The sequence below is a fragment of the Muntiacus reevesi genome, chromosome 3 (assembly GCF_963930625.1).
Source record: "Muntiacus reevesi chromosome 3, mMunRee1.1, whole genome shotgun sequence".
NCBI classification, from domain to species: Eukaryota; Metazoa; Chordata; class Mammalia; order Artiodactyla; family Cervidae; genus Muntiacus; species Muntiacus reevesi.
The window spans coordinates 146,662,401-146,795,384 of record NC_089251.1 but is presented as its reverse complement, the minus strand read 5'-3'; the positions used below and the strand labels follow the sequence as shown (position 1 = coordinate 146,795,384).

General features: G+C 41.6%; 2 protein-coding genes across 2 annotated transcripts; both read left to right on the top strand.

Moving 5' to 3' along the window:
* Positions 1-13,855: 13,855 nt before the first annotated feature.
* SGO2 (shugoshin 2) lies at positions 13,856-40,921 on the top strand. The gene is made up of 9 exons (XM_065930866.1): positions 13,856-13,950; positions 20,838-20,972; positions 23,081-23,256; positions 24,267-24,344; positions 25,095-25,180; positions 28,658-28,881; positions 29,985-33,140; positions 35,377-35,527; positions 39,018-40,921. Exons 2-9 carry the CDS (start codon positions 20,840-20,842, stop codon positions 39,031-39,033), a joined length of 4,020 nt encoding a protein of 1,339 aa, XP_065786938.1. The 5' UTR covers positions 13,856-13,950; positions 20,838-20,839; the 3' UTR covers positions 39,034-40,921.
* A 2,435-nt stretch (positions 40,922-43,356) lies between these two features.
* On the top strand, positions 43,357-114,315 carry LOC136165015 (aldehyde oxidase 1). The gene is made up of 35 exons (XM_065930865.1): positions 43,357-43,666; positions 50,482-50,539; positions 52,719-52,815; positions 55,925-56,033; positions 57,616-57,742; positions 59,925-59,986; positions 60,964-61,053; positions 61,680-61,760; positions 62,319-62,463; positions 63,166-63,258; positions 64,335-64,486; positions 64,689-64,782; positions 66,465-66,574; positions 67,545-67,729; positions 69,044-69,206; positions 71,254-71,346; positions 75,204-75,373; positions 75,719-75,845; positions 78,244-78,366; positions 81,716-81,812; positions 85,142-85,266; positions 87,411-87,544; positions 89,465-89,552; positions 91,507-91,593; positions 92,424-92,615; positions 94,390-94,617; positions 101,013-101,108; positions 102,981-103,109; positions 103,799-103,873; positions 105,777-105,829; positions 108,872-108,986; positions 109,727-109,792; positions 111,965-112,153; positions 112,682-112,849; positions 113,735-114,315. Exons 1-35 carry the CDS (start codon positions 43,622-43,624, stop codon positions 113,783-113,785), a joined length of 4,017 nt encoding a protein of 1,338 aa, XP_065786937.1. The 5' UTR covers positions 43,357-43,621; the 3' UTR covers positions 113,786-114,315.
* Positions 114,316-132,984: the final 18,669 nt, after the last annotated feature.

Here is a 132,984-nt window from a genome sequence, read left to right as displayed (position 1 = left end):
CAATACGTGAACCGTGAACTTCCAGAGGTTCAAGCTGGCTTTAGAAAAGGCAGAGGAACCAGAGATCAAATTGCCATCTGCTGGAACATCCACTGGATCATGGGAAAAGCAAGAGAGTTCCAGAAAAACATCTATTTCTGCTTTACTGACAATGCCAAAGCCTTCGACTGTGTGGATCACAATAAACTGTGGAAAATTCTGAAAGAGATGGGCATACCAGACCACCTGACCTGCCTCTTGAGAAACCTGTATGCAGGTCAGGAAGCAATAGTTAGAACTGGACATGGAACAACAGACTGGTTCCAAATAGGAAAAGGAGTATGTCAAGCCTATATATTGTCACCCTGCTTATTTAACTTATATGCATCATGAGAAATGCTGGGCTGGAGGAAGCACAAGCTGGAATCAAGACTGCCAGGAGAAATATCAATAACCTCAGATATGCAGATGACACCACCCTTATGGCAGAAAGTGAAGAGGAACTAAAGAGCCTCTTGATGAAAGTGAAAGAGGAGAGTGAAAAAGTTGGCTTAAATCTCAACATTCAGAAAACTAAGATCATGGCATACAGTCCCATTACTTCATGGGAAAACAGTGGAAACAGTGTCAGACTTTATTTTGGGGGGCTCCAAAATCACTGCAGATGGTGATTGCAGCCATAAAATTAAAAGACGCTTACTCCTTGGAAGGAAAGTTATGACCAAACTAGACACCATATTAAAAAGCAGAGACATTACTTTGCCAACAAAGGTCCGTCTAGTCAAGGCTATGGTTTTTCCAGTGGTCATGTATGGATGTGAGAGTTGGACTGTGAAGAAAGCTGAGCACCAAAGAATTGATGCTTTTGAACTGTGGTGTTGGAGAAGACACTTGAGAGTCCCTTGGACTGCAAGGAGATCCAACTACTCCATCCTAAAGGAGATCAGTCTGGTGTTCATTGTAAGGACTGATGCTGAAGCTGAAACTCCAGTACTTTGGCCACCTCATGCGAAGAGTTGATTCATGGAAAAGACCCTGATGCTGGGAGGGATTGGAGGCAGGAGGAGAAGGGGACGACAGAGGATGAGATGGCTGGATGGCATCACCGACTCGATGGACATGAGTTTGAGTAAACTCCCGGAGTTGGTGATGGACAGGGAGGCCTGGCGTGCTGTGGCTCATGGTGTTGCAAAGAGTCGGACACGAGTGAACGACTGAACTGACTGACTGACTGAGGGTCAGTTCATAGTGATAAGAGGCTGAGTTAGGTTTTCTCACTTCTAGATGAAGGCCCTTCCCTCCAAACTGGGCTGCTCAATGCAATACCAAGCAGTGGAATGTTTGTGCCTTTGGATGGTATTTATGGCTTACAAAGCTGTTTCACACAGAGCATTCTTGTTTAAATTAGCTGTGTGGCAGTCCTGTATTGTTATTCCTGTTACAGAAAGGAACAATGAGGTAGGAGCAAACATTTATTGAATACTTCTGTATACCTAAGGCTCTTCTAAATCCTTTGTATGCACTAATTTTCTCTTAACAATAACCCCAAGAGTGCTTTTGGTTTCCAAGTGCAATCTACCTTGGGCAAGAGACTTTGCTAGTTATTTCAAAATGAATAAAACACAACTATTCTCAAAGTACTTTTCCGGACTCAATAATAATTGATTCCTAATTTTTCTAACTGAGTCTTAGAAGGGAATAAGCATGAGATAAGCCCACCTACCCCTCAGATGTGGAGAGTAGGCAGGAGAGGGAGAAGGTTTGTTCAACCTATAATTATTGAGTGCTAGCTATGAACTAGTTAACTAGCGCTTAATAATTATATTGTCCGTTGTCATGTCCAGGGTGCAGTGGACTTGTACTTGGGCAAACTCCAGGAGATGGTGATGGACAGGGAGGCCTGGCGTGCTGCAGTCCATGGGGTCGCAAAGAGTCAGACATGACTGAGCAACTGAACCACAACAGAACTATGAAGTAGGCCCTGGAAGTGAAGGACTAAACAATGTCCCTGATCAATGTCCCTGACCTAATGTCTCATGGCATTTCCATTCTAGTGCAGTTGTCAGAAGACCTTGTCTGTAAATATTTTAGGCTTTGTGGGCCGTACATAACTACTCAGCTTTGCTGTTGTAGTGTCAAAGCAGCCATAGATAATACAAAAACGAATGAGAGTGACTGTGTTCCAGTTTTATTTATGGATACTGAAATTTGAATTTCATGTAATTTTCATGTGTCATGAAATATTCTTGAATATTTAACAAAACCATTAAATATGTAAAAACCATGCTTAGAGTGTGGGCTACCCATGGGTTAGAATTTGCCTACTTCTGTTCAAATGGGAGAAGCAGACACTGGAAGCAGAGAACTCTCATTAAAAGAAAAAAAAGGGACATATTAAAAAAGAGAATTTTATAGGGCTCAGTGGAAGTGTTTTAAAGGAATGGAAAGAGTGAGGCATTGGCTCAGAGTGATGGACAAAATGGCAATATGGAAACAGAATCTCAGGTGACAGTGGACAGCTTGAGAGTTTGAAATTACTGGGAGAATTAAGGTAGACAGGGATGTGAACCATGATGAGAACAGTCCTAATGTTCTACTACTTCAAAGTTAAAGCCAAAATCCATATTTAGCAGTACTGGATGGCCTCAATAGTTATTGAGGTCACCCTCTGGCTGCTCCCAAGTCTATGGTAAACGGGGTGAATGGGCAGGTCTTACAAGGAGCCCAAGCATTAGGAAAGCCTGTGGGTGACTGTTCCCTCCACCAGCTCCCCCAGGAGTAAAGGGCAATCCTAGCTCTGATGCATAGGCGCTTGAGGAGAAGGGAGATGGGAAGAGCTGAGTCACAGACCTGATCAGACTCAAGACTACCCTCCTCTTCTGAATCTTCCTGGAATGGGAAAGATAGGGATTTGTCATATTTGAGAAGTAAATAACTTTATGTTCATCCTTCAGGAAAAGATTTCCCAACCATAAGCAACCCTCTTCCTCCAAGCCAGGACAAAGTATTGGAAAGAGAATGAAGTTGTTCCTTTATTCGCAAAACCTGAGTGAATTACATTTGTTTTCTTTTAAAAATTTCTGGTGCAGAGGGCATGTGCCTGTGTGCTAAGTCACTTCAGTTGTGTCTGATTCTGCAACCCCATGGACTGTAGCCTGCCAGGGTTTCTGTCCATGGGATTCTCCAGGCAGGAATACTGAAGTGGGTTGCCATGCCCTCCTCCAGGGGATCTTCCTGATCCAGGGATCTAACCTGCATCTCTAAAGTCTCTTGCATTGGCAGGTGGGTTCTTTACCACTAGCATGACCACACTTCTATCAAAATAACGCTAGGGGTAGAATTCCTGAGTAGCCAAGATAACAGCAGCCATTGCAGCGTAAATCTGAACTCATTGTCCATAGAACTGAATACAAAATAGATAACAAAACTGCACAAAACCCATGTCATCTGCATAACTAAAAGAGAATGCCCAAACTTCAGATTATCTGGAAGTAGAAAAATAAACGCCAAATCTCAGCAAGCTGGGTCCCTTTCTTCTGCTGCAAACTTACACACAAATAAGGGACAGTACGGAGAAGATGCGTAGAAGAGAAGACTACTGGTGGTTGTGTGATTGATCTAAGATAACCACAAAAAGGAGAACGTCCACTTTTGTGCTAAGGTACTGGGAAAGAACCCTGGTAAATCAAAACACTTGCATATGTTTTTAAAAAGCAAAGATGGATGTACTTCAAGGGGACAGTGTGTAAAACCCTTGCTTCTGGAATATAAGGTAAAAAAGGAATGGAGAGGCCCCTTTTGGAATGTGGTGAAGAAGAAAAGAAGTAAAAGGAAATTTTAGGGTCTAGTAAGAAAAAAAGAGATCTAAAGCTGTGAAAATATGCAGTTGTTAGCCCTTAAGTCCCTGGGCTTCCCTGGTAGCTCAGACAGTAAAAATTCACTTGCAATGCAGGAGACCTGGTTTTGATCCCTGGGTTGGGAATATCCTCTGGAGAGGGAATGGCAACCCACTCCAATATTCTTGCCTGGAGAATTCCATGGACAGAGGAGCCTGGCGGGTTACAGTCCATGGAGTCTCAAAGAGCAGGACAGGACTGAGCGACCAACACTTTCACTTTAGCCCATATCACTCACACACACGTGCATAGACGCATATACACGTAAGAACCATCCAGTAAGAAAAACCTTTCAAAAATCTTTGCAATGAATAGATGAAAACAGAGTAAATATACACAAAACTGTTACAAGAAGAAAACAGAATACAAGACAACTTCAACTAATAAAAAGTGCTTCCCCCCCAAAAAAAATACCCCAAAGCAGAAAAAAAAAAAAAAAAAAAAAAAACTACAACAGAAACTCCAAAGAGGATTAAATATCCACCTTGAAATGATCTCCGGTGACCTCAGCCTGCAATGGATTGGAGCGGGACTTGAGTTCCCAGCCAGAGATTGAGGCTGGGTCACGGTGGTGAGAACACCAAATCTTAGCCGCTAGACAGTGACAAGGGCCCTGGTCCTTCAGCTTTGGAGAAAAGAATTCCCACAAAGATGGAAAGTAATGAAACAAGCACAGGATTTATTTGGAGGCAGAGTATACAGCATGTGATAGACACACAGGTGTACTCAGAGGGAGAGTTGCTGAGTCATACCCTCATGGCATTTTAAGTTACTTTTATGGGGAATTTCTCCCGGGGTTTCTTTTGGCTAATCATTTTTATTTGCTTTGTTCACAGTCCATGTTTAACATATCTCAGGATCCTCCCATGTGTGTGCACACATCTCTTAGCCAAGATGAATTCTACTGCAAAGGCCTATGGGTAGAGCATCCCTTGACATCACTTCTCTTTGACTTCCAAGGGGCCTTTCTGTTCACCTGTGGTCAGGGAGGTCTCCTGTCTTTGAGAATGAAAAATATGTGTTTTGTGAGTTTAAAAAATTATGTGTTGTCCTTTAACTGAGAAAAGTATTTCATATTTGCTTTAAGGGTGAATGTAGCGAAGTTTTGTCTAGTCAACTGTTATGATAAATATTTAGCTACTTATGGCTCCTGCCTTGGCTGAGAAAACTTTGATTTGATGACCCTATTTGTTTGAGGCTATTTACATTCACTGTCTACATTTTTACTTTAGGAGAAATCTGCAATCCACTGTATTTACCTCTCAAATTCTACAGTGCTTTAGTCAGCCGGCAACCCAGTTTGAAACCAGTACTTTTTATATTTATTTCTATAACTAATTGTATCTTAAGAAGTCCTAACTTTGTATAATGGTCGATTTGATAACAGCTGAGAGTTTTAGGCACAAACTATTTCCTTTCATTCTGTTAGAGGAACTGTTTACAGAGACGGGAAAGTTTTGGTTCTTGTTTAATGTCCCTGACCTTAGTTTTTACTAAATTAAGGCATCAAAATGTTTTAAATGTAAAGATGGCCTTTTAAGGAAGCGAATGTTTTTTAAAAAATGATAGTTAATAGTGCTACTTTTATATGAATTTGAAAGCTTACAAAGCTCTTTTGCTTTCATACTCATCTATGTCTACAACATCAGGCCTTTCATCTTTTCTTCCTGCTTCAGGGGAAAAGGCAACCCTTCAGCCCACGGCGTAGCATCCATGGAAGTCTGCTCCATCACGACCCACTTCTTTCCTGTGTCGCCCGTTCTCTCTTCCTATTGACCTTTCCTCCAGCCTATACAGAGAACACAAACCATCCCTCTGCCCCAGGACCCGGGAGCCTCTGTCACTTCTCTTTCATCCTCAAAGCATTGTTTGCTCTCTCATCTCTGCACCCTCTGTGCTGCATCCTTACTGTTAACCTCCGAGGCTGTTTGCACTCACATCTCCAGTTGCAAAAGACAGAGTGGCTGTGTCCTCTTTGAAATGAGCTCCTCCGTGAGGCCTATGTCTCCTCCTCCTCCCCCTCACTGCCTTTCTTGTTGCCCTTCATCTTTCCTCCCTGTGTGGATGCTCTCCAGGGTTCTATCTTCTACCCTCCTTCTGCTTACACATACTCTCCCTCCTTAACTGACTCCAGCGATTTCTATAGCTGTTAACCGCAGACTCCCAAATCCAGACATCTCTTCTAGGCTCCGTGTTTTATATCCGTGTGTCTACTGGACATTTCTACTTGGACAGTTAACCCAAAGGGACTTGAAAACAGCAGAATTCGTTGTTTTCCACAACTGCTCTTCCTTTGCATTTGCAGTGAGGAGCAGAAGGGAGAAGGGGTATCGATAAGGAAGTGTGGGGACAGAGACTGCTTGAGACCCAGGGAAATGTCTGCGTGGAGAGAACACTGGAGATGTGGGCTTCAGGGCCCCCACGTTGTTGGACAGTACATGTGAATAGAAGTCTGTTAGTAAAGCTAGCGACCACAACAGCTGACTTTGCAAACCTTCCCCAAACCTCTAGTTTATATGGTTTGGATCTGTCCATGGGATTCTCCAGGTAAGGATACTGGAGTGGGTTGCCTTTACCTTCTCCAGAGGATCTTCCCCACCCAGGGATCAAACCTGATTCTCTTACATCTCCTGCGTTGGCAGGCAGGCCCTTTACTCGCGCCACCTGGGAAATCCCACGTGTCAGTTGCTAAGTCATGTCTGACTCTTTGCGACCCCATGGACTGTAGCCTGCCGGGCTCCTCTGTCCATGGAGTTCTCCAGGCAAGAATGCTGGAGAGAGTGGTCATTCCCTTTTCCAGGGGATCTTCCCAGTTGCATCCAGAAATTGAATCCAGGTCTCCCCCACTGCAGGCAGATCCTCTACTGTCTGAGCCACCAGGGAAGCCTTTATCACTGGAAGTCTTGAATAAAGAAATGCTTGAACCTTTTTGGAGTTTCCTGTGGAGGCACAGTATAGAGGTTGGGAAGGAGACGCTGCCCTCACCCCCTCCCTCTCTCTCAACATAGTCCAGCATGTGGGTTAGTGAGATGTAGGTGGAAGAGGTGCAGTGAGAACTGCTGCTAGAGGCTATGCAGCTGGACAAATGATAGCCCAACATAACCCCTGAGTAGTCTGTCCTTCCTCAGGGATGCCTCCTTCCACAGATACACATACCCAGATTAGAAAGAATTCCTATTCCATATTCCCTGTGGTTTCCCTGGTGGTTCAGACAGTAAAGAATCCTCCTGCAATGCAGGATACCTAGGTTCGATCCCTGGGTCAGGAAGATCCCCTTGAGAAGGGAACGGCTACCCACTCCAGTAATCTGGCCTGGAGAATTCCATGGACAGAGGAGCCTAGTGGGCCATGGTCCATGGGGTTGCAAATACTCAGACATGTCTGAGCGACTTTGACTCACTCACTCTGTTCTTGCCTAAACCAAAGAAATAGTTTAAAATCACCTCCAGCCTCTACTTATGGAAATGTATGGGAATGGATAATCTTCCCATTATACCCATTCACCTCTACGTCTAGGATAATGCCAAAAGAGACTCCCCAAAAATGTACACTGAAGAGAAAGGAGGCTGGCAAGCAGGCGACCTGGTGAAATTCACATGATGGACATCCTCCCTTGAAACCAAAGCGGCAGATGACAAGTCAGTTCTGCTCTTTCAGAAAAAGGCTTAGGCCAGACTGCCTGGGTTTCAATTCCAGCTGCACTACTGACTAAACTTTACAGACATTACTTATATATTCTGTGCCTCAGTTTCCTCAACCACAGAAAGGAAATAATAATAACTACACATGGGATCACTATGGGAATTTAAAAGGCAAATAAAGGGCTTGACATAGGGCTTAGGAAATGGTAAGCCCTTGATAAATGTTACCTGCTGTGGTTGTAATTATTACCTGTGCCTCGCCTGGCACAGCAGGAAGTCTTTTCATTAATGAGGATAGAAATACTGATTGTCATAAGGTAGTATCAAATACTGAAACAAACTTTTGTCATGCTTTTGGCTGCCCAGCTCAAAATGCCCTTCCTAAGTGTAGGTTGGAGGCAGGGATGGCCTATCACTAAACATCTGACAGTGCCAAATACAGGCTGCATGTTCAGGACTCCCCTGCAGGTAGCGTTTGTAGCCTGAGATCCAAGCCGGACCAATCGGGTACACTCGACCCAGGCCTAGCAACAGGAGCTAGTGCAGCCAAGCGGCGGCTGTAGGGAGCACTGCAACACAACACGCCCGCTTTTCTCAGAGGCAGTGGAAGCAGTGGTCCCAAAAGCAGCGTGCAAGGCCATAGCCGCCATGCAGGATCAGCAGCATCCTCACAGGCTGTGACTGTGGCTGAGCCTTGTCTGCTGCCAAGAGCCCTTGTTCCTGCCTGTTCTCCAAGCCTGTAGCTGTATCCTCTCCAGAAATGCTTTAAATAACCCAGTGTCTTTTACTGCTTCTATCAGCTTAGGTTAATTTTTCAACCTGCCAGGTTGATAAAGACTAGCAGATCAGATAGCTTAATAAAATGCACATACATTATTTCTACCTTTATTGGCTTATTGATTTGCTCCTGTTCAGGGACTGTTTTTCTTGGATGATTTTTGTTTTAGTAATGTGGAGATGTTTAAGAGGATTGTTCATTGTTGCTGTTTGGTAGGAAGCTTTCCTCTTCTCCCTTTCCCTCTGCCTTCTTTTTTGGTATGTGTGGGGTGGAGGCCAGGGGAGGGTTGCAGTACAATCAAATTCTAATGGACTGGAGTCTACTCTTAGGAAGAGAAAATCTGGCAATTAATGAGTATGAAAATTGAAATAGAGGGAGAGGAGCAAAATCAGTGCCCTCTGCAGTAGAGTATCACAACACAACTGTGAGCTCATTTAACTGGTTTATTTTATGGATAGGAACTTGCAACAAAGAACCCAAAGGTAATGTGTGTTCAAGATACGACTAACTATATCTTCACACTGCTAGTCCAGGGCTTATGGATCTACCTACTTGTCTCCATCCAAGAGGCAAATGACCTAAAAGCAAGGTGAAAGTGAAAGTGTTATTTGCTCAGTCATATCCGACTCTTTGCGACCCCATGGACTGTACTGTCCATGGAATTCTCCAGGCAAGAATACTGAAGTGGGTTCCATTTCCTTCTCTAGAGGATCTTCCCGACCAAGGGAGCAAACCCAGATCTCCCACACTGCAGGCAGATTCTTTACCATCTGAGCCACCAGGGAAGCCCCTAAAACAAGCTGAGATTAGGTTAAATTCAGCCCTTTCAATTACACTTTTTGACTTTATGGTTGTGTATAATAAGAATTTGGGCTTCCCAGGTGGTGCTAGTGATAAAGAACCTGCCTGCTAATGCAGAAGTCAGAAGATATGGATTCGATCCCTGGGTCAGGAAGAGCCCCTAGAGAAGGGCATGGCAACCCACTCCAGTATTCTTGCGTGGAGAATCCGTTGGACAGAGGAGCTTGGCGGGCGACAGTCCATAGGGTCACAAAGAGCTGGACACAACTGAAGTGATTTAGCATGCACGCACATAAGAAGTTACATTTTCAAGAGCTTTTTATAGTTTACTAAGTGTTTGGTTCATTATGTTCTCTGAACTCTGAAATAAGGTACATATAAAATATATTAAGCTTTTAATGTGTCAAGCATTTTGGACTCTTTTATTGACTGTGAGGGTTACTCCATTTCTTCTAATGTATTTTTGCCCACAGTGGTAGATATAATGGTCACCTGAGTTAAACTCACCCATTCTAGTCCATTTTAGTTCACTTATTCCTAAAATGTCAATGTTCATTTCTGCTATCTCCTGATTGACCACTTCCAGTTTCCTGACTCATGGACCTAACATTCCAGGTTCCTCTGCAATATTGCTCTTTACAGCATCGGACCTTATTTCCATCGCCAGTCACATCCACAACTGGGTGTTATTTTTGCCTTGGCTCTATCTCTTCATTCTTTCTGGTGTTATTTCTCCATTCTTCTCCAGTAGCATACTGGGTACCTTCTGACCTAGGGAGTTCATCTTTCAGTGTCCTATCTTTTTGCCTTTTCATACTGTGCATTGGTTTCTCAAGGCAAGAATACTGAAGTGGTTTGCCATTGCCTTCCCCACTGGACCACGTTTTATCAGAACTCTCCACCATGACCCATCTATCTTGGGTGAGCCTACATGACATGGCTCACAGTTTCATTGAGGTTAGACAAAACTGTGATCTGTATGATCAGTTTGGTTAGATTTCTGTGCTGGTGGTTTTCATTCTGTCTGCCCTCTGATGGATAAGGATAAGGAGCATGTGGAAGCTTCCTGATGGGAGGGACTGGCTGTGAGGGAATCTGGGTCTTATTCTGATGGGTGGGGCCGTGGGCAGGGCAATCTGGGTCTTGTTATGATGCGCGGGGTCAGAGAATGATCTTTGTTCCTTTCCAAGGCAAACCATTCAATATCACGGTAATCCAAGTCTATGTCCCAGCCACTAATGCTGAAGAAGCTGAAGTTGAATGCTTCTGTGATGACCTACAAGACCTTCTAGAACTAATTTCCAAAAAAGGTGTCCTCTTCATTATAGGGGACTGGAATGCAAGTAGGAAGTCAAGAGATACCTGGAGTAACAGGCAAATTTGGCCTTGGAATACAGAATGAAGCAGGGCAAAAGCTAACAGAGTTTTGCCCTGAGAACACACTGGTCATAACAAGCACCCTATTCCAACAACACAAGAGAAGACTTTACACAGGGACATCACCAGATGGTCAATTCCAAAATCGGATTGATTATATTCTTTGCAGCAAATCATATTGATTATATTCTTTGCAGCCAAAGATGGAGAAGCTCTATACAGTCAGCAAAAACAAGACTGGGAGCTGACTGTGGTTCAGATCATGAACTCCTTATTGCCAAATTCAGACCTAAATTGAAGAAAGTAGGGAACACCACTAGACCATTCAGGTATGACCTAAATCAAATCCCTTACGATGATACAGTGGAAGTGAAAAATCAATTCAAGGGATTAGATCTGATAGAGTGCCTGAAGAACTATGAATGGAGGTTCATGACACTGTATAGGAGGTGGTGATCAAAACCATCCTCAAGAAATAGAAATGCAAAAAGGCAAAATGGTTGTCTGAGGAGGCCTTACAAATAGCTGAGAAGAGAAGTGAAAGGCAAAGGAGAAAAGGAAAGATACACCCATCTGAATGCAGAGTTCCAAAGAATAGCAAGGAGAGATAAGAAAGCCTTCTTCAGTGATCAATGCAAAGAAATAGAGGAAAACAATAAAATGGGAAAGCCTAGGGATCTCTTCAAGAAAATTAGAGATACCAAGGGAACATTTCATGCAAAGATGGGCACAATAAAGGACAGAAACAGTATGGGCCTAACAGAAGCAGAAGATATTAAGTGGTGACAAGAATACAGAGAAGAACTGTACAAAAGACATCTTAATGATCCAGATCACCACGATGGTGTGATCACTCACCTAGAGCCAGACATCCTGGAGTGCAAAATCAAGTGGGCCTTAGGAAGCATCACTACGAACAAAGCTAGTGGAAGTGATGGAATTCCAGCTGAGCTACTTCAAATCTTAAAAGATGATGCTGTGAAAGTGCTGCACTCAATATGCCAGCAAATTTGGAAAACTCAGCAGTGGCCACAGGACTGGAAAAGGTCAGTTTTCATTCCAATCCCAAAGAAAGGCAATGCCAAAGAATGTTCAAACTACCACACAATTGCCCTCATCTCACATGCTAGCAAAGTAATGCTCACAATTATTCAAGCTAGGCTTCAACAGTACATGAACCAAGAACTTCCAGATGTTCAATCAAGCTGGATTTAGAAAAGGCAGAGGAACCAGAGATCAAACTACCAATATCTGTTGGATCATCAAAAAAGCAAGAGAGTTCCAGAAAAACATCTATTTCTGCTTTATTGACCACATCAAAACCTTTGACTATGTGGATCACAACAGACTGTGAAAATTTCTTAACAGATGGGAATACTAGACCACCTGATCTGCCTCCTGAGAAATGTGTTTGCACGTCAAGTAGCAACAGTTAGAACCAGACATGGAACAATGGACTGGTTCAAATTGGGAAAGGAGTACGTCAAGGCTGTATATTGTCACTCTGCTTATTTAACTTATATGCAAAGTACATCATGCTAAATGCCGGACTATGAAGCACAAGCTGGAATCTGGATTGCATGGAGAAGAATCAATAACCTCAGATATGCAGATGACACCACCCTTACAGCAGAAATCGAAGAAGAACTAAGGAGCCTCTTGATGAAAGTGAAAGAGGAGAGGGAAAAAGCTGGCTTAGTTAAAAAAGCTAAGCTCATGGCAACCGGTCACATCACTTCATGGCAAATGGGTGAGGAAACAATGGAAACAGTGAGAGACTTTATTTTCTTGGCCTCCAAAATCACTGCAGATGATGACTGCAGCCATGAAATCAAAAGATGCTTGTTCCTTGAAAGAAAAACTATGACTAACCTAGCTAGCATGCTAAAAGCAGAGACATTACTTCACCAACAAAGGTCCGTCTAGTCAAAGCTATGGTTTTTCCAGTAGTCATGTATGGATATGAGGTTAGGATTGAAGAATTAATGCTTTCGAACTGTGGTGTTAGAGAAAACTCTTGAGAGTTCTTTGGACTGCAAGGATATCAAACCAGTCTATCCTAAAGGAAATCAGTCCTGAATATTCATTGAAAGAACTGATGCTGAAGCTTCAATTCTTTGGTCACCTAATGAGAAGATCTGACTCATTAGAAAAGATCCTAATGCTGGGAAAGATTGAAGGCAGGAGGAGAAGAGGACAGCAGAGGATGAGATGGTTGGATGGCGTGAATTTGAGCAAGTTTTGGGAGTTGGTGATGGACAAGGAAGCCTGGCGTGATGCAGTCCATTGGGTCACAAAGAGTCGGACATGACTGAGCAACTGAACTGAACTCACTTGAATGTGTCAAGCTGAGCACACAAGACATAGTGCTAGATAACCTCTAGATATGCAGAGATTTCTATAATCAGTTTCATTTTAAACCACTATTATTGAAGTTTCTACTATAGTATTCACTGTAATTTTAGCAGGTGGCCAATCAGTAAATACTTTTCTGCTTACAGAATTCTCAGCTAGGTATCTTTGGAGATTGATCTTGAAATATATTAAAGATCTAATTCAAAACCATTGTTTGCATCATTTATCTAGATTCTATAAAGTAAAATGAAAAGTTGTAAGTCTCAAATGTTTCCAAATGAACAAAATATTGACATGGCTTTAAAGTTGATTACATCACTGTATAATTAACTAGTAAAACCTAGATTTAACCAACTATTTTCATTTTCAAACTAATACAATACAAAGAGAAAGTTTTATTCTGTTTAGTTTCTCCAGATTATGAAAGTCACTTGTGAAAGAAAACTAAGCTAAATCACCTGTAACATAAAGTGAATAATACATATTCCTGTGTCGTTGTGAATAACGGAAAATGCCATTCTTGTATATTTAGCTAAAACAAACCATTGGGATAAGACCTAAGTATTAATAAGATCCAGCATTTCAAATTTCTTTGCCGCGTTCCCCTCGAAAAGTTAAAAGAAAAAATGGAGAGGGCTTTTAAGTGGAAACTAAATAACTCTGCTGGCGTCATACTGCAAAGATGCAGAAGAACGGGTAGAATGTGGGCAGGCAGTTTTACAGTAGCGTCATAAACAACGAAAGCTTTCCAACAGGCTTCAGGTGGCTGCCAAGCCTTTTAAACATCTGGTTGAAAAATGAAGTTTTGTCAAAGGGGAGTCTCCTTTTTCTTAAACGCATTAGGAGACAGTGTAACAGTACCAGCTCAAAATCTAAGGAAGCCCTTTGCACCCACGCTGGGTAGGCCCTGGCTTGCCTGGCCACGCCCTCTTGAGTCGCCCGCGGCGAGGTCCCACCCCTTTCATGACCCACTTCCTGGTAACCAAGGTGCTTAGCGCCTCCTTCTCAGGACCTGATTGGCTGGTGCGGCGAACGCTATCGGTTACGGAGTTTAAACTCAAGCCCTGGCCGCGAACGCCGGGCTCCGGGAGCTGGGTGCTGGTTCCCCCACCGAGAAAAAGCGGTAAGTCAGTGACCTGTGACATTTGATGTGGGTCCCCCCGTCTGGCGGTATCCATGCCTTTCCCGAGCCGAACCACAGTGCGCGCTGCTTTCCGAGGTCTCTGTTCAGCCGAGCCGCCCGCGGCCCACGGCCCCGCCCACTCCGGTCTCCGGATCCGCGACTTGAGCTCCGTCTCCGAGGGGCTTCTTCTTGGGAAAGGCCCTGGGTCGTATCTGAGTCACTGCCTCTTGTCCTGGGGATTTGAGCGCTCGGTTCTGTGAGGAGGCGAGCCGCCAGGCCAGCTCCTGGCAGGAAGGGATTTCTGTCCTTATGACTGCTCTACTGCTTTTAGAACGATATCTAGTTCACTGTGAGCTCTCAGTAAACAGGCTGAATGACTGCTTACCCAAGTTCTCGAAGGAGCCCTTTCCTTTGGAGCGCTCCTTTGAAGGGAGGCTGACTGACGGCGAAGGGGTGATAGAAGACTGGGAAGAGCTTAGAACTTGAACTGGGTAGGGTCTTGACGTACAGGTAGGATTTCGGTAGGCAGTAGGGACAGTGATTTTTATACATGAGGAATTCAACTCAGGAGAATTGGGTGTGGAACCGAGTAGCTCCTGCTTTAAAGATAGCCGAGATGCTAGCCAGAGTAATAATACATAGGTAACGTTAGTGAGCGCTGTGTGCTATGTGCAATACTAGGCACTGTATACGCGTTGGCTCATTAAGTGCCTACAGTGAGATGCCCTTATTTACATTTTTTAAATAATGGTTTAAGTGTGGAAATTGAGAGTTGGAGATGCTAGGATCACATAGCTATGAAACATTAGAACTGGGGCACTAAATGTCAGAACTGGAAACCGTCTAACCACTATTTATAATACAGTCGGTGCTCCATCCTGATTCTGAATCTGCTCATTCAACCAACTGAATCAGTGATGGAAAAAATTGGGGAAAATTCCAGAAGTTCCTAAAAACAAAGTTTGATTTTGCCAATTGCTGAGCAACTATTTCAGTTCAGTTCAGTCGTTCAGTGGTGTCTGACTCTTTGCAACCCCATGGAGTGCAGCACACCAGGCTTCACTATCCATCACCAACTCCCGGAGCTTGCTCAAACTCATGTCTATCTAGTCGGTGATGCCATCCAACCATCTCAACCTCTGTAGTCCCCTTCTTCTGACTTCAGTCTTTCCCAGCATCAGGGTCTTTTCCAAGGAGTCAGTTCTTTGCATCAGGAGGCCAATATATTGGATCTTCAGCTTCAGCATGAGTCCTTCCAATGAATATTCAGGACTAATTTCCTTTAGGATTGACTGGTTTGAACACCCTGCAGTCCAAGGGACTTCTCCAACACCACAGTTCAAAAGCATTAATTCTTCAGTGCTCAGCTTTCTTTTATAGTCCAACTCTCACATCCATACATGATTACTAGAAAAACCACAGCTTTGACTAGACGGACCTTTGTCAGGAAAGTAACGTCTCTGCTTTTTAATATGCTGTCTAGGTTGGTCATAGCTTTTCTTCCAAGGAACAAGCGTCTTTTGATATCATGGCTACAGTCACCATCTGCAGTGATTTTGGAGCCCAAAAATAGTCTCGCACTGTTTCCATTGTTTCCCCATCTATTTGCCATGAAGTGATGTGACCACATGCCATGATCTTAGTTTTTTGAATGTTGAGTTTTAAACTTTTTCCCTCTCCTCTTTCACTTTCTTCAAGAGGCTCTTTAGTTCTTCTTTGCTTTCTGCCATAAGGAAGGTGTTATCTGCATAGTTGAGGTTATTGATATTTCTCCTGGTATCTTGATTCCAGCTCGTGCTTCATTAAGCCCAGCATTTCTCATGATGTACTCTGCATATAAGTTAAATAAGCAGGGTGACAATATACAGCCTTGACGTACTCCTTTCCCAATTTGGAACCAGTCTGTTGTTCCATGTCCAGTTCTAACTGTTGCTTCTTGACCTGTATACACATTTCTCAGGAGGCAGGTAAGGTGGTCTGGTATTCCCATCTCTTGAAGAATTTTCCACAGTCTGTTGTGATCCACACAGTCAAAGGCTTTGGTGTGGTCAATAAAGCAGAAATAGATGTTTTTCTGAAACTCTCTTGCTTTTTTGATGATCCAACAGATGTTGGCAATTTGATCTCTGGTTCCTCTGCCTTTTCTAAATCCAGCTTGAATATCTGGAAGTTCTCGGATGAAGTACTGTTGAAGCCTAGCTTGAATAATTGTGAGCATTACTTTGCTAGCATGTGAGATGAGTGCAATTGTGTGGTAGTTTGAACATTCTTTGGCATTGCCTTTCTTTGGGATTGGAATGAAAACTGACCTTTTCCAGTCCTGTGGTCACTGCTGAGTTTTCCAAATTTGCTGGCATATTGAGTGCAGCACTTTCACAGCATCATCTTTTAAGATTTGAAGTAGCTCAGCTGGAATTCCATCACTTCCACTAGCTTTGTTTGTAGTGATGCTTCCTAAGGCCCACTTGACTTTGCACTCCAGGATGTCTGGCTCTAGGTGAGTGATCACACCATCGTGGTGATCTGGATCATTAAGATGTCTTTTGTACAGTTCTTCTCTGTATTCTTGTCACCTCTACCTCATATCTTCTGCTTCTATTAGGCCCATACCATATCTGTCCTTTATTGTGCCCTTCTTTGCATGAAATGTTCCCTTGGTATCTCTAATTTTCTTGAAGAGATCCCTAGGCTTTCCCATTTTATTGTTTTCCTCTGTTTCTTTGCATTGATCACTGAGGAAGGCTTTCTTATCTCTCCTTGCTATTCTTTGGAACTCTTCATTCAAATGGGAATATCTTTCCTTTTCTCCTTTGCCTTTCACTTCTCTTTTTTTCTCAGCTATTTGTAAGGCCTCCTCAGACAACCATTTTGCCTTTTTGCATTTCTTTTTCTTGGGGATGGTCTCAATCACTGCCTCCTGTACAATATCACTAACCTCTGTCCATAGTTCTTCAGGCACTCCGTCTATCAGATCTAATCCCTTGAATCAGTTTGTCACTTCCACTGTATCATTGTAAGGGATTTGATTTAGGTCATACCTGAATGGTCTAGTGGTGTTCTCTTCTTTCTTCAATTTAAGTCTGAATTTGCCAATAAGGAGTTCATGAACTGAGCCACAATCAGCTCCCAGTCTTGTTTTTGCTGACTGTATAGAGCTTCTCCATCTTTGGTACAAAGAATATAATCAGTCTGATTTCAGAATTGACCATCTGGTGATGTCCATGTATAGAGTCTTCTCTTGTGTTGTTGGAAGAGGGTGTTTGCTATGACCAGTGTGTTCTCTTGGCAAAACTCTATTAGCCTTTGCCCTGCTTCTTTCTGTACTCCAAGACCAAATTTGCCTATTACTCCAGGTATCTCTTGACTTCCTACGCATTCCAGTCCCTTATAATGAAGAGGACACCTTTTTTGGAAGTTAGTTCTAGAAGGTCTTGTAGGTCATCACAGAATCGTTCAACTTCAGCTTCTTCAGCATTAGTGGTTGGGATATAGACTTGGATTACTGTGATATTGAATGGTTTGCCTTGGAAATGAACAGAGATTATTCTGTCATTTTTGAGATTGCATCCAAGGACTGCATTTCATACTGTTTTGTTGACTTTGAGGGCTACTCCATTTCTTCTAAGGGATTCTTGCCCACAGTGGTAGATATAATGGTCATCTGGGTTAAATTCACCCATTCCAGTCCATTGTAGTTCACTGATTCCTAAAATGTCGATGTTCATTCCTGCCATCTCCTGTTTGACCACTTCTAATTTGCCTTGATTCATGAACCTAACATTCCAGGTTCCTGTGCAATATTGCTCTTTACAACATCGGACCTTGCTTCCATCACCAGTCACACCCACAACTGGGTGCTGTTTTTGCTTTGACTCCGTCTCTTCATTCTTTCTGGAGTTATTTCTCCACTGATCTCCAGTTGAATATCGGGCACCTACCAACTGGGGGAGTTCATCTTTCCGTGTCCTATCTTTTTGCCTTTTCATACTGTGCATGGGGTTCTCAAGGCAAGAAAACTGAAGTGGTTTGACATTGTTTTCTCCAGTGAAACACGTTTTATCAGAACTCTCCACCATGGCCCCTCCATCTTGGGTGGCCCCATACAGCATGGGTAAGTTTCATTGAGTTAGACAAGGCTGTGGTGCATGTGATCAGATTGTTTAGTTTTCTGTGATTGTGGTTTTCATTCTGTCTGCCCTCTGATGGAGAAGGATGAGAGGCTTGTGGCAGCTTTCTGATGGGAGAGACTGACTGATGGGGAAACTGGGTCTTATTCTAATGTTGTGGGGCCATGCTCAGTAAATTTTTAATCCAATTTTCAACTGATGGACTGGGCTGTGTTCCCTCCCTGTTATTTGACCTGAGGCCAAACTATGGTGGAGGTAATGAAGATAATGGTGACCTCCTTCCAAAGGTCCCATGCAGGCACTGCTACACTCAGTGCCCCAACCCTGCAGCAGGCCACCGCCGACCCACGCCTCCCCTGAGACTCCTGGACACTCACGGGCAAGTCTGGGTCAGTCTCTTGTGGGATCACTGCCCCTTTCTCCTGGGTCCTGGTGCGCACACGGTTCTGTTTGTGCCCTCCTAGAGTCTGTCCCCAGTCCTGGGTAAGTTCTGGCGGCTCTATGGTGGGTTAATGGCGACCTCCTCCAGGAGGGCTTATGCCATACCCAGGTCTGCCGCACCCAGAGCCCCTGCCCCCCGCAGCAGGCCACTGTGACCCGGACCTCCTCAGCAGACACTCACAGTCTGTCTCAGTCTCTGCGGGGCCTCGCGTCCTGGTGCGCACAAGGTTCGAGCCCTCTGAGTGTCTCTGGCGGGTATGGGGTTTGATTCTAAATGCGATTTCACCCCTCCTGGAGAAGGAAATGGCAATCCACTCCAGTACTATTGCCTGGAAAATCCCAAGGACAGGGGAGCCTGGTAGGCTACAGTCCATGGGGTCACAAAGAGTCGGACACGACTGAGCAACTTCACTTTCGACTTTCGACCATCTTGCTGGGGCTTCTCCTTTGCCCTTGGGTGGAGTGGTGCTTGAGCGGCAGCTACACTGGCGCTGCAGCGACTTTGAGGAGATACCCCACATCCAGGGGCAAAGGAGCAGCTATTTACATAGCGTTTATATTGCACTTACTATGATTTACAGGGTATCAGGTATTGTAAGTAACATAAAGATAATATAAACTATATAGAAGGATTAATGTAGGTTATGTGTAAATACTATGCCATTTATATAAGGAACTTGAGCATTATAGATTTTGGTATCTGTGGGGTTCTGGAACAAGTACCCTGCAGGTACCAAGGAATGACTGTACCTCAATCTCTGTATGGTAAGTCACCCTGGAATGGGTACTTCAATACAGAGGACCTGAAACTGAAGAATGCCAGGCATATGTCAGTAGCAGTTAGATCTTGGTGGCCACTGTGTCTTGAGAAGAATGAACAAGGAGGAGAAAAAGAGGATTTTAAATTATAGAAATGGGAAGAAGAGTAGATGGTGGAGAGTTTTAGATTCTGTAGATTAATAAACTGTAGTGAGGGCAGAAGTGGAAGTAGGGTTGGAAAGAAGCTATTGAAATAATTCAGGTGAGACATGTTAGTACCTGAGTCTAGGTTGATAGCAGTGGAGATACTTAAAAGTAGTCACAGTCTAAATGAATCGTGAAGGTAGATTGGGATGTGAGGGATTTTTGACCAAAGCAGCTGGAAGGACAGAGTTGAGATGGGGAAGGCTCTGAGTAGGGAAGGCTCTGAGTAGGGCAGGCTTGGGTAAGCCGAGTTTGATGTGCTGTTTTGGTTATCCAAGTGGAGTTGTGGAGTAGATAATGATATGAATCAGGGAAGTTGAGGAAAGAGTTCCAGACAGAGGACATAAATTTTGAAGTTCTTGACATCTAGGTGGTATTTTAAACCATGACTGTGAATTCACTGGAAGAGTGAGGGTAGATAAAGAAATCCAAGAAGAGAACCTATTATAGCTTAGGAATATATAAAAGAGACTAAGAAGCAGCAGCTAGTTAGCTAGAGGGAAAAAAATAACAGGAATTTGTGGTGTTCTGGTAGGCAACAAAATATCATTTTTGAGGAGGAAGGATAAATTAACCACATTTAATGCTGCTGTTAAATCAAATTAGATGAGGATTGAGAACTGACCATTAGGTTAGCAGTATGAAGGTCATTAGAAACCTTGACAAAACTCATTTTGTTGGAACAGAGTGAAAGCCTGAGTGAAGTAGAGTTACAAGAAGATTGGAAACTGACTATAGATACTTTTTTTTTTTAAAAGGAGTTTTGCTGTAAAGGCTGCAGAAAATGGAATGCATATCTGAGGATGAAGTGGGAACAATCCCCATAGGTTTAGGTATATCTCTTCTGTTCAAAACTCTAAGGTTACACTTCTTACTTTGCGTCACAGTATAGTCTGTGCCCACGTCCTATAACTGCATTCCTATGCAGCCTGATCCTGTTTTCTCTACCCAGTGCCTAGCTTAGCTCCTGGCAGGCAGCCATAATGATATAGGTTTGAGTGAAAAAACAGTCATTTACCTTTTTAGTATTCTACTTTTAAACCACTTTTTATTACATTCATACTTTCAGATTTTATATGAAGGGTTCTGCAGATACTTAAGCATGGCAACCCACTCCAGTACTCTTGCCTGGAAAATCCACTACTTGCCTGGACGGAGGAGCCTGGTAGGCTACAGTCCATGGGGTCGCAAAGAGTCGGACACGACTGAATGACTTCACTTTCACTTTCACTTTATGTACAAAGCATATTATTTAAGTCATAATTTACTTCTTAGAGTGTATTTATCAGTTGCCCTTTTCCCCCTTATTAATTAATACTATGATTTTCTGCTTTCTTTCTTTTTTTAAAACTTCAGTGATGGAGTACCCAGCAATGGAAACTAGTTCAGTTTTTACCTCAGGAATTAAGAAACATGTGAAAGACGGAAGAATTTCAAAGACTACTAAATTGAACGTTTCTCTTGCTTCAAAAATAAAAACAAAAATAATAAGTAAGTGTCATTTGTCTTAAAGTATACTCATATTTTTACTTTTTTCTGGAGAATGGATATAGTATTTGGTACTTTAGCAAGTATAGAAAATGACTGTTTTATTAAATGATACCTTCTCTATTCAATCCTTCCTGTCTCTTTCAACTCCTTTTAGTTGGGGGTGCTTATGATGATTTACTGTCAGTCATGACAGCTGAATTTTCAGCAGTGCGGCTGGGGGGTGGGTGGCCCAAGGCAACTTCCTCCTACACTGCAAAGAAAATACCAAAGTGACATTTCTTTTTTTTTTCAAAGTGACATTTCTGAAAAAGAGCTTGAAAAAAATGATGGATTGTCCTTCTGATATGTTGTAGCATTTGGATGATGGGTAATCTAGCGGTGGTTGGACTATATAGTGTGCTATTGGGTGATTTTATATAACCAAAGCTCATCATCAGGGCACTGAGCACTTTGGAGATGGGGTTTCATGGATTCTGGAGCTAAGATGTTAGAAGGCAAAAAAAGAAGGTGAGGGAAGCGCCCCAAAATAAATTTGCATTGCTTCAGAAAATGATCTCAATGATTCATCTTCATTTTAGCCTAATTGGGAGAGGAGGATTCCTGCTGCTGTAGCAGCACATGTAGAAGGTAATTGTGCCTTGTGAAATAGCCAAGCCTCCTGAGTATCTTTCACTCATAGTTTTGATCCTTCCAAGGTCTCTAGGACCATCCTTTGTATCAAACCACTTTCTGTAGTGGCAGTTTCCTGTTCTCTTTGACAGGACCACTGCACACCCACTGTTATGAAGGAATACACTGGAGTTTGAGGAATGTAACAGGAAAATGTTATTATCCTTCAATTTCTACAAGTCCTGAACTGGTTCTAGTCTTAATTGCCCTTTGATATGTCAAAGGTGACTGTCATCAGTGAGATATGTTATTGAATAGTGGCATGTAAATCAAAATTGTGAAAATATAATTATGCTTTAGGTGTACTAAGGGAACATTATGTGTAAGGTGAGCTTTACCAAAGAATTCACAATTAAATTTCTTTGCTCAAAACAGGAAAGCATTCTGAATTAAATTATATTTACATAGTGCTTGTAAAGAGAAGGGATCAAGTATAGATTGCAATAGATGCATAGAAATAAGCGGGTATTTGGGGTAGAAGTAGAAGGTCCCACAGGGTTTAGATAATCTGTCCAACATTACAGTAAGTATGCTCCCTTTCACTAGAGATTTTGAAAAATGGACTTTGGGAGCATTAATGTGTTCAGTTCTGATGCCATAGAAACTGACTCTAAAATTTTCACAGATTTGCCTAATTTCACAGATCCCCTAATTTCTCTGGGGCATCTTTAGTTAGAGCTTCTCTATCCTACCTCCTCATCAAAGATAGGAAAGAAGGTAGAACAACAAGTACCAGGATTTAGTTTTTTGTGACTGATCTAATTATCTGGAATGCTGGAATACTATGTCTATGGGCTTCCCTGGTAGCTCAGCCGGTAAAGAATCCGCCTGCAAAAAAAAAAAAAAAAAAAAAAGAATCCGCCTGCAATGCAGGAGACCCCGGTTCGGTTCCTGGGTTGGGAAGCTCCCCTGGAGATGGGATAGGCTACCCACTCCAGGGTTCTTGGGCTTCCCTGGTGATTCAGTCAGTAAGAACCTGCCTGCAGTGCGGGAGACCTGGGTTCGATACATGGGTTGGGAAGATCCCCTGGAGAAGGGTGTAGACACCTCCTGCAGTATTCTTTCCTGGAGAATCCCCATGGACAGAGGAGCCTGGTGAGCTCAGCCCATGGGGTCGGAAGGAGTCGGACACGACTGAGCAGCTAGGCATAGCGCACGCAGCACTGTCTGTACTAGAGTCCTCTTACTCCTGACTCTATTCACAGACATGCTGCATTTCTCTCAACTTTATTCATCGTCTATCTAGCTTTTATTTCTTCAATTCCAAACTCTGGGTACATTTTTTTTTTTTTTCAAAACTACATCTGTGTTGTTATCCTCTTCTACCTTCAGCTAAAATTTACAAAGTGAAATAAGCTTTGTTTAAAATAGTTTTATTAAGAAATATGAAAATGTATTAAGATGTTCAGTATTAACTCTTACAATTTTTTTTTTTACAGACAATTCTTCTATTTTCAAAATTTCTTTAAAGCATAACAACAGGGCATTAGCTCAGGCTCTTAGTAGAGAGAGAGAGAATTCTCGAAGAATTACAACTGAAAAGATGCTGTTGCAAAAAGAAGTGGATAAACTGAATTTTGAGAACACATTTCTTCGTCTAAAGCTAAATAATTTGGTATGGAAACTACATTGTGTTTGAATTCTGAAACTTCTCTTATTATAGAAGCTCCAAAAATGTTTTTTAAATCTGTAATTAGTATAAAAAAATTATTGAAAGATTGTGCTATGTTAATGGACAAACTGTTAATGGGTAATGAAATAGATGTCTTGAATCTACATTCTAAATGTGTACTTGCTGCTCTGCAAACTAGTATAATACCTTGATCAACATTTGATTGCTTATCATAAGCAAAACTTGATACATTAATGTATTTTAAGAAGATTGAATCAATGTAATATGTAAAGCAGTTATCCTTTAGTTAAAAATAAATAAATTTTTAAAAATGAAAGAAAAAGAAGATTGGCATGTTTTCTCCAGTGAATTGAAAGGAGGGAAGTTCTCTTGAGTGTGTTCCCTCAATGGCAGCTTTCCACTGGCTACAAGCTGAGTATCAGTAGAATGAAGATTGTAGTCATTGCTTTTCTTTCCATATTCCAACTCTGTCCACAGATAGGGCAGTAAGAGCCAGTGTTCAGCTAGGTTACAACTGTAACTCTTAACTCCAGAGTGAGTAGAAATTAATTTAAAATGGAAAAATGACTTACTACTTATTAGAGGTGAAATTCCTATGATTGACAGCCTATGGTCACTTGCCACATGATATATTACTATGAGAAGACTGAAAAATGTAGGAAGGGACTTCCCTGGTGGTCCAGTGGTTAGGACTCCACACTTCCAATGCAGGGGGTGCGAGTTCAATCCCTGGTCAGAAAATTAAGATCCCACATTTCATGTGGTGTGTCCAGAAAAAAAGCAGGAAAATTTATAGTTGATAGCTCAAAAGCATTCAAAATATATGTGTGTGTCTGTATGTATGTGTCTGTGTCTATTTCAACTACACAGTGCAGCACCTTTTTAGCTCAATGTGATCTCAGTATTTTTTAAGTCTTTTCAACTGATGGTATTCATAAAAATATAGTAAACTCAAAATTTTAAGTGATTTAAAAGGTCTTGCTTTATTTCAGAATAAGAAGCTTATAGAAATAGAAGCACTCATGAACAATAACTTGATAACTGCAATTGAAATGAGCACTCTTTCTGAGGTAAGTAGAATTTATGCTAAATAGTGTAATATTTTTTAGCATTACTGAAGATAATTGACATTAGTTACATAGCATCAAGGTTAGATTTATATCTTGAACTTTGTACAAAGGAATGGAGATAATGTTAATTTTAATTGGCTAACAGTACACTGTTATTTGATATAATTGGTCATTAAAACTTTTGTGTAAAAATTAACTTTTGATTAAAAGTAACACAAGACTAGACAGCTCAGTGGAACACAGGATTAAACAGACTCAAAAACATAAAGTGATTTTAGTAGAAAAGTAGTATTTCAAATTAGAGAAGAATTGGTATTTTTAGAAGATAGACACAATTGAAAAACTCTCAAGGAAAAAAATAGAGGTAGATCCTAGAGCCCCATGTTGTTCAAGGATCAACTGAATATGTAGAAATATTGTGTATGCATGGGTATACATGGGTGTATGCACGGGTATACATGGGTATATGCATGGGTATGCATGTGTGTATTTATTCATAGGCGTAGAATAAAGTTTGGGAGTTAATATACCAAAATATTAGTGGTGATCATCTTTGTATGGCGTGATTAAGGATGAACTGTGTTTAACCTTATCATCTTATTATTCACATTAAACTAGTGAAGGCTGAACACAAGAATTGTTCCATTACTATTAATATCCTTGTATAATTTGGTACTTTAATGACAAACACAGTTCAATGAAATTAGAAATTTCATTCATTTTCATTTTCTTTGTTCTTTTCAAAAATAGTTCCATCAGAGTCCCTTTCTACCGCCAAGTAGCAAGAAGAAACGGGTTAGTAAACAGTGCAGATTGACACGTCTTCCATTTGCAAGGTAATTGCTTCACAACTTGTTTAAATATTGACTTGCACACTTCTGCATGAATTGGACTTTGAGTAGTTTTTATTGGTCTGCTTCCTTGAAACAGAAAAACATTTAAAAATAAATAAAGACATACTCATCAGTATTGCACCAGTGAAAGAAATGAAAGATATCATCTAATGAAATTTAGTTTTAGACTTTGAAATAATGTTCAGCTTTCCCATAGTTTCTGGAGAAGAAAGTGGCACAGGTGCAGCTTGAGTTACAGTGTTTGAATTACAGTGTTTCAGAGTGCCTAGATTTTCATGCATCAGTCATTGTCTGTGTGTCTTAACAGTGTTCAGTTTGCCTGTTAAGGTAGAAATGAGATGGTTTGTGGTATCTTGCTATGGTAGGTTGTATTTCTAGGGCTCCAAGGAAACTTAACCATCAATCAAAAACCATGGTCATCTATAGAATCCTGCTATTCTTCAGTTCCTTCTTTTCCTCCAGGTCACCACTAGCCTCATGTTTTTTGCTGGATATATCTGATAGCTATTTCTACCTTTTCTATCTTGCATACTACTCAGACTTTAACTTTCATCATTACTATTCACCTGACCAAAATTTCCATTTCTTGAATAATTTAATTATAATCTTAATATCCTTGCCTGGAGAATTCCATGGACAGAGGAGCCTGGAGGGCTACAGTTCATGGAATCACAGAGTTGGACATGACTGAGTGACAAACACTTTCACTTTTCACTATCTTAGTAAACACCCTATTTCAAACCTGTTACTTTTAAAGACAGTTATTGAGGTCCAAAGATGTTAAATGATTCAGTGAGTTAATAATATTGATCAGAATTGTCTTGTCTCTTTCAGACAGTGTTCTTCTGTTATATAAATTACAGGTTTAATGCATTTATTCAAGTGTACAAGGAAATATCTATGTATTGAAGTGGTATCTGTACCATAGTAGAAAAAAAAAGGCTTATGTGTATTGTATCATTTTCTATTCATTCCAGTTTGTGCCTTTGTTCTCTATTTTGTACTGGTGCCACACTGCACCTGTACATTTTAATAAATTTAGTTTTAAATGGTACATTTTATTGTCTTGTAGGTGCTCAGTTCTTTTTCAAGAAAATCTTGACTGTTACTATACTTGCATTATTTCATATAAATTTATGAATTAAGTGTTAACTTTCCCTCCAGAAAATTTTTATTTTTTTTAAGTAAACTTTTGTTTGAAGTATAATACATACTTTTTTGAAGTGCAAAAATCTTTAGAGAATGGTGAATGTTCACAGTGAACACTGTGGTATAACGAACACTCAGACCAAGAAACAGAATATTGCCCATACCTCAGATATCCTGTGCCCCTTGCCAGTCACTGCTCACCAGCCACCCCAGGATAAATGTTATACTGACTTTTTACACTGTAGATTAATTAATTTTGCCTTGCTTTGAATTTCATGTAATGAAATCATGCAGGATGCATGGTTTTTGTCTCCGACTTCTTTAGCTGAGCCTTGCGTTTGAGATTCATCCATATTGTCCTGTGTAGTTGTGGATCAGTCCTTCTTACTGCTGTGTGCTGTGCCGTTGCATGATTTTTCCATAATGTTTCCATCCTTCTGGTTCTTTCTATTGTTGTTAGTGTTGGTCTAAGTAATTCTGCTGTGTTTCTGCCTTTTGATTAATATATGTACACATTTTTTAGGTATATATTTAGAATTAGGTATTTTTAGGTATAGATTTAGAATTGCTGGATTTTTATATATTTGGCTTTGGAATAATCTGTTACACAGTTTTGTACAGGGATTATACCAAGTTATATTTCTAGCAGCAATAAATGAGAATTTTTATTGTTACATATCTCCAACAACACTTGCTATTGTCCATCTTTTTCATTTTAGCCAGTGTATAGGTATTACACTGAAGTTTTAATTTCCTTGATAATTAATGAAGTTAAGCATCTGTTTATATGTTCATTTTCTTTCTATCAAGTTATCTTTTTTTTTTTTTTAAACAGGTTTGCAATAGTTCTTTCTATACACCATGTGTAAATCCTTTCTGCATTTCAAACGTTTACCCTTTGACTTGCCTCTTCACTCTCTTAATGCTATCTTTGGATGAATCCAATTTATATATGTATATCTATTTGCACAAAATTTGGGACTCCCCTCTCCACTTGTCCTATTATTTCTCTCATCACACATACTTTACAGCAGTTGTAGTTGTCCTGAATTCTGACCTTGAACTAATACTAATAAAACTAGATTTCTGACTTTTAGAAAATGTGGCACTGACTGAGGTTTGTAAGCAGTGGGAAGCTTATTCTTTTTCAAAGTGCCAACCTCTCTTCTGAGTCTAGTTGCTTTTTGTAGACTCTCCAGTGACTTCAGGTAGTTTTTTATATTTCTTCTATAATTTGCATCTTTTATGTTTGATACAGTTGATTCAATAGTAACTATTTGGCCATTACCTGAAGCAGAGCCTCACCTCTGTTTATTTTTACTAACTTGTTTCTTCAAGTGGTATAGACATTTCCTCCCAATGGTTATTCTATTAATAGTTGCCTTTAAATATTTAACAAATAATTTCTATTTATTTTTATCATCATCAGTAATTTTTAAGTATCTATAATTTGGCATATAAGGCAAAATCTTTATCATTGGAGTCTATTACTCTTTATTCTTTGAATTCAAAACAGTCATTTTGTCTAATTGGGGCTTCCCAGGTGGTGCTAGTGGTACAGAACCTGCCGGCCAATGCAGGAGACATAAGAGACACAGGTTTGATCCCTGCATCTGGGGGAAGGCGTGGCAACCCACCCCAGGATTTTTGCCTGAAGAATGCCGTGGACAGGGAAACCTGGCAAGCTACAGTCCGTAGGGTTGCAAAGAGTCAGACGCAGCTGAAGGGATTTAGCATGCACACACGCACATACTCTTTGTTCTTTGAGTTCAAAACAGTTATTTTGTCTAATTATTTCTGTAGCTTTCTGTATTCCTCCCCCCCTCCCCCGCCATAGATTTAATTACTCTAGGAATATGGTTTTAGTTTATATGGATACCTTTTGGAAACAGCAAATTTTATAGCACACAAAACTTTACATACTATTGTATAGGAAGAGTTTGGGGTTTTCCATAGAATTAATTACAGGAAAATTGTAAATATTATACATGGATATTTGTAAGTATATTTGAACTTTATTCATTTCATTAGTATTATTATCCTAATAGCTCAACCAGGGATTATATCATTTATCTCCTTTTGGAACCACTGGAGAAAAGAGGATAAGAAGCATTCCTGTTTTATTCCAAGTTCTGTTCTAATAGAAACTACCTATTGCCTGCTAACTGCCTTCGTTGAACACAAGATGGTACCAGGGTGGGTTTGTGGTTGGCTCGTAAATAAATGGAATGTAGAAACAATTATCCAAGTAATTTTCTAAATAGTTCTTATAAAATACAAAATTACCCACTCATTCTTACTTGCCCTTAGGGTTCCATTAACTTCAAATGATGATGATGAAGAAAAAGAGAAAATACAGTGTGATGACAGTTCCATATCAAAGACATCATCTGATAGTCCCTCTTTGGTATCAGCAAGACCAGTATCAACTCAGAATACTTTGAGATTGCTATTCGTTAAAGAAAATGATCAGAATGTTTGTAGTGTAAATGATTCAGAACATGTTTCTTCTACTGTTGATATACTTCCCAAAGGTGAGAGATTTTTAAAGTTCATTTTGAGTATCAGTATTAAATAGTTAACATTCATCAGATTTTCTTCTTGAGGGCTATCATGTATAAACAGTTAATAAGTTAGATTTCTTATGTTACAGATCTACTAACTTACACCATTTAACATTTCTGGTGAAAACTTAATTTAAAAGTAAATGCTGACAAATGTGTGGTCCACAGTGGCTAATACTATTACTTTGGAAACAGTATTTGGAAATGAACTGGCCTAAAGAGCTTTTTGTGGTATCTTAGCTTATAAATTAAAAGTATGTTATTTAGTTACATCCTTTCCTTTTCATAGATATGAAAATTGCGACTTTAGATAGGTGTAGTGACTTTTTCAAGATCATAACCAATACTGGTAAAGCAAAAACTTGAGCCTGGGTAATGGTTGAGCAAGGAAAAATGGTGATACATATTTTAATGGTTTTTAAAGTAATAATCCTGTGATGTAGTCTGGGTTATATATTTGACATGAAAGTGAAAGAAAGTGAAAGTGAAGTTGCTCAGTTGTGTCCGACTCTTTGCGACCCCATGGACTATAGCCTACCAGGCTCCTCCGTCCATGGGATTTTCCAGGCAGGAGTACTAAAGTGGGTTGCCACTTCCTTAGAATTTCAGATTGGCATATGGAACCATAACTATATTGAATTTGGAGTTTGAATTATTTTCCATTCTAAAAATGTATGTGTGTGTGTGTATATAATTTTATAAATTTTAGCTTCTTGTTAATAACATGTTGACAATAAGCCTTATTGGAGTTATCACTGTTATTTGGGTTCATTTGCTGGCCTCCTCCCACTTAGAAACTTACATTAATAATGTTCATGGTTTTATTGCTGGCTATTCTCCACTCTACTCTTGAGGCCAAGGCAGAGTGAATTCCCAGTACATATTTTCTGTAGATAGGAATGTAAAATCTGACTTATGACTACTCCAGTTGGTTCTACTTTATTTTTTATCAGCATAGATTCTTCATAATGTAAGTTATCTAAACAGAATGCATTGTCAGAAATCCTTTCTCTGAAAGTAATAAATTACTTGTTACTACTTATTTCTGAATTTTGTTTCTCTTGATTTTATAGAAAACCATTCCCACTCAGACCAAAGTTCTAGGAGCTCTCTGACAAGTGAGAAGAAAAATGCCCAGGCGATCAGCCACAAAAAAGAGAAGTCATCTCCTAATAATGTGACTAAAAGGAAAAAACGTGTTTCATCTTGGGAGTCAGATAATCCTGCAGACACTCCCTGTGTAACAGATTTAGATCAACAACAGCTTTCAAGTCCAATATTAAATTGGAATAATGAGATAAAAGATTATACTAATGAAACAAATACTACAATGCAGAGAAACATATTGTACCTTCCTGCCTCATCTGAGTCTGCAAGTGAACCTCTTACAAAAGGCATGAATTCACTTCAGGGTAATGATGACTTTCAGTTGCAGAAAACTGTGTATGATGATGACATGGATTTAACTGCTAGTGAAGTCAGCAAAATTGTTACAGTTTCAACAGGCACTAAGAAGAAAAGAAAGAAAAATCCAGATGATTGTGGAATGAAAACTTTCAGAAAAGTGAAAGATCCAAGCTCTGAAAAAAAGAGAGAAAGAGCAAAGAGACAACATAAAAATAGTTCAGGTGCGAATATTGAGGAAAAAATTGAAAGTGGACCAGAAAGAAGATCTGTTGACCTGGATGGTGAAGGGGATTCAAGAGATCCAAATTTTATCTTCAGTAATGAACAGATGACTCAGTTGAACACGCTGAAGAAAATAACCCTTCCTAATGGCTTTGATCAGAGTGACAAACAAAGTATGCAGTGTAACAAAAAGAAGAAAAGAATTCATGTAACAGAGGAGCAAGAGGAAACATACTCTTTCTCCCAAAGTTCAGATAAATTCCCACAGGATGGTAAATTTGATTTGGGTCCAAGTTCTCTAGCTTGTAAGAATAGTAAAGCTTCTAGACAGACATTTGTGATTCATAAGTTAGAAAAAGAAAACTTATTCTCAAACCAAAAGGTTCAAGAAACCACCTCTGAAAACCTAGGTGTCACAAATGAATTTCAAACAGCTTATCTTTCCAACAAAGGTAATGCAAAGTTATGTGATGATGAGACCCAAAATATGTTTGATTTGAAAAAGCATGTCACTGATACACAACCCACTCAGCAAAATGAATCAAAAATAAATAAGAAGGTTTGGCAGAAAATAAATCGGAAAACAGAAATAATTTCTAAAATGAACCAAATACTTGGGGATGATACTAAAGATGTGCAAGGCCCAGAAAAAGGTAACTTTTCCTTCCAAACCCAAGAGGATAAAGAAACCATCTCTAGAAACTTGGATGTTTCAAATGAGTTTCAGAAATCTGTTCTTTCCACTGTCAGTAATGGAAACCTGTGTGATTGTGAAACCCAGAATGTGTTGGGTTTGCAAAAGAAAATCACCGACGCATACCCTGTGCAGCAAAATGAATCAAAGATTAATAAGACTCTTAGGCAGAAAGTAAATCGGAAGACAGAAATAATTTCCACAGTGAATCATTTAGATAACACGAGTGAGTACTGCCCAGAAAAGGGTAAAGAAATCATCCCTGAAAACCTAGTGGACACACGTGAGTTTCAAACACCCACTCTTTCTTCCAAAGACGGTAGAGACCTATATGATTGTGACACTCAGAATGTTTTGGGGGTGAAAATGTATGTTCATGATATACAACCTGCTTGTCAGAATGAATCAAAAATAGATAAGCTTAGGCAAAAGGTATGTCGGAAGACAGAAATCATTTCTGAAGTCAACCAAATATATAAGAGTGATGACAAAGGCAAGCTTGATGCAGAAAAAGGTAACTTACTTTCTCTAATCCAAAAAGATGAGGAAATCATCCCTGAAAATCTGGAAGACACCAATGAGTTTCAGATAGTTGACCCTCCCTCTGGAGTTAATAGGAACCTATGTGATTATGAGACTCAAAACCTTTTAGGGGTGAAAAAGCGTGTTACTGATACTGGGAAGCAAAAGGAATCAAAAATAAATAAGAGACTCAGGCAGAAAGTAAGTCGGAAGACAGAAATAATTTTGGAAATGAACAGAAAAAATGAGTTTAGCAATAAAGATATATTTGACCCAGAAAAAGGTGACTTCTCCCTAACCCCAAATAATGAAGAAACCATTTCTGAAAACCCAAAAGTCACACATGAATTTCAGACAATTTATCTTTCCACCAAAGATGATGGACATTTATATAAGACCCAGAATATGTTGGATTTGACAAAGCATGTCACTGATAAGCAACCTACTCAGCAGAATGAATCAAAAATAAATAAGAGCCTTAAGCAGAAGCAGAAAGTAAATCGGAAGACAGAAATAATTTCTGAAATGTGCCAGATATATGAGGATAATGGTAAAGATGTGCATGGCCAAGAAAGCTATACAAAAAATCTTGATTTTAAAATAAATAAACAAAGACCTGAAGGCCAAACTGTTGTTAGTGGATACTGTGTGGAAATCAACAGTGATGAGAAAGAAAATTATGATGAAATTTCAAATCCTTGTAAACCAATTAAAAAGCATGGGAAAGAATCAGACAAGGCAAAGAACATTTTGGCAAAAAGTGACAACATGCCTGTTTTGCAGTTGACAGGTTCTTCACAGATGTCTGTCTTAGAACCAGGTTTAAAACATATCACTGATGAGGCAGATTCTGACCCTGGAGACCACGTGGAACCACACAGGAGTTCGAGGCTAAGCACTAAAACTCTGAATAGAAAGAGAGAGATCCACGTTGCAGAAGTGACAAAGGAAGGAGAGTGCCAGGTCAAAAAAGTAAATAAGATGACATCCAAATCAAAGAAAAGGAAGACCTTCGAAGATGCTTCTCTGGATAGGCATGAACTAATGGAGGTGATATCCGACACCATTCAGGAAATGTCAGTTGAACCTGAGTACACTGTTAAGGGGAAAAAGTTGGAAAATGTGGAAACTGTCAAAGTTAAACCAGACTTTTACACAAAGATGTTGATATCTTTATCTCAAATGTATTCGCCTAGCAGACAGGATTCTTCCCTTAACAGTGTTCTTGAGGGTTCAGTACCTTTGAGTATTTCTTCTAATAAAAATCTGAAAGAAAATTTTGCCCCAGAGAGCTCGCCCATCTTTCAAGTAAGTGATGAAGTACATGAGAAGATGAAAGACATGAAATTTGAAGTCGACCAGAGAACACAAAGATCAGAAATAGGTAGGTCCATACCCGAAGTGATGAAGTTTTAAAATTGTATATATATGTATATTCATTTAGCCAGCAAAGCATTTCCTATTATAACTGATTTTTATGGAATTTTAAAATAATGTATAAGTATGTAGCTTGATCTATAGAAGCAATATGGAGGAATTTAAAGAAAGCTTAATACTTTAAGAAGGTAACAGTGAGAGTGGCTTGGACATTCATGTATTTGGCCTTTAGCACAAAGTTGTCTGATGATGACACTGGACAGATGATTTCCTTTTTCATATTTTTGAAGGAAATTGAGTGTTTTAAATGTGGCAGCAGAGCATAAGATGGTTAGACACCATCATCAACTCAATGGAGATATATATGTATATATATATATATATATATATATATATATACCTGCTATATGTTAGTCACTCTGTTCGTGTCCAACCCCATGGACTATAGCACACCAGCCTCCTCTGTCCATGGAATTCTCCAGGCAGGAATATTGGAGTGGGTTGCCATTTCCTTCTGCAGATGATCTTTCCAACCCAGAGGTCAATCCCCGGTCTCCTGCATTGCAGGCAAATTCTTTACCATCTAAGCCAATTGAGCAAACTCCAGGAGATAATGGAGGACTGAGGAGCCTGGCGTGCTGCAGTCCATGGGGTCATAAAGAGTTGGACACAACTTAGCAACTGAACAGCAACAATAATGAACTGCCCTAGTTTGATTTTACCAAAGACAGTTGCAGATTTCTTAAGGATGGGACTGTCTCCAACAGCATACATTTAGTATGATCAAAACATTATTCTAGGGACTTTACTGGTGGTCTGGTGGTTAAGATTCCACAGATGCACTGCAGGGTGCACAGGTTTCATCTCCAGTCAGGGAACTATCTTACATGGCACTAGGCAAAGCCAAAAAAAAAAAAAAAAAAAAAAATAATCTAGGTATTTTAGAGGATTAAAAATTAAGAACACCACATCCCTTTGCTCATCCGTGTATGGAAAAGTACAGTGTTTAAGTGTGGCAAATGCTTTAATAAAAGCACACATATGAAGGGATGTAATGATGGGGAATAGTTTTGGCTAGAGAAACCTGCAGAGGCGTCATCAAACAGATAGCACTTTAGGCCCTGAAAGGGTAGATAGGATTTTTAGGTTTAGTGTTTCTTTCCTATTTTCTCCAGTTATTAAAATAATGCTCATTGCAGAAAATTGAAAGTAGAGAATCAGAAAATAGGAGGAAAAACAATCACCCAGAAGAACGGCAGTCAACATTTTGCCATTTGCCTGCAGATGTGAATCTATGCATTTTAAAATATATATTTGAAATCAAACTATATATAACATTACTTACCTCACTTTTTCCTCTTAACATTAACGTTTTTATGTTATTAAGGACTTCCCTGACAGCTCAGTTTGTAAAGAATTTGCCTGCAATGCAGGAGACCCTGGTTTGATTCCTGGGTTGGGAAGATCTGCTGGAGAAGGGATAGGCCACCCACTCCAGTATTCTTGGGCTTGCCTTGTGGGTCAGCTGGTGAAGAATCTGCCCTCAATGCGGGAGACCTGGGTTTGATCCCTGGGTTGGGAAGATCCCCTGGAGAAGGGAATCGCTACCCACTCCAGTAGTCTGACCTGGAGAATTCCAGGGACTGTATAGTCCATGGGGTCACAAAGAGTCAGACAGGACTGAGCAAGTTTCACTTTCTTTTGTTATTGGAAATGTTGCAGTATTAGACAATTCCTGTATCAATTACAGTTTTCTACTGGAAGTGTAACATTTCAATAGATGTATGTAGAACACTAGGATTTTTATGGATAAGACTGTTCCAGGTAAAAGGAATACTGACTCAAAGGAAGTGCAAAGGTCTCGAGTTGCAGGACATTGTAGAGATTGGTAAGCTGTCTTTCACCTGTTTCCCATGTTGCTTTTCATAGTGTGAGCAGTCATCGACATCGAATTGAATCATAAAGAATTTCTATCAGCCTCAATGATTTTAGTATAAAAACATTATAGGCTACTACTTTGATAGTTTGTTTTAAATAGTAAGTTTCTTCCTCTCATTATTGCTAGGGAAAAAAACCTGATTTACAGATAATTTCAGTGCTACTTTTATAAAGTTCAAAATTATAACTTGATTAAGTTGAAACATTTGATACCAATCATTTATAAACCAGTAAATATCCTATATATATTCCAATATCTCTATATAGGCTATTAAAGATATTTTTGAAAACATTACTCTTTTCAGGTGTTAGAATGCTACGAGACTTGACAAATACCAGTTTTGTTTCAAATACCGCTGCTAAATTTGAAAACAAGGTAGATCATCTATCTTCGGAGCTGCCAAGCCGAAGAAGAAGGTGTACTCCTCTCTGTTTAAAGGAGCCAGGTCTCAAAGGGTGAGTATTTCAATGACATAAAAGTGATCTCAGTGTGGTGCTATAAAATACGTGCTTTTAAAAGGATTCCTGCCTGTATTTGAACAGTTTTGAGTATGAATGACATACATTATTGCTGACATGTAATACCCATAGTATGATGTGGGTAAGATTTGAAGAAATGCCTTCTTTTATTTTAAAGGCTTAAACATTTTTTGTTGCCTATAATTTGCAAACCCCTCGTTATTTGTTACCTCTCTTTATTTTCTACCTTGTCTTTAGAAGAATTCAGAGTGGTTTATATGTCCTTTAGTCTCAAAGTGTAACAGCCTTTTTTTTTTTTTTAAACCTCAAACATACCCTCAAAGAGAGGGAAAAGTATTCCCCCCACACCCGCCATTTATCCATTCCTGAGCTTTGAGAATTATCAATATTTTGCTATATTTACTTTTACCATCTGTTTTCTGTTGTAGTGTCTTTAAAGCATATCCCTAATATTGAGTCATTTAATTCCTAAAACACTTCTGTTTATACATATATCTAGAAAATAAGAACTTAATAAAACTGGACAACAGTAATCACAACTAGAAAAATTATCAATAATTCTTCACTGTCATCTAATAGCAAATCCCTATTCCCATTTCCTTGATTATCTCAAAAATGTCCAAATGCCTTTTACATATGTTTAATTCAAAAATCCTATTTTTTCCAAGGATAAATAGCTATTTCAGAGAACCTGATGATATTTGGGATGGTATTTTAAAAAGGATAGAAATATCCTCAAATTTTCTCTTTAAATTGTCTCAGTATTTGCTTCTTTATAAAATTAAAGGCATTGATTGTTTTAATATGTATTTTTAAAAAATAACCAGCAGATGTCAGTAGTGTAAGAGAGTGTGCAAGAGAAGCCAGTCAAAAATGAAGGACCAAGGGCTTTTCTAAAAAACAACTTTTTTGAGCTACAGTTCACATACCATATATTTCGTCCATTTAAAGTGTACAGTTCAGTGGTTTTTCAGTAGATTCACAGACATGTACACCATCACCACAGTAAATTTAAGAACACTTCTTCATTTCAGGAAGAAACCCATGTCCTTTAGCTGTCATTGCTGTATCCCTCAGCCCTAGACAACCAACTGATCACCTAATTCTTATCTCTATAGATGTCCTTTTCAGCCATTTCATATGAATGAAATCATACAATATGTGGTCTTTGTGACAGGTCTCTTTCACTGAGCATAATGTTTTCAAGATTCATTCCTGATGAACATGTATGAGTAGTATTTCATTCCTTTCTATGACTGAATAAAATATTCTATTGAAAATACACCACATTTTACTTATCCATTTGTCTGTTGATGGTAATTTACTTGTTTCCACTTTTTGGCTATTATAAATAATGCTGCTGCAAACATTTTTGAGCTTTTGTGTGTATATGTTTTCATTTCTCTTGGGTGTATGCCTAGTCGTGGAATTGCTGAGTCATATGGTGTGTGTGTGCATACTTACATTGTCGTGTCCAACTCTTTGGACTGTAGCCCACCAGGCTCCTCTGTCCATGGATTCTTCGGGCAAGAATACTAGAGTGGGTAGCCATTTCCTTCTCCAGGGGATCTTCCCAACCCAGGGATCAGACCTGCATCTCTTGTGTCTCCTGCATTGCAGGCAGATTCTTTTACTCACTGAGCTATCGTGTTTGTTTGAGGAATTGCTAGATGGTTTTCCAAAGCTGCAGAGAAGTGTCACTTCTTTCATCCCTACTACCCGATTCCCATTACTCCTGCTTTCTACCCTATTTTTATTACCTCCTGTGGATAACCAGTTCCTTTTGTTTCTAGGTCATGTATTTCTTTTGCACAAATAAGCAAATATGTATATATCCTCCTTTTTCTTGCATAAGGTAGTAAGTATACCTAGCTGCTTTGGGGAGCTTTGCTTCTTATCATTTCATTCCAGAAATCACTCCACATCAATTTGGAGAGATTTTTCTCATTCCTGTTTACAGCTAGGTAATACTTAATAAATTCTTTTAAAAGAGCTACCTATTCTAAACTAAATATAATAAAATGCTCTTATGAATTAGTGTTCTATTTTAGTTTAGATCTACTGGGCATGCACATTATCTGGGAATCAGTTTAGTTGGTAAATTTTTTAAAAGCAAATAACACAATGTACATCAGGATGAATACTAAGAATAATAACAATCCAGTTGCCACTTTTTCTTTTTGGACTGAGAATGGCATGCAGCAGGTATATCATAGCTTTTGACAGGCCCCCAGTGAGAGTAAATCCTGATGAAAACTGCTTACAGTGTGTTATGGAGTGGTCATCATAGGCACTGAGAATAGGGGCAGTTATCAGGAAGGTGATACAAATATTTTTTAAAGTCTTTATCTCTTAAGTCCCAAAGAACTGAACATAGCAAAGGGGATATTTTTAATAGTAAAAGCCCTAATCCACAAAGAATATGTAATAGTTGTAATATTATATACCAAATAGCATAACAACTACTTTCATGAAGCAAAAACTATAGGAGATACATAGAGACAGAAGTACATGAATAAATTTTTATATACTATTCAATATAAAGCAAATAAAGTGGGCAAAAAATTAGTAAGGAGATGGAGATCTAAACAACATAATAGGGTAAATCTTACAGTTTACATATCAAACTCCACACTCTGAAAAGAGAGAATACATTTTCCTCTTAAGTGTTCACGGCCCAATTACAAAAGCATATCTTAACACCATGCTATGAAAAACATAAACCCACCAAGTAAGGTGTATTCCAGGAATGCAAAGTTGGTTTAATATTAGAAAACTTATCATCATATACCATGTTAATAAAGCTTATGATTTTTTTCATAGATACTGAAAAAGCCTTTGACAAAATTCAGTACTCACTCATGATTAAAATACTCAATAGACATTGAAGGATACTTTCATAAAATGATGAATTGTACTTGCATACCTTAACCCTAAAGCCAGTATCTTGTTTAATGGGGAGACAACAGAGGTATTTACACTTAAGAACAAGTCAAGAATGTCCGCTATTCCTGTTACTAGTTCAACAAGGGATTGATGAATTCAATTCAAAATAGTGGTCACTTCTTGGGAGATGAGAGGGCTTTGATTTTGTCTCCCAGAAAGGAGCACACCAGGGGCTTGTGAGATGAGGTAAGAGTTTATTTCTTAACCTGGATGTTGGTGTGTCAGCATTTGACTGGTTTTAAATTGTACATTTTCATATATTCTTATATGTATGCTACAGTTCATAATTAAAAGGAAATATATGGTAAAACATGTAATGTATAAAATCTGGATTGATTAATTTCTCTAAAACCTCATCTGTAATTCCCCCGATCATAGACTATTTAAATATGTGACGCAACTTGTGGTTTGAGGAATTTGCATTTTATTTTTATGATGCAGCGATTTTCCTTTCCATACTTTGCAGCAAAAGCATTAGCTTTAGGTGGTTGTTAAATCTTCCTTTTTTTCTACTTTGCAGGAAGATGAGAAGATGAGGTGAATTTATACATTCTGGTTTTCCTGAATAGCAATTCAAAACAGGGATCTAACTAGGATCAAGAAGATGAAAAGCATGATGAAAAGTTCTGGGGTTTTTTTTTTTTTTTTCCATCTCTTGCCTTTTTGTAGAGTGTTTATTCTTATGTATAGGTAATATGCATAAAATAGCTATTTTGTAATATTAAGCACTTTAAGTTATTTTGGTCACCTTATAACTTATCTTCCTGCTCATATAATCTCCTTTCAACCAAGCAACCTTTAACTAAACAATAACTATTATTAACCTTTTAACCGAATAAAATGTATTATAAATACTTTGCACTGGTTATCTTGTTATACACCAAACTACCTTGTTTTGTTTTATTTTGTTTTTAAAACCATTCAGTAAATGTGAACACCTATAAGATTTTAAAAGTCACCTTCTGCCCTGGCCAGTTTTCTCTCACCCTTCATTCTTCAACTTTCAAAATTACTTATTTACTGTCAGCTGCTGTATTACTTCCATTATATGTAATCTGATGACTTGGTTGAGTGGGTTTCTCTCTCAGGTGCTTTTGAATTTGGTTTTTGTAACTTTAAAGATCACTTATTATTCCAGTATTAAAAAGTAGTAAATCCTATTCATAACTGAGATTAACAAACATAGCTTACTGTATTGAAATGATTAGTAAAAATCTATTCTGCCTAGATGGAAAAGCTTCCTTATATCCAGCAACTAAATATCCAGCAACTAAATGAGTAGGCCCAAGAAATCTGCATTTTGTTTAACAAACACCTGAAATAATTCTGGGGCAGACTATCCTAGGACCAAACTTTGAAAAACAGTTGTGAGACTACAGAGTCCCACAGAACTTACTCATTTACCAACAGTGTCTGTTGAATGGAGGCTAGGTGTTTTATTAAAGGAATAATTTACACTGCTTTAGGGTTTGGCACCCTGACAGTTTTTCCTTTCCTGTACTATTATTACTTAAGGCTTTGAATCTCTGTCATTATCTGGTGTTTGGTTTCCTAGTGTTTCTATTTTTTCCTCCTTTCCATGAGGTTTGTCTTTTTTGTTGTTGTTTCCATGCAAGTTATTTTTCATTTATGTATCAGACTTACAATCTTTTATTGGAACTCAGTCACATTAAAAAAGTTTTCCTGTTCCCAGATTAAGAAAGACATTTACCCGTGGTTTCATTTTGTTTTGACATTTAAATTTCTGATTCATGTGGATTTTGTTTTATGGTAAAATATGAACACAATTTTTGACCTTTTCCCAAAGGATTGCCCATTAATTAAAAAGTCCCATGTTTTCCACTACTGATTTGAAGTGCCACATTTTTCAATGTTGTATTTCCATATACACTTAAACTTATTTCTCAATTTTCTGTTCCCTCTACTAGTTTGTGTCTTTTTATGCCCCTCTATCGTTGTCTTTATAGGGACTTTAAGGGAGTTTCAAAACTTCCCTCATGGAGGTTTTCCATATTTCTTGATGCCTTTGGCATTCTTTTTTCCTGGTAATACATATAAATGGAATCTTTGAGTCTCTTTTCTAATCGATAATCACTTGTATATATGAAGATTATTGATTTCTGTATGTTAATTGCTAAACTCTGTTATTGTTTATACTATTTTCCAGATATATATATTCTGAAAACCAGGCTATCTTTCCTCCTCCTTTCTCTCCAATTCTTAGGCCTCTCACTGCTTTCTCTTATGTAACCGCATGGCTGCTACCTTATATTTAGTGTAAAATAGCAGTGAGAATGGTGGATATCATTGTCTTGTTCCTGATTTTCATAGGAATGCCTCTGGCTTTACCCCATTAAGTAAGATGCTATGGAATAAGCTGGTTGTGTATGCTTATAATCACATTAAAGTATTACCTATCAATTATTATTTTACTCAGTGCTTTTTTTTAATAAATTATGAATGAGTGTCAGATGACTTTTGGTGTTGATGGGGACTGTATTAGTTATGGTTCAGCCAAGACCAAAACTACAGTTATCAATTGTTGATCATATTCTAGAGACCTGAGTAAGAACTGAACAGACAAAAGGGGCTAGTGGTGTATAATAGAGGAAGTAACTGTGGGAAGCACCCACCATCTCTGGGGCTGAGGGAATATAAAGAAAAGAATGGAATTATTGAAACTTAAAGACTTAGAAGAAGAGTTCCAGGACTCTAGGGGGAAGGTGTTCTACAGATAACCTACCTTAGAAAAATGTATATGTGTATCTTTATTAGGGTATACTCTAAAAATTGTTCAGTTCAGTTCAGTCGCTCAGTCGTGTCCAACTCTCTGCGACCCCATGAATCGCAGCACGCCAGGCCTCCCTGTCCATCACCAACTCCCAGAGTCCACTCAAACTCATGTCCATCGAGTCGGTGATGCCATCCAGCCGTCTCATCCTCTGTCACCCTCTTCTCCTCCTGCCCCCAATCCCTCCCAGCATCAATCTTAAACTTTTATTCACTAATCTTATTGCTGTCATAATATTGATGTGGTTGTTTTGAAATAGATCTAAGGACAAGATAAAGCAATTATGTCAAGGTTTTAGAATTATGATTTTTGGCATAAGCAAAAAAGAGATAATTATAAAACCCAAGAAGTGAAAAAAATTGAATCTTAATTTAATCAAAGGCTTTAGACCCACAGACAAGATACTGGAAGTCAGGATGGAAAAACAACACCAGGGAGAAGTAACCAGCCATATTAAATATAGTGTATTCGTTCCTTAGGACAACTGGCCTGGTTTCTTCTTCAACATGTTCGGTTCAGTCCGATTCTTTGCGACCCCATGGACTGCAGCACTCCAGGCTTCCCTGTCCATCACCCACTCCCAGAGCTTGCTCAAAGTCATGTCCATTCAATTGGTGGTGCCATCCAACCATTTCATCCTCTGTCTTTCCTTCTCCTCCTGCCTTCAATCTTTCCCAGCACCAGGGTCTTTTCCAGTGAGTCAGTTCTTCCCATGAGGCAGCCCAAGTATTGGAGATTCAACTTCAGCAGCAGTTGTTCCAATGAATATTTAAGACTGATTTCATTTAGGATGGACTGGTTGGATCTCCTTGAAGTCCAAGGGACTCACAAGAGTCTTCTCCAACATGGCCGTTCAAAAGCATTGACTCTTTGGCGCTCAGCTTGCTTTATGGGCCAGCTCTTACATCCATACATAGACTACTGGAAAAAAACCATAGCTTTAACTAGAGGGACGTTTATTGGCAAAGTAATGTCTCTGCTTTTTTAATATGCTGTCTAGGTTGGTCACAGCGTTTCTTCCAAGGAGCAACCATCTTTTAATTTTGTGGCTGCAGTCACCATCTGCAGTGATTTTGGAGCCCAAGAAAATAACATGTTAATAGCATTAAAAAGGAGGAGTGGGTGAGGAGACTATTTTAGTTTTAAAAAGGTTAAAGAGACAACAAGGACATTAAATGGGAAAAGGCATTTTTTTAAAACCCTGATAAATTTAAAGATGTTAATATTCATTTTGTTATATGTTGGCATTTTGGCTTTGTAAGAAAAACCATTTTAATGCATATTGAAGTATTTAGGGGTAAAATAATGTGTTTGAAATTGGGCTTTAAAATATTCCAGAAAAAATGTGGGAGTGTGGCAAAACGTTCAATGTTTTTAAAGCTCAGTGAGTCAGGTGTATGGGGATGCTAGTAGTATTTTATGTACAAAATTTTAGAAATTTTCACAATAAAATGTATATGTTTATATAAATGAGATAGCAAAATGCTGAAAGTATGTTAAAGAGAGCCTGGGAAAGAGCTTGCAACCATTTGAATTTTTAAAAGGTGTTATAGTGCAGATTTCAAAAATGTAAAAGTAGACCAGAAAGTTAAATTCTAAGTTGTGGACACAGGTGACTTTTATTTTTATGCTTTTCAGTATTTTCCAAATTTTATTTTTTTAAAGGTCTTTCGAGATGGTTTACATCACTACTGACACTTACCAAATAAACGTTATGGTTATTTACTGGGCAAATTAAGAATAATGATAAAACTTTAAAAATAGTTTATATCAAGGTAGCTCTTGATATTTTTTTTTAAAAAGCTGCAATAATTATATCTAAAAGTGTGAGAGAAAGTTATAAAACCCTCTGTTGTCCTTAAGTTCCTCTCTTGCAAAGCCGGACTGAATGTGATAGTCTATCAGCTATTAAAAGTACAGACTGCGGCAGGCATGGTGGGAGCGGAGATACAAAAAAAAAACTACTGTTCCCGGGCTTCAAATCTAGCTGGAAAGCCATTAAAATGTACTACTATAAGACGACCGAAGCGGCGTCACAGGACCTGCAGTACCTGCTAAGAGGCGGGAGAAGGCAGCACAAACGCCCGGCGCCTCGGGCGAGGAACTCAGGACCGCGCCCGAAGATCCCAGCCAATGGTCTCAGCCCGGAGGGAGCCGGGCGATGACGTTCTCGGATCGGGGGAAGAATTTTCCCCGCAGGGCGCTCCCGGAACTTTGCATCTAAAGTGGGACTTGAGCCCTCGAGGGTGGTTGCACTTTAGGCTCCTTCGACCCCGGTGCCGGCGACTCCTCCTGGGGACCTCCGGACCCTCGGACCCTCGGACCCCGCCACCATGGAAGGGGGCGCCGAGCTGCTCTTCTACGTGAACGGCCGCAAGGTGAGCGCGCTCCCGCGCTGCCGGTCTGTCCCGCCGGGTCTCCGGGTGCTGGGGCGCCGGGCCCTGGGCTGCACGCGGTTTGCCGCGCGTCCCACCTGCACCGTAGGAGCAGGGAAGAAAAGCGTTTTCTAGGTCTGTCTGGATCTTTGGGGCCCCGCCTTCCTGATTTTCGTTTCCCCTCTCCTTCCTAGACGCAGGGGCTGATTCCCAAGCCCACCCCACCCCATCAACAGCAAGAGAAATGATTGTTCTTATTCAGCAGGGTCAGTACTCCCGAATCTTCCCCTTGTCAAACCCATCAGCAGACGGGAACGTCTTTCGTTAAGGCCTCGGCTCTTGGGTGCGTTTGGGTAAACGGAGAGCAGTTTGGAGTCAGGACAGGGTCGCAGAGATGGATTCACCAAGACTTCTCATTCCCATCGTCTCCAAAGTTACAGCACTTGGCCGTGCTGAGCCCATGTCCGCTCTGGGACTCCAGGGTCCTCACTGGGTCCCCTGCTGGCGCGGCGGCCATCCTCTCAGAAGCCAAGTTCGCTCCGTAGATCCTCGGGGGCAGTTCCAGCCGTAGCCCGAGGTTTGAAGGCAGCAAAGCCCCCAGAGAATCCTTTAAAAACACCCCCACGCAGGAAGCCACAGACCGCTTACTCTTCATGTTGTCCCAGCACTTTGCAAGGGGGATGCTGAAGCAAGAAAGTGAAAGTGAAGTGAAGTGATCGAGGCTCAGTCGTGTCCGACTCTTTGCGATCCCATGGACTGTATAGTCCATGGAATTCTCCAGGCCAGAATACTGGAGTGGGTAGCCTTTCCCTTCGCCAGGGGATCTTCCCAACCCAGGGGTCGAACCGGGGTCTCCTGCCGTGCAGTTGGATTCTTTACCAACAGAGCTCTCAGGGAAGCCCAAGAAGGTGAAAAGCCTTCCTTAAAAGCAAACAATGGGGCAAGGGCTGCGATACGGGCCTTCAGAGCCCCGGTGATCCCTGTGTCTGGGTCAGGGAGAGCCTGACTTTCCCTGACTGACCCTGGGACTCACCAGGAAGCTGCTGCTGCTGCTAAGTTGCTTCAGTCGTGTCCGACTCTGTGCGACCCCATAGACGGCAGCCCACCAGGCTCCCCCTTCCCTGGGATTCTCCAGGCAAGAACACTGGAGTGGGTTGCCATTTCCTTCTCCAATGAGTGAAAGCGAAAAGTGAAAGTTAAGTCGCTCAGTCCTGTCCGACTGTTAGCCACCCCAGGACTGAGCCCACCAGGTTCCTCCATCCACGGGACCCTCCAGGCAAGAGTACTGGAGCCGGGTGCCATTGCCTTCTCCGCACCAGGAAGCTAAGGAAAGTCAAATATCACGACCTCTCACCTGTGAGGCCTCTTCTAAAGTCCTGAGCTTAATTTTGAATTTGGATTTTGTATCATTTTTCTTAAAGAGGATTTCCCCAAATCATGTAAATTCTAGGTCCTATGTAAAACTTTCCTCTGTACCTGCTGCCTGAGTTCCACACTGGATAAGATGGGTTTGTTTTTCCTGAACTTTACTGAAGGCAGGCCATTAGGATCTCCTCACAGGACTGCTATGAGAGTGAACCATGATAAGGATTGGGGTGGGGGGTGAGTTTGAAGAGGTCCTATGGTGTCATTTTTTTCTTCTTTTGCATAACTGAATGGTGCAGTAGACACAACTGTGGCCTTTTTATTTGGACAAACAAGGATCCAATTCCAGCTCTAACTCCTAGGGAGACACCATAACCTACCCTCAGTTCCTCTGCTAAAAGGAGATAGTACTACTTACTTCACAAATAATGGTAGTGAGTTTTTAAGCCATTGATTTAAGGGCCTTCCCAGGTGGCTCAGTGGTAAAGAATCCGCCTGCTAATGCAGGAGATGGGGATTCAGTTCCTGAGTAGGGGGAGCTCCCCGGGAGGAGGAGATGGCGACCCACTCCAGTATTCTTGCCTGGGAAATCCCATGCACAGAGGAGGCTGGTGGGCTCCAGTCCCTAGGGTCGCAAAGAGTCAGACATGACTGAGCACATACATGCATATGCTGGTTTTCAGCGTCCTCAGGGGACTCAGCAGAGCCCAGAAATGACCAAGTCCCTCTGGGGAGGCAGATGACAGGCATATAAATAAATGGAAATATGTCATGTCAGGCAGTGATAAATGCCAGGATGGAAAGCAAGGCAGAGTGGGGGGACAGAGAATGGATGTGAGCTAGTGCTTTAGGCAGGATGGATGTTTAAGACCGACCGGATGAGAGGCTGACATTTGGGTGGTCACCAGTATGAAGTGAGGAGCAGACATCTGAGGGAAAAGCACTCTACACCAAGGAAATGGAGGTGCAGAAATCCTCAAAGACAAGGATTTCTTCATGTTCAGGGGACAGCAAGGAGACTAGAGGGCCTGGAGATGTGGCCAGGGGCCAGATGACTCGAGCTTTTTAGGTGATGGTAAGGGTTTTGGTTAAAGGAGGAAATAGGTGTTTGAGTCTAGTTTCTTCTCCCCCTCCTCCCTCCCCTGCTCCCAAACAAACTGTAGTGGAATTTTTTAACATAACAGCTAATAATAGTTTGTACTGTATTGATTTTTAAAAACAAATAAGCTGGTTCTTATCTGTGGGTTTGTTTTACCTATGGCCAAACATCCTATGATCCTTTGGAACGTGCCTATTAGAAATACTGATTTTGTTTTTGCAGTTGCGCTGTTAAAAGAAATTATGTCACCCTTTCTCTTTCCTGCCCCTCTCTTCCAAATTCTGTTAGGTTTGTGCCTCAATCCTGGCAACCAAACTTGATTGCCACATGGATAGAATTAGAATAAAGTCCCTGAATCAGAGAGTGAGGGGCTGTTGATAAAAGAGGAAAAAGCCACCAGGAAGAGGGGTCATGAAGTCAAACATAACCTCTGGGATTAGAGTATTGCCCTTGAAAAGCAGCTTTGAAGCCAGTTAGGAGACCGAGTGATGGGACTGCCCTCTGCTCTGTGCTTTTTGTAGCATCCCCCCACATCACTGGGTTCCTCCAGTGGCTCAGAAGGTAAAGAATCTGCCTACAAAGTGGGAGACACAGGTTGGATCCCTATGCCAGCAAGATCTGGAGAAAGGAATGGCAACCCACTTCAGTATTCTTGCTTAGAGAGCTGCATAGACAGAGGAGCCTGGCGGGCGACAGTCCATGGGGTCCCAAAGAGTCAGACACTACTGAGTGACTTACACTTTCATTCCCAAGTCACCAAAATGTGTCATTGGGCAGGGGCTCAGGCTGAGTACGTTGATCAGAGACCTAGTTGCAGAGAGATTTCTGAAATCTTCACCTGTAGCCTCCAGAGTAGGTGACCCAGTTCGCTTATCTGGAGTTGAAGGAGGAAGAGCCCATAAATAAATTATGCCCTAGATGCCACATCACAATGTATCTCAGGAACTGGAACAAGTTGTTCTATGAGGCAGTGAGGTGTAGAGATCAAATATGTGGGCTTTGGAACTAGTTAGGCATGGATTTGAATCCTGTACTCTCTGCTCTGACACTCAGCAGTTTTGTGGCCTCGACCAAGTGTCCTCACTGGTCATCCCCTCCAACCTCTTTCCCAATTCCAAGGCTATGATATCCCACAATACACACCATTTCTGCCCATTTTCCTCTTCTTGGCTTTCCTTTTTTCTGTTCTTTTCCCCTTTTTCTCTCTCCTCCTGATCTCCTTTTTCCTTCCTCTTTCTTCCTCTGTCTTGTGTCTGGCAAGCCCCCCCGCCCCCCCCCCGCCCCCGCCTCACAAGTCATGAGCCCTGCAGAGAGGAAGGCCATTTCTCAACTTTGTGTAATGTGAGCTTGACATCTCCCAAAGAGCCAGTGGAGATACACAGGGACTCGTGCTCCCCTTGTAACATGCAAGGTTTTGCTGAGACAAGAACATGCAATGACCCTGACCTGAGAGCTGGTATCATCTCTTCCAACCAGAATCAGTAAGGATAACTCCCTTCCTCATTGCCTCCCACCCCCCAGCCACCATCTGAATCCATCTGAATCCTGACCTCCCTGTTTCACTCCAAGACCTGCCAAGACAGGGTCCATGCCAGATCCCTGCCCCACTTCCCTCCTCCAAATGTGCCAATCACCAAATCAAGAAAAATAAACACATTTCAAGTCAGTAGTCCTTTGAGCCAGACTCCAATCTCTTGAGACATCTCTTGGAACAAATACGAAAACAAGCAAAATCTGCTCTTCCATTAGTTCCTCATGAAAACACAAATATCTCTCAAGTATAAAATGCTCTTCCTTGTTTCCCAGATCCTATCTCTCCCTTAAAATTGGGCCTCTGTGGATTCACCATCATATGTATGAATTAGGATTAGTTTCAGCCGAAAATAACGCAAACTCAAAACTAAGTAGTTCAAATAAGGTACAAGTCATTTTTACTTTTACATAAAGGATATCTGGAGAGAATTCTGGGCTGGTTCAGAAGCTTCATCTGAGATCCAGGTTGCTTCTCTCTCTTTCCCCTGTTGCCATTAATATGTTGCCTTAGGGTCTGAAGTAACTGCTGGCATTCTAACCATTTCATCTTTATTCCAGGCATCAGGAAGGAAGGAAGCCTGCCAAGAGAGACAACTAAAAGTTTCTGCCACCATTATTGGCTCTTCTCCATTTTTCTTTCTTTTCTTCTTTTTATTATGTCCCAACCTGTGAGATATCATCCCTCCCTCCTTAATGTTCTCATAGCAAATTATACACATCAAGTTATTCATTTAAATTAATTAATATTTATTGCATCCTTATCATATACCCCCAGCACCTAGTTCAGTGTCAGACATGAAGAATAGTGGATGGTGATTTCTCTCAGGATCAAGAGAGGCTTATGCATACACAAATAATTGTGATGTAGGGTAACAGGTTCTGTGAAAGATGTGTGGACATTGACCATGAGAGCACAGAGGAGGATGGCTGCTTGGAGCAGAGAGTGGAAGGCAAATGTTAGATGGTTTCACAGCCCACAGGAGAGAACATCTGAGCAGGGCTTCTAATGGCATACAAGATTCTCACAAGTAGAGAAGAGAGGAAGGACTTTCAGGGCAGTGGGAATCCTATAAGCCAAAGATAAAAAAGTCCCTTCACTACTAGGACCAGCCACTTCTGGTTACAGTTCATGTGACCAGAGTTCAAGGTGCATGGGTTGGATGGCAGATGATGGAAAGTTTATCAAAGAAGTCTTGTAGCTATGGGAAGGAGTTTGAATTTCTTCTCCTATTGCAGGAGCTGGTAGAAATTCATTGAAGAACCACTCAGTGTATTTCTTAAATATGCACGTTTTCTGATTCTCTCTTCTGGAAATCCTGATCTGATAAGGGTTTCAATTTAGCAAACACCCTGAGTGACTCAGGAATTCCCAGCACAGCAGCGTGGCAGCCAGGAGTCAATGTTGGATTTAGGCAGACACAGGAGATGAGCCGATTTGGATTTTAGAGAAGTCACTCTGGTAGTGGTATAGAGGGTGGCATCCTGGGTACCAAGAATGCGGGCAGGAGACCTGTTAGGCAGCTGTTATCATTGTTCAGGCTGGAGGTAATAAGAGTGGGTTTCAGGGAGTGACAGGAGAAGTGAAGGGTGTTTAGAGAATTGTTCTGGAAGTGTACATGGCCATGACTTGGTGATGCTGATTGTGGTGGATTGAAGGAAGGGAAACATAGAAAATAGCACAGGCTTTTTAAGCTTGACTGACCTAGGAGATGGTGGGTCTATTAAACAAGTTCAGGAAAAGAAGGGAAGAAGTAAGTTTGGGAAATAAAATATAGAATTCCATCTGAGGGCCAATTAAGTTGGGGATACCTGAGGGCACTTCACAGTTTTCTTGTATTGCAGCATGTGTGTACACACACACACACACACACACACACACACACACACATCATTTCATCCATATTATATTGCAGTTTCCTCTAGGGTACAGATCCAACCTTGGTAATTGGCACCTGCCTCACTTTGCCCGGCCTATGGCCACTTAGAATTGAGGGTTAGGATGCATCTATAGAATAAGATGCATTTCACCTACTTTCCAGTAGGGAAAATTGGTATAACATGGGTGAAAGATGAACTCTAGTTCTGAAATTGTGAAGAAAACCATGCTTCTATTTATGAATTTAAACGAAATCCAAGTTTGCAATTCAGAAAGGGAAAACATGATCACTTTGGAAAACATAACCAATCATGACATTTCAATCATGCCATCCATTAGATGCTGCTGTTTTAACTGCCATGCTGCTAGACTGCCCACACAAACTTGCTCCTTATGTGTGCCTTTGCTTGCACATATTTGTATCAATTGGCATATGCATTTTATCTTCTCTTTTGTCCCTTAGATTTGGGAGGAATGGATGGTTGTGATCTCTTTCTGGAAACTGTAATTCTTTGAATATGATAAACAAACAAGTCTTTAAAAAAGAAAAAGCCTGTATCAACTTCTCAGAGGTCCAGAAGACCTCCCCCACCTCTCTGTCTGCTGTTTTCAGCTCTGCTGTTATCTTTTCCCTCACTTGCTTCAGACTTTGTAGAAGTTGGAGAGAAGTCGCTAGTGTTTTGTTACTGGACACAACCACTGCCTTAGAGAGCAGCGATAGTTCAGCACCACGGACAGTAGCAATGTCGTGGTGGGGCTCAAGATTTAGACTATACGCTTAAGAGAGATGACTTGTATATCACAGGTGTTCCACAAACATTATGCCAAGTTGAGAATATAAGGGTTAGTTAATATGAATCTTCATGAAATTAGCATGAGCCTCCCATGTAAATATTCTAACTGTCCTAAATTTGTGTGTTAATCTCTTATTTTCTCTTGGTACAGGTGATAGAGAAAAATGCTGATCCTGAAACAATGTTATTGCCATATCTGAGGAAGAAGCGTATCCTTTGCTTTGAGTTGTGTATGTGTATGTGTGTATAACCCTGATATCTTCATCAAGTGATATTTTAATTATCTTTTTAGAGCCACACTGAGTCATATCCCCTACTGTGAGAAAGTCCTACACCTGAGTTTTGTAGACAGCGCACAGTTGTGCTCATCAGAGAATCAAGTTCTTTCTAATTTCTGTTTTGGCATTAAATATATTGGGTAAAATGGAGAATAGCAATAGGAATTAAAGCAACAGATGCTGACATAGCTTAATTTAGCATCCATTAGAATTAAGAGTCACAGTATTTCTCGTCTAACTTCAAGGACTAATCATCATGCCCATTAGGAAAAGAGAGCACAGAAATCTCCTAAAGTGGAAGTGAAAGAACAATGGAGAGATTAAACCTGAAAATGTTACCTTGAAAAAACTTCCTAAGTAAAAATCATCTAAGGAATGGATTCTTATCCTGCTGTTCATGAACTCCAGTGGGCTTCCAGCAGTCTGTGAACCCCACTACATTGTATGCAAACTTGTGAGACAATGGGAATTTGTACTTTTTTCCCCAGAGAAAGTGAAATTCCCCAGAGAGCACAAAACTCAAACAAAAACATAATAACAATTTTCTGGAAGTCATTCAAGGTTTTGGGGCATAAAAGTAATGAATACTAATTTCCTGGTTACCCATGGTACCAGTGTAATGTTTAAAATTTGTTTCATTTGTGAGTGACAGAAAATCCCAATAGCAGTAAATAAGATAGAAGTTTGTTTCTTTCTCATTGTGTTATTTCAGGTTCTCTGGGAAGCAGGCACCAAAAAATGAGATTAAATATGCAAGAGTTTTATTAGGAAAGATGCCTGAGTGAAATAGAGGGGCAGTCAGAGAAGATTTAGACTTGGAACAAAGAGAGAGAAGGCGGAGTAGAGGAGTCTCAGGCTGAATGTAACCCAAGGCAGATTCATCAAAGCCACTGAGGGTGGTTGACAAGGACTCCCACACATCTCCATAGCTCAGGGCCACTAGTGGGAAACAGCCCATGGGAGTCATGACCTTGATGAACAGTGGGGTGATAGATATCAAAGTGCAGCAGCTGGGTCTCTTGGTCAGTTTTCTTCTATGTTGGAGGAAGTCTCTATGTTGAGGCACATTCTCATGGCTGTGATACTTACATAAAGGAATCCTAAATGTAGGTCAATCCAGGCCAACAAAGCAATGTCACAAACTTACCAGGGGCCAAGGTCTTTCTGTCTTGCTGCTTCACCCTCCTCAGCGTGAAGCTTTCTCCTCATGGTCATAGATGACTGACTGAGGTCCCGCCATCATATCTGAATTCCAGCACAAAAGTAGATGTAAGGGATGAGGGAGGGGCAACCCTCTCCCTTTGAGGGTCTTTCCTTCCTGGAAGTTGTACAGAGCATTTATGCCTCTATTTCTGAGGTCAGCATTGTTAATGACCCCACCAAGCGTCAGAGGAGGATGGGAAAATGTACCTTTTTTGTTCCAGGCAACCACATGTGTAGCTCAAAATTTAGTATTTCTATTACCAAGAAGGAATAAGAGAAAAGATATGGGGAAACAACTAGCAGTTTCTGCCACTGAGAAACAGAGAAATATAGCAAATGTGGATAACATGGCACAAATATTCTAAGAATTAATTACACTTTGACATTTTTCTTTATACGTCATCCAAGACACACATAAGGGAAGAACAGATATGCGAGGTACTCATACCTACAAATCCTCAAGGCCATTGATATGTCTAGACTCTTCCTTTTTTTAAGTTTGGCCCTCTTTTTGGCAACCTGAGGTCCAGTTGTTTTAAAAAGGAAGAGACTAGACATAACACACAAATGGGGGACTTTCCTGGCCGTCCAGTGGTTAAGACGCCACGCTTCCACTGCAGAGGGCACAGCTTCAGTCCCTGGTTGGGGAACTGAGATCCGTGTGCCCTGGAGTGCAGCAAAAAAGCCAAACAAACAAAAATAGAACAAATCACATACACACAAATGAAAATCAAGAATGCATAAGATTATAGATAGTAGCAACTAAGATATACATACATTATTTGATTAATAAGTATCAAACTTAACTGTACATTTAAGAATGTTTGATGGTGTTGTCTCCTAAGGTCAGAGCTATTTTACAAAGAAAATTTTGGAAGACACATTATCTTTAACTAGGCTTTTCCAGTCCGACTCACAGGAACTAAATATGGCTGTGGAGGGGGAGGCTGTGGCGCCTGCACAGTGATGATATCAAGATATAACCCCACTACCAAGAAGATAAGGTACGTTGCTGCAAAGTCCACATGCAGTTGAATTTTTGTAGCTTTCAACTTTGCTGTTTTCCTTCCTTTGGTAAATATGCGTGGAGCACCTGCTATGTGACAGGAAGTGTGGTAAACGCTGGGAATGTAGTGGTGGGCATCAAACCATTCAGATTCCAGCACAAATGTTCCCTCTCAGCCCTCCCCCACACCACGCCCCATTTCACCTCTGCAGCTCTTTGCTCCCTTACTGATGTGTTCGTGACACTTCTCAGCATGTGTGTGCTCTGTGTAAGTATTGTCCAAGTACACATGCATTGTCCATCGTCCCTCGGTGAGAATACACTACACGGGCAGGGATTTTATCTGTCTTGCCCACCAATCAATCCCACTGCCTGGTCACTCTGCCTAGCATATAGTAGGCACTCAGTGTTTACATAAGTGAATAATATCCTTCTAAGGTCTTCCCTGGAGCTTAAACTATGGTAAAGAACCTGCCTGCAATGCAGGAGACCCAGGTTTGATCCCTGGGTCAGGAAGATCCTCTGGAGAAGGGAATGGGAATACACTCCAGTATTCTTGCCTGGAGAATGCCATGGACAGAGGAGTCTGGCGGGCTACAGTTCATGGGGTCGCAAAGAGTCAGACATGACTGAGTGACTAACACTACTACTACTAATATCCTTCCAGTCTTTCTTTTGTGTATATATTTATGGAAGCATACTGATGATGCTGTGAAAGTGCTGCACTCAATATGACAGCAAATCTGGAAAACTCAGTAGTGGCCACAGGACTGGAAAAGGTCAGTTTTCATTCCAATCCCAAAGAAAGGCAACGCCAAAGAATGCTCAAACTACTGCACAATTGCACTCATCTCACAGCTAGTAAAGTGATGCTTAAAATTCTCCAAGCCAGGCTTCAGCAATACGTGAACCGTGAACTTCCAGATGTTCAAGCTGGTTTTAGAAAGGCAGAGGAAGCAGAGATCAAATTGCCAACATCTGCTGGATCATCGAAAAAGCAAGAGAGTTCCAGAAAAACATCTATTTCTGCTTTATTGACTATGCCAAAGCCTTCGACTGTGTGGATCACAATAAACTGTGGAAAATTCTGAAAGAGATGGGAATGCCAGACCACCTGACCTGCCTCTTGAGAAACCTGTATGCAGGTCAGGAAGCAACAGTTAGAACTGGACATGGATCAACAGACTGGTTCTAAATAGGGAAAGGAGTACATCAAGGCTGTATATTGTCACCCTGCTTATTTAACTTATATGCAGAGTACATAATGAGAAATGCTGAGCTTGATGAAGCACAAACTGGAATCAAGATACCAGGAGAAATATCAATAACCTCAGATATGCAGATGACACCACCCTTATGGCGGAAAATGAAGAAAAACTAAAGAGCCTCTTGATGAAAGATAAAGAGGAGAGTGAAAAAGTTGGCTTAAAGCCCAACATTCAGAAAACTAAGATCATGGCATCTGGTCCCATTACTTCATGGCAAATAGATGGGGAAACAGTGGTAACAGTGGCTGACTTTATTTTTCTGGACTCCAAAATCACTGCAGATGGTGATTGCAGCCATGAAATTAAAAGGTGCTTACTCCTTGGAAGGAAAGTTATGACCAACCTAGACAGCGTATTAAAAAGCAGACATCATTTTGTCAACATAGGTCTGTCTAGTCAAGGCTATGGTTTTCCCAGTGGTCATGTATGGATGTAAGAGTTGGACTATAAAGAAAGCCGAGTGCTGAAGAATTGATGCTTTTGAAGTGTGGTGTTGGAGAAGACTCTTGAGAGTCCCTTGGACTGCAAGGAGATTCGACCAATCCCTCCGAAAGGAGATCAGTCCTGGCTGTTCATTGGAAGGACTGATGTTGAAGCTGAAACTCCAGTACTTTGGCCACCTGATGCAAAGAGCTGACTTATTTGAAAAGACCCTGATGCTAGGAAAGGTTGAGGGCAGGAGAAGGGGACAACAGATGGTTGGATGGCATCACCAACTCAATGGACATGGGTTTGGGTGGACTCCGGCAGTTGGTGTTGGACAGGGAGGCCTGGTATGCTGCAATTCATGGGGTCACACACAGTTGGACACGACTGAGTGACTGAACTGAACTGAACTGAACTACATGTACAGTTTAGAAACTTCCATTGGCAAACTTCTTATGAATATCTTTTCAAAATAATAAATATAATTTTAATGGCTATATATGTGCTACCGTATATATCACCATCACCAAAAGGTGCTGACTTAGATTACTGTTTGGTTTTCACTATTATAAAGGAGTGTATCAGTGAGCACTCATATATCTATATATGTTTATATTTATGTTTGTGATGATTTCTTGATGATAGATCCATAGAAGTGGAATTGGAGGGTAAAAGGGTGAGTGCATCTTTAAATTTTTATGGCTTCCAGCAAGATTCCTCTCAGAGCAGTTCTATCAATTTGCATTCTTTTCAGCAGTCTATGAATCCATTTTCCCAAACCTTTGCATTCTTAGCGCATTACAATTTTTAAAAATCTTTGTCATTTTCTTTGATAAAAATGATTTCTCGTTGCTTAATTTGAAACTCTCTTGATTGTTATTGAGGTTGAACGTTTGTTTCACGTATTTGTTGGCCATCTGTAATTTTGTTTGGTAAAATGAGGACATTTTAGGAGTCTTTTTGAGTTAGACATTTTCTAGCCGTAGATTTGTGGGACTGAGGAGTTCTGAGTTCCACACTCTGTTTCTTCTCTGAGGCAAAATATCAAATTAACTTTCTTGCCCAAGCAACCCCTGGCCTGGCATTCTTGGAAGATGGAATATGCTCCAAGTGATTGTCACATGTGGCTAGAGAAACGAATGTCAGCCCCTCCTTCAAGAGAAAAAAAAAACAGAGTTAGTGGAAACTATTCTGGAGTTAGAATTGGAAGCCTGATTTGAATACCATCTGACACTCCAGCTGTGATCCTGAGCAACTCGCTCTGACCCTCAGAGTCTTCTTCTACAAAATGGCCATGAACTAAGGGCAAAGTGTCTAGGCCAAACTTGGGATATCTTATAAATCCTGCCTTATTGGAGGAGCTGCTTTCCCACTAGGTACAATGTAGTTTGTGCTTCTCTTTTTCATATGAAGACATTATCCAGCCAACGCCTGTCTGACACCCATCTGTTCTCTGTATGGGGCTGCTGTCACCACAGTAGAAGGCATCGGAAGCACCAGGACCAGGATTCATCCTGTCCAGGTGAGAGAGGGCCTCTTCATCACGGGGTTTCTGTGCTTCGGAAATCGAAAATCACTCGAGGAGTTTCTGACATTAACCCTGCTACCTGCTCACAGCCCACAGATGACATAAGGGTGGGGGGCAGGAATGAAACTTGGGACATGTGACTGACTTGTTAGAAAAATACTTTTTAAGACTAGAGAACTCTTTCCTAAAAAGAAAAAAAACAAAGAAAACTTGACATCACTGGGTTGTTTTCTATATTCTAGTTAAATGAGACCTGCCCATTTTATATCTTCCAAACTTATATAGAAAAGAGAGCCGTCTATGCATTGGGGGATAAAATCTTGTTATTTTTTTTTCTATAAAGGGAAGTGTAACATGATTTTAAAATTGAATGAAAATCTCAGCTACCAAAAAGATTTGTTGAACTTAGGACTTATTTGGAAGCTATGTAATGGTAGCTGTCAATGAATTGTAAGGCTTTTCTCCTAAGGAAGCTCCTTGTTAGAACTTTGCCTGAAGTGAAAGGACACCTCAGATTCCTGACTCTTTCAATTATTTATATGCTGCCCAGAAAGATGCTGTTGCTACTTGTTTTTGTCTAAGATAATGAGTACCACTTAAGAGGAGAGGAGAAAGATAGGCACAGCGCAGAAAATGGGCAAGCTTCATATTCTTCAGGCAATCTTGGCTGCGGTTTATTTTCTAGGAAACCCTGCTACCTAGAGGGAGCAGATTCTGCCTGAATGTGCTTGTGAGACTTGGCTGCTCGGAGGCGTGAAAACGCCCCGTCCTTTAGTGCCCACTGCCCAGTTCCTGGCAGCGGGGTCGCCAGACAGCGGCTTCCAAAATGGGCTCAAGCTGTTGACGTTAGACTCGAAAGAGAACAGGCTGGGGTGGGAGGCAGGGAGATTTGGAAGAAAAATCAAGGCAATCTTTCCTTCTTGATTGTTGTTTGGATTAATGATGGCGCTTTGTAAACAAATTCCTGCATGCTAAAGCACTAGGGCTATATGCTCAGTCGCTCGGTCATGTCCAACTCTTTGCAACCCCGTGGACTGTAGCCCGCCAGGCTTCTCTGTCCATGGGATTATCCCGGCAAGAATGCTGGAGTGGGTTGCCATTTCCTTCTCCAGTTAGGGCTTTACTGGACAGATAAAGACACTCAGGAAATACTTGAAGTTTTTTTCAACATGAAGATAATTCAGTTATCTGAAGAACTTCCTTTATCTCAGAAATTCCCCTTCTGGACTACAGGTTGAAATACTCAGGAATCTTTTAAAAATATGTGTCTTTGACTCACCCCCAGAGATTGTTTGGGGTGCTGCTTGGACCTTGGAGAGTTTAAAGCTTCCCCCTGCAATTCTGAAGGCTGAGAACTTTTGAATGAAGCTCAAAAAGCTGATGAGGATCAGTCATCATGGCTACCCCAGTCCAAGAAAGGGAGAGATAGCAAAGCTGAGAAGGATTTTCTGGGGCCTCTTCTCCAACTTTAATGTGCCTGTGAATTACTCAGGGATCTTGTTTGAATGCAGGTTCTGATTCAGTAGGTCCGGGGTCGGGCCCAAGATTCTACGTTTTACTGTTTCTGTGCTTGCAGGAGAGGATTGCCAAGTGTCATGGTACACAGTGTGGTTTCTGCACCCCGGGCATGGTGATGTCCATGTACACGCTACTGAGGAACCATCCGGAGCCCACCCTGAGTCAGCTAAACGATGCTCTTGGCGGTAGGTTATATGTGTGTGTGCTTTAACTTCTAGTTTCTAAGTGATGGTGCTGATACTAGCTGTTAAACACTTACCAAGTGGCACACACTGCATTAAATGCTGTATAAACAGAACTTCATTTACTCTTTACGATAACTTTATAAGGTAGGCACTATTAGTATCTTCCATTTCACAGATGGAGAAACTGAGGTTTAGAGAGAGTAATTTACTAAAAATTATACCACCAATAAGTGGAGGAGTTAGTTTGTTCAAATCAGGTTTCAGACAAGACCCACACACTGCACTTGGCTGAGACATTTCTCAAGTCTCTCTTAATCTATATGGGTCTCCTCCTTGCTTATTGTTTGCTTATTTTAATAGTAATTACAACACCAGTTTATTCATTTACCCTCCAAGGAATTCAGTTATCTCCAGTTCTTTCCTACTGGGGTGAGTGCTCTCAGAGGTACTAGCAGAGGGCTCCTAATGAATGCAACATGAAATCAAAGAAACTGACATCTTCTGGTGATGCTTATTTCAAAGAACTGCCTTTATTTGGAGCTAGTTTATCAAATTCAGGAACTCAATGTGTGTGTGGAGCTGGTGCTGCGTCTTAGAGGAGTCTTCATTATCAAGATTCTGAACAATTCCGGGAAGCCTGGCATACTGCAGTCCATGGGGTTGCAAAGAGTCAGACATGACTGAGCAACTGAACTGACTGAACAATTCTAAAGAATAAGAGCCTTCCAAATGCTATTTCGGGTGATATCCTCCATGGCTGTCTGTCTCCTGTCTCCCAGGGACTTTATTTCTCTGCTGTATTTCATGGGCCTAAAGCTCATGTGCTAATTCCTCTGCTGAAGTGTTCCAGGGAACACAAGACTAAACAGAAGTAAAAAGGGGAGATGGTGCAGAAGACACAGACTGGACTTATTTGGCCTTTGGTCTTTGGCCTTATTTCCCTTAGGTGGTATTATGCATTTGATCTCATGGCTATTTATGATGTAAACAAGTGACAAGAGGTTCTCAAGTTTTAGGGTGCTTGTGACTTACACAGGAATTTGTTAAGAATGAAGATTCCCGGGATCCAGCCCCAGAGAGGTTGCTTCAGTGGCTTTGTTTTTTGAATCGGTGCCAGATGTAGGGGTTGGAGGAGAACATGGGAAATGGACCACTGTAGAGAAATGCTGGTCTAATGATTTATTGTAAATAAATTGTGTACCCATTGCTTCTAAAGCTTAAATATTGCCTTTGCTTCTGTACAATACCCTTGATGTTTTTAGCAACTGAAGCTTAGCTCTCTCTTTTTAAAAAAATATCATAATTTAGCTTTTTTACATTGTCTTTTACTGATATTGAAAACCAAAATTTTTAATTGAAGTATAGTCAATTTACAATATTGTGTTAGTTTCAGGTGTATAGCATAGTAAGTATTTTTGCAGAGTATATTCTCTCATAGGTTAATATAAGAAAATGTTATTCTGTAAGTCTTTATTGCTTCTGTATTTTATATATTATTGTTTGTCTTTGTTAATCCCATACTTGTAATTTATCCCTCCCACTTTCCTCTCCCTATTGTAATCACAAGTTTGTTTTCCATGTCCATGAGTCTGTCTCTGCTTTGTATATACATTCCTTTGTATTATTTTCTATTATTCCACATATAAGTTATATTGTATAGTATTTGTCTTTGACTTATTTCACTAAGCATATTATTCTTTAGGTCCATCCACATTGCTACAAATAGCAGTATTTCATTATTTTTTATGACTCAGTAATAATCCAACACACACACACACAGTCACACACACCACACCTTCTTTTTAACACCACATCTTCTTAATCTAATTATCTGTTGATGGCCATTTGGGTTGTGAAAATTAACTTCCAAATACTGCTGTAGACCAAGAGTTTTTGGCTTGAAATCATTGTGTTCTTTGAACAACTATCACAAGCAGAGGATATAATAACTGTTTGCAGAGAGAAAATACAAATAGCTGACTTGTTAGACCCTGCCACAAGAAGACTATCAACCAAATATCCCAAGTTGTTGACAAAAAGAAAACATTTGACTTTGTGGATTTGGTGGACTGAAACGTCAAACAGCGCTTCTTTCTTGGGTGGGGTCCTTATTTCCATCAATCTCTTGGCCACTGTGCCTGTCTCTAGCTTCCTTGATTAACAATACCGGGTTTTTCCCCAGGTAACCTGTGTCGTTGCACTGGATACAGGCCCATAATCGATGCCTGCAAGACTTTCTGTAAAGTGAGTAGAGAGGAACACATTATTGAGTATATTTTTCCCCCGGTGAAATAAAATGGTAGGGGGTAGCAGATGTGATTAGAAGAATAGCCCATTGTTACTAATGCAGGAAGACTTCTTATCTCAAGGTCTGTAATTGCTGTTTGTTACTTGATCTCGGGCAGGGCACCTACCCTGGGTCATTGAGCCTGCCCTGGTAACCACACGATAAGCGCCTGAGCCCGCTGACGTTGGCTGTGGGTCATTGTTCCGAGGGACCTTTCCCGGCCTGGTTGTCCGGGTCAGGTACCCCATCCTGGTGCTCCTGGGGCCCTCTGAGCACCCCTGTAGCAGCCTTGGTCATATGACGGTGTCACTGCCCATTTACTCCTTCGTCTTCTCACCAGAAGGCGATCTGCCTGGGGCTTCATCAATGTGTCAGTTGAGTAGGCCTCCAGTCAACACTTGTTGAATGAACAGATGAATAAACAACCTTGAAATGAGGCACATAAGATGAACTTTTGAAATTTAAATGATGAAATAGTGCATCATAAGAACAGAGTGATAATAATAATACTTATTATTAATAAAATATTTTACCAACAAATAAATTATTAATACCAAGTTATTGATAAATTGTTAATAATACATTATTTGTTGTTAATAAAATATTAAGTCAACCATTGCTGTTATGTGCCAGATTTTGTTATAAGATCTTTACAGCATGGTGGCTATAGTAATAATATTGTGTTGTGTGCCTGAAAGTTGTGAAGAAAATAGACACATACGCACACAAATTTTAGCTATGTGAGGTGATGGATGTGTTAATTAACCTGGTTGTGATCATCATTTAACAAAGTATACATATAATGTAATGTCAAATAGTCACACTGTACACTTTAAATGTATATAATTTTATTTGTTAATCATAGCTCAATGAAGCTGAAAAAATATTTAGTAGAATCAGCAATAAATTCTTGGTTGTTTTTCTCACCCACTAGACTTCTGGCTGCTGTCAAAGTAAAGAAAATGGAGTTTGCTGTTTGGATCAAGGAATAAATGGATTCCCAGAATTTGAGGAAGGAAATGAGGTCAGTGAAACGTAAATTCTTTTTAAGATTTTCCCAGGACAGGAGTAGAGACCAAGGTACTTTTAGGAAGAAAAATGGCTGTGCAAGTTTTTGAGGTGTGTCAGCACGTCCTCTCCCCCATTCTTACTCCATCTCTCTCAAAAAAAAAATCTATCTTAACAACTTCACCCCTCACTGCAGACGTCGCTCTCAGTCACTTCCAACTGTCTGTAGGAGGGAAAACACATTGATCTCATGGTGTCTCTCAGTTTTAAAAAAAAAAATGTGCTTCAGGTCTTTTCTCTAGTGGAGATGTTAGGGAAAGTGAAAGGGCAGGGAATGATGAGAGGCGGCAGGACGCTCAGGGGAGGCTCCGGTTCGCAGTTGTGTCTGGCCTGCGGCCTCCTCTGCGGCGCCCAGGCCCCAGGGAGCATGCGCAGGGCTGGGGGCCCGCCGGCAGGGCGCTCCGTCGCTAGCAGCCGAGTCTGTGTGAGAGCCTCGGCTTAGAGGCCAGGTCCCATGGCTGGTCAGCGGGCTTTTCTGTCTGTCCGTCCTCTGTCTATCTTCATCTGACCTCATTCCACAAAGGATTTAAAGTAGGGAGAGCTGCCTGATGACAACAACTTGTGGTACTTTCTCTTTTTAAGACAAGTCTGAAACTCTTCTCAGAAGAGGAGTTTCTGCCATTGGATCCAACTCAAGAGCTGATATTTCCTCCTGAGCTAATGGTAAGTAAGGCAAAGTTGAACTCATGCCAGAGGAATTCATGGTGAAATGTGAAGAAGGATATTTGCTATGGATCCTCTTGGAAGTTGATTGGCAAGTAGGTAATATCCATCTGCAATTCGCAGTCCAGTCTAAAGAGTGTGGGACCGAGGGAGGAACAGTTGAATGTAATAATCAGCAGATAGTATCTATCACAAAATGTCCTGAAATGACATCACGGCATCTGGAGGTTTAGACTTGTTTTCTTCTTCCAGTTTTGCTGAGTTTTGTTCTTCCATCAAGTGTTTTGATGAAATTAAATATGCAAAGTATTTTTAAACATTGAAATAGGTTCTTTTAAGATATAAAAGAACCAACAGGAGATATAGTCTCCAGAAGGAGTAAAATATTGTCACATTTTTGTCCCATACTCTAATTCCTAATAAACAATACTTTTAGGTCACTCTTATTTTATTTTTTAAAGAGATCTCTCTTTCCTTTCCTTGTTCCTGTAAAGATAGCAGAAGCCGGTGGAAATGTTATCATGAGATGATCTTGAATCTTTTTTGCTTTTTCAATAGACGATGGCTGAGAAAAAAACACAAAAGACCAGAATTTTTGGTAGTGATAGAATGACGTGGATTTCCCCAGTGACCCTGAAGGAACTTCTAGAAGCCAAAGTCAAGTATCCCCAGGCCCCTGTTGTCATGGGGAACACCTCTGTGGGTAGGTAGAAACCAGGGACTTCCTAGAAGAAAACTGAGGAAAAGGGCTTCAGGGAGCAAAACCTCATATATGCATGTTCTTGGGAAAAGCAGTCTGAAATAACATTTTAAGTCATCTATGCTTGACTTCCCTCGAGGATTGCTCAAGAGACTTTCACAGCTTGCATTACATAAGTGAATTCCTGTCACTCTAACCAGAGCAGTACACAGAGTTGAACCCCAGAGTCCTGCTCTGTAACAAGTCAGCAGCAGCTGTCCTGTCTTTCCATGTGGAGTCTGATCTGGAGCTGGGATTTGCAATTACTCTGTTTCCTCTCTTAGTGGTGTCTCAATGGATATAGTAGGTTTTCTTAAATTGCAGTAACAGGGTCTTTCTGTTGTGTCCATTGTAAACTCAGTTTGACTACATGCTTCTTGGAGGAGTCTCCCAGAAGTCTTCCCAAGGAGAATTCTGAATATGCCCCAAGAGGACTTGGATGTGTCAGCCAACTTTTAACACTGACAAGTCCAGAGGGCTCCACAAGTTTAGTGAAAATCTGTCTGTCCTTTTTCTGTGTGTGTGATTTAGCAATGAACAGAGCTATAGGAAGATATGTCATTTTTATATGTTCTAAGGACATCAGTTTTAATCACAATTTCAAAAAGTAAAAGACAGTTAGCCCCTCCTTCATCCTCGTTTGCTTGTTTTTTTTCTAATCCTCAGGCCCTGACATGAAATTTAAAGGCATCTTCCACCCAGTTATAATTTCTCCTGATAGAATTGAAGAACTGAGTATTGTAAACTATACAGAAAATGGTGAGTCCTCAGGGTTCCTACTTTCTTAGTTAAAATGCATTAATCAGTTTATTTGCTTTGCTCAGTAGACATGCAGAAGAAATCATTCATAATTATAATATACAGAGAGATTCCCCTGTAAGACGATCACATTCTGGAGGAGGCTCAGGGAAGAATCCTCTATGATTAGAGGAGATACTGTCTGAATAGTCAGATTTTCAGTGAAGAACTTTTATGTCTGCTATTCAGGGAAATGTAGCAATTATTCAGCGAAGGGTACCATGCTAAGTGCTGGATAAACAATAAAGATGAGTCTTTGCTTTCCAGAAGCATGGTAGATAACCAGAGCAAATTTATGTATTATGCAGCTTCTAAACTGGCTTTTCCATTTCGATAAAGGAAACTGATGTAATGACAATGATGAGGCAGTGCAATGTGAGTCTGAAGTCTGGCTCTGGAGTCCAGTTCCTGGCTCTGTCATTTACTAACTGAAAGACCTTAGTTGAGATACTTAACTGAACCTTAGTTTGTATGGGGCTATTACTATTTCAAAGCTTTGTTAGAATTCAAGAAGATTCTGTAAAGTATTCAGCATGGTGCTTGACTTAGTGAGTATTAAAAAAATTTAGCCTCCATCACCTCCACCACCATCACCCCCACTGTGTCACCAACACCTTCACCACCACCATTACAACCACTGCTAACTCCTCCTTTGTGTGTGTTCAGTGGATCAGTGGTATCCAAATGTTTGCGACCCATCAGACTATAGTCCACCAGGCTCCTCTATCCATGGGATTTTTGGGGCAAGAATACTGGAGTAGGTTGCCATTTCCTCCTCCAAGGGATCTTCTCAACCCAGGGATCAAACTAGCGTCTCCTGCATCTCTGGCATTGGCAGATGGATTCCTTACCACTGTACCACTTGGGAAGCCCACTTCCATTACCAACCACTATTCCTGCCATCCCCACCATGACCACCAGTAAGCAGGACAACATGTATCCAGCATAAAGATCCCATATCTGCAGTCTAAAATCTAATGGACATTTCCAGGCCAGCAGTGATCATATTGTGTTCTCTGCAAATGATTTCCTTTCAGGGCTGACCTTAGGTGCCGCTGTCAGCCTGGCTCAGGTGAAGGACATCCTGGCTAATGTGACCCGGAAGCTCCCCGAAGAGAAAACACAGATGTACCACGCTCTCCTGAAACATTTGGGAACTCTGGCTGGGCCCCAGATCAGGAATATGGCTGTATGTATTCGATGACAGTAATAGCTAGTGTGTCCCTTGAATGACCGTTCCTGTCACATCATTACATTTTCATTCTTTGAGAACAGACATAAAGAATAGTTTTCCAAAGCTTTGGTTCTTGTAATAAGCTTGATTCTTATTTTACCACTTGTGTCTTTATAATTTCACAACTGGAATGAAAATAACCCATTATTTTAAAAAGTCTTTAGGGGGCCACATACTGAGCAGGCATCCAGATTCAGATCTGAACCCCCTCCTGGCTGTGGGCAACTGTACCCTCAACCTGGTGTCAAAAGGTGAGTGACACCGCCTTCCTGGGGATTATTAAATCCTGTTCCTCCTCTCCTTTTGCCTCTCCAGGGTTATAGGAAGTCCAGTTTTGACAATTACCATTCTTTCTAATATTAAGAATTCCATCTCCCGTTCTGGATACTTGGAAAGTTGGTCAGTCTGGTCCTAATTGTGTATGCACCTAACATCTTCATCTCCTTCCTTTTGAAGACTTCTGGTAGATATTTTCCCATGCTGGTCGCCTGGCCAGTGTTGGCTAGTGTCCTGCTGTGATCTGAAGAGTGAAGAGAACTCTAGGCTCATACTTGAGCTGTCATTGATGGAAGCTTTAAAGTCTTTTTCTATTGAACAGTGGTTGAGCTTCATCCTATACTTTTTTGAATTTTGTTTTTTGAAGCTAAGTCTAAGATTTTTTCATTTATTTCTTTTATTTCAATTTAGTCAACAATTATTAGAAAGATTCAGTTGGTCCTCTATAAATCTGTATTTTTATTTAAAAATACATACTAACTTTCTCTTACCTGCATCATTAAATGCCAACTCTTCATATCATCTAAACCACAAAATTACCGTAATGAAGAAGATGTACATTCTGTACTAGGTTCATCAGTCTATTTTTCTCAATTCCACATAAATTCATTAATATATGATACTTGTTTTTCTCTTTCTGACTTACTTCACTCTGTATAAGAGGCTCTAGGTTCATCTACCTCACTACAGTTGACTCAAGTTTGTTCCTTTTTATGGCTGAGTAATATTCCATTATATAGATGTACCACAACTTCTTTATCCATTCATCTGTCAATGGACATATATACACTATCATGTGTAAAATAGTTAGTGGGAAGTTGCTAAATAACACAGGGAGACCAGCCTGGTGCTCTGTGATGACCTAGAGGGATAGGATTTGGGGAGGGGAGGGAGGCTTAGGAGGAAAGAGATATGTGTGTAATTATGACTGGTTCGTGTTGTTGTACGGCAGAAACCAAAACAAAATTTTCCACCAATTAAAAAATGAAGTTCTAAAAAAGATGTATTTTCAGTTATCAATCTAAATAACATCCTTTAAAAAATCATTTATGGAGAATTAGGTTTTGTGATATAAATATAAACATCAAAAGCTTCTTAGTTTTTATCTCAAAGTCCTATTTCATTATAGCTTTAAATAGTTCCTCCCTCCAATATATTGATTAAAGAACAGAAATTCTTTAGGTGCTAAGAAAAGATAGAAACAATTAAGACTACATCTCACTAGTGTGAAAATTCATTAAAGGCAATTTATTCACTATTGTACTGAGTAGAGTTCTTGATTATACACAATAAATGTTTGTTGAGTGACTCGATTAGAATATCAAAAGAGATACTAATATCTTTTTTCTTCTCAAAATGAATCGTACTGTTCAGGAAGTGACTCCTAAGGTCCTTCTCTGCCTGACTTCTGGGCTACTCACCTAAATATTTTTATTTATAATCAAGTGAAAAAAGCAAAAAATTAAAAAAAGATGGGCCCTAGATGGGATGAAGCACTGCAAGACACCATTCCATGGTGAAAGATTTTTTAAACATAGGAAGAGCATTTCTTTTCCTGATCAGTTTCCTGTATTTGGTAGAATTATTTCCCAAATTTCAGGAGTTTGATTGTTTAATAAAGAACAGATGCCAAGGAAAGTGTCCTTTCTTTCCACAGAAGGAAAACGACAGATTCCTTTAAATGAGCAGTTTCTTAGAAAGTGCCCAAGTGCCGATCTTAAGCCTGAAGAAATCTTGATCTCAGTGAACATTCCCTATTCAAGGAAGGTGAGACTGTCCTTTCGATTTCTTCGTTTTACCTTGAGCCTACAGCTTGTTAATTCCAACATACAGGAGAGTTTAAAAAAAAAAAAAAAAAGGTGTTGAGTGTTTGTAGTGGAGTATATGAGGATTTGCAAATATTTTTCACTTGTGTTAAGTACTCTCCATCATTCCTAGAATCAGAAGACCTTAAAATCTGCCTTTCTCTCCATTTTGTCTCTCTCCCTTCCTCCCTTCCCTCGTTGAAACCAAGCTCTAAAGTTACCTTCCTACAGATTTTTAAAAATTCTTTGTATTGTGAGGCTTTGTCACAAGTAAGACTTGAAACTATACCTCTACTTACACCTTGAGGTTTTGAAGAAGCTATAAATTTACAATAGAACTTAGTGGTAGGAAGAAGGGCTTTGGAGTCAGACTCAAGAGTAAATCCTAGTTCAGACCTACTGAATCAGTCTGAGCCTTGGATTCTCATCTGTAAATGAGAATGATCGAGCCTGCCTTGGAAGGTGTATGATTTTGCTAGCTTAGGGCTGCAAAGAACCACAGCCTCAGTGACTTAACTACTCTCACTTCTGGAGGCCAGAAGTCTGATATCAAGGTGTTGGTGGTGGTGTTTTTCTCTGAAGCTTCTCTCCTGGCTAGTTGATAACTATCTGCTCCCTGTCTCTCCACATGGTTTTCCCTCTGTTTGTGTCTATGTCCAAATTTCCTCTTATGAGGACACCACCATGTTAGATTATGGCCCACCTCAATTATCTCATTTTTAGCTTAACTGCCTCTTTAAAGAGCCTAACTCCTAACACAGTCACATCCTGAGGTACTACTGGGAACTAAGACTTCAAGATGCCACTTTTGAGGGGACACGGTTCAGCCTGAGAGTGTGGCAAGGATCCAGTGAGGCAACGCATTCAAACTGCCTGGTGCATAGTTGTCCGTCTGTGTGTTTCTACCAGTGCCACTTCACTTTTGCTTTTAGTGGGAGATTGTGTCAGCCTTCCGACAAGCCCAGCGACAACAGAATGCGCTCGCAATAGTTAATTCGGGAATGAGAGTGTGTTTTGGAAAAGGAGATGGCATCATCAGAGAATTATCCATTGCATATGGAGGCGTTGGTCCAGCCACCATCCTTGCAAAGAATTCCTGTCAGAAACTCATTGGAAGGTATGGAATCATGTCCTGAGATTCCAGGTAACCAAGGGGCTCTTTCCATGGTGATATGTAATTACAAGAAGAAAACTACTTACCACCTTTCTGTTTAATGACTTGGAATTCCAACAAGGTTTCATGATTATTTCCATGTGTCTTAGCGAATCCTGAAGTGTGCACCATATAGTGTGTATGTACCCATCTCCCAATAGTATTGATACAGAGACATAGTAAACAAAATGAGTAAATCTGCATTCTTTATTGTGAGAGAATAATTTATCATTATGAAAGATTGATTATGGGAGTTTGCTTTACAATAACTTGCTAAGTGTATTGCATACCTGGCTGTTTATTTCTACAGGTAATAACTTGACTATAGATATAGCCGTTATTTCATAAGCCTTCACTAGGTATTGACTACCATTTCAGAAGTAATAAACTAATGCTTAAAACCATGATCTTGATTGAGCCACACTGCCTGGGTTAGAATCTCATTTCAACTCCTATAAATTATGTGATCTCAGTCAGCTTATTTAATCTTACAGTACCACAGTTTCCTTATCTGTCAAAGGGGAATAATCATATCTCATGGTTCATAAGGCAGTTGAGAGGATTAAGTGGGTGAATACATTGTTGTTGTTGTTCAGTAGCTCAGTTGTGTCTGACTCTAGGACCCCATGGACTGCAGCATGCCAGGTTTTCCTGTCCTTCACTCTCTCCAGATATGAATGCATATATATGAATACATGTCTCCCGGAATGAATACATGTAAGGTGCTTAAGTAAGTAAGTGTTAGTCACTCAGTCATGTCTGACTCTTTGCAACTCCATGGACTGTATAGGCTTCTATGTCCATTGAATTCTCCAGGCAAGGATACTAGGGTAAATTGCCATTCCTTTCTCCAGGGGATCTTCCCAACCAAGGCATCGAACCCAAGTCTTCTGCATTGCAGGCAGACTCTTTACAGACTGAGCCAGCAGTAAGCCCCATAAAGCAGAATTAAAAGAGAACCTAGCATGCAGTCACCATTCTGGGGATATAAGGGGCAGTTACTCCTGGGTCGAGGACTTAACACAAGTTGTCATTTCTTTTCATGACCATTCCAGGAGGTGAATTCTACCATGATTGCCCTTTTACAGGTGATGAAGTGGTGTGCCCAGGTCAGGCACCCTGAGCGTGGTGGACTGTGATTTGAACGTGGGTTGCCTGACTCTGGAGCTTGTACTCTTTTCTTTTTTCATTAAACTGTCACTCTTTGTCTTCCCTGCTAGCTGAGCTTGTGGGGTACTGAGTCCTGTTGGGCTAGGACTCCTCTTTTGAACCTCACAGGCCCTGGAATGAAGAGATGCTGGCTGCAGCTTGCAGGCTGATTCTGGACGAAGTCTCCCTCCCAGGCTCAGCCCCAGGTGGGAGGGTGGAGTTCAAGAGGACCCTCATCATCAGCTTCCTGTTCAAGTTCTACCTGGAAGTGTCACAGATTTTGAAGGAGATGGTAAGTGGAACTGACCACACATTTGCTTTCCCAGGCCTGGGGGCCTCTGAGAATGCCCAAAGCAGAAAAGGCAACAACCCCTTCCAAACAGCTATCAAATAGAGTAGAAAAGACAACCCACATTGGAAACTCACCGGCTTGCAGGGCATATGGCAGGCCATCTGTTGATGGGGTGTGTGTTTGGAGAAAAATTGCAAGTCAAGCACAGAGTTGCGTGGGATCTGATTTAACACCACTCACTTATTTTTCTGATCTGTTGTGTGTCTCGATGGTGTTCAGAGAACTTGTTACTGGTTTGAATATATTTTCCCTCAGAAAAGTGTTTTTTCCACTTGCTGAGGTTTACCTTTGCATGTTTGGCTTTCTTCTCTGGGTTCAGCTTTGTTTCTCTCACTTGTAAGATGGTGATGGAAGCCTCTCCATAAGGTTACTGAGAAATGGATTATCATAGGAAAATGCTTCATATGGTCCCTAATACTTCAGAGAACCATGGTGAAGACTGCCTAATAATCATAGCAGTAATCACCCAGGCATTTTTGCACCTGGTCTGCCTTATGACAAACAATTAGAGTTTACAAGACTGTTGACTAGGAAGGACACAACAAAAAAAATATTTGTTTCAGAATAAGTTTGCTATACCCAAAGGGAACTTGAACCATGTTGATCACATTATTCCTAAACTACAGCCACCAGACCAAACTAGATCAGAAGCCATGAACAATCCTCATGTGGTATAGAAATTAGTATGTATGATAAAAAAAAGTATGTGTGATCATAAAAAAGTATGATCACTTTAAATTAGAGACACGGAGTTCTCTCTTATCATTACTTCTGCAGGTATCTTCTCATTATACATGAGAAGAACAAAAAACCAGAGCAGTCATATCAAAGTTTTCAGAATAGAAGCTTGAAATCATATATAAGTGGCTTATTGTCACCAGGTTATCCAAAGAGAAAAAATAAAGCCAACTCCTCCAATTAATAGCAAACTAATATAATTTATTGAATGAATCAAATTATATAAATGACAACTTCCATCTTATAGTCTTTTATATTCAATTCAATTTCCTCTATTAATATTGCTCTACTATTCAGAATAATAGGCTTTGTTGGCTTTAATTTTCTCTTAAAAATTTTATATTATAAAAAGTAGCCATTAAGTGGTACAGATGAACTTACTTGCAAAACAGAAATGGAGATACACAAACTTATGGGTAGAAAGAGGGGAAGGGGAATGGGGTGAACTGGGAGACTGGGGTTGGCCTGTACACACTGCTATGTATGAGATGGATAACTAGTGAGAACCTACACACAGCGTAGAAAACTGCTCAGTGCTCTGTGATGACCTATAAGGGAAAGAAAACCAAAAAAGACAAGGTTTCTGCATATGTATAGCTGATTCACTTTGCTGTACAATAGAAACTAACACAACATTATAAAGAAGTATACTCCAAAAAATTAATTTAAAAAATAGAAAAGAACCATTAGGTACACTGTTTAAAATCTTGTGTAAAGACCAAATGACCCAGGTTTCCTCAGCTCTAGGAAGTGTTCCTCCTGGGGCCCTAGAAGGCTTCCTGCTGGGAGGCTGTGGCAGAGAGGCAGCCCCAGCATGTCCCCTCCTTCCTGGTTGCCCAGGGGACACAGAACAGAGTTTGATACTCATTAGCAATGATGCACTTTGCTCTGACCTTTTCCTGGTTTAAGTCCTCTCTTCCTTTCCAGTTATTTACTTAGCTTCTACCTTCCTGCTTTATTGGTTTGTAAGTCCTCAAATCATTTAGAAAGGCATGTGAAAGAATCCTAAGAAACATAGTCAGTGATCTACTATACTCACTTAGCTCTTCATAAAACGTTGTCCTATGCATGGACCTTCCAGAGGTGTGTCCTGGAGGTCAGGGAGAACCCTGCTTGTACTTTCAGGATTCTGAATTAGGCAAGTACTTAATAAAGGTTAGACTTCACAGCAGAGCTAAGAACCATGCTAGCCTCTCTCTCAAGACCATTCTGGCATATTTTAAATATCTACAATGGTTCTACTTTTCAGGACCCTGTTCACTATCCTAGCCTTGCAGGCAAGTATGAGAGTGCTTTAGAAGATCTTCATTCTAGATATTACTGGAGTACATTAAAGTACCAGGTTAGTGACTTTTTTCCTTCATTTTTTTTTTTTTAATTCCAAAGACCCAGGCTCAAGCTTCCTTATATGGACATCCCACTTATCTCTCAGTGATTCTCATGACTTTTTAGCCTGAGTTCCCCTTCTGATGAACCTACAGCCTACTTAGTGTTAATTAAAACTTCAAAATCAGTGAAGTATTGTGATTAATAATTAAGCTAGCAATGGTTATTTTTCTAAATGTCTGTTTTGAACTCAAAGAGTTCAAATGTGTGTTTTGTTCTCTGGCTTTGTACCACTGATATGAACAAGCTGCCTAGTCTGCCACATGCCCTTGCCCTTGGCCTCATGGAAGTTAGAACACAACCAAAGTAAATTCTGTATCAGGGCCGTGGGCTGCTTTGATTTTATTCACAGAGCCCTTGGAGACTGATGAAAATGCAGTGATGCTTTTCGAAAGAGCTACTGGTTTATTTTGTTTGAATGTGGTGATACTTTGTTCTCCCAGTCCCCCTTCTCCAAGTGTTTTCTCTGTGAATTAGAGTTTTAGAGCTGAGTCAAGCATAAATTCTAAGAGTTAATTTCAAGCTCTCCTAATGAAAGCTTTTAGAACAGAATTTCTCATAATCTTCAAATGGAATTTTCAGCTACAATGTCATAAGAGTATCGCCTGAAGTCATCCTATTGGCCAACTGGATAAGATCAGCGTGCTTTTCCTTGAAATTATTAGCAAGAAACTTTACCTTGAGGGTTTTATTAAGTGAAGAACATGAAAAGGCATTTAAAAGATTCTTTTTAAATAGATTCAGTTCATTGGCTGTATTGTTGGACTTAGTTATAAAACTTTGCAGTATGTTGTAATGAACAATGAAGTTGATATATACCTCTTCAGTTTTTAGGTTCAGTAAGTTCAAAAATCAAATACAGCAAACTCCATTGAAAGTGTTGAAAGTGATCATTTTGAAAGTCAAAAATAGCTTCCCTTTTTCCCAGTGTAAAATACAGTTACTGCAATGTTTGGCTTATAAATACCTTAACATTGCCTTGACCATGGAATAAGCTTCAACAACCACAGGACAAACAACAAATGAATGGGCTTTCAAATCATTCAAAGAAAACTGATAATCTTCACATAGTTTGTTATTATAGATTACAAGACCAAGTTTTGAAAGTAGTGTATTTCTCACACAGATGTTTTGATTTTGGTTTTTGTTTTTTCTGAGTTTTCACACACAAATACCCACTGTGCTAGAGGAACTTCAGCACTCATGACCAGCTTTTTTTTTTTCTTCAAATCAGAGATCACCTGTTAGAGGTGACAGTGTTCTTTCCTCCATGGTGTGTTTAGCCATATAACAAGCACAAGCAAGTAATCAAATACATACTCTTTCATTAGTAGAGTCATTACATTTAAAAAAGTGTTACATCTTCAGCTCAATTTCATATTTATGTATATTTATATAATATGTTCATATTGCCTGAATATGTAAAATGTTCTCTCATTTTCCCCCTTTCTCTACGTTTGTGACCTACTAGCCATCTTTAGTTAATGGTACCTAGGCCAAGTTCTAAATTACTTTTATTCATAATCTTCTGCTTTCTAGTTTATATAAAGTCAGAATGAGCACACACACACACAAAAGCTCAGCTAATACTAATTTTTTGTGCCTTGTATTGTAGTAACTACGAAATTGAAGTTTACGTTTAAGTGAAACAAATATGGACTTTAAAACAATAAATGTTAATCAGTAAACATATATTTTGCTGTAAAACAGTACATTTTATTTGAAATAGGAATAAGTTCAGAGCATCCAGGGCTTCCCAGGTGGTACTAGTGGTAAGGAATCCACCTGCCAATGAAGGAGACTCAGGAAATGTGGGTTCAATCCCTAGGTCTGGAAGATCCCCTGGAAAAGAGAATAGCAACCCACTCCAGGATTCTTGCCTGGAAAATCCCATGGACAGAAGAGCTTGGAGGGCTACCATCCCTGGGGTCACAAAGAGTCAGACATGACTGAGCACACACACACCATTCTAGGTGATATTGAACATCTCATTTATTGTCAATATGCAACATGTAAGCTTTCTCAACTGCACATTCTGGGGCTCAAATACGAAAGTATGTACTCTTAGAAAATTTCCCATGCGTGCATGCTAGTCGCTTCAGTCATGTCTGCCTCTTTGGATCCTACAGACTATAGCCCACCAGACTCCTCTGTCCATGGGAATCTCCAGGGAAGCATACTGGAATGGGTTTCCATACCCTCCTCCAGGGGATCTTCCCAACCCAGGGATTGAACCCTCATCTCTTCCATCTCCTGCACTGGCAGGCAGGTTGTCTACCATTAGCACCGCCTGCCTTAAATGATACTGATTTAGAAACAACTTCCATGGCTTCTTTTCCCCCCAGGAAACGCCTTGACCAGTAGGTGTTTTGTTGGTGACTGTTCTCTCTTCCCTCCTGCCATGCGCTGTTATCACTGTGAGCCTCATCTCAAAGAAAGAGTCCCTGCCCCAACCAGGCTTGGGGTGACCCCATGAACAGCAGTGTTGGGCAACAGGTGGGATGGGAAAGAGCGGCCTCCTTTAGCTCTCTCTGGGCCTCACCTTGGCTGATCAACCTCGTGCCCAAGTCCTCCAGAGCAAAGGCTCTGGGCATCTGGCCTTAGCCCTGGTGCCGGATGAAAGGCTGATCCAGTGAAGTGTGGATGGGACGGCTCAGCACTGCATCACAGGGCAGAACTCCAGGCCTCAGAGCTGCCTTCTCCTTTCAGAGAGTAGCCTTTAGATGGTGGCTGCTTGACTGGCAATTTTCCTGAAATTTCCACCTCCCACAGTTCCATCAGCAGCACCCTTGGCAACATTAGCCTTGCCCCTAGTCTCTGAACTTGTTCTATTGTTGCTGTTTAGTTGCTCAGTTGTATCACACTCTCCTGACCCCGTGAACTGTAGCACTCCAGGCTTCTTCTGTCCATGGGATTTCCCAGGCAAAAATACTGGAGTGAGCTGCTGTTTTCTTTTCCAGGGGATCTTCCTGACCCAGGGATCGAACCCTGGTCTCCTGCAATGCAGGCGGATTCTTTACAACTGAGCCACTAGGGAATGTCTCTTAATTCTTCTTTCTTCATACCTCCAATCTTCTTCCAATAAGCAACCAAGAAAGCTAACAATTCTCTCATATTTGAAATACTTGAGGAGATGTTGTATTTCTTAATTTAATTTTGGTTAATGAAACACATGTAAGGTATTTATGGTAGCTCAGACCGTAAGAGGTATTTATAAAGCCAGTGGCAAACATTTTACTCCATGGGTCTCTAAAAAAGAGTAACATTAATGAATCATTACTCAAAATGCAGCTTCCTGTGTCTTCATTCTTTATCAGGATTGTCTAAGTGATGAGTCTTACCACTGGTAAGACTTCCTCCCTCAAAATAGAAAATAAGAAAAGCTCTTGTGATTGAATGCACTTGATATTTTCTACAACCATGGTAATTAGGCTTTTCTGCAAATAGTACACATGACATGCCTACAAGAGTAAGATAATTTTGATAATGAAGGTTAAGGATATACATGAGCATTTGTAAAAGGATGTAATTTTATATAATCAAGAAGAAAGATTTATATTCATTTACTTACACAAATAGAATCTGTGTTAAAGATATTTGTGGTCTATATTCAAAATAGTGGGGGAAAAAATAAGAACAACACCATGGCTATACATCCCAGTTTGCCTACTGAATTACTGAAATAAGTTCACTGTCCTGGTGTAATTAATAGTGATGTTTTTATTTTCAGAAGTATTCTGGTTTGAATGTAAATTATGTAGAGTTGTGCATAATATGATTATAAAAATGATATGTCGATTATCGATTAAACAGAATGCAGACCTAAAGCAGCTTTCTCAAGACCCAATTGGCCATCCCATCATGCACCTGTCTGGTGTTAAGCATGCCACAGGCGAAGCCATTTATTGTGATGACATGCCTGTGGTGGACCAGGAACTGTTCTTGACTTTTGTAACAAGTTCAAGAGCTCGTGCTAAGATTGTGTAAGTGATAAAGTTTTTATCCAACAAACAATAATGATTGCTTTTGAGGGCTAAGTCATGTTAGTGAAAAGTAATTGTCTGAAGAGGATAAGCTATTTGTTGGCGATGTCCAATGTAGATTTGAAGTGAAATGGGGTCGAAGTGTAGGATTTACTACAATTTGTCCCTCCATAGAAAAACTTCATTGTCCCAGAAATTCTTTCTTGATTGTGTGGCATAGAACTCCTGTAAGGTTTTTGGACATATCTTCCTCTCTTGTATCTTATTCTCTGATTAAGCACATTCTCCATGGCCTGGAGGCCATGGGGTGCTCTGAGTAGCCCTGTTCTGTGTGTTCTCGTCTAGGTCTATTGATCTGTCCGAAGCTCTCAGCCTGCCGGGAGTGGTAGACATCCTGACTGGGGAACATCTTCCAGACATCAACACCTTTCACTTTTTAACTGACTCTGAGAAAATTCTGCCAACAGATGAGGTACTGCATTTTTGCTTTCTGTTTTAAAGATAACTTTCTCAGGGACTTCCCTAGTTGTCCGGTGATTAAAACTCCAAGTCTGCATTGTAGGGTATGTGAGTTCAGTCCCTTATTGGGAACCTAAGATTCCACTTGCCTCTCGGTGTGGCAAAAAAAAAAAGTAACTTCCTCAGTTATTGGCACTTCATATTTTCTTAAAGATAGCATTGAATTTAGCACATCATAAAGGATTCCAATATTCTTTGAATGCTTATTATAAATCATTGTATTTTAATAGTGAATTAGTTCAAAAACATTCATATTCCACGTAAGTAAAGAAGTTGGCTAGTTATATAAAAGACACTTGAGTGTTTTATATTTTCTCCTAATGGTGGTAAGATCATGTGCTGCTTTCATAGTTAAAAAAGGATAAATGAGAGGAGAATAACGAGAACTTGTATTTGCTGATCCTCTCCCTGAGAATCCTTGCTATAGTTCCAGTCTTGGTGTGTCCAATGTCCAAGTTCAAGTGATATCCGCTATGAAGCCTTTCCTTATCCTTTAACCCAGGAGTTGTCTCCCTCTCTGAACTCACCCTGACTCACTCGTTCATACACTGTGTATTCGACAGGCATCTTTTAAGTGAGCATCTGCTGCAGGTGGACAAGACCCATGCGGTCCTGTCCTCGCAGAACTTAAGGAGAAGGCAAAGCGAGCCTGTATTTACACTTTCTGCCCTGTACTGAGCTTATTTATTTCAATGTCTTATCTGTTTCCTCTACCTGGTAAAATGTCTGGAGTGGGAGCCCATGTCTGATTCATCTGTGGATTTCACACTGCTTCCTACAAAGCGGGGTAAATAAGCAGAGGGACAGTGATAGCACTATTGCCACTTGAAAGTTTCAAATGATCAAAAACGTTGGCTACTGTATCTGAAGTCATGAGGAAATGCAGCCAGAGCAGGGTCCAGAAGGTTTTCTGCTTAACTTCCATTCAGTGTTCACCCAAAAGAGCGTCATCATGTGAAAGAGTCTCTGCCTCTGGCTCTCGCTAGGAGGCTTAGCTGATAAAAATGAAAGTTTGGTGACTGGGTGTCTGAAGTCAAGGTTGAACTCTCCCAAGGCAGGGCTGTGTGGTCCTGGCAGAAGATGATGAGAACTATGACTTTTGCATAAATGTTAACTAGACAAGCAAAGCCATCTTCGGCCACACAATAGCACAACTCCCTGAGGTGTGGGCACACTGACTCTGAGCATCTCAGGGACGTGCCTGTGTACCAGGTCATGTGGCAAATCCCATGTGTGTGGAGAGCAGAGAGCAGAGCCATTGTGAATGATTGTCTCTGTTAGTTTCATTCCGATATTAACATTTGTCCTTATCATGCTATATCTTTAAAAAATCATTTCATTGCATAAATTTTAAATACACACAAAAATAGAGGAGAGCACAGTGAATCCCCATAAACCCATCATCCAGCTTCAACAACGATTAACATCTGCGAGTCTTGTTTCATTCATCTCCCCACTGACCCCACCCACCTACACCCAACAAACACGTGTGTGTGTGTGTGTGTGTGTGTGTGTGTGTGAGTGTGTGCCTGTGCCTGGATTTAACTCTTTTTTACTACCATTTTTATCTGGTGATAAAAGTACTATATGCTTACTGTAGAAAAGTCCTAATAATCTAATGTCAATCTGAAAAATGAGTGATTATGTTTTGATTTGGATCACAATAAAAGGTGGGAAAGAGAATCCACAGGTCCCATGGCTTCTTCCAGTCCTGACTGTTTCACTTTTCCAGGGCCTTGGTTCTGCGTTTCCCCATCCACTTTCTGCCCTGGTCCCTGGGTGAACTCAGGCCGTCTGCCTGCCCCACCTGCAGGTGACGTGGTGACCGCTCCCAGCTCACTCTTGGCTCCTACAATCATGTCTCTCCCTGAAAACACCTGTGCTGCCCAGTTCAGGGCAGAGACCACTGTCCCCGCCCTCCTTCCTCTCTGGGTGAGATGGTCTTGACCTTCTGGTCCTTCCTGTCGTGAAGCAGCAGGCTCCTCTCAGAATGGCCCGGCTCCCAGTGTGGCAGCCCCAGGTCAAGCCATGGGACTGCCTCTCCTCGGCCAGACGGCCCTCCAACATCGTCAAAGCCCGAGTCTGCTCTACGAGAGGTGGCTTGACACCAGTCCCTCTTCAGCCGCCGCTGCCAGTGATGGAGCAGAAAGTCCTCGCTCTCCCAGGGCAGAGACTTCCCAGAGCTCAGCAAACAGCTCTGACAAACGACTTCTCTGCGGAAGCCTTCCTCAACCATGGCTCTGCGGTGAAGGCCACTGTGTGTCTAGCTCTGTGCTGGCAGGAGGAGGAAGATGAAGAGGAGGAAAGGCTGCCTGCTCTCCTTGGAACTGGAAGTCTCTTCTGTATTGCAGGTGTCTTGTGTGGGTCAGCTTCTCTGCGCCGTGATAGCCGATTCCGAGGTCCAGGCAAAGCGGGCTGCCCAGCGAGTGAAGATTGTCTACCGAGATTTGGAGCCACTGATCCTCACCATTGAGGTAATGGGCTCAAGGGTGGGGCCAGAAGAGCATATTTAAGTGGTGTATCAGTTAAAATGCCAGAAACAGGAAACAAAATCTGACTCAAAGTTGCTTTCGAAACACAGGGGCTTTGTTTTTCCTCCACTATTAGCAAGAAAGCTAGTCTTCCGACTCTCCTCCCTGCTCCCCATGGTCCAGGCTTTATCTCCTGTGGTCATAGGATGGCAGAGAGAACACCATCGGCTCAGCACCCCACGAGTCCTGGGACCCAGCGTCATCAGGCATTTAGGTCACGTGTCCCTCTCTGGATTCACGACAGGCAGGAGCTGTTGGTTACTGCTGGAGGGTCAGATTTCTGTGAGGTTCATGGGCTGTATGGGGCGTGATGGGGACCTCAACAGCAATCTGAGCACTGTCTGGAAGGGGCAGGTGAAGAGTGCCAGATGGGCACCCAGCAATGTCTAGGAGAGGGGGCACACCCAGGACTCCATATCACCTTCGCTGGGACTCTTTTAGGTATATAGTGAAAACCAACAAGAAGCTCCATGAAGCATATACTGTGACCCTAGTTTTAGATCCTTTAATGCATATCTTGAGTAAATATGAGAAACAGATCCTATGATGCCTGCAGCTATTTTGGCAACTTGAACAAATTGGGGAATTGCATTTCCTATCCTATTTCTTAAAAACGATTTTGAAATTTATAAAGATTTTAAGACTCATCTCCATGAAATGAGTATTCTTCTGCATATATTTCATTGGTTCTTATAATTTACAAAGTAATAAAAGCATGAAAGTTAGGAAAACAGCATGAAGAGGTTAGATTTAGCACATACAGACCGAATGTAATCTGGGACTACAATATTATCTCCACAACATAATGAATAAATTGTTCTCTAGGTGACTAGCTTGCTCTGAGGCAAAAAATAAGGAAATGAGTTGGCCAAGATTAGCTTCTCCAGGAGAACTTGGCCTTGGGTATATTTCCTATCATGCTGCTTTATGCCAAGGAACACAGAGTTTGTTTCTGGACAATGTCCTCAGTGTTTTGAAATTAAAAAAGAATCGTGTCAAGGAAGCAAAAATAAAAAAGTTTAGTTGGAGTCAAAGAGTGATTAAGCTTTCCAAATTTTCCTGGCCAGTTTCAAATTCATTCTGTTTCCATCTTAAACCATTTTCATTCATACATTGCCTCGTATGCTTGCTGACTTTATACATTCCTTCCCCAACATTTTGTTTTAGAGTTAGAATTCTTAGTAAGAATTTATTTGTGTAATACTTTATCAAAAATTTTGTTTGTAATTCTTTGCCAAATTCCAGTGACTAAGTATTTTTCCTTACCCCAGCCCCGCACCCTGCTTTCCAGCCAAATAAAATTCCGAAAGCAAATAGACACCACTCTCTTCCCACCCCCAGCCCCACCTCCACCCCTAACTTGGACCAGCACAGTTCAAATTGTCTGCCAAAGAATCCCAATATCAAACACCAAGCTTTGAAATCGCGGAAAAGAAATACCTCATGTTTCTGCCAAAGGTTAAGCTCTTCAAGATCAATCCACTAGATCAAGAAGAGTTAATCAAAGTGTATAGCAAGGAAATATGCCTTGTTCCTTACATACTACAGTTCTTTTATCACTTTCCTGACCAAGAAATATTCAGGAAATTACCTCTGAGTTACTCAAAGAGCAAGCAGCAAAAGGCTAAACTCAAAGGAAAAAAAAAAAACAAAACTGGATGTGTAAAACTGAATTTCTGTTTTGAACCTGGAATATCTGAGTCTTAGATGAATAAGAAACCGTATGCTTTGTTATACAGCGGACACTAACACAACATTGTAAAGCAATTATACTCCAATAAAAAAAAAAGAAAATCATATGAATTGATTCCAGTAGGAAGTATGTTATCAATTAAAATAGGATAAAAACAAATGGATCTCCATCACTATCACTCATATTTAACCTAGCTTATGCTTTTTTGAATTTTTAATAGCTTGAATGGGGAAATGCTATCAAAACTCTTGGCGCCAGGAGTCAGGCTGATAACCATGGTGAGAAAGCTGTGCTCCTAACCAGGATCTCTTATCAATTGTCACAGTCAACAACGTGACCGTAGCTAACACCTAGAGCCCTCTGTGTGATTACCTGCTTCCAAACAGCTTTCCTACATAAGTCACTAAATGCTTACAACAATCCTATGAGGCAAAAACTGATATTATCCCCATTCTGATGCAGAAACTGAAAGGCCGAGTCACCCAAAGTCACACAGTTAATCAACAATAGAAGCCATCTGCAAACACTCCATCAAAGACCCTGGGCCTGTGGTGCTAGGAACAAACCAACCCCCTTTTTGAATGGAGGAAATGGCAGGATCGCAATAGCATATCCATAAGGTATATTGATAGGTCTAGACACTTACTGGTGGCCAAAGGGGACCAAAGTTTGGAGAATCCCTAGCTGCCACCAGGCTGGAATTTCACGGATGGACAATAATCCATTGTAGAAATACTCCCAGGAGCTGACATGTCACATTTGCCACGGACCGAGGGATTACAGCAAGATGAATTCCCAAGGATAGGTAGGAAAACCAACCTAGATTTTTTTAGCTACATCCCTGATAATGTGTACTTACTATTATAGTCCTTCATAGGCACCCAGGGGAACCATTAGGAACCAGGATGTAAGTGGATTTGTGGTACCCACTCTAGACTTGGAATCTTACTTCCAGGGCTGGAAGTCCCAAGTGCAAATGCTGGACTCCTTCCCCCAAAGGAGAAACTTGGGACTGGCAGTCAAGGCCACCATGTCTTTATCACTAGAGTGTCTTCAGGTAGCATTAACAGAACATGTGTTATATGCCATGTAAGCTCTTTCATGCCTCATTTCATTTTATTCTTTCCACAACCCTATTGGAACTGTGTGTACAACTCTACCTTCATTTTACAGATGAGGCTCAAAGAGGTGAAGTAATAGACCCACGGTCAAATAGCTAGTACATCAAAAGATGGACACAACTCCACCTGGGTCCAGAGCCCAAGATCTAAGTCCCCACGCCTTGTTACCCTGGCTATCTAACACGGGCTGTGGAATGAAGAGAATAACTGGCCTGGAAACAGTTCCACCACCTGGGTGCTAGGGGTTTTCTAAGGAGTTTTTTCTTTCTTTTTTTTTTTTTTTTGGACTCAGTGAGGACATTTGCAATTGCTCCATGGAGAGTCTTTCTGCAGCATGGGTCTTAATCCAGCTCATGGGGTCCTGATAAGGGTGTATGTGATGCCCAGAAAAGCACTGCCCAGACTCAGATGATGCAGCACCGTATGTGGCTGCTGCTGTGGGGCTGGTGGGGGGCTCACTTTTCTGTTCTCCTTCTAGGACGCTATACAAAGCAAGTCCTTCTTTGAGCCAGAGAGGAAACTGGAGTATGGAAATGTGGATGAAGCATTTAAAATGGTGGATCAAATTCTTGAAGGTAAAACTGTGTTTAACAAATGATGAGAGAGGAAGCAGTCCTGGATCTCCCTTGCCATGGCTCCAGGTGTTAGTTATACAGATGGTGTCTGTTTTCCCAAAGGTCAGGAAACTGAGGCCCAGAGTGGTTAAGGAGCAGGACCACGGTCATGTTAGACAGCAGCCACCATGAAACATTGTGGACTGATAGCTTTTTTCCAAAGCCCGTGTTTCTTTCTCTGTCATCCTTTCTGATTTCTCCTTCGCCCCTCTCCATCTCTGCTTTCTCCTTCCTTTCTTCTCTCCCTCCGTGTCTCCTTCCCCTACTTCCTTGCAGACTTCCTTTCATTACATGTATATGCAATTAAATTTCCCTCTTGGAAAATAGTTGACTTGAGCTTTCCAACAAAGTTTTTGTAACTTTTTGTTTTGAAATAGTTTTAAATTTCAGGACAGTTGCAGAAACATTAGAGAAACTCCTAATTATCCTTTACTCAGATTCCCCAATAAACATTTCACTACACCTGCTTTACTGTTTTGTGTATGTGTGTATATCTCTCTGCCTCTGTCTCTTTGCCTGTCTGCCTGTCTGTCTGTCTCTTTGCTTGTCTGCCTGTCTGTCTGTCTCTGTATGTATGTATATTCCTGTGCCCCTTGGAATTCTTGAGTTGGAAGATCCAGGGCAGCTTAGGAATCTATTTTTCACAAATTTTAACAGTGCTCTAGGTGATTCTTAGGATTAGTAAAATCTGGCAAACAATGGTGAGTTTATTTTCTGGGAGAGAAGGAAGGAGCATTTCTGCACAGCGTTCATGGTGAGAGTATCTTAGAAATACTGATATTGACAGCAGTGCCTCCACTTGCTCCATGATATGTCCATGCACTGTTCGTTCCATAATATGTTTCTGTGTGAGAATTTGATTATTGTGTTTGTCCTTGACATGTTATTTAATTGTTTCATTTAGTTAGGTTAAGTTGTTCAATCTATCTCTTTCTTGAATTTTAAGTTGTCCATACCCTGTAGAGCCCAGTGGTAAAGAATCCACCTTAATGTAGGAGACGTGGGTTTGATCCCTTGGTTGAGAAGATCCCCTAGAGAAGGAAATGGCAACCCACTCCAGTGTTTTTGCCTGGGAAATCCCATGGAGAGAGGAGCCTGGTGGGCTACAGACTGTAGGGTCACAAAGAGTCGGACATGACTTAGCAACTACACAACAGCCCAATACCCTATTGATAAGTATAAAAGTGAACAAGAAGCTGTAAGATGGACATTTGTACTACTTTTAAGTTTTCATTCTTTTGACTCAAAGGAATTCTATTCTTACTCTCCAACTGTCATTTTGATGAAGAATTTATGACTACTTGTTTCAATGAGAGATAACTGGAGATACTAATCATGATGGTACTTAATCTGCCTATTAGGAAAACAGATGCTCCGAAAAAATAGAATATTTAAAAGATTAAATATGTTGAGCATCACATCAAGTCTTGAGCTGTGTTCTTGAAGGGAATGACGCTATTGTTGACTTTTACCAATTGCGAAGATATGTATATCTTACATATATATGTATGTAACACAGCCTTACATAATGGCTATGTCATAGCCCTTGTTGTTGTTTACTGGCTCAGTCGTGTCCAACTCTTGGCGACTCCATGGACTGTAGCCCGCCAGGCTCCTCTGTCCACGGGATTTCCCAGGCAAGAATGCTGAAGTGGGTTGCCATTTCCTTCTCCAGAGGATCTTCACAGCCCAGGAATCAAACCCACATCCCAGAGAGACTTTAAAGAATTTGGTTTACAAATGAGCCCAGTAAGGCTGGAGAGACATGAAGTTGACCAGGAATCAAATCTATCTGAGTTTCTCACCTCTGAAGTTAGCTTTCTCTCCTCTATGTTATGTGCTTCTCACTCATCTCTGTGAAACCCCATTAGCTGGGTTGGGCTTTACACTGAGAGAGTGGATAACAATCTCCATGGCAGGATTTGCGTGAGAACTCTGAAACTAAAATGATCTTCCCCATACCCTCTAACCCGGTCCTATTGGGCAGAGTACGGAGAGACTCCATATCTTAATGGATTTTCGTCTTTAAGGAACTCATTAAAATGTAAATACGCCTGAAGGCATCACTCCTAAGCCCACCCTGGGATAACACTTTAGCTCAGGGATTAGTTGAACAAATTGGTTTTCAGCCTGGAGAGTTGTGAGCCACCCTGGAGAGTGAGGAGAGAGTGCCGTGGGTCCAGGGCTGTGGGGTGGGCAGCTCAGTGTCACAGGGTCTTAAACTATTGCCCACCTGATGGGTTTAAGCAGAAACAACTCTGTCTAATATTTTTTTAGCTCTGTATATTTTAACCTTAACCACATTAATTCTGTGTGGATAGGTGGAATCACTAATATTGTATACCATGGATTTGATCCTACTGACAAATGGGTTTTTGATGTACACTTTTGATAAAAACTTCAATTGAAATTGAGATCTGGGTTCTTGACATTGTAATCTTTATATGTTATTAAAGAAGTAGAATCTACTTATTCCTCTGTACTCTTTACTCAGATTTTGGATAAGATAGGGAGTTCAGATTCTCATATAAAAGATTTTCTTGGGAATCCCTCTCAAATAATTTACAAATCACTCTTATTGGATACATTTTTAATTTGTAAACGTTCTGTTTTCCACCTAACATGATGTCCGACACAGTTGTATTTTTTTTTTTAGTTCTGTTTTTATTTTTTGCCCTGTTTTCCAATGGGTCACTCATACACTTTTTAGAATTCTCTTTTTATTTATGTATAGTGGTTTGAGTGTATCTCTTTGTGAAACTTTTTTTTAGTGGTAGTTCTAGATGTTAGATTTATAGTATATTTGGTGGTGACACTTGATCAGTTTGAGTAAATTATAAAAACCCTACCCCCTTTATCCCTTTTCTCTCCCGTATTTATAATGTGCATGCATGCTAAGTCTCTTCAGTCACATCTGACTTGTGCCTGCCAGAATCTTCTGTTTCTTTTACTGTATAATGTCCAGGATAGTTAGCCGCACTTACAAGAAAGAGCAGAGAGAAGTACATCTCTCCATCTTGTCTTGGACTTCTCCTTGCCATGGTATTTTACTCTGGAAAGTCACACATTCATCCCTAGGACTCTGACTTACTGTATTGGCAGATATAACAAATTTCCCTGCAGAACTCTTAGTTATCAATAAAAGCTAACTATTGTTGTTTGTGGCCCTTCACCAGGCAGGCTGCTGCCCAAGCAGAAGCACTGTCGCTGGAATTTCTCCATGACGAGATAACACTTAGGGAGGTGCTATCAGACAGCCTCTTTGATTCTGGTGTATTTTCCTCTAACAGGTGAAATACACATGGGAGGTCAAGAACACTTTTATATGGAAACCCAAAGCATGCTGGTTGTTCCCAAAGGAGAGGATCAAGAAATCGATGTCTACGTGTCTACTCAGTTTCCTAAATATGTACAGGTAAGGTGGCGCCACATGGAGGGGATGTGGCTAAGTGGTTTCTGCCAACAAGATACAACAAGAACAATTAGAGGTTAAAATGTCATTTTAGAAACTAAAGGAGTTTAGAGTACTAATAGCCATATCCTTTTAGGTGTCAACATCCATACACCTTTACAACTTTTAAGGTATTGTGAAAGCAGTGGTCTTCTCTTTGTGGACCTGTAACTTTACAACCAGCAGGTCTCTTTTGCTATACTCTTGGCACCTAGTTCACATGAAATAATTAGGAAAGAGTTTTGAACAGAATACAGACAAGTGCTAAATCAGCTAAGTCAGAATTTACAGAGGAGGGAGAATTAAGAGAATGGAGGTTTGTGAAGCCCTAGAATCATCTGGGAAATTCCATGAAGATGAAGTCTTAAGTCTGGATTTACAGTGAGAATGAAGTTTGTCTGTAGATGGCGAAGAAAGAGGCCGTTTCCAGGCAGTTCCACACCAAGATCAAATGCCACTCGTTCGTTCATTCATCCATTCATTCATCCCTCTGGCAAACCCTTTTTGCCTGTGTCCTATAGGCCAGACAGTGTGCATATAAAGAGGGAAGAATAGTACAGACTGCCCATGCTGGAATGGAAGGTGTGCCTAGGGTGGCTAGTTTAAGCATCAGGGTGAAAGTAAGGGGAATTGACACTGGGGTCTTGATTCAGTAGGTCCCGAGGAGCCAGTGTCATTACCAGAGCAAGTAGGAAATGTGGAGAATGAGGCCTCTGAGAAGGGCTGGGAGAATTCCATTTCAGTCCTCTTCTGCTCCTCACTGCTTGAGTGACCTTGGGCTTATCACCTCAGTCTTCTTGGGCTCCCCACCTACACCAGCCTGGCTCTTTGTGACTACCGAGAAGGCTGGGATGGGGGGGTGATGGGAAGGAGGCTCAAGAGGGAGGGGATATATATACACACACACACACACACACATATATACATATGTGTATGTATATGTATATATATGTATATATGTGTATATATATGTATATATGTATATATATATATATATGACCAATTTGAACTGTATGGCATATATATATGTATAGGATATACACATATATACATATGTATATGTATATATATGTATATATGTGTATATATATGTATATATATGACCAATTTGCATTGTATGGCATATATATATGTATAGGATATATATATATGTATGTATATATATGTACATATGTATATATGTATGTATATATGTGTATGTGTATATATATATGTACGGGATATATATATACACATATGTGTATGTATATGTATATATGTGTATATATATGTACATATATGACCAATTTGCATTGTACGGCAGAAACCAATACAATATTGTAAAGCAATTATCGTCCAATTTTTTAAAAAAGTAAAATGAAAAAGACTTAATGACCTCAGACATTAGCATGGCAAGGAAGAATAAGACCTACATCCAGGGAAGACCTGCTAGCCAACTTCATCCAAATGGGAAGTGAGACATGCTCATTCTCCAGTAGAGACAGTGATGTGCAAGGAGAAGACCCAGTCTGAGAAAGGCTTGGAAGACCATAGAATCTCACTGCTGCAGGAAACGTATCTCTAGGAGTCAGTCTGTAAAGGATACCTTATGTGTAGTTCATGAGGGAAAAAAATTTCTTTTTAATTTTATCATCACAAAAATATCTCATTGATATTGAAAGTACTTTTTTTTTCCTTTGCTGAGTGCATGCTCAGTCGTGTCTAACTCTTTGTGAACTGTGACCCCTTGGACTCTAGTCCACTAGGCTCCTCTGTCCATGGGATTTTCCAGGCAAGAATATTGGAGTGGGTTGCCATTTCCTACTCCAGGGATTGAACCAGCATCTCTTGCAATTCCTTCATTTGCCAGGCGGTCTCTTTACTGCTGTGCCACCTGGGAATCCTGTTGAAAGGACTATGTAATATAAATGATAGTTTTGGCACTGTCCTTACAGCCAAATACTACTGAGATCAGTCCGGATGCCTGCTTGGGTTTTTGGAAATCATCCCATTATTTAGTATAGCCACAGAGTTTGTGTATCACATACATAAGTAATCAAAACATGTAAGACTGACCCACTCCCTTGCTGCATAGGAGTCAGATTAATGAGAACTGTTATCATTCACAGGACATAACTGCTTCAGTCTTGAAGGTCTCAGCTAACAAGGTCATGTGTCACGTAAAGCGTGTTGGTGGGGCCTTTGGGGGGAAGGTGACAAAAACTAGCATCCTGGCAGCCATCACCGCATTTGCTGCAAACAAGTAAGTGGAAAGAATCTGTTCAATAGACTAAAAATCAAATGAGATCACGTTGAATATTCTCAACATTGTGGAATCTCAGCACTGAGGAAGAATCTGAGTCAAGGTTATTTAAAATAACATATAATATACGAATGCACAAACCGCTGGCTTATTATGACTCCTTTATTTTATATTCTCAAGCTACATAGTATAAAAACAAAAATGAAGATCAGTTACTGAAAAGAATAAAAACCACAGTTAAAAAATGTGTCTGTAGAGTAGACAGAAGTGATCCTGGAAAGATGAGATTAATTCTTAGCACCTGTATATATATATAAATGTATATATACATATACAGGTTAGTTCAACCTTTTGCAATAGATATTTATATTGATCTGTGTATCTATATATATCGATATATACATATATCTCTAAAGGTTCATATACACGTATAACTAGATATAAAGTACATCTCAAAATGTGTGTATATATATATTCCCTTAACTTAAATGGGTATTTTGCTTTTTTTATGCTTACATGTGTGCTCAGTTGCTTCAGTCGTGTCCAACTCTTTGCGACCCCATGGACTGTAGCCCTCGAGGCTCCTCTGTCCATGGGATTCTCCAGGCAAGAATACTGGAGCAGGTTGCCATGCCCTCCTCCAGGGGATCTTCCCGACCCAGGGATGGAAGCCTCATCTCCCTTGGCTCCTGCATTGCAGGCAGATTCTTTACTGCTGAGCCACCAAGGAAGTCCCTTTGTTATGCTTACCTTTATTTATAGTACCATTTTCCCTTAAGGGTGTCAACACATAACCGAACAAAATTGTCTTTGGAGCAGGCACATGTAGAAGGCTGAATTTCTCTGCTACTAAATAATATAAATCAACTCTTCTGTCCCATGACACATGAAGACCTTGATTCCAGACCCGCCCTGTCAGGGAGTACTTGGCAGTCAGACACCTCCCAAACCCCTCCATTTGTTCAGTTAAGTTCAGTTCAATCGCTCAGTTGTGTCTGACTCTTTGCGACCCCATGGACTGCAGCACACCAAGCTTCCCTGTCCATCATCAAATCCCGGAGCCTACTCAAACTCATGTCCATTGCGTCGGTGATGCCATCCAACCATCTCATCCTCTGTTGTCCCCTTCTCCTCCTGCCTTCAATCTTTCCCAGCCTCAGGGTCTTTTCTACTGAATCATTTCTTCACTTCAGGTGACCAAAGTATTGAAGTTTCAGCTTTAGCATTAGTAACAATCCTTCCAATGAACACCCAGGACTGATTTCCTTTCAGATGAACTGGTTGGATCTCCTTGCAGTCCAAAGGACTCTCAGGAGTCTTCTCCAACACCACAGTTCAAAAGCAACAATTCTTTGGTGCTCAGCTTTCTTTATAGTGCAACTCTCACATCCATACACGACCACTGGAAGTAATGTCTCTGCTTTTTAATATGGTGTCAAGGTTGGTCATAGTTTTTCTTCCAAGGGGTAAGCGTCTTTTAATTTAATGGCTGCAGTCATCATCTGCCATGATTTTGGAGCCCAAAAAAATAAAGTCTGTCACTGTTTCCACTGTTTCCCCATCTATTTGCCATGAAGTGATGGGACCAGATGCCATGCCTCCATCTGTAACCATCTCTAATGTGACCCTGGGACTGGTTTGCCCATCATGGAGGTTGTTGTCCCAGTGGGAAACCACCCCAAAGCAATACCCTAGAGCCCCTCCCATGAGTAGTGATTGCCAGGTGCTGTTCCCTGACCCAAAGGAGGGGATGCCACGGTCTCTGCCTGAGAATCGCACAGCCGGGCTCAGGGGGTCACTCTGTTGTTCTGTGATGTGTGTGGCTTGAACTTAGGCTCCCGTTAGGAGTTCCATAAACACTGGATAATTCCAATTTGGTAAAAGAGTTTACTTCTCCTGATTCTTTTGCTTCTGTGTTAGGCATGGTCGTCCAGTCCGCTGCGTTCTAGAACGAGGAGAAGACATGTTAATAACTGGAGGCCGCCACCCTTACCTTGGAAAGTATAAAGTGAGTAGAGGTGGGGGTGGGGGCTTGTGTTTAAATATAACATTGCAGAAAAGCAGAGGGCAGCCTCTGGCTACTCTTTAGTGGGGGTTAACAAGGAGCAAATCAACAAACTGTGCTTCAGCTTTTTCTTCCTTGTGCTCACTATTACTGACTGGTTCAGTGAAACTTTTCTGCTTTGCCCAAAGATGTCAGTTTGTAAATTACTAGCTGGTAATTGACTGCTACAGACTGCAAAACTGGAAACATAGAAGTATGTACATACTTCCATGAAAGTAGATCTGATAATCACACTATTCCCACATTTTTATATATGGGAGGTAAAAATAGAGTAATTTCCATAACACTAGCATTATAATCAAATGATGGCACTAGGCAGGATGGTTGAGGGAGGCAAGAGGATAAAGGCAGGCAGACACCAGGAGGCAGCTGATGTGCTCAGACCTGAAGCAGTTGGGGTCTGAGCTACGAAGTAAGATGTGGAAAGAAATGGGTCCCAGAGCTACTATGGTATAAAATAAAATAGAATTTGGTGATAGACTTAGCAAAATAAAATGGAGAAAAACAGCCACAAGCATGACTCAGAGGTTTCTAGAAGAAAGAGCCAAGTTGGAGGAGGAAACAGTCTAGAGGGACAGTGATGAGTTTATTTGTGTATTTCAGAAAGAAGTGACCACGGGATATTGTTGTGGGAATGTCCTTCATCGATATGGGACTCTATTGAAAAGACTGGATTATAATTACAGAAACTGTCAGCATAGTGGTGATTAAGACCATGAGAAAATAATATGTTTCGATAGAGGGTGGTGTGAGGTTGGGAGATGATATTAATAGTATTTATAATGTTAGTAGTCATTTATATTTAGGATAGTTGCTAGGTTTCAGTCACTTACCTGTGATTTTCTGCATTACCTTATTTACTGCCATGTCACAGATAGTCAGAGAGGTTATATGACTTGCTTGAGATCATAGAGTGGGTTTCGTGGCAGAACCAGGACTCAAACTTAAACTGCTGAATTCATAGTTCATGCCCTTGACTTTGGTTTGAATTTGGTCCCATTCAACAAAAATCATTAAGATGAACTTTACTAAGTTCAGAAACATTGAATACATTTTAAAAGCAAGGAAGATATTTATTTAAAAGACCTCTGGCAGCATCAAATGATGCTGAGCATTGTGATGAATCAGGCCCTATATGAGAAAAGTGTGTGGAGTATTAGTACATTTTGTGCAGGACACCAGATTTGGAAATTACAAGATCTCTGACTTTAGGGGAGAAGGTTTTGGTGGAAATACGAGGATGGAAGCTAGAATTCCAAGAACTAATGGCAAAATTGAGAGGTCAAGAAATATGCAGTTGATTTGGAGAAGACTGAACTGTAGTGACAGGTTAAATGAGGGGTTTTCCTTTTGCTTTTATATCTTTCTCTACCCTTTGTTTTTATTATTATTACTTTTACTCTTTACTATCTTAACCATTTTTATGTGACTTTGATTTGCATTTCCCTAGTTATTTGTGATGCTGGACAAGTTTCCATGTGCTTATTACACATTTTGTGTATATTCTTTGGAGAAATGTCTATTCAAGTCCTTTGTACTTTTTAAACAGGTTGTTTGGGATTTCTTGTTGTTGAGTTGTAAGAGTTCTTTATACATCCCAGATATTAACCCCTTATCATATACATGGCTTGCAAATATTTTCTTCCATTCTCTAGATTGCCTTTTCACTCTGTTGACTGTGTCCTTTGATATATGGAAGTTTTAAATTTTGATGTAGTCCAATGTATCTCTTTTTCTTTTGTTGCCTATACACTTTTGGTGTCTTATCCAAGAAAATGTCAAATCCAATGTCATAAAAAATGTTCATCGATATGTAGAGGGTTTACCAGTGACAAAGTACACTTGAGAGAGACTTGGCACCCAGCACCAGGCTCAAAGGTCCTTTCTGTTTCTCCAGGCTGGATTCATGAACGATGGCAGAATCTTGGCCCTGGATATGGAGCATTATTGCAATGGAGGCGCCTTCCTGGATGAGTCATTATTTGTAAGTCTTTTAATGAGCAAATGCACATTCTGGAAAGTGTTACATAAAATGATTTAATTCAGAAAAATACTCAATGGTTAAATGATATTTAATTATAAAAACATAAATATTCTCATTGCCAGGAGCAAGTAGCCACATGTTACTTACTGGTGCCCCCACTGTGAGCCCAGAGATATTGGCTAAGTCTACATCTGTGTGTTATCTCCGTGTTTCCCAAATTTTAGAGCTCTTTTCCCAAATGCAAGCTTTAGACCTTAACCTTGACCCTATTTATATTTTAAACTGGATTAATTCTATGTAGTAGGGGCTGCCCTGTGCATTATAAGATGTCTAACAATATCATTGGCCTCCACCCAGTACGTGTCAGTGTCTCAGCTACCCTCCAGACTTAACAACCAGAAATATTTCCAAACGTTGGCGAATGTCCCAGGGAAGAAGATGGAGAAATTGCCCCTGGTTGAGAACCAATGCATTAGATCAAATAGCAACATTTTTTTTTCCTGCTTTTCAAGATATCTTATTCACTACATTCTGTAGACTGAGTCGATGAATGCTTCAAAGGCTTTGAAAAGTTTTAAAACCTGGGGGGGAAATGCATTAGCTCTAATATGAAAATTTAAAAATAATACCTTGAAAAGAAAAATTATTCAAATCCTTGAAAATCATTTTATAGCAAAAATGCATTTAATTTGAGACATGGGTCAAGGTTAGTGTGTTTGATATGATACAGAGAAGGTTGTTCATTTCTTGGTTTTGGCCTGAGGTCTTAGGATGGTAAAACAGGCCCAGAAGGTTGAGGGTCTCATCATGTCAACTCTGGATTTCCCCAGGTAATAGAGATGGGACTTCTGAAGTTGGAAAATGCCTACAAGTTTCCCAACCTGCGCTGCCGGGGGTGGGCGTGCAGAACCAACCTTCCATCCAACACGGCTTTTCGAGGGTTCGGCTTTCCCCAGGCAGGACTGATCACCGAAGCCTGCATCACAGAAGTGGCAGCCAGATGTGGGCTGCCCCCTGAGAAGGTAATGCTGAATTCGTCTCACAAAGGATAGTGGATTTTAGAGGTGGGAGGGTCATTGGAGGTCTTCATGTTGAGGAATTTGAGGCCCATGGGGGCTACATGATTTGGTGGAGTTAACCCAGCTGACTGGTTAATACTGAGCAGGACTCTAGAGTTCAGGGGTCCTTGTCTTACTCAGGTTCATCCTCAGAAGTCATGGGAGAGGGTGCTGAGGCATGAGCACTGGATTCATTGGTAGCGAGAAGTCTCCATTGGTTGGGGGTATAATTGCTACCAACAAGTTCTGTCAAAGCCTTCTTTCCTCCGCTTCCTTAACATCACAGGCAGCTGTCATTTGAGTCATTTCAATTACTTAAATGGTCTTCTTTTGGTTCTGTAAGTCTTGGGCCAATGGTCACTCATGCACAAGCTCAGTTCCCTTCCCAGGATCCTGGTGTGGCGTTAGGATGGGAAGATGGTATGTTCTCTGCCCCCTTCACCTCCCCTGTGCCTTCTGCTCAGACGTTGGGTTGGGAGGAGGAGGAGAACCAGGGAAAACAGACAGCATCTCTGCCACTGGGTTCTCCCAGTAAGCTCTCTGTCCTCTTCTTGGTTAGATGAAGCCACTCTTTGAGTATATCATCTCTGGGCTCCCTTTCTGCCAGCTCTCTTAGGAATGGACAATTCCCTGTGAGCATTAAATTTCCAACTGATTCTCAGCTGGCACCTCACCTCATCCCTGAAGCCCCCACCTCCTTGCCCGCTGCTGCTTGGAAAGCCCAGGTCCCCAGTCCATCCATCTCCTCTACCCGCCCCCGGCCCAGCACTAGAGTCTGGGTCCATAGGCAGGAGCCGTCATCTTTCTGTTTTGAGCTTGTGGGGGGCCCTTGACCTCCCTTCCTGGCCATCTCACCGCAGCCTCTCTCCCAGATATTCTGGCCCATTGGTAGCCCTAGGAGCAGGGTCAGCAAATGACCTCCCTTCATCCCCAGGGAACACAGAGGGGAGAGGAGCCATCCTTGAAAACACCACCTTCTCTCAGCAGCTCACTAACATCCAGTCCTCGTTTTATAATGATCTGGGAATTGGGGGAGGGGGAGATGGGAAGAAGACAGGTCTGTAACGGCTCCTGTCAGCTTGGAGAGTGGCCGGCCCTAATTGCTGAGAGTGTTATCAGCTGGGAATGTGAGGCACTTGACCTTTTGTTCTCGAAAACTGGTGACTATTCACATGGATTACAAAAAAAACCCAAAAACTGGTGACTAACAGCCTTCGTTGCCAGTTCAGATCTGGGAATTCAGAAAGAATTCTACTCAGTGCTTCAGACGTCCTGAGATAGAATTTTTTTTTATTGGATTTTCATCCTAATTATAAGCTTTAGTTAAACAAACTTTAATATTTTCATGTTTGAAAGTGTGTGGTCTTCTCTTGCCAAAGCATCTGAAAGATATAAAGCATGTAAATCATGTAGGCTGTAAATTAAACTCAGCATTGCCTTTCAACAGATATTCACAAGTACACCTAGAATTAAAGAGTCTACAGCATATCTAGACTGTATTGAGTTATATAAGAAGCATAAAAAAAGGAGTCCTTTCTTTGAACTTACACAAGAGCAGCTTCAAAAGCACTTAAGTGTTAACACATTAGATAGAAGTTCTGCGTAGAGGAAGAAGGGAATATTGAGCTCAGTTTGGGTTTTCTAGAATGAGTAGAATTTGACCAGAAGGACAATGGGTGGAGGAGACTGTGTCTGCCGAGGGCCTCCTCAGCCCTTTTAATTCTCTTCTCTTTTGTAGGTCCGAACGATAAACATGTACAAGGAAATTGATCAAACACCCTACAAACAGGAGATTAATACCAAGAACCTGATCGAGTGTTGGAAAGAATGCATGGCCACGTCTTCCTACACCCTAAGGAAAGCAGCTGTGGAGAAATTCAACTCGGAGAATTACTGGAAGAAGAAGGGGCTGGCAGTGGTCCCCCTGAAGTTTCCTGTTGGGCTTGGTTCAGTTGCTGCTGGTCAGGTCAGTTCTTCAAACAGACAAGTCTAAAGGTGTTGAGGAAACTTTCCATGAAGGTGGATGTGGTTGCACTCTCCAGTTGTTAAACTTCTCCAGAGGGGCGCTCAGTCCAATAGGTTTCCTCTAGAGGAGACGAGAGCTGCTTTGCCTACTGCACCAGCTTGGTGACAAGCATTCTTGCTAGGAAATTGGGAGACCTGGCATCTACTCTAGGCCCTGGCTTTAAACAACTGAATCTGCTCACTCTGGATCACTTAATATAAAATAAGCATGGGGACCACCCACCTCCTAGATGGTACTAGTGGTAAAGAATCCACCTGCCAATGGAGGAGCTGCAGGAGGCTCCAGTTTGATCCCTGAGTCAGGAAGATCCCCTGGAGAAGGACACAGCAACACACTCCAGTATTCTTGCCTGAAGAATCCCATGGACAGAGGAGCCTGGTGGGCTAGAGTCCATGGGGTCACAAAGAGTCGGACACCAGTGACCCCTAAGACTCCTCTTCAGCTACTCTGATTCTGTGAGGTAGAAACAGGAAGTGAAGTAAAAACAGGAAACTGCAGGGCACTCAGTGCCCCTCCCCTTTTTGGTGGTGCTCAGTTGCCAAGGATGTCGGACTCTTTGCGACCCCATGGACTGCAGCACACCAGGCTTCCCTGTTCGAGCAAACTCCCTATCTCCTGGAATTTGCTCAAATTCATGTCCATTGATGATGGTGATGCCATCCAACCATTCTCATCCTCTGTCGCCACCTTCTCCTCTTGCCCTCAATCTTTCCCAGCATCAGGGTCTTTTCCAGTGAGTCAACGCTTTCCATCAGTTCAGTTCAGTCGCTCAGTTGTGTCCAACTCTTTGCAACCCCATGAATCACAGCAGGCCAGGCCTCCCTGTCCATCACCAACTCCCGGAGTTTACTCAAACTCATGCCCATCGAGTGAGTGATGCCATCCAGCCATTTCATCCTCTGTCGTCCCCTTCTCCTCCTGCCCCCAATCCCTCCCAGCATCAGGGTCTTTTCCAATGAGTCAACCCTTCCCATGAGGTGGGCAAAGTATTGGAGTTTCAGTTTCAGCATCAGTCCTTCCAATGAACACCCAGGACTGATCTCCTTTAGGATGGACTGGTTGGATCTCCTTGCAATCCAAGGGACTCTCAAGAGTCTTCTCCAACACACTTCAAAAGCATCAATTCTTCAGTGCTCAGCTTTCTTCACAGTCCAACTCTCACATCCATACATGACCACCGGAAAAGCCATAGCCTTGATCAGACAGACCTTTGTTGGCAAAGTAATGTCTCTGCTTTTTAATATGCTGTCTAGGTTGGTCATAACTTTCCTTCCAAGGAGTAAGTATCTTTTAATTTCATGGCTGCAGTCACCATCTGCGGTGGTTTTGGAGCCCAAAAAAATAAAGTCTGACACTGTTTCCACTGTTTCCCCATCTATTTCCCATGAAGTGATGGAACCACATGCCATGATCTAAGTTTTCTGAATGTCAAGCTTTAAGCCAACTTTTTCATTCTCCTCTTTCACTTTCATCAAGAGGCTTTTTAGTTCCTCTTCACTCTCTTCCATAAGGGTGGTGTCATCTGCATATCTGAGGTTATTGATATTTCTCCCAGCAAGCTTAATTCCAGTCTGTGCTTCTTCCATCCCAGCATTTCTCATGATGTACTCTGCATGTAAGTTAAATAAGCAGGGTGACAATATACAGCCTTGACATACTCCTTTTCCTATTTGGAACCAGTCTGTTGTTCCATGTCCAGTTCTAACTGTTGCTTCCTGACCTGCATACAGGTTTCTCAAGAGGCACGTCAGGTGGTCTGGTATTCCCATCTCTTTCAGAATTTTCCACAGTTTGTTATGATCCACACAGCCAAAGGCTTTGGCATAGTCAATAAAGCAGAAATAGATGTTTTTCTGGAACTCTCTTGCTGTTTCCATCAGGTGGCCAAAATATTGAAACTTCAGCTTCAGTATCAGTCCTTTCAATGAATATTCAGGGTTGATTTCCTTTAGGATTGACTGGTTTGATCTCCTTGTTTTCCAAGGGACTCTCGAGTCTTCTCCATCACCACAGTTTGAAAGCACCAATTCTTTGGCACCCAACCTTCCTATGTTCCAACTCTCACATCTGTACATGACTACTGGAAAAACTATAGCTTTGATAGATGGACCCTTGTAGGGAAATTGATGTCTCTGCTTTTTAATACATTGTCTACATTTGTCATAGCTTTCCTTCCAAGGAGCAAGTGTCTTTTAATTTCGTGACTGCAGTCACCATCAGCAGTGATGTTGATTGCCATTACTTAATATCTGGCCTCAATGGTTTAGGTCTGTCTTATTTCCCTTATCAGAAATTTCTCAAAAAATAAATTAAAAAAATAACAATAATTACTGAGCACCTACTATGTTGTAAGTTTTTAGATTTTTATTTCATTCAGCCTTAAGGGCAACCTATAAGATTTGTAGTTTTACTTTAATGATGAGAAACTGAGGCTCCGAGAGCTTCAATAACTTACCCAGAGTTCCACAGCTGGTGAGAAAGGTGGAATCCGGACTAGAACTCAGGTCTCAGAGGCCCCATAAGCTGTGCTTGGTCAGCTACATCAAGCTCCCCCCGCCACAGCCCCCATCCACATTCCCATAGCACCTTCTGATGGGAACTGAAGTGGGATTCAGCTCAGTTGGGAAAAAATCAGACAGCTGCCAGCAGTACAGTTGCATCCTCAAAGGCTTCTGAGAAGCTCTGCCAGCCTCCCCCATCCCCTCCCATCCTTCCCTGAAAACCAGTTTATGTGCTTAAGACATTAAATCAGGGCTGAATCACAGAGGTGAACTGAGGAGTTTGGGATCAGACAGGCTCTTCCTGGAAGCCATACACCGAAAGCCTCTGTTCTGAAGAAAACCAAACAGGGGAGGGAACTAGAGCCCCTTCTGTATATGCGGCCCTTGGTGGAGTGATTTGCAATTTCCCACGTCACTTAACCGCTGTCTCCTTTCTGTTGACTGGTGTGGTTCTATTTCATAGAAGGCAGAGCTGAAGCCCACAGAGGTTCACCATCTTGCCCAAGGACATCCAACTAGCGAGTGGTAGAACCAGGACTTGACTTCAGGACTGTGCTCCCGACAGCTGAGGGGACCCAACACCCCTCACCTACATGTGTGTGTTTCCTAGATGGGGCAATGACGTGCACACAGTATCTAGTGAGCCTCTGCATTCCCGGTGCCTGTACACGGCACCTGGCACAGACACTGGAACTGTTAGTTCGCTCAGTCGTGTCTGACTCTTTGTGACCTCATGGACTGTAGCCCGCCAGGCTCCTCTGCCCATGGCATTCTCCAGGCAAGAATACTGGAGTGGGTTGCCATGCCCTCCTCCAGGGGATCTTCCCGACCCAGGGATCCAGCCCGGGTCTCCTGCATTGCAGGGGGATTCTTTACCACTGAGCCACCAGGGAAGCCCATCTGGCACAGAGGCGGAACTCAAACGTTTGAAAGGCTGAAACCGACCCTTTGGGAACCTGTGGGATTACCAGAGTACACATCTCACCAGCACGAGCAGCCCTTGCTGGATGGCTTAAATTTCACAGACTAGGTTCCCAGCTGAGATTGGAGAGCCATCTGTTCCCGCACGCAGTTTGTGCTGGTTTCATAGATGCAGCTTGGCGGAATTATCTTTGTGGCACTCACAGTGAACCAGCCGGTAGTGCTGCTCAGCTGAACCAAATTTGATATTTTAAGTGGCCCAAGAAGACTGCAGCAGCACATGGGACAAATTACTCAGCTGTCTCAGGGAGAAAGGCTGCCCTGCCCATGGGGTCACACAGGGAAGAAATGCAGAGTCCTCTGTAATTGTTGCTCAGTCACGTGTACCAGCTACAAATGTCACCCACAAGCAACTTCTGAATTGCTTGCAGCACCAAAGGGACCAAATAGAGAACTTACAAGCTTGAGGAACAGCTTGAATGGTTATACCATTGCCAATTCATTCATCAAACTTTAGTGGAGGTACTATGTTACTCTGCACGGGTGCCTTAGGACACTGGGCTTTCCTTCCAGGGGGGTTTACATTCCAGCAGAGTACAGAGAGGTGCCACAGAGTGGAGTCCAGGAGCAGCTGCTGCAGCTGGCAACCCTTGCCGTCTGGTGCTCAACCCCCCAGGGAAGCCTGCCCTGGGCACTTTGTAGAGGATATCATTCCCTATCTTTATTGTTTGGAGAATAAATGGCCCGGGAGCACAAGACAGTGTTTCCAGGACTGACCCGTCAACAGTCAGTAAAACCTGCTCTATAATGCCCTCTCATGATTATTATGACAACGATGCCTTTCCTAAGGTTCTGAGTTTCCCCCTGGGGTGGGGAGTGTGTGTGCCTTTGTCCTCAGAGAAAGCGCTCCCGTGTCCCCATTTCCTGTGCACATCCCTCGTTGACACCTGCTGATCAGGTGGACAGAGCACATGTTCACTGTCAAACTGCCCGACTTGGAATGATGGTGGCTTCTGAGCATTGTTCACTGGAGTAGTGTGAACCTTCAAATGCCAGTAAAGAGGCAGTTCTCCCGGTAGCCCATGGCCACAGGTGGCTATAAAAGTCCTTCTGGTGGGCACCTAGGAATGCAGTCCTTTCCTTGGCCATATCCGGTGACTGGCATGCAATTCATCAACTTTCACTTTTGACCAGGGTTGTTTAGAGTGGTAGAGGACCCACCTGCCAATGCAGGAGACATAAGAGACATGGGTTCAATCCTTGGGTCAGGAAGACCCCCTGGAAGAGGGCATGGCAACCCACTCCAGTATTCTTGCCTGGAGAATCCCCATGGACAGAAGAGCCTGGTGGGCTACAGTCCATGGGGTCGCAAAGAGTTGGACATGACTGAAGCAAATTAGCACACACCCATGAGTAATGCAAGGTTTAGTAAAATTTTAGCTTCATTAAATGGAAATTAGCTTGTTTACCAGAATTTTCTGAAGACTTGCCTTTATAAATCCCAGGTCATTATACCACTGTGCTTAGAAGCTTAGATATTAAGAAATCCAGCTGGAAGCTTTCAGTGACACCTCCCCCCAACCCCCAGCTGACCCAAGGAGCAGCTCCAAGGTGTGCCTTGTAGGCCTCCTGAATCACGGTAGAACCACAAGAAGTATTTTCTCTAGGACCGGTGGCTGTTAGTATTGCTGTTACTCTGGAGACTCAGACAGAAGCCTTTCACAATTTTTTCTGTCTCTTGGGATTTCTCAGTCTTCCAAGCCATCTCCATAGCCTAGTGTAGCACAAGCAGACTTGGCAAGAAGGCATTTTCCTATTGATTGTAAAATATGCTTAGCTTAGAGCCTGGGTGTTCTGATCATAGCAGCCTTTTATTCTATGTTAGCTGTTTGTTTCCTTCTGGATCCCTGTGGGGAGCTTTGCGGTTAGATAATATTACTTCCAAGTTCTTTTCCAACTCTAAAGCCCTGTAATTCTGAGCCAAGATGATTGCAGGCAGGCTCAGCACATTTTGTAGCAAAAAAAAAGTAGTATCTATTGTTATGCCCGATGTCCGAATCCCCGAGCGGGAAGAGAGAAGGCTTCCGAGACAATGCAACTCGCAGGAAGGGAAGTTTATTACTGACTCGAGTCAGGACTCCCCGCCGCAACCAACGCAGTGGTGCGGGTCAGAGAGCCCCGAGCCCAAGCTGTTACACAAATTTATAGAGTGAGAAGCGGATTGGTTACATGTTTGCAAAACAATTTAATTGGTCAGTACTTTCACAAGGGCGGGACTTTCCTGGGGGTTTCCGCCCCGTTCCTAATTTCCTAATTGGCAAACATCGGTGAAAGCTAATTGGTCCTAATTGGCAAACAGTGGTCATTGTTAAGCGAAAGCTACCTGATAGTAGGAAGGCCTACTCCTAATCTAAGTTGCGTTACTTCTGCTCGCCTCACATCTATCTGCCCCATCTTATTTGGATTTTTATTTTTGCTTCTCTATTACACACCTACAACTGTAGGGATATGTGTTCACGTAAACAAGTCTTTCCCTTCTCCCCCAAACAATCTATATATGATTTTGCATTTAAAACAGATGGCCTCTCCCTCAAAACCCCTAAACTTAGATTATTGTTCCACCCTGGGTCAGGGGGATCTTGGGAGGTACCAGGGCCTCAATTGCCCTCCAGAGGAAATAGTAGCGAAAGCAGCATAAACCTGCCCCAGAGTCACAGCCGTCCAGTGACAGGCTGGCCCTGCCCTGCACCACTTGCTCTGGCTCTGCTCAGGGCAATGGGGGAGGCACCTGTGTGTATTGTGGCAGAGATGGAAAGGAGGGGTTACTTCCCAGGGAAAATATCTTCTATTTGATAAGATGTATGATAGTATCAATCAAAAAGATCATGGCAATTGTTTTCTTTTTTGGCTTAGGCTGCTGCCCTGGTTCACATTTATCTGGATGGGTCTGTGCTGGTGACTCACGGTGGAATTGAAATGGGGCAGGGGGTTCACACTAAGATGATTCAGGTAAGAATGCAAGTCACTGGATGAAGCTGGGTGTGTGCTTGTGTATATAAGGGAGAAACGAGCGGTATACATTTTCTGTTCCAAAATAAAAGGGATAGGAGACTTTAACTTTGACTACTTCAGCTACTAAGCTCTTCTCAGAAACTGGGTAAGCAAGCCAGTTCTGTAACTAACCCTCCTAAAAGAATGTGGCAGAATAGCCTGTGGTTGTCTTATTGCTAAAGAAGGCTGTAGATCACTTGCTGCTTTCCTTTGAATGTATTAACAAATGTGTTGGGGTTTCTTTTTTTTTTGAACCTTTGCTGAGAAATAAAAAGATGTGTAAATTCTGATGCATTGCATTATTTTTTGCCATTTTTATAGTAGGAGTCTGAACAACTGGTGATATAAAACACATTTGATATTTCTAACCAAATTATCACTTTTCTTTTGGCTCAATTATTTTAGAATAAGTTTTAGCTGTTTCTATTTTGATAATCATTATATTACAGATTATAAAACATTTGAAAAGCAAATTTTTTTTTAAACCCTGCACACTTTTACCACTTAGCAGTAATCACTGTTTTGTGGGTTTTCTAGTTTGACTTTTTTCCTTTTTCAATGACTTTGACTTTTCTTTTTCAAAAAATCACAAGCATTCTGTTTACATAATTTTGTATCTTGGTTTTTTTCCACCTATCTTGATATAGAAGGAGCATTCCCTCCTGTCATTAAGAATTTTTTGCAATCATAATTTTTAATGTTGCATGTGGATATATGTATAATTCACTTAACCATCTCCAATTGTTAAACACTCTAGTGGATACTTTTGTCCACAAGCCTGTGATCAAATCAATGACTGTTTTTTAAAATAAGTTCTCAGGAATGGAATTACTGGGTCACAGAATAAGTCTTAAATCATTTGGCATTTATTACCAAATTGTTTTCCAGCAAGTATCCATCATATTACACCACTAGCCAACATTCTATGTTACAGATTGTTTAAAAAAAAAAAATCCTAGATAATGTGATAGATGAAATTACCTCATTATTGCTTTAATTTGCACTTTTCTGATTATAGGGGTGCTGATTATATATTTTCTTTCATGTTCTCACTTGCTTGAGAATTGTCTGGTCATTGCTTTTTCCCTCTCTGAGGTGAGACTTCAGTGTTTTCCTTACTGAGCCACCAGAAACCTGTCTGTTCTAAGCCTATACACTTTGTGCAGACAGTCTTCTGAGAGCCAGTGACGGGGCGGGCTCTGTACACTCATGCCATTGCCCTAGTTGTGGGCAGACTCTACTAAGCCATACTGCTAGCGGGAAAGAGAATCTGGGACCAGCTGAGACTAGTAGTATGATTTTTGTTCCATCACTAAACACAAAGGAAGAATGTAACGGCCAGCCAAGTCCTTGTGTTGGCCAATGGCACTGGCACCATTTACTTCTGGGATCTCGTGTTGGCGCTGTTGCTTTAACAAGGCCATTGTTCTTTCTCTTTCTGGAGCATCCAGAAATCTGGATAAAGCATCTCCTCTCTGATGAAGTCAGCTTTGGTAGAACTGTGCAGAGTGCAGAGGTGTAGGAGAGGCCTCAAAGGTGTTGATTTTGTGATGATTAAGTTATAAAGCATTTCTTCCTGCCTTGACTTTGGAGGGCTCACCTCCTCTATTGGGTGCTTTTGTACAGAAGAAAGTCAAAGAAGAAGAAAGTGTGTTCAGGGCTGCAGGGGCCAGACCAGCTGCAGGGTTTTAGACAAGAGGGACTTCTTGTGGCTGGAGGGTCTCGTGGTCTCTGCTGGGTGTGGAGGGCTCCACGTACATGCTACCATGGGGTATATGCACAGGTCTATGCCTAGCCAAAGAAAAGTGAAAGATCTCTTCCAAAATCCAGGTGGTGAGTCGTGAGTTAAGGATGCCACTGTCCAATATCCACCTCCGGGGAACAAGCACAGAAACCGTCCCTAATACAAATACCTCTGGAGGGTCCGTAGTGGCTGATCTCAACGGGTTGGCAGTAAAGGTAAAAATCGTTGCAGTGGGGCCTAAATCATGAATCCATCAAGGCTGGAGCTCAGGCGATGTTGAGAATCCATCCAGTTCTTGTCTCCTTCCCACACTCTCTTGGGGAAAACTGAGCCTCCCCCAGGTTGGGGGCTCAATCAGTGTTCAGCACTGGCCACTCTCCCGAGTGGAAGATGCCACCCCCTTTCTCCCTCACTCCTGACAACTCATGGATCCCCACGTCCTAATCCATTCTGCTTGGAAATCTCTCTGGTTCCAGGTAGCAGTATCATGGCCGCTTTGGTTCAAACGCATGCCTCTTGTCAAGCCCATTGCAAGGCTCTGTCTGTCCACCCCAGTTTCACTGCCTTTCACTCTCACTTCCTGCAGCCAGAGAAAGCTTCCCCACAAAATAAATCTGACCACGCTGTGCTTAACGAATGGTGGCCGGTAGTTTGCCAACAGTTTTTCTGTTAAGTTCTGAGCTCTCAACAGGGCTGTACAAGGCCCCCATCCTAGGTGGTCTGTCTTTAAGACTAGCTTGTGCTTCACCCCTACCCCCATGAGACTTTTCTCATCACCCCTTACAGGGTTGGTCTCTTCTCCATGGTCCATGGGCCTCTTAAATAAGCCTATGTAAGGTCACTTATCATGTGGTTTTGAAGTTGGTGTTTATGATCATAATTTTAACTGAAAAATAATCCCTAGGATGCTTGTCAGACTCTTCTAAAACGCCTTGAACCCATCATCAGCAAGAATCCCAGAGGCACTTGGAAGGATTGGGTAAGAATTACTGTTTCTGTGTATAATGTTAGGAAAAAAAGTAGAGAGGAGAGTGAGAGAGAAATATGTTAGTCAAATATCAGTGGAAAGGGCACATTAAGAGGTATTACACTTACATTATGATCCGAGGCCTTTGCCTTTGGCTCTCAGAGTGTGGAAATCTTATCATAAGATGAAGGCAGAACTCCTGCATCTGGGACAATTCTCTGTTAGAGAAAAGAAGGCTCCCCTTGTTTTAAGCAAGAATTAATGTTTCTTCCTAAGGAATCTAGGTATTTTCTTGATAATAACTGTCAATCTGTTTTTTCTCTTTTTTGGGGATTCTACTGTTCCTAAAATTGGAAGATAATATGAGAGTCACTCTGTAAAAGTAAAAGTCATATAAGCACTCATTTAGAAATAGAAAGCCAAGCCATTTGAGTATATAGTCAACTGCTCCCTTTGATCTACTTACAATCTAGCTGGACAAGAAGACACATTCTAAAATCAACTAGGATTACAGTATACTAACACATATATACGGAATTTAGATAGATGGTGGTGATAACCCTATATGCAAAACAGAAAAAGAGACACAGAAGTACAGAACAGACTTTTGAACTCTGGGGGAGAACGTGAGGGTGGGATGTTTTGAAAGAACAGCATGTATATTATCAATGGTGAAACGGACCACCAGCCCAGGTGGGAGGCATGAGTCAGGTGCTCGGGCCTGGTGCACTGGGAGGACCCTGAGGAGTCGGGTGGGGAGGGAGGTGGGAGGGGGGATCGGGATGGGGAATACGTGTAACTATATGGCTGATTCATGTCAATGTATGACAAAACCCACTGAAATGTTGTAAAGTGATTGGCCTCCAACTAATAAAATAATATTAAAAAAAAAAAAAATTAAGAACAGTAAAAAAAATAAATAAATAAAATAAAATCAACTAGGAAACTATTCAGAATAACAGGTTTTAAAGTACCCCCATGGTGTGGAATGGATACCCACTGAAGACTGAGGGTATTTGTCATACCGACAGTTCTAGGATGTTAAGTCACATTAAAGCACTGGTCTGGAAGAAATAACACTGGGAAATCTTACTTAGAAATGGTCCTGCTATTCCAAAGAGTTAGGACTCATTCTGTAATTCATATTTATGAGAACTCTCAGTCCTTTCTGGGCATCTTTATTTCTGCCCTCTGCCCAGTGCTGCCTGAGAGAGTCTGACTGGAGAAAGATGGAGTGCAAGCAAGTCAACCCTCCACCATAATGGAACGCTGCCCTCCATCCCATTTTCTTCTGTGATGGTTACACTTCTCACCTTTTTCTTTCTCAGGCTTGGAGACTTGGACCTAAATTGCACCATTTTGTATCTTAGTCAGCTGTGTACGCTGCAGAACCAGGAGAACTTTTAGTGTAAATGGTACAATTTAGCAAGATTGTACCCATGTCTAAGTCTACTATGGATAGTGAAAGTGAAAGTCACTCAGTTGTTTCTGACTTTGTTTTGAGACCCCATGGACTATACCATCCATGGAATTCTGCAGGCCAGAATACTGGAGTGGGTAACTGTTCCTTCTCCAGGGGTTCTTCCCAACCCAGGGATTGAACCCAGGTCTCCTGCATTGCAGGCAGATTCTTTACCAGCTGAGCCACCAGAGAAGCCCAAATGAATACTTGATATTAAAATTAAACATCTGACCACCTTTTGTGTCCTGAAATGTTCCCTGTTAATAGACTAAGTCTTTCCAGGTGACTGGATGAAATTCTTCACAAACTTATAGTCCAGTCTATAAGTGTTTTTCTATCCATGTTTTTTCTCCTGATCGCTTTATTTAACACAAAGTAAAATTAAAGTGTGAGTCTTGAGTGACTCTTACTTTAAACATCGTTATTGCATCACGTTGTACTCTTTCTTCCCAGGCGCAGACGGCTTTTAATGAAAGCATTAGTCTCTCAGCTACTGGATACTTCAGGTAAATAGTCCTTTTGATCCTATGCTATGGAAAACAGCACCGATATTTGGTAGGAGAGTTTCATTTCTGTTTGTACTTTTGGCAAAAAATGATTTTGTACCTTCTGTAAACCCACTGACATAAGAAGTTTTCAGTTCAGTTCAGTTCAGTCGCTCAGTCATGTTCGACTCTTTGTGGCCCCATGAATCACAGCAGCCAGGCCTCCCTGTCCATCACTAACTCCCAGAGTTTACTCACACTCATGCCCATCGAGTCGGTGATGCCATCCAGCTATCTCATCCTCTGTCATCCCCTTCTCCTCCTGCTCCCAGCCCCTCCCAGCATCAGGGTCTTTCCAACGAGTCAATTCTTCGCATGAGGTGGCCAAAGTACTAGAGTTTCAGCTTCAGCATCAGTCCTTCCAATGAACACCCAGGACTGATCTCCTTTAGGATGGACTGGTTGGATCTCCTTACAATCCAAGGGACTCTCAAGAGTCTTCTCCAGCACCACAGTTCAAAAGCATCAATTCTTCAGTGCTCAGCTTTCTTCACAGTCCAACTCTCACATCCATACATGACCACTGGAAAAACCTTAGCTTTAACTAGATGGACCTTTGTTGTCAAAGTAATGTCTCTGCTTTTTAATATGCTGTCTAGGTTGGTCATAACGTTCCTTCCAAAGAGTAAGCATCTTTTAATTTCATGGCTGCAGTCACCATCTGCAGTGATTTTGGAGCCCAAAAAAATAAAGTCTGACACTGTTTCCACTGTTTCCCCATCTATTTCCTATGAAGTGATGGGACCAGATGCCATGATCTTAGTTTTCTGAATGTTGAGCTTTAAGCCAACTTTTTCACTCTCCTCTTTCACTTTCATCAAGAGGCTTTTTAGTTCCTCTTCACTCTCTTCCATAAGGGTGGTGTCATCTGCATATCTGAGGTTATTGATGTTTCTCCCGGCAATCTTGATTCCAGCTTGTGTTTTTTCCATCCCAGCATTTCTCATGATGTACTCTGCATAGAAGTTAAATAAGCAGGCTGACAGAATTTGGCCTTGATGTACTCCTTTTCCTATTTGGAACCAGTCTGTTATTCCATGTCCAGTTCTAACTGTTACTTCCTGACCTGCATACAGATTTCTCAAGAGGCAGGTCAGATGGTCTGGTATTCCCATCTCTTTCAGAATTTTCCACAGTTTATTGTGATCCACACAGCCAAAGGCTTTGGCATAGTCAATAAAGCAGAAATATATGTTTTTCTGGAACTCTCTTGCTTTTTCGATGATCCAGCAGATGTTGGCAATTTGATCTCTGGTTCCTCTGCCTTTTCTAAAACCAGCTTGAACATCTGGGAGCTCACGATTCATGTATTGCTGAAGCCTGGCTTGGAGAATTTTGAGCATTACTTTACTAGCGTGTGAGATGAGTGCAATTGTGTGGTAGTTTGAGCATTCTTTGGCATTGCCTTTCTTTGGGATTGGAATGAAAACTGACCTTTTCCAGTCCTGTGGCCACTGCTGAGTTTTCCAAATTTGCTGACATATTGAGTGCAGCACTTTCATAGCATCATCTTTTAGGATTTGAAATAGCTCAACTGGAATTCCATCACCTCCACTAGCTTTGTTCGTAGTGATGCTTTCTAAGGCCCACTTGACTTCACATTCCAGGATATCCGGCTCGAGGTGAGTGTGAGTGATCACACCTTCATGATTATCTGGGTCGTGAGGATCTTTTTTGTACAGTTCTTCTGTGTATTCTTGCCACCTCTTCTTAATATCTTCTGCTTCTGTTAGGTCCCTACCATTTCTGTCCTTTATTGAGCCCATCTTTGCATGAAATGTTCCCTTGGTATCTGATTTTCTTGAAGAGATCTCTAGTCTTTCCCACTCTATTGTTTTCCTCTATTCTTTGCATTGATCGCTGAGGAAGGCTCTCTTATCTCTCCTTGCTATTGTTTGGAACTCTGCCTTCAAATGGATATATCTTTCCTTTTCTCCTTTGCTTTTTGCTTCTCTTCTTTACATAGCTATTTGTAAGCCCTCCTCAGACAGCCATTTTGCTTTTTTGCATTTCTTTTTCTTCATAGTGAGAAGTAATAGAGAGTTCCCTGGGGGTTACAAGGAAGAAGTGGTTGACGTTGTGTTGAAAACTCACTGTGTTCCTTAACTTAAGAAATGAAGGAAAAGGGATGCAAATTAAATCCATAGTAAGATAAATACCATTGTCTAGATTGTCAAAAACAATAAGAAATTTAACAGTATCTTTGTGTTTGTTGTCAAGATTGGAACAACTAGAACTCAGAAACATTGGAAAGCAGTCTATCAAATTATTTTAATGGAGAGTGACAGCCATCAGGGAGCAGAGAGATACAGAGAGTCACACCTGATTTCTCTCTTTGCCAGTTCTCGTGGGAGTCTGAGGGCACTGACAGGGATAAGCCCCTCCAGGCTAGGAGGAGAGGAGGAGAGAAGGGTAGAAAGTATTGGTCAGCTGCTGGCCTATGCTTCTCTTCTGCCATGACATTCATTTGGTGTCCTTAAAGAAGAGTTAGGAACAGAGCAGTCCTTGGAGCCTGATGGAGAGACCAGAGTACTGGCAAAGAACGAGAGCCAGGGGGCCTGACCCCACCCACAGAAGGCTGAATCCTGGGGCCAGAAAGAGAAACCGGCAAGGGTGCACCTTTGATGTCGTGTTTGATGTAAAATCCATTTGGAATTCCCCAAGCCTGATTACAACATGATTACATAACCCCATATTAACCAAAAACAATAGGATGAATATCCAAACGATCAGCAGCTAACCTCCAAGTCTAGGAAGTCAATGGTAGACTGTTTTTATCAGACAAAGCAAGTTTAATAAGAAAGAAGTAAATATTTATTCATTCCACAGCTTTATTCCCTATATTATGTGCTGCACATCATTGAATCAAAAGTGTACACCTCTCGTTTTTTGCTGGGTGTGCAAATTGGACACAGCTCCTCATGGGTCTGTTTCATTATTGTGGTCTGCAATGAAAGGACTTGATCATTTCATAACACTCCTCAAAAATTCTGTCTCCTCCAGGGGTTATGAGTCGAACATAAACTGGGAGACAGGTGAAGGCCACCCTTTCGAATACTTCGTTTATGGAGCTTCCTGTTCCGAGGTTGAGATAGACTGCCTGACAGGTGCTCATAAGGTCAGTACCAGTTTGGGAATGTCTTCGAGCTGAACTCTAGATACATTTATTTTCCACATATTTCGTCTGTCTGAGCACTAGAGAGGCACCATGTAATTGGCTAAGGATAGTTTCTCTATGTTACCAAAGGAAATAGGAGCTCAGCAATCACTTTGGTGCAATGGCAGCCTCTCTTCGTTATGTCCCTGCCCTCTTAAATGGGCAGAGGTGTCCCTGCCAGCCTGGCTGGGCCGGCTATCCTCTTCCTCCTCTGTAGGTTATCAGAGAACTTTTGGTTACCAAGCTGTAATGTTAGATTTAGTCTCTCCTCTGCTCTAAAAATGCATAATCTAAAATGACAGTTTTTGCTGCTGAACCCTGAGTTCTTGATTCAGAAACTTTCACCCAGCCAGCTGGACTCTGAGGGCAGAGTGTGGTGGTGGCCAGGAAGTTTTTCACAAGGATCAGGAGGGCGATAAACATTTCCTGTTTTCTGTGGCATGTGTTCTATCTGTTGTAGTGGATTCAACCGAATACATTATATCCTTCAGCTGGAATCAAAGCCAAGTAAATATTTTTCTCTCCTATTGTTTGCAAGAAAAAAAAAAAGACTACTTAAGCTGCGTGAGTCTTTATATAACTTTGAAGTTATATATAATAAACTTTGTTGCTTCTTTCTCCTGAAATATAATGTGTCTCAACTTTGTCTTTCCAAGTTGTCTTCATCAAACTAAACATTTTTACTTGTTTTTAATTACTAGAACATCAGAACAGACATCGTCATGGATGTTGGCTGCAGTATAAATCCAGCCCTTGACGTAGGCCAGGTATGTGGGACTAATGTGCCTCTCTGCTTGTTTGTAAAAGTCAGCACTGCTGGGGGGTCTGCCAGGAAAACATTCCATTGGCTCATTCATCTTCTTTTTAAAAAATATATATTTGTTTGTTTTCAATATTTTTGTGTGTGTTTATTTTTTAATATTTATTGTTTGGCTGTGCCAGGTCTTAGCTGTAGCATGTAGGACCTTTCGTTTCAGCATGCAGGATCTAGTTCCCTGACCAGGGAGCAAACCCGGGTCCCTGCATTGGGAAGGTGGCATCTCAGCTACTGGACCAACATAGAAGTCCCCGATTCATCATCTTCTGTGCGTGTGTGTGTGTGTGTGAATCACTCAGTCATGTCTGACTCTTTGCAACCCCATAGACGGTAGCCCGCCAGCCTCCTCTGTCTGTGGGATTTCCCAGGCAAGAATACTGGGGTGGGTTGCATTTCCCTCTCCAGGGAATCTTCCTGACCCAGGGATAGAACCGGGTCTCCTGGACTGCAGGTGGTCTCCAGCATTGCAGGCGGATTCTTTACCAACTGAGTCACGAGGGAAGCCCACCCATCATTTTCTTATTCTCTCCATTTAGTCAGAATCTCTCTTTTCAGGACAGCCATAGAACTCAAACCTCTCATTGTTTAAAAAAGGGAAGGGGACAAAGGTGTCGTAGGTAGTTTTTGAAGAAATGTGCAGTCTATGACTGGGGAGTTTGAAAGGGCAGGCCCGAGCCTAGAGGTAGCAGCATGAAGCCCACGCCTGCTGGCCGGAAGTAGAATCCAGGATTTCTTGCTGAGTCCAGGGAAAGTGGTGGGCTCTGGCTTCAAGGCTGAGATAACAAACATCAGATAGTTACAGCACAGCTGCTGACGGTAGCCTATTTTGCCCACAGATATTTTATAATTTAAATTTGAAATAATTAACAAGATTGAAAAATCACAAGCTGTTTTACCTGAATTTTCATGTGTCTAGCATCTCTTGGATACACAGAAAACTTGCCAACACTGGAGCTACCTTTCCACGAGGAAAAGTCTATTAGCTGCCTTTTTAGAAAGTCACACGCTCTTTCTAAGTGAGCTTCCCTCACTTTCTCTACCTGCCTTGGCACCAGCGGGCCGTTCAGCTTCCTGTTTCCAATGGAGAACGTAGTCTGAGGGACCCTCTGAATAGGACCTTGACAGGAGAGTGGGAAGAACTTATGGATTGGAGGAGTCAAAGTGGGCAAAGAATGAGCAGGAAGTGGTGTTCTGGGAGGAAAATGGAGGGAATTAACCTAAAGAAAGAGCTGAGATTCTGCACACCTTGTTTTCAGGGCTGGCAGTGAGGATAAGCTGATGGCAGTGGTCACCTGGGTCACAGGGGCGGGATGTGAGGCTGGAGCTAGGGAGTGAAAGAAGGTCATGTTGGTAGAAACCTCCCGAGACAGGCATTTCACTTAGCAGGTGGAAGGGACTTGGCCCGGGGAGCGGTCTGGAGTGCTAGGAAGATTGTTCTAACATCGTGGTAGAGAAGAACATTTCTGCTAGTAGACAGAAGTGAGGATGGAGAAAATGTGGCTGCAGGAAGGAAGGAAGGGAAGAGAACACCCAGAAATCAGAAGCCTGTATGGAATGGTAATTTCATCCATGTGCTGACACCTAAGAACTGGAGCCTTTTAAAGCTGAAAAGGAAGCTCAGGGAGCACACAGCTCAAACCCTTCCTATTACGATCGAGGAGACAGTCCAGAGATGTGAGGCCAGCCCGCTGCTGAGCGAGGGGTTGGGGGTGAGCTGCCAGGGTTCCAGAGCCTTGAGAATCTCTCCTCTCTTTGCCAACACTGGAGCTACCTTTCCATGAGGCGCTGAGGTCTATGGGCAAACTGTCAGATAGGGTTTCACCTGCATCATAAGCAGAAAAAAAAGATGTTTGGGCTATGGGCTCTCTGAGGGCTCTTCTGGAGCTGCAGCTTTAATGCCAGGCTGAGATTCAAATTCACATCTTTGACTGAACTTAGCACTCAGGGAGATGTTCAGACATGCTATAAAGTGAACTTGTAAGTAAACTTTCAGAGACAGGCTCCAAAATATGCAGAGAACCTTCTTAAACCACATTTATAAAATTCAGGCAAACAGCATGAAGTTGAAATGCTGCTGTTGGCTGTATTTTCTCATACATGGAATTTTTCTTTTTTGCCTCAGATTGAAGGTGCATTTATTCAAGGCATGGGACTTTATACAATAGAGGAACTGAATTATTCTCCTCAGGGTGTCCTGTACACCCGGGGCCCGAACCAGTATAAAATCCCTGCCATCTGTGACATCCCCACGGAGCTGCACATTTCTTTTCTGCCTCCCTCTGAAAACTCAAATACCTTGTATTCGTCTAAGGTAAGCTGTGCTCCATGAATCAATGCTTGTTTATGTGATATCTGTGCTGGGAGGGAGGGGCTACCTTAATCTCTTGGTTGATTGGGGTTTTTCTTCCGGGAGTATAGGTGGAAAAGCTCAATTAAACATTTTAACTTTATTTTTTTTAAGCATTTTAACTTTAAAGTAATTAAACATTGTAAACTTAAAAAAAATACTCCAGATTGTGGACAAAAACTACTTTTATCATCAGGTTGCATCTGATTTTTCATCTTCATGCCAGTAATCAGCCTCATGCCTCTATCTGCTCTCTCCCTTTTGGGGTCATTCCCTTCCGCCGGAATCCTCAGAATAGAAACACTGGGCTAAAAGAGTGAATTAGCTTTTTAAAGGAAAAAGTTGCATATGTAATATTTAATGTATGCATACATGCACATATGTATCCATAGATGTGCATGTACATGAGATACGTACATTCATACACACACACATACAGAGAGAGAGAGAGAGAGAGAGAGACATGATCTAGTTGCTGTGTTTCCCTGCCAGGGTCTGGGAGAGTCCGGGATATTCCTGGGGTGCTCAGTGTTTTTCGCCATCCACGATGCGATAAGTGCAGCGCGACGGGAGAGAGGCCTGCCTGGACCACTGAGGCTCAACAGTCCACTGACTCCAGAGAAGATTAGGATGGCCTGTGAAGACAAGTTCACAAAAATGGTACGTTCTGCTCCAACGAGTCTCAATGTTTTCCCCTGTCCTTGTAGCTAAGTTTCACTAGCCCACCATGGTGGTTTTCCATGGAAGAAGGGTGGCAGGAATCTGAAGACAATTGAGTGAGACAACAGCCTGCCTGCAGGGGGGTCATTTCTACACCATTTAAAAAAAAAAGTTCAGTATTCATTCAGCAATTGTACGTTCCTCCTTAGTTTTGTTCTCTTCCCAGGACACATTAGTCAGAAGTTCAGGAACTATGCTCTGAACCCAAGAAACCCAGGCCAAGAATATGGGCCACCCCAACATTCTTAACTTCCTCTACCCAAGCCATGGGAGTCTGTGCAGTTCCTGATCAGAACCCCAGAGGGGGATGGATCCTTTCCCTCCTCCCAGTAGCAAGAATTCCTCCTGCAACACCCTGGTCGAGCAAACATCTCTGCTCTCCATGGGCATTTTCAGTGATGGGATTTTTAACTGTGGGAGGAGGTCATGCCATTCAGAGTGACCCCTCTGACTATAAACACATTATCCCTTATATTGAGGGGAGAGCCCCGTTCTATACAACCTCTCGTGATAGCTCTTCACGGTACCCGTTAAAGCTCTTCCAAAGCCCCAGGAACGCCTCTTCATCTGGAGAAGCAGAGGCTGACCCCACCCACCTGTCCTCGTTCCCTCTTCAAGCCTGAGATGACTCTCCCAGCTGCCCTGCCCAGCCCGACCCTGGGTCCTCTCCTGGGCTCCTCCATGCTTCTCATGCGTCATGGTCAGCTCTATCCTGGTCCTGGTCACCTTCTGGGTGGTTTTTATCCTGTTTTATAGTCTGCTCTTTTTCACATGTCGTAAACATCTTTCAAGTTGCAAACATCCAATTTTCTTTTTTTATTCCAGATTCCAAGAGATGAACCTGGATCCTATGTTCCTTGGAGTGTACCCATATGAATCAAATACAAACCTCTGGTGAAGATGGGGTGATTCTTCCAACAAAGCAATCCATCCAGTCTCAGTGCTCTAGGGTGATGGGTCTGAAAGACAAATTTTCACAGTTCAGAAATCATTTCACAGAGTATTGCTTTTATAGGATGCTGATTTTAAATGTTCTAGTTAGAATCTGATAGATATGTTTAAACAATTTAGAAACCATATTTTAAATGGCATAAATGGTAACTGATTTCCTCTACAATGATATTCTTTATTATTCTGTCCCTTACTTAGACCCATCCAGCTAAATAGAATGGAAGATGATGATTTGTATGTGATTCATAGTTGCCTTGCATCCACCAACAGAAATTATACTGTCTAGTAAAAGGCAGTTTTCTAAATAATTTTGTTAGTGTGAAATGTAAAGTTGTCATTTTCTTGTCCCCATTTGCTTTTCCCCATCTGCTGTCAGAATGGATAGCAAGCAGGTACTATATGTAAGAAGTCTGTGGAACCAAAAATAAAAACAGATAAATTGAACTTCATCAAAACTGAAAGCTTTGGTGCTTCAGAAGATACTGTGAGAAATTGAAAACACAAACCACAGAATATGGGGAGATACTTGCAAATTATATGCTTGATAAAGATCTAGTGTGCAGAATATCAGAATATATTTCAAAACACTTGCAACACAACAATAAAAAGATAAATAACGCAAATTTTAAACGAGCAAAGGAATTAAATAGACATTTCTCTAAAGATATCTAAATGGCCAATAAGCACATGAAAAGATGCTCAAACTCATCAGTCACGAAGAGAAAGGAAGTAAAAATCACAGTGAGGTATCATTTTATGCACATTAGGATGGCTATAACTGACATGATGGATAATAGTTTGTGTTGGCAAGGATGTGAAGCAACTGGAACCCTTATCCATTGCCAGGAAAAATGAAAATGGCACAGGTCCTCTGGAAAACAGTTTGGCATTTCCTCAAAAAGTTAAACGTGTAGTTGTTGTATGACCACTTCCACATATATACCCAGGAGAATTGAAAACATATGTTCACAAAAAACTTGTGCACAAATATTCACAGCATTATTCATAATAATCAAAGTGGAAACAATCTAACTCTATTAACTGATAATGAAATGTGATAAGCAAAATATCCACACAAGGGGATATTACTGAGCCATACAAAAGAATGAAATTCTGATACATGCTACAACAGAGATGAACCTTGAAAACATTATCTAAGCGAGAGTAGTCAGACACTGAAGGTCACATATTGTATGGTTCCACCTATATGAAATGTCCAGAATAGGCAAATTCATAGAGACAAGAAATAGATTAGCAGTTGCCAGGCCCTAAGGGGAAAGGGGGATGGGGCAGTGATGGTTAATGGGTACAGGTTTTCCTTTCTGGCTGATGACAATGTTCTGGAATTGGTGATGATGGTTGTATAGCCTATAAATCTACTAAAAGCCACTGAATTATGTACTTTAAAAGAGTGAATTTTATGGTATGTGAATTACATCTCAAAAAAAAAAAAAAGCACATATGAAGGGAAAGAGAAAAATGTGGAAAGGATGGAGAAATTGTGAGAATCACAAGAAATTTATCCCAATGGCCTTTAGTGACAGGAAACCTCAAAGGGGCTGAGCAGCAGCAAGACATTGTCATTGAAAAACCCCATTTCCATTAATGGCAGACAGAAGCACCTGCAGTGACGTATGGACTAGAGGCTGGAGTGTAATGCCTTCTCCCCATCACACATTCAACTCTTGACTCTTGTCCCAGGGCCAGATAAGATGGCAGAGCTTCTTCAGTGGCCTCAGACTAAAGACTAAGGTTCTTCTTGCTGTGGTGACAGTTAGTTACATTACATCCCTTTAAAGAGCAGATTTCCTCATTTGTACCACAAATCATCATGGAGCACCAACTATGTGCCAGGCGCTGCTCTAGTCACCTAGAAATAGCAGTAAATGTAGTCAACAAAGATCCTTGCCCTTGTGAAGATTATAATCTAGTCAAGGGAGACAAACAGAAAACAAGGCATATAATTAAATTATGGCATGTGAACGAAGGAGACAAGCATGGAGGGCATATTGAAAGTAGAGCAGGTCAAGGCTGATGGGTGGTGAGGGTGGCCTGGGGCAGGCTGAGCTGGAGGCATCCGGAGGTGAGGATGGCAAGGGGCTGAGCCGAGCAGGTACCTGGAGGAAGCGAATGTCAGCATTTGTGGGCAAAGTGCTACCCCCGTTGGGAGTGGCGGGGGAGGGTGCCTGCCTACCTGTGGACCACCATGGCGCCTGCAAGCCTGGAACAGGCCTGGGGAGGGGCAGACATGCAGAGCCTGGAGACCATTGTGAGGACGTGGGCTTTTCATCTGAATGAAGAGAAGTAACCTAAACTGACACATTTAAAGGCTCATCCTGGATAATATCATGACACAGATCGTATGAGGGCGCATCTTATGACTCTCACAGCTTCTCAGTCTTCCCCGAGTTTTCTTTCTTCTGCTTTCTCCTCTTCTCCTGTTGTACCTTCGCCAACCCCTTTTCCAGCCCATCTACAGACCCTGGAATTCCCCAGGGAGCCCTGTCTCTCATGCCCTCTTCCTTGCTGGCGCCTTCACGCCTGTGGCCTCTCTCACTCAGGGTCCAGCTCTGAAAACCCAACCTGCCTGTCCCTGCCATTTGCAAGTCACACGATCACCTCCAACGGAATGGTTCCCAAACAGATCTCTTCATCGCAGCCATCCACAAGATGCTAAGCCAGAGGCAGGGATGGGGTCAGGGTATGGGGTGGGGGTGATGCAAGATGCTCTGTTCCCTCCGCCCAAGAGTCCGGTCATGCTCACCTGGGAGAAATACCTTACATCTTCCCCTCATGCTCTATATTCCCATGGCAACTATGTTGTTCAAGTCACTGTTATTTTCAAGCTGACTATTGCAGTAGTCTCCTCAGCTTTGCCCTGCCTTCATTTTGCTTCCCTTCCAAACCATTCTGCAGATTAAAGCCAAAGTTCAAAGTTACATGTAGAAGTGTGGCTACACAGACACACATACACAATTTGATCATGTTACATCCTTGCCTGAAACTCTGCCATGGCTGCCTTTTCATCCCACCTGATCCCACCACTGCTCCAGACCCCTAGGGTGGCAAGCCTGCCCTTGGGGACCTGTTGTTCCCTGCCTATCCCTCCAGCAGTATCTCGTGACTCCTCTCTTTTACTACGAGCCTCTCCTCTTTTGCACTTGGGAGACTGTGACCTCCGCCTGGAAGGTGCTATCACCCGTCCTTTTGTCTGTCTGCCACTAAGTAGTGCTTCTCTAATTTTAAAATGCACACCAATAGCTTAATGATCTTGTTCATATGCAATCCAGCAAGCCCAGAAGCAATCAGGGAAGCTGAGAGTAGTACATCCAGAATCAAGAATAAGCAGGAATGGCAGGAACAAGCCAGCTGCAGGGACCCCAGACCACCTAACCCGCTGCTGTTGCATCAGCATGTCTCCCAGAAGTCCCTGTGGCTACGTGGTGAAGTGAGAGACCCCTTATGACAAGCTGACGGAAAAGGAAGTCTGAGCTTGGTTCGGGAGTGGGTGGGCTCGGGCTGTGCCTGCGAGGTAGATGCGGTGCTGTCTTCACTACAGCCCGCATCACACATGGTGCGGGCAGAGCTTGGCGGTGCACCTGAGCACCCACTTAGCGGGGAGAGCAGACAGCTCGGACTCGTGGGTAGTAGGGAATTGTTTGGCCAGCTGGGTAGAACGTGGAAGGGGAAAGATTGGAGGACTAGGGATGAGAGGCTTAGGAAGGGATAGAAGGGAATGGGTGCAGCGTGTGGAGGTTTTCATATCACATGTTCAAAATATGAACTGTCTTCTAAAGAAATCTAAAAATAACAGTGTAGAGAATGTAATCTTTCTTCCATTCACAAACAAAACAAGTTCATCTGACTCCTTAGGATAAGATTATATACCGGGAATAACTGGCGGAATGTTGTGGAGTTGTGTACAAAGCATACCTTTCCTGTGTCTGCGTGAAAGAGCGGCCAAACTGATCCCGTGGAGGATCACCAGCAGACAGAGGGCAGCCCTGAGGGTGATTCTGGTCTGCCCTCTGAGTGTGTTCCTCTCAGCAAAGCATGTGACATGGGATCCACTGTTCGTATTGCATCCGGACCACTCAGAAGCAGCTGGTCTAATAGGACAGTAGAACTGCCTAGAGCAGGTCCAAATGAAACGCCAACTGGGAGGCTTGTGAGGTTACAGCTGCATCCTCGTGGATGCATCATACTCAAAATTAAAAGGCTATATATGATGTCCCCAGTGGACAATTAACAAACTGATATAAAATATCTGGACGTTTATAGCATACTATGTATCCATCGTTTATAATCTTGCATGTGTGCATGCACAGTCATGTCTGACTTTTTGTGACCCCATGGACTCTAGCCTGCCAGGCTTCTCTGTCGGTGGAATTTTCCAGGCGAGAATACTGGAGTGGGCAACATTTCCTCCTTCAAAGGATCTTCCCAGCCTAGGGATGGAACCCTCATCTCCAGCGTTTCCTGCATTGGCAGGTGGGTTCTTTACCTCTAGAGCCACCTGGGATGCCATCATATATAATAATACTCTTCAAATTGATAGAGTCAAAAACCTAATAGGAAAAAATAGTGAAAGGACAGAAGAATCAATACAAATACGAAATGTATAGCAAGACAGAAAAATCTCATAATAGAAGAAATACCTCTTATGGACTGAATTTTCCCCCAACTATTTGAAAAATGGTGAGTGTGGATAATACTGCTGAGGAAAGATATCAGGAAACTGACACCCTCTCACGCATGATTCATTTTAGTAGTGCACTTTTTGGAAGCCAAGTTAGTTGGACCTAGAAGTATGCATCTCCTTTAACCCAGGAATTCCAGTTCTTAGACTTTATGCAACAAAAACACTTGCTCAAATGTGCAAAGACAAAGCCCAGGGTTTTTCATTGCAGCATTATTTGTAACAGTCAAAAGTAGAAAACAATGCAAACTAATAGGACACTTTAATAAATCATGGCAATAAGCTTTACAAGTTAACATTTATTGAGAACTTACTAGGTGCTAGGTGCTGTTCTAAGTACTTTACATGTATTAACTGATGGAATCCTCATAGAAATCCCCAGAGAGATACTGCTACTATTTTGTCCATTTTATAAGTGAGGCAACTGAGGCATAGAACACCTACATAACTTGAAAAAAAAACAAATGTTGAAATAATATGAATAATTTTATTTCACTTTCTAGATTCATGTATGTACATATATTTCACATATGCATGTGAAAATTCTATGTGAATACAGAGAAATCTGGTAATAGTCAACTCTGAAAAGTGAAAATTGGAAAGGAGAATTTTCACACTTACTTTATACAATCTTGTGGTTTTGCGTTTTTAAAAAAAAAAAAAAGCATTAGATTTATAATTTTAAAATAAGTACATTAACATCTCTGGAATAGGAAATGGCAACCCACTCCATTATTCTGCCTGGAAAATCCCATGGACAGTGGGGCCTGGCGGACCAAAGTCCATGGCATTACACGTTAACACCTAAGACACACCTTAAGACATTACATCTACATGATTTAGTTGCATTTCACTGAGGAACAAAAGATTCTGTTGCTGGCTGTAAGAAGATATTTTTCTTCCTGTAGGTCACCCTTATGAGAGAGTTAATTCCTAGGTAGATTGATAACAAGTCTGGGGTCTCTGAGGAGGAGAGAGGGATCTGGGGCTCTCAAGGAGGAGATAGAGGTCTGGAGTTCTCAAGGAGAAGAAAAAGACAAACATTTTTTCTCCTGCATTCCTTAGTCTTCAGTTCAGTTGCTTAGTTGTGTCTGACTCTTTGAGACCTGATGGACTCTTCCCTGTCCATCACCAACTCTCAGAGTTTGCTCAAACTCATGTCCATTGAGATGGTGATGCCATCCAACCATCTCATCTTTTGTCATCCCCTTCTCCTTCTGCCCTCAATCTTTCCCAGCATCAGGGTCTTTTCCAATGAGTCAGTTCTTTGCATCAGGTGGCCAAAGTACTGGAGTTTCAGCTTCAGCATCAGTCCTTCCAATGAACACCCAGAACTGATCTCCTTTAGGATGGACTGGTTGGATCTCCTTGCAGTCCAAGGGACTCTCAAGAGTCTTCTCCAACACCACAGTTCAAAAGCATCAACTCTTTGGCCCTCAGCTTTCTTTACAGTCCAGTTCTCAACACCCATGCGTGACTACTGGAAAAACCATAGCTTTGACTAGATGGACCTTTGTTGGCAAAGTAAAGTCTCTGCTTTTTAATATGCTATTAGGTTGGTCATAGCTTTTCTTCCAAGGAGCAAGCGTCTTTTAATTTCATGGCTGCAGTCACCATCTGCAGTGATTTTGGAGACCAGAAAAATAAAGTCAGCCACTGTTTCCCCATCTATTTGCCATGAAGTGATGGGACAGGATGCCATGATCTTAGTTTTCTGAATGTTGAGTTTTAAGCCAACTTCTTCACTCTCCTCTTTCACTTTCATCAAGAGGCTCTTTAGTTCTTCACTCTCTGCCATAAAGGAGGTCTCATCTGCATATCTGAGGTTACTGATATTTCTCCCGGCAATCCTGATTCCAGCTTGTGCTTCATTCACCCCTTGTGTGCATGGGACCTTCTTCTGAAGGAGGCCCCCATTATTTCCATTACCTCCACCATGACATCTCACCATAGTTTGGTCTCAGGTCAAACAACAGGGAGGGAACAACATCAACAGAAAATTGGATTAAAGATTTACTGAGCATTGCCCTGCCCATCAGAACAAGACCCAGTTTCCCCCATAGTCAGCCTCTCCCATCAGGAGCTTCCATAAGCCTCTTATCCTTATCCATCAAAGGGCAGACAGAATGAAAACCACAATCACGGAAAACTAATCAAACTGATTAAACCGACCACAGCCTTGTTTAACTCAATGAAACTGTGAGCCATGCTCATGCAGGGCCACCCAAGATAGACGGGTCATGGTGGAGAGTTCTGACAAAACATGGTCCACTGGAGAACAGAATAACAAACCGCTTCAGTATTCTTGCCTTGAGAAACACATGAACAGTATGAAAAAGCAAAAAGATATGATATTGAAAGATCACATCCAGGTCGGTATATGCCCAACATGCTACTGGAGATCAGTGGAGAAATAACTCCAGAAGAATGAAGAGACGGAGCCAAAACAAAAACAACACCCAGTGTGGATGTGACTGGTGATGGAAGTGAAGTCCGATGCTGTAAAGAGCAATATTGAATAGGAACCTAGAATGTTAGGTCCATGAATCAAGGCAAATTGGAAGTGGTTAAACAGGAGATGGCAAGAGTGAACATCGACATTTTAGGAATCAGCGAACTAAATGGAGTGGAACGGGCAAATTCAATTCAGATGACCATTATATCTACTACTGTCGGCAAGAATCCCTTAGAAGAAATGAAGTAGCCATCATGGTCAACAAAGAGTCCAAAATGCAGTACTCAGGTGCAAGCTCAAAAATGACAGAATGATCTCTGTTCATTTCCAAGGCAAACCATTCAATATCACGGTAATCCAAGTCTATGCCCCAACCAGTAATGCTGAAGAAGCTGAAATTGAACGGTTCTGTGAAGACCTACAAGACCTAGAACTAACACCCAAAAGATATGTCCTTAGTCTTAGTCACATAAAATTTTTTGTTTCTCTTTAAGCCCAGGGCTGATGATTGCACAACAGAACAGCTCAGCTTAAACTCTGTACCAAGGATTATATAATAACACTGTGTCCTGCTTGAGGACAGCTTTTCTCCTTCTTGAGAACCTTCTGACTAATCCTGTTTTCTTAACATGTATATTATGGGAGTAGGTCTGGTAAGATCTTTCTATGGTTAGTTTTAATCCTGTCATCTTAAAATGTAAATTGTGGAAGCAGGTCTAATAAGACCTTTACAACCTTGAGACACTCTTTTGATTTATTGTAATAATCAATTAAAAAAGTATATAGCTTCCTTGCTAAGACTAGTGCAGCGGCACTCTCTGCCCGCTTCCAATGTCTGTGTCAGAAGCTTTCTCTCTCCCTTTTCACTGTAATAAAACTTCTGTCACACAAGAGCTCTGAGTGGTCGACAGGGTCTCCAGCCCCAAAGCTAATTCATCTTCTTTGGAGATCATGAATCTGACATCTCACCATAAGCTATCACTTATGGCAGGGAGAAGTATGCATTGTGTCCGAACTGGAATGAGATGGACATTCGAGATTGGCCTAAGGGGGGGAGCTGAAAACTGAGGGTAGCAGAGGAAGGGGATGATAAGATGGTTGAGAGCACAGGCAGACAGGACTTGATAGGAGGAACACACGCAGACAGCAGGCCAGTATCACCCCTCAGGGCCGCCCTCCATTCAGCTGGTCATCCTCCACGGACCCTCCTCAACCCCTGTCTTCTTTTTTTTTTTTTTTTTTTATTAGTTGGAGGCTAATTACTCCACAATATTGTAGTGGCTTTTGTCATACATTGACATGAATCAGCCATGGATTCACATGTATTTCCCCATCCCAATCCCCCCTCCCACCTCCCTCTCTACCCGATCCCTCTGGGTCTTCCCAGTGCACCAGGCCCGAGTACTTGTCTCATGCATCCAGCCTGGGCTGGTGATCTGTTTCACTATAGATAATATACATGCTGTTCTCTTGAAACATCCCACCCTCGCCTTCTCCCACAGAGTCCAAAAGTCTGTTCTGTACTTCTGTGTCTCTTTTTCTGTTTTGCATATAGGGTTATCGTTACCATCTTTCTAAATTCCATATATATGTGTTAGTATGCTGTAATGTTCTTTATCTTTCTGGCTTACTTCACTCTGTATAATGGGCTCCAGTTTCATCCATCTCATTAGAACTGATTCAAATGAGTTCTTTTTAACGGCTGAGTAATATTCCATGGTGTATATGTACCACAGCTTCCTTATCCATTCGTCTGCTGATGGGCATCTAGGTTGCTTCCATGTCCTGGCTATTATAAACAGTGCTGCGATGAACATTGGGGTGCATGTGTCTCTTTCAGATCTGGTTTCCTCGGTGTGTATGCCCAGAAGTGGGATTTCTGGGTCATATGGCAGTTCTATTTCCAGTTTTTTAAGAAATCTCCACACTGTTCTCTATAGTGGCTGTACTAGTTTGCATTCCCACCAACAGTGTAAGAGGGTTCCCTTTTCTCCACACCCTCTCCAGCATTTATTGCTTGTAGACTTTTGGATATCAGCCATCCTGACTGGCGTGTAATGGTACCTCATTGTTGTTTTGATTTGCATTTCTCTGATAATGAGTGATGTTGAACATCTTTTCATGTGTTTTTTAGCCATCTGTATGTCTTCTTTGGAGAAATGTCTGTTTAGTTCTTTTGCCCACTTTTTGATTGTCAACCCCTGTCTTAGATGGACACCACAGCAGGGGCTTTTTGTGTAACTCCACAACATTCAGCCAATTATTCTGGTGTAATGTTTCATTCTAAGGAGTCAGATGAATGTGTTTTCCTAGTGAATGGAAGGAAAGTAAGTTTGTCATATTGGAGTTTCTAAATTTATGAAGAGAAAGGAGCTATGGTAGAAGGAAGGTATTAGGTTTAGGTGACCCTCATGTGAATGGGTGATTGACTCAATGAGCATGACAAACCTTTATCTCTCTGTAGTTCTCTTGGATACAAGTAGGTGGAACCTACTTGTAAAATGTTTTGGGTTGGTCAAAAATTTGTTCAAGTTTTCCATACTATGGTATAGAAAAACCCAAGTGAACTGTTTGCCCAACCTAATATTAGGCTTATTAGATGAAAAGCACTTGGTTATATTGAGTTCTTATGACTACATTTGGTAACTGTGCAGGTGTTCATCCAAGTGTTAGGCATCAGTTTCTCCTTATGACAATCTTCTGTGTCTCTCTTTTCCTCCCCACTTCCTTCCTCCCCTCTGTCTCCTTAAACCACCCCACTGCCACTCTCAAACACACACAAATTAACAGTGCAAAATCTTCAGATCATTTACAACTAATTAAACTTTTGTCGAGCAGGACTAGAAGAGAAGTCATCCTGGAAAGCTACGATTAATTCTACAGTTAGTTTCGTTGACTAAAAAAAGATGCACAACTTGAGAGCTGCAAGTTAAGTTTTATTTGGGGCAAAATGAGGACTGCAGCCTGGGAGGCAGCATCTCAGATAGCTCTGAGGGGCTGCTCCAAAGAGGCAGTGGGGGAAGGTCAATATATAATGTGTTGGTGAAGGGGGAGTTCAATACCATGAAGTACTCTTTTTTTTTTTTTTAAGCACTCATTTCACAAAAGGTTTTTTGTTAGTCATGAGGATCTAATGTCACTATGAAGGGATTTAATGCTTCTTTAAATATGAAGAGATGCAAAGATTGAAATCATAAAAACATCCAACTATCTAAAGACCTGCCCCACCAGATTCCCTGGAGCACAGAGTGCCTCACTCGACCCTGAACTCCCTCAGAGGTTGTTGAAGGTCAAAAGCTATGGCAGCGTGGGGTACAATCTCCATAGAAAGTGAAGTTGCGTAGTAGTGTCTGACTCTTTGTGACCCCATGGACTGTAACCTATCATGCTCCTCTGACCATGGGGTTTTCCAGGCAAGAATTCTGGAGTGGGTTGCCAGTTCCTTCTACAGGGGATCTTCCCGACCCAGGGATCGAACCTGGGTCTCCTGCACTGCAGGCAGACACTTTCCCATCTAAACCACCAGGAAGTCACAAATCTTCATAGAAGCATATGGCAAAAGGCTTTGCTGTTCAGTCTTTGGCAATGCTCTTGGTAAGTGCCCATTTGTAGTTGACAGTTTACATTTCAGTCTGTAACTTCTTTCAGTTCAGTTCAGTCGCTCAGTCGTGTCCAACTCATTGTGACCCCATGAACCGCAGCACGCCAGGCCTCCCTGTCCATCACTAACTCCCAGAGTTTACCCAAACTCATGTCCATTGAGTCGGTGATGCCATCCACCCATCTCATCCTCTGTCGTCCTCTTCTCCTCCTGCCTTCAATCTCTCCCAGCATCAGGGTCTTTTCAAATTAGTCAGCTCTCCACATCAGGTGGCCAAAGTATTGGAGTTTCGGCTTCAACATCAGTCCTTCCAATGGAACACCCAGGACTGATTTCCTTTAGGATGGACTGGTTGGATCTCCTTGCAGTCCAAGGGACTTTCAAGACTCTTCTCCAACACTACAGTTCAAAAGCATCAATTCTTCAGCACTCAGCTTTTTTTATAGTCCCACTCTCACATCCATACATGACCACTGGAAAAACCATAGCCTTGACTAGACAGACTTTTGTTGACAAACTGATGTCTCTGCATTTTAATATGCTGTCTGGGTTGGAAATAACTTTCCTTCCAAGGAGTAAGTCTTTTAATTTCATGGCTGCAATCACCATCTGCAGTGATTTTGGAGCCCAGAAAAATAAAGTCAGCCACTTTTTCCACTGTTTCCCCTTCTATTTCCCATGAAGTGATGGGACCGGATGCCATGACCTTAGTTTTCTGAATGTTGAGCTTGAAGCCAACTTTTTCACTCTCCTCTTTCACTTTCATCAAGAGGCTCTTTAGTTCCTCTTCGCTTTCTGCCATAAGGGTGGTGTCTTCTGCATATCTGAGGTTATTGATATTTCTCCCAGCAATCTTGATTCCAGCTTGTGTTTCATAGTCCAGCATTTTGCATTATGTACTCAGTATATAAGTTAAATAAGCAGGGTGACAATATACAACCTTGGCGTTCTCCTTTCCCGACTTGGAATCAATCTGCTGTTCCATGTCCGGTTTTAACTGTTGTTTCTTGACCTGCATACAGATTTCTCAGGAGGCAGGTCAGGTGGCCTGATAGTCCTATCTCTTTAAGAATTTTCCACAGTTTGTTGTGACCCACACAGCCTAAGGCTTTGGTGTAGTCAATAAAGCAGAAGTAGATCTTTTTCTGGAACTCTCTTGCTTTTTCGATGATCCAACAGATGTTGACATATCCCCTTATCTTGGGATATCTATTCTTTATGCTGAGCCACCAGTAGCCTCTGGAATATCTGGTTTTCTTTCATTAATAATCTCTTGATATTCAGACTACCTGTCCTCTTTTGCAAAACTTCTATATAACCTGGCTCCTCCCTTCAGCTCTTTGGAGTAGTTCCCTCAGGTTATTTGAGATGACCTCTCCCGGGCTTGAAGTCCTAAAAATTTGCTCCAAATAAAACATAACTCTCAGAGGACTATAGTCCACTGGATTGCAAAAGGATCAGACACAACTTAGCGACTACACAACAATAACTTAACTTTCAGGCTGTGAATATTTTTTTCATCTACAGCCATGTTCCTTCTCCCAAGGTGGTGGCAAGCCTTCTAGAATCTCCCGACCAATGGGGAGTGGTAGGAGTTGTGCAAATATTTTCCTGTGGGTGCTGAAATAATCCTATATGTCCCCTGCTGCCAAGGTCTTATTTTCTTGAACTTTTCAAATATGAGTGAAGAACAAAGAAAGAATATGGTTTGTAGGTAGCGATGAGAGTTAAAACCCTTTTATTCAACTCTGTGAACTCAAGAATTTTAAAAGTGTGTATTCAATATTTCATAATCTTTTATTATTTTCCTGAAACCAGTGTTGTTTTCAAATGCAACTCCTTCTTGGTTAGTCTCTCAAACGCAAATATGTGTCTTGCCAAAATAAAGCCAAACACAACACAGTGTTATGTAATTTCATAATTGCCAACAGCGATGTTTGATCAACTCAGGCAAACAAGATCCACAAACATATTCTTATTATTCAGAAACAATGAGCTACAGGGAAACTGCCTCAATCTTTACAATCATTTCCTCTGCTGTGGTCACTGAAAGTACTCCAGACCCTGAAGTAAGCTATTATTCTACCTGAGGGGGGAAAAAAAACTGTATCATTTTGTTTGTTTGAGAAATCAAAGCAAATACGAAAGTGAAAACTTTGTGGTCTCTTTTGCATTTATGTAACTGAACAGGATCCTATGGGGCCTTCCAGGGACAGGCCTTCCTCCATAGTCTCTGTTTTAGCTCCTCTCTGAAGATAGATAATAGTACTTGATGCAAATTTTCTGAGTTACTTTGCGGATGTGAACCCCCCCCCACCAACAAATGGAAGAACTACTTGATAACTATGAGCTCATAGCCCCAGGCCCCCTGGCGCTTAAGGACTGATAACGTTAACCCCTGTGACACCACCCTGCTGCCCCACTGTCGGCCAATCAGAGAACTGTGCCCACACCGATCACAGACCCCGTGACTGCCCCCTCACCTGCCTTTTAAAATGCTTTGCTGAATCCCTTTGAGGAGCTCAAGTCTTTTCAGGGCATCTCCTTACATGATGATGGTGGTTTAGTTGCTAAGTCACGTATGACTCTTTGCAACCTCATGGACTGCAGCACACCAGGTTTCCCCGTCCTTCACCATCTCCCGGAGCGTGTTCAAACTCATGTCGGTTGAGTTAGTGATGCCATCCAACCATCTCATCCTCTGTCTGAAGTGGGTGGCCATTTCCTTGTCCAGGGGATTTTCCTAATCCAGGGACCGAACCCGGGTCTCCTGCCTAACAGGCAGTCCCCAGCATTGCAGGCAGATTCTAATGGTTCAGTTTGACTTCACTGTGTGTTGGGTGCATGAACTTGCATTAACAGTTATGTTTCTTCCTATCATGCTTCATTACAAAACATTTACATCATAGATAGTATTAAGGTAAGTGGCTTGTCTAACAAATGGAATGGTATGACAATGGTTCCTAAACTTGAGCAAGGATAATGACCTGGAGACACTGTTTAAAACATGGAATTTTTGAACTCCACTCCCAGACACCTGATTCACTCTGAGAAACTTATGTTTATAGGGACCCTCAAGCCTCTTGGTCAGTATCACATGTAGCTGAGTACCTTGGTCTCCAGTATCACATGTACCTTGGTCTCCAGGGCCAGCCTCCTGGCCAACTGTGAGCATGTGATCACTGCCTACACAGGCCCTCTTTGAAACTGAGAGTTAACCGATGCAAGTCCTGGAGAGCCGGAGATAGCCTCAATTCACCAAAGTAGAGCCCCAAATTGCGGCTGACAGTCAGCCTTCTGGAGGTTCTGATTCCTAAACTTCAATCACAATGTACAGACAGGCGCCCCCTGTAGACTGGTTCTGGGGCAGATTTGGAGACCAAAAAAACACATCTGTGCCTGCAACCAGACAAGAAATGAAAGACACCATCCAGAGAAGGGCCCTGGAAGACATAGGGCTCTGTTTAAAAACAAAAAAAAAATTTTTAATGTGAAAAGTGCCCTTGGAAATGTAATGGGCAGTAGTACCTTGTTTGTGTGCATTCTTGCCACTTTGACATTTTCACATTCATATAACTGGATAAAGGTGTCATGACAGCATTGGGGTGTGTCCCACATCTACCCAGAAAATCAGCTCTAGTTCACTACATCCTTTCTGCTCATTCCATCATCAGTTTATGAATGAAGTGAAAGTTCAGGCATTTGGTAAAGAACAGCTATAGATTTCTTTCTTTTTTTTTTTTTTTTTTTTGTCAGTCAGGCACCCAAAGTTGTCTTATTCTTTTCCAGTTATCATATGTTTCCTTGTTTAAAAGAAGTGATCTTGGGAGGCTCTAATTATATTTTAAAATCTCCATTTTACGTGATTTGTGTGTCTTTTAGATACTTCACCCTTTCCCGACTTTGTGTGAATTAAAGTAAAAGAGAGACTCCAGGAGAGGTCGAAAAGCTTCTCTTCCCTCTTCTTAATAACCCTCCGGCAGACAGGTGACAATGGTCAGGGTCAAGCTCAAGTTCTCTCCTTCTCCTCTTGAGAGGGACAATGAAGTTCATGTGCATTCAGCAGACTGAACATTTAGAGGAATGCCCAATTATCCTCATTATTCATCCGACCAATATCTATCAAGCTTCCCCCGTCCGAGGCACTGCCCTCACGTAGTTTACAGCCTGCCAAAGTTACTGAATGACTTGGCTCCAAGGTGGTCTCTTTTTAACTTCTTCTTCATATCCTCTGGGTCTTCATAAGATCACAGATAACCAGAGATTATTTGAAGGGTAATGAGTTTATTCAAAAAGTTGTAACAACTGACAAACTGAAAGGAACTTGGGAATAAATAGAGGTCATTTCAACTCCAGGAATATTTTCCAGCAAGATAGTTTGGAGGGGGAGACGGCTCTTTTAGTTCCAAGTAATAGAATATTTAGGTCATTATAGTCAAGTTCAGAATGACTTACATGATGTCCCAACTTTCATACATGCTCAACTAATTATATGAATATATTAAAGTAATTACTATTATAGTCATCCAAACACATTTTCCCTCTTCTCTTTTGGAAAACACTGCTTTCACTGTGCCAATTCTTCTCAGCCGCACTGTGTAAACTCTCAAGTCACTTCCCCACCACCACCCACGTGGTATCCATCTGCTCTGTCGATGGGGCTGCTGCCACCACCTTAAAAGTCACCGCAAGCAAAGCCAGGATTGACCTAGTTCAGGGAAAAGTGGATGTTAATGAATAAGTGGAATAAATATGGACTTAGGTGCCTCCCTTAGATGTGTGGGCCATGGCTTAGAGTTTTAGAGGACAAATATGGCAGGTCAAAGTCTCTGTGCCTTTCGTAGAAAGAAATGTTAACATTTTATTAATTTCTTTTTTCTTCTGTGGCTTTCTTCATTACTATTTGGAACTCATTACACTTCCGCAAAAGTGAGAGGGAAGATGGTCCAGAGCAGTGATGCCCTGTCTGAGTCCCTTCAGACCATCTAATTGCCTCACAGAGGAATCCTTCCTCCAGGAAAGATCTGAGTCCTGTGCACCAAGACGTGGAAATGCACACTGATCTCGTTTCCTATAATGTAATGAAAAAGACAAGGTTACCTATTCTATGTTTGTTCTGTGTAAACAGCCAACCTGCTAATTCTAGCCAGAAAAAAAAAATGCTTTTTGACTTAGATATTTGAATTTGGCATGCTATGTAATAGTCATTAGTCAAGACTATATATGTTGAGTCAGTATTAATAATAAACCCTTTGGGGGCAAAGATATATCTCATGCCAGAAATATCTTCCCACACCATAAGAAACTGATGTGTCATAAAGGTCACTGGCAGACCACTGAGCCAGAAGTTGGTGGCAGGAATGTCATCTACTTGTCGTTCTTCCTCCAAAGCCCCCCACACCATCACAGGCACAGAAGCTGGGCGTGTCATTCTCAAAGTTGAGTTTGCGTGGAATTTTTTAACTCAAGTACTGAGCTGCATTATAAAAATGTCCAAAAGTGAATGAAACAGCAGATGACCCTCCAATGTCAGAATAGGAAATGAGATGTAGGAAAGCTGGAGCTGTCTATATGGACAGAAGACTTTACAACAAATCTCTCCAATTCAGTTTTTTCCCCTCAAGTGGTAGCAGAATAAAAGGGAGAACAAAATAATAAATAGCAAATACTCTCGAGGTCTGTGGTCTTGGTTGAATCCAAACTGTGCTCTGAAGTCACGCCCTGGGTTAACTTTGAGGACTTCCTCCCCAATGACCTCAATAGACTCTCTCCTCAGAAAGCATCCTCTGGCATCTTACATGTGAATACCCACAACACTTCCAGCCCATACCTGCTGGGCCTGTGCTGGCCTTTAGCTGTACCAGTCAGAATCTCTGCCTCATTTCTGAGAGCTTCTGACCACTCAGGTTTCAGGCTGTATCCTCTGTGTTCTCTGCTTTAGAAGAGGGTTGCTAAAGGCCACGGCACCCAGCCTGAGTTCTGCAGCGCAGGTATTGCGTGCATGCTCTAAGTCACTTCTTTCGTGTCTGACTCTTTGTGGCCCCAAGGACTGTAGCCAGCTGGGCTCCTTTGTCCATGGGATTTCCCAGGCAAGAATACTGGAGTGGGCTGCCATTTCCTTCTCTGGGGGGATCTTCCCGACCCAGGGATAAAACCCTCATCTCTTGCATCCCTTCATTGGCAGGTGGATTCTTTACCACTAGCACCACCTGGGAAGCCCACTCGGGCAAGGTGAGGAGCATCTTCACCCTCCTAAGGAACAAGAGCCCCGCTACAGGGCCGTCAGTGAGAAACTTGTCAGTGGTGAGTCCCGAACCTCTTACACAGTAGGAGTATTGTCCTTGACAAGACGAGCAGGATGCTGGAGCAAATTAGACCAAAGGACACGTCAAAGATTGACTCATTGATCTCTCTGACCCATGCCACTCAAGCTGTGTTGGCCAGTATTCTTCATCCCTATTTAGCAGGAGGGGAAACTGAGGCATCCAGCCAAGAAGTAAAGTGTATTTCCCACAAGATTGTTACATTCTTGGCATCATACCAATTACTTCTGCTCACTTTCGTGTAATGTATGTTTGCCTGGCACGTGCTTATGGGAGCAGTCTTTGCGTGGGTGATTTTTGATGCAGTTGCAATGTTCCTGGAATGGTGTTGGAAATATTAGGACTTTAAAAATCTTTTAATTATGTATTTAGAGCCAGCCAAAAGAAGCAATGACATTTTGGTTTGTTTTTATGTTTTGCTGTGGCTGTTGCTGCTACAGTTGTTATTTAAGTATTGTTAATGCTTATGAAATCATAGCCTCTTAGACATTAGAAAAAAATCACGTATGATTCATAAACTTATACTCAATTGAAAAAAAGCCTTAAGATTTTTTACACTGGTATTTCCCCTTTCTGTCATTTTGGAAAATTTTAAATTCTTATTAAGCAGCACATATGCCTTCTATCCTGTCATGTTATTTTTTTAAATTTTATTCTATTATTTGCAAATCAGATCAACATTGCTTTCTGTCTGTGTGTACATCACTGATTAAAATATTGAACTGAATAAGCCGAGCAGAGAACTATGAGAAAATTAATCGACCCTGGACCTTTGTTCAGTCAAGTACAAACCCTTCTGGGGTGTCATGCATTTAACATCTCTCCATTTGTCCCACTGAGGGAGCACAGTCATGTCAAATACCTCATGAAACCCTCATGCACCGTGTCTATGTCACGGACCAGTTTCTCAGTCTAGAAGTCTTCTTTCAAAAGGCTAAGAGGGTCATTTTCTTCAGTATTTCCTCTCCTCTTAGGGACCACTGTTCAAGGCCCTCTCATCAATAACTTATTCCAGAACAGATGCAGGAAGACGCCTGAGAGCAAAGTCAACTTCATCTTGAAAAAATGTGTTTTTTCAAGAAGAAGGATCAATGATTGCCTGTCATGAGCTCTGCTCTGGTTTCCTGTGATGTCTCCAAAGATTACTGATCTTGGTTTCACAAGCCCATCTACAAACTCAAGGTCATGGGACAAAATTCACCTTGTTCGATCTGACCATTTGAACACATTTAAAGAAAATAAGTGCTCTCTTAAAACCTCCACGTGTGGTGCAAATCACATCTTTCAAGTATACTTATCTGATGTTTTTGGTTTATCACGTGTTCCTTTAGTGAGAAATAGGGAAGCAAAACTAGAAATAAAACAGTTGTGCCTTCTCCCTAACATGTGTTAATATCGTACGATCTTCACTGAGCAGTATATTTGCTCTCTTGATCCATACATCTTATGGTTGAGAGTATTTCCCAAAAGTTCTGTCTGGCATTTGGTATTGCAAATTCACATTTCTGCCTTTGGCATCAGTTTGCCCATTATTCCATAATTTGTTCACATCTTTTCTTTGTCTTTGCTGAGCAGAGAGCAATCCGGCTATTGCACCCCCTCTCCACTTCTTCTTTCAATTGAAAAAATGAAAGTGTTAATCACTCAGTCGCCTCCCACTCTTTGTAACCCCAAGGACCATAGCCTGCCAGGCTCCTCTGTCCACGGAATTCTCCAGGCAAGAATACTGGAGTAGGTAGCCATTCCCTTCTCCAGGGGGGTCTTCTCAACCCAGAGGTAGAACTCGGGTCTCTTGCATTGCAGGCAAATTCTTTACCAACCGAGGCACAAGGGAAGCCCCATTTACATTTACAATTACCTCCTCTAAATGTCGTTTCTGAGAGCTTCCTGGGCATTTTATGCTGTATCTCTTTTCACAGTTCCTGCTGAATGGGAGAAGAGCCATCACCACTCTGCACTTTCTCAAATGGACTCATGAAAAGCCCACAGCCCTGAATAACAACACCAGGCACTCTTGTCTTTCCCATGTTATGAACCCAAAGATGT

What these genes read in the sequence shown, in the direction of transcription:
- SGO2 (XM_065930866.1), top strand. Translation starts at nt 20,840, where the DNA reads ATGGAGTACCCAGCAATGGAAACTAGTTCAGTTTTTACCTCAGGAATT. An exon ending in AATAAAAACAAAAATAATAA is followed by an intron (nt 20,973 to 23,080) that starts GTAAGTGTCATT and finishes TTTTTTTTACAG; the next exon opens with ACAATTCTTCTATTTTCAAA. An exon ending in AACACAAAGATCAGAAATAG is followed by an intron (nt 33,141 to 35,376) that starts GTAGGTCCATAC and finishes TACTCTTTTCAG; the next exon opens with GTGTTAGAATGCTACGAGAC.
- LOC136165015 (XM_065930865.1), top strand. Translation starts at nt 43,622, where the DNA reads ATGGAAGGGGGCGCCGAGCTGCTCTTCTACGTGAACGGCCGCAAG. An exon ending in AAATTCTGCCAACAGATGAG is followed by an intron (nt 75,846 to 78,243) that starts GTACTGCATTTT and finishes TCTGTATTGCAG; the next exon opens with GTGTCTTGTGTGGGTCAGCT. An exon ending in GCCTGACAGGTGCTCATAAG is followed by an intron (nt 108,987 to 109,726) that starts GTCAGTACCAGT and finishes TTTAATTACTAG; the next exon opens with AACATCAGAACAGACATCGT.